The 144,179-nt window shown below is 42.3% G+C and overlaps 7 protein-coding genes across 11 annotated transcripts; 4 read left to right on the top strand and 3 right to left on the bottom strand.

Moving 5' to 3' along the window:
- Positions 1-25,273: 25,273 nt before the first annotated feature.
- LOC135504408 (peptidase inhibitor 16-like) lies at positions 25,274-36,161 on the bottom strand. Its single transcript, XM_064922990.1, has 5 exons — positions 35,733-36,161; positions 28,189-28,413; positions 27,157-27,266; positions 26,831-26,922; positions 25,274-26,565 (listed from the first exon to the last, which is right to left on the bottom strand). Exons 1-5 carry the CDS (start codon positions 35,898-35,900, stop codon positions 26,189-26,191), a joined length of 972 nt encoding a protein of 323 aa, XP_064779062.1. The 5' UTR covers positions 35,901-36,161; the 3' UTR covers positions 25,274-26,188.
- A 14,306-nt stretch (positions 36,162-50,467) lies between these two features.
- LOC135503673 (tyrosine-protein phosphatase non-receptor type 7-like) lies at positions 50,468-58,075 on the top strand. Of its 2 annotated transcripts, XM_064921821.1 has the most exons (11): positions 50,468-50,652; positions 50,784-50,844; positions 54,268-54,462; positions 54,560-54,749; positions 54,842-54,926; positions 55,020-55,105; positions 55,959-56,096; positions 56,212-56,322; positions 56,478-56,635; positions 57,060-57,173; positions 57,677-58,075. In XM_064921821.1, exons 3-11 carry the CDS (start codon positions 54,353-54,355, stop codon positions 57,843-57,845), a joined length of 1,161 nt encoding a protein of 386 aa, XP_064777893.1. In that variant the 5' UTR covers positions 50,468-50,652; positions 50,784-50,844; positions 54,268-54,352; the 3' UTR covers positions 57,846-58,075. The 2 variants fall into 2 exon arrangements, with proteins under 2 accessions (XP_064777893.1, XP_064777892.1); XM_064921820.1 differs by lacking the exon at positions 50,784-50,844 and having other exon boundaries at positions 50,469-50,652.
- A 242-nt stretch (positions 58,076-58,317) lies between these two features.
- Positions 58,318-62,027, top strand: LOC135504407 (ADP-ribosylation factor-like protein 8A). Its single transcript, XM_064922989.1, has 7 exons — positions 58,318-58,753; positions 59,323-59,403; positions 59,636-59,709; positions 59,833-59,926; positions 60,193-60,260; positions 60,423-60,493; positions 60,580-62,027. Exons 1-7 carry the CDS (start codon positions 58,631-58,633, stop codon positions 60,633-60,635), a joined length of 567 nt encoding a protein of 188 aa, XP_064779061.1. The 5' UTR covers positions 58,318-58,630; the 3' UTR covers positions 60,636-62,027.
- Positions 62,028-68,726: 6,699 nt separating this feature from the next.
- LOC135504405 (G-protein coupled receptor 37-like 1) lies at positions 68,727-72,166 on the bottom strand. Its single transcript, XM_064922987.1, has 2 exons — positions 71,246-72,166; positions 68,727-70,483 (listed from the first exon to the last, which is right to left on the bottom strand). The coding sequence occupies exons 1-2, from the start codon at positions 71,912-71,914 to the stop codon at positions 69,656-69,658; spliced, it is 1,497 nt and encodes a 498-aa protein (XP_064779059.1). The 5' UTR covers positions 71,915-72,166; the 3' UTR covers positions 68,727-69,655.
- Positions 72,167-77,270: 5,104 nt separating this feature from the next.
- On the top strand, positions 77,271-123,660 carry LOC135504404 (inositol 1,4,5-trisphosphate receptor type 3-like). The gene is made up of 58 exons (XM_064922985.1): positions 77,271-77,708; positions 89,410-89,480; positions 92,268-92,389; positions 92,485-92,571; positions 94,881-95,039; positions 96,166-96,264; positions 96,595-96,678; positions 96,830-96,976; positions 97,123-97,218; positions 97,335-97,394; positions 97,510-97,649; positions 97,805-97,904; positions 97,982-98,142; positions 98,344-98,485; positions 99,036-99,197; positions 99,331-99,503; positions 99,593-99,712; positions 99,795-99,983; positions 100,132-100,383; positions 100,491-100,635; positions 100,807-100,951; positions 101,110-101,306; positions 101,437-101,557; positions 101,665-101,719; positions 101,817-101,982; positions 102,156-102,326; positions 102,431-102,505; positions 103,819-103,938; positions 104,055-104,177; positions 104,266-104,466; positions 104,736-104,987; positions 105,195-105,320; positions 105,401-105,526; positions 105,698-105,818; positions 105,989-106,170; positions 106,369-106,517; positions 106,808-106,916; positions 108,271-108,361; positions 108,429-108,604; positions 108,705-108,867; positions 109,071-109,261; positions 109,447-109,647; positions 109,817-109,927; positions 110,059-110,154; positions 110,327-110,428; positions 110,575-110,658; positions 113,078-113,188; positions 113,507-113,699; positions 113,814-113,933; positions 114,065-114,237; positions 115,466-115,630; positions 120,562-120,751; positions 121,296-121,397; positions 121,597-121,715; positions 121,887-122,052; positions 122,130-122,290; positions 122,448-122,609; positions 122,821-123,660. Exons 1-58 carry the CDS (start codon positions 77,617-77,619, stop codon positions 122,944-122,946), a joined length of 8,043 nt encoding a protein of 2,680 aa, XP_064779057.1. The 5' UTR covers positions 77,271-77,616; the 3' UTR covers positions 122,947-123,660.
- LOC135504406 (sorting nexin-21-like) lies at positions 123,653-126,997 on the bottom strand. The gene is made up of 4 exons (XM_064922988.1): positions 126,889-126,997; positions 126,029-126,311; positions 125,567-125,721; positions 123,653-125,480 (listed from the first exon to the last, which is right to left on the bottom strand). The coding sequence occupies exons 2-4, from the start codon at positions 126,297-126,299 to the stop codon at positions 124,710-124,712; spliced, it is 1,197 nt and encodes a 398-aa protein (XP_064779060.1). The 5' UTR covers positions 126,300-126,311; positions 126,889-126,997; the 3' UTR covers positions 123,653-124,709.
- A 498-nt stretch (positions 126,998-127,495) lies between these two features.
- Positions 127,496-143,074, top strand: LOC135504402 (deoxyribonuclease gamma-like). 4 transcript variants are annotated; one of them, XM_064922981.1, is made up of 10 exons: positions 127,498-127,773; positions 128,915-128,941; positions 129,029-129,183; positions 140,374-140,474; positions 140,732-140,821; positions 141,143-141,255; positions 141,332-141,444; positions 141,597-141,754; positions 141,899-141,995; positions 142,175-143,074. In XM_064922981.1, the coding sequence occupies exons 2-10, from the start codon at positions 128,926-128,928 to the stop codon at positions 142,325-142,327; spliced, it is 996 nt and encodes a 331-aa protein (XP_064779053.1). In that variant the 5' UTR covers positions 127,498-127,773; positions 128,915-128,925; the 3' UTR covers positions 142,328-143,074. The 4 variants fall into 4 exon arrangements, with proteins under 4 accessions (XP_064779056.1, XP_064779053.1, XP_064779054.1 ...); XM_064922984.1 differs by lacking the exon at positions 142,175-143,074 and having other exon boundaries at positions 127,496-127,773; positions 141,889-141,978; XM_064922982.1 differs by lacking the exon at positions 128,915-128,941 and having other exon boundaries at positions 127,500-127,773.
- The last annotated feature ends 1,105 nt before the right edge of the window (positions 143,075-144,179 follow it).

Below are 144,179 nucleotides of genomic sequence, written 5' to 3'. Positions count from 1 at the left end.
ACCGATAACATCTGTTAAACACGTGTATGTGTCCGATAACATCTGCAAAACACGTGTATGTGACGGATAACATCTGATAAACACGTGTATGTGTTCCAATAACATCTGATAAACACGTGTATGTGTCCGATAACATCTGCTAAACACATGTATGTGTCCGATAACATCTGACAAACACGTGTATGTGTCCGATAACATCTGTTGAATACGTGTATGTGACGGATAACATCTGCTAAACAAATGTACCGATAACATCTGCTAAACACGTGTATGTGTCCGATAACATCTGATAAACACGTGTATGTGTCCGATAACATCTGATAAACACGTGTATGTGTCCGATATCTGCTAAACACGTGTATGTGTCCGATAACATCTGCTAAACAAATGTACCGATAACATCTGCTAAACATGTGTATGTGACCGATAACATCTGATAAACACGTGTGTGTGTCCGATAACATCTGCTTAGCACGTGCACCCATAACATCTGCTAAACACGTGTATGTGACGGATAACATCTGCTAAACAAATGTACCGATAACATCTGCTAAACATGTGTATGTGACCGATAACATCTGCTAAACACGTGTATGTGTCCGATAACATCTGCTTAGCACGTGCACCGATAACATCTGCTAAACATGTGTATGTGTCCGATAACATCTGCTAAACACGTGTACCGATAACATCTGCTAAACACGTGTATGTGACGGATAACATCTGCTAAACAAATGTACCGATAACATCTGCTAAACATGTGTATGTGACCGATAACATCTGCTAAACACGTGTATGTGTCCGATAACATCTGCTTAGCACGTGCACCGATAACATCTGCTAAACATGTGTATGTGTCCGATAACATCTGCTAAACACGTGTATGTGACGGATAACATCTGCCAAACAAATGTACCGATAACATCTGCTAAACATGTGTATGTGACCGATAACATCTGCTAAACACGTGTATGTGTCCGATAACATCTGCTTAGCACGTGCACCGATAACATCTGCTAAACATGTGTATGTGTCCGATAACATCTGCTTAGCACGTTTACCGATAACATCTGCTAAACACGTGTATGTGACGGATAACATCTGCTAAACAAATGTACCGATAACATCTGCTAAACATGTGTATGTGACCGATAACATCTGCTAAACACGTGTATGTGTCCGATAACATCTGCTTAGCACGTGCACCGATAACATCTGCTAAACATGTGTATGTGTCCGATAACATCTGCTAAACACGTGTACCGATAACATCTGCTAAACACGTGTATGTGACGGATAACATCTGCCAAACAAATGTACCGATAACATCTGCTAAACATGTGTATGTGACCGATAACATCTGCTAAACACGTGTATGTGTCCGATAACATCTGCTTAGCACGTGCACCGATAACATCTGCTAAATATGTGTATGTGTCCGATAACATCTGCTATACACGTGTATGTGACCGATAACATCTGCTATACACGTGTATGTGACCGATAACATCTGCTAAACATGTGTATGTGTCCGATAACATCTGCTATACACGTGTATGTGACCGATAACATCTGCTAAACACGTGTATGTGTCCGATAACATCTGCTTAGCATGTGCACCGATAACATCTGCTAAACATGTGTATGTGTCCGATAACATCTGCTAAACACATGATAACATATGCTAAACACGTGTATGTGACCGATAACATCTGAGAAACACGTGTATGTGACCGATAACATCTGATAAACACGTGTGTGTGTCCTATAACATCTGATAAACAAGTGTATGTGACCGATAACATCTGATAAACACGTGTATGTGTCCAATAACCTCTGATAAACACGTGTATGTGTCCAATAACATCTGATAAACACGTGTATGTGTCCGATAACATCTGATAAACACGTGTATGTTCGGATAACATCTGCTAAACAAGTGTATGTGTCCGATAACATCTGCTAAACACGTGTATGTGTCCGATAACATCTGATAAACACGTGTATGTGTCCGATGACATCTGATAAACACGTGTATGTGACCGATAACATCTGCTAAACACGTGTATGTGACCGATAACATCTGATAAACACGTGTATGTGTCCGATATCATCTGATAAACAAGTGTATGTGACCGATAACATCTGATAAACACGTGTATGTGTCCGATAACATCTGCTAAACACGTGTGTGACCGATAACATCTGATAAACACGTGTATGTGTCCGATAACATCTGATAAACACGTGTATGTGTCCGATAACATCTCATAAACAAGTGTATGTGACCGATAACATCTGATAAACACGTGTGTGTGTCCTATAACATCTGATAAACAAGTGTATGTGACCGATAACATCTGATAAACACGTGTATGTGTCCAATAACCTCTGATAAACCGATGTGTCCAATAACATATGATAAACACGTGTATGTGTCCGATAACATCTGATAAACACGTGTATGTGACCGATAACATCTGATAAACACGTGTGTGACCGATAACATCTGCTAAACACGTGTAAGTGTCCGATAACATCTGATAAACACGTGTATGTTACGGATAACATCTGCTAAGCACGTGTATGTGTCCGATAACATCTGCTAAACATGTGTATGTGTCCGATAACATCTGCTAAACAAGTGTATGTGACCGATAACATCTGATAAACACGTGTATGTGACCGATAACATCTGATAAACACGTGTATGTGACCGATAACATCTGCTAAACACGTGTAAGTGTCCGATAACATCTGATAAACACGTGTATGTGTCCGATAACATCTGCTAAGCACGTGTATGTGTCCGATAACATCTGCTAAACACGTGTATGTGACGGATAACATCTGCTAAACACGTGTATGTGTCCGATAACATCTGATAAACACGTGTATGTGTCCGATAACATCTGCTAAACACGTGTATGTTACGGATAAAATCTGCTAAACAATTGTATGTGTCCGATAACATCTGCTAAACAAGTGTTTGTGACCGATAACATCTGATAAACACGTGTATGTGTCCGATAACATCTGATAAACACGTGTATGTGTCCGATAACATCTCATAAACATATGTGACCGATAACATCTGATAAACACGTGTATGTGTCCGATAACATCTGCTAAACACGTGTATGTGTCCGATAACATCTGATAAACACGTGTATGTGTCCGATAACATCTGATAAACACGTGTATCTGATAACATCTGATAAACACGTGTATGTGACCGATAACATCTGATAAACAAGTGTATGTGTCCGATAACATCTGATAAACACGTGTATGTGACCGATAACATCTGATAAACACGTGTATGTGACAGATAACATCTGCTAAACACGTGTATGTGTCCAATAACATCTGCTTATCATGTGTACCGATAACATCTGCTAAGCACGTGTATGTGTCCGATACCATCTGCAAAACACGTGTACCGATAACATCTGATAAACACGTGTATGTGACCGATAACATCTGTTAAACACGTGTATGTGTCCGATAACATCTGCAAAACACGTGTATGTGACGGATAACATCTGATAAACACGTGTATGTGTTCCAATAACATCTGATAAACACGTGTATGTGTCCGATAACATCTGCTAAACACATGTATGTGTCCGATAACATCTGACAAACACGTGTATGTGTCCGATAACATCTGTTGAATACGTGTATGTGACGGATAACATCTGCTAAACAAATGTACCGATAACATCTGCTAAACACGTGTATGTGTCCTATAACATCTGATAAACACGTGTATGTGTCCGATAACATCTGATAAACACGTATGTGTCCGATATCTGCTAAACACGTGTATGTGTCCGATAACATCTGCTAAACAAATGTACCGATAACATCTGCTAAACATGTGTATGTGACCGATAACATCTGATAAACACGTGTGTGTGTCCGATAACATCTGCTTAGCACGTGCACCCATAACATCTGCTAAACACGTGTATGTGACGGATAACATCTGCTAAACAAATGTACCGATAACATCTGCTAAACATGTGTATGTGACCGATAACATCTGCTAAACACGTGTATGTGTCCGATAACATCTGCTTAGCACGTGCACCGATAACATCTGCTAAACATGTGTATGTGTCCGATAACATCTGCTAAACACGTGTACCGATAACATCTGCTAAACACGTGTATGTGACGGATAACATCTGCTAAACAAATGTACCGATAACATCTGCTAAACATGTGTATGTGACCGATAACATCTGCTAAACACGTGTATGTGTCCGATAACATCTGCTTAGCACGTGCACCGATAACATCTGCTAAACATGTGTATGTGTCCGATAACATCTGCTAAACACGTGTATGTGACGGATAACATCTGCCAAACAAATGTACCGATAACATCTGCTAAACATGTGTATGTGACCGATAACATCTGCTAAACACGTGTATGTGTCCGATAACATCTGCTTAGCACGTGCACCGATAACATCTGCTAAACATGTGTATGTGTCCGATAACATCTGCTTAGCACGTTTACCGATAACATCTGCTAAACACGTGTATGTGACGGATAACATCTGCTAAACAAATGTACCGATAACATCTGCTAAACATGTGTATGTGACCGATAACATCTGCTAAACACGTGTATGTGTCCGATAACATCTGCTTAGCACGTGCACCGATAACATCTGCTAAACATGTGTATGTGTCCGATAACATCTGCTAAACACGTGTACCGATAACATCTGCTAAACACGTGTATGTGACGGATAACATCTGCCAAACAAATGTACCGATAACATCTGCTAAACATGTGTATGTGACCGATAACATCTGCTAAACACGTGTATGTGTCCGATAACATCTGCTTAGCACGTGCACCGATAACATCTGCTAAATATGTGTATGTGTCCGATAACATCTGCTATACACGTGTATGTGACCGATAACATCTGCTATACTGTATGTGACCGATAACATCTGCTAAACATGTGTATGTGTCCGATAACATCTGCTATACACGTGTATGTGACCGATAACATCTGCTAAACACGTGTATGTGTCCGATAACATCTGCTTAGCATGTGCACCGATAACATCTGCTAAACATGTGTATGTGTCCGATAACATCTGCTAAACACATGTACCGATAACATATGCTAAACACGTGTATGTGACCGATAACATCTGAGAAACACGTGTATGTGACCGATAACATCTGATAAACACGTGTGTGTGTCCTATAACATCTGATAAACAAGTGTATGTGACCGATAACATCTGATAAACACGTGTATGTGTCCAATAACCTCTGATAAACACGTGTATGTGTCCAATAACATCTGATAAACACGTGTATGTGTCCGATAACATCTGATAAACACGTGTATGTTACGGATAACATCTGCTAAACAAGTGTATGTGTCCGATAACATCTGCTAAACACGTGTATGTGTCCGATAACATCTGATAAACACGTGTATGTGTCCGATGACATCTGATAAACACGTGTATGTGACCGATAACATCTGCTAAACACGTGTATGTGACCGAAACATCTGATAAACACGTGTATGTGTCCGATATCATCTGATAAACAAGTGTATGTGACCGATAACATCTGATAAACACGTGTATGTGTCCGATAACATCTGCTAAACACGTGTATGTGACCGATAACATCTGATAAACACGTGTATGTGTCCGATAACATCTGATAAACACGTGTATGTGTCCGATAACATCTCATAAACAAGTGTATGTGACCGATAACATCTGATAAACACGTGTGTGTGTCCTATAACATCTGATAAACAAGTGTATGTGACCGATAACATCTGATAAACACGTGTATGTGTCCAATAACCTCTGATAAACACGTGTATGTGTCCAATAACATCTGATAAACACGTGTATGTGTCCGATAACATCTGATAAACACGTGTATGTGACCGATAACATCTGATAAACACGTGTATGTGACCGATAACATCTGCTAAACACGTGTAAGTGTCCGATAACATCTGATAAACACGTGTATGTTACGGATAACATCTGCTAAACAAGTGTATGTGTCCGATAACATCTGCTAAACACGTGTATGTGTCCGATAACATCTGATAAACACGTATGTGTCCGATGACATCTGATAAACACGTGTATGTGTCCGATAACATCTGCTAAACACGTGTATGTGTCCGATAACATCTGATAAACACGTGTATGTGTCCGATAACATCTGATAAACACGTGTATGTGACCGATAACATCTGATAAACACGTGTATGTGACCGATAACATCTGATAAACACGTGTATGCTTCCGATAACAACTGATAAACAAGTGTATGTGTCCGATAACATCTGATAAACACGTGTATGTGTCTGATAACATCTGATAAACATTGTATGTGTCCGATAACATCTGCTAAACACGTGTATGTGTCCGATAACATCTGATAAACACGTGTATGTGTCCGATAACATCTGATGAACACGTGTATGTGACGGATAACATCTTCTAAACAAATGCACCGATAACATCTGCTAAACATGTGTATGTGTCCGATAACATCTGATAAACACGTGTATGTGTCCGATAACATCTGATAAACATCTATGTGTCCAATAACATCTGCTAAACACGTGTATGTGACGGATAACATCTGCTAAACATGTGTATGCGACCGATAACATCTGCTAAACACGTGTATGTGTCCGATAACATCTGCTTAGCACGTGCACCGATAACATCTGCTAAACATGTGTATGTGTCCGATAACATCTGCTTAGCACGTGCACCGATAACATCTGCTAAACATGTGTATGTGTCCGATAGCATCTGCTATACATGTGAATGTGACCAATAACATCTGCTAAACACGTGTATGTGTCCGATAACATCTGCTTAGCACGTGCACCGATAACATCTGCTAAACATGTGTATGTGTCCGATAACATCTGCTTAGCACGTACCGATAACATCTGCTAAACATGTGTATGTGTCCGATAACATCTGCTAAACCCGTTTACCGATAACATCTGCTAAACACGTGTATGTGACGGATAACATCTGCCAAACAAATGTACCGATAACATCTGCTAAACATGTGTATGTGACCGATAACATCTGCTAAACATGTGTATGTGTCCGATAACATCTGCTTAGCACATGCACCGATAACATCTGCTAAACATGTGTATGTGTCCGATAACATCTGCTATACATGTGTATGTGACCGATAACATCTGCTAAACACGTGTATGTGTCCGATAACATGTGCTAAACACATGTACCGATAACATCTGATAAACACGTGTATGTGTCCGATAACATCTGCTAAGTACGTGTATGTGTCCGATAACATCTGATAAACACGTGTATGTGACAGATGACATCTGCTTATCATGTGTACCGATAACATCTGATAAACATGTGTCCAATAACATCTGCTAAGCACGTGTATGTGTCCGATACCATCTGCAAAACACGTTTACCGATAACATCTGATAAACACGTGTATGTGACCGATAACATCTGTTAAACACGTGTATGTGACCGATAACATCTGATAAACACGTGTATGTGACGGATAACATCTGATAAACATGTGTATGTGTCCGATAACATCTGATAAACACGTGTATGTGTCCGATAACGTCTGCTAAACACGTGTATGTGTCCGATAACATCTGATAAACACGTGTATGTGTCCGATAACATCTGATGAACACGTGTATGTGACGGATAACATCTGCTAAACAAATGTACCGATAACATCTGCTAAACATGTGTATGTGTCCGATAACATCTGATAAACACGTGTATGTGTCCGATAACATCTGATAAACACGTGTATGTGTCCGATAACATCTCATAAACACGTGTATGTGACCGATAACATCTGCCAAACAAATGTACCGATAACATCTGCTAAACATGTGTATGTGACCGATAACATCTGCTAAACACGTGTATGTGACGGATAACATCTGCTAAACAAATGTACCGATAACATCTGCTAAACATGTGTATGTGACCGATAACATCTGCTAAACACGTGTACCGATAACATCTGCTAAACATGTGTATGTGACCGATAACATCTGATAAACACGTGTATGTGTCCGATAACATCTCATAAACAAGTGTATGTGACCGATAACATCTGATAAACACGTGTGTGACCGATAACATCTGATAAACACGTGTATGTGTCCGATAACATCTGCTAAACACGTGTATGTGTCCGATAACATCTGATAAACACGTGTATGTGTCAGATAACATCTGATAAACACGTGTATGTGACCGATAACATCTGATAAACACGTGTATGTGACCGATAACATCTGATAAACACGTGTATGCTTCCGATAACAACTGATAAACAAGTGTATGTGTCCGATAACATCTGATAAACACGTGTATGTGTCCGATAACATCTGATAAACACTTGTATGTGTCCGATAACATCTGCTAAACACGTGTATGTGTCCGATAACATCTGATAAACACGTGTCTGTGTCCGATAACATCTGATGAACACGTGTATGTGACGGATAACATCTTCTAAACAAATGCACCCGATAACATCTGCTAAACAAATGTACGATAACATCTGCTAAACATGTGTATGTGTCCGATAACATCTGATAAACACGTGTATGTGTCCAATAACATCTGCTAAACACGTGTATGTGTCCGATAACATCTGATAAACACGTGTATGTGTCCAATAACATCTGCTAAACACGTGTATGTGACGGATAACATCTGCTAAACATGTGTATGTACCGATAACATCTGCTAAACACGTGTATGTGTCCGATAACATCTGCTTAGCACGTGCACCGATAACATCTGCTAAACATGTGTATGTGTCCGATAACATCTGCTTAGCACGTGCACCGATAACATCTGCTAAACATGTGTATGTGTCCGATAGCATCTGCTATACACGTGAATGTGACCAATAACATCTGCTAAACACGTGTATGTGTCCGATAACATCTGTTAGCACGTGCACCGATAACATCTGCTAAACATGTGTATGTGTCCGATAACATCTGCTTAGCACGTGCACCGATAACATCTGCTAAACATGTGTATGTGTCCGATAACATCTGCTAAACCCGTTTACCGATAACATCTGCTAAACACGTGTATGTGACGGATAACATCTGCCAAACAAATGTACCGATAACATCTGCTAAACATGTGTATGTGACCGATAACATCTGCTAAACATGTGTATGTGTCCGATAACATCTGCTTAGCACATGCACCGATAACATCTGCTAAACATGTGTATGTGTCCAATAACATCTGCTATACACGTGTATGTGACCGATAACATCTGCTAAACATGTGTCCGATAACATGTGCTAAACACATGTACCGATAACATCTGATAAACACGTGTATGTGTCCGATAACATCTGCTAAACACGTGTATGTGTCCGATAACATCTGATAAACACGTGTATGTGACAGATGACATCTGCTTATCATGTGTACCGATAACATCTGATAAACATGTGTCCAATAACATCTGCTAAACACGTGTATGTGTCCGATACCATCTGCAAAACACGTAAACATCTGATAAACACGTGTATGTGACCGATAACATCTGTTAAACACGTGTATGTGACCGATAACATCTGATAAACACGTGTATGTGACGGATAACATCTGATAAACATGTGTATGTGTCCGATAACATCTGATAAACACGTGTATGTGTCCGATAACGTCTGCTAAACACGTGTATGTGTCCGATAACATCTGATAAACACGTGTATGTGTCCGATAACATCTGATGAACACGTGTATGTGACGGATAACATCTGCTAAACAAATGTACCGATAACATCTGCTAAACATGTGTATGTGTCCGATAACATCTGATAAACACGTGTATGTGTCCGATAACATCTGATAAACACGTGTATGTGTCCAATAACATCTGCTAAACACGTGTATGTGGATAACATCTGCTAAACAAATGTACCGATAACATCTGCTAAACATGTGTATGTGACCGATAACATCTGCTAAACACGTGTATGTGTCCGATAACATCTGCTAAGCACGTGCACCGATAACATCTGCTAAACATGTGTATGTGTCCGATAACATCTGCTAAACACGTGTACCGATAACATCTGCTAAACATGTGTATGTGACCGATAACATCTGATAAACAAGTGTATGTGACCGATAACATCTGATAAACACGTGTATGTGTCCGATAACATCTGCTAAACACGTGTATGTGACCGATAACATCTGATAAACACGTGTATGTGTCCGATAACATCTGATAAACACGTGTATGTGTCCGATAACATCTCATAAACAAGTGTATGTGACCGATAACATCTGATAAACACGTGTGTGTGACCGATAACATCTGATAAACACGTATGTGTCCGATAACATCTGCTAAACACGTGTATGTGTCCGATAACATCTGATAAACACGTGTATGTGTCCGATAACATCTGATAAACACGTGTATGTGACCGATAACATCTGATAAACACGTGTATGCTTCCGATAACAACTGATAAACAAGTGTATGTGTCCGATAACATCTGATAAACACGTGTATGTGTCCGATAACATCTGATAAACACTTGTATGTGTCCGATAACATCTGCTAAACACGTGTATGTGTCCGATAACATCTGATAAACACGTGTATGTGTCCGATAACATCTGATGAACACGTGTATGTGACGGATAACATCTTCTAAACAAATGCACCGATAACATCTGCTAAACATGTGTATGTGTCCGATAACATCTGATAAACACGTGTATGTGTCGGATAACATCTGATAAACATGTGTATGTGTCCAATAACATCTGCTAAACACGTGTATGTGACGGATAACATCTGCTAAACATGTGTATGCGACCGATAACATCTGCTAAACACGTGTATGTGTCCGATAACATCTGCTTAGCACGTGCACCGATAACATCTGCTAAACATGTGTATGTGTCCGATAACATCTGCTTAGCACGTGCACCGATAACATCTGCTAAACATGTGTATGTGTCCGATAGCATCTGCTATACACGTGAATGTGACCAATAACATCTGCTAAACACGTGTATGTGTCCGATAACATCTGCTTAGCACGTGCACCGATAACATCTGCTAAACATGTGTATGTGTCCGATAACATCTGCTTAGCACGTGCACCGATAACATCTGCTAAACATGTGTATGTGTCCGATAACATCTGCTAAACCCGTTTACCGATAACATCTGCTAAACACGTGTATGTGACGGATAACATCTGCCAAACAAATGTACCGATAACATCTGCTAAACATGTGTATGTGACCGATAACATCTGCTAAACATGTGTATGTGTCCGATAACATCTGCTTAGCACATGCACCGATAACATCTGCTAAACATGTGTATGTGTCCGATAACATCTGCTATACACGTGTATGTGACCGATAACATCTGCTAAACACGTGTATGTGTCCGATAACATGTGCTAAACACATGTACCGATAACATCTGATAAACACGTGTATGTGTCCGATAACATCTGATAAACACGTGTATGTGACCGATAACATCTGATAAACACGTGTATGTGACAGATGACATCTGCTTATCATGTGTACCGATAACATCTGATAAACATGTGTCCAATAACATCTGCTAAACACGTGTATGTGTCCGATACCATCTGCAAAACACGTTTACCGATAACATCTGATAAACACGTGTATGTGACCGATAACATCTGTTAAACACGTGTATGTGACCGATAACATCTGATAAACACGTGTATGTGACGGATAACATCTGATAAACACGTGTATGTGTCCGATAACATCTGATAAACACGTGTATGTGTCCGATAACATCTGCTAAACACGTGTATGTGTCCGATAACATCTGATAAACAGTGTCCGATAACATCTGATGAACACGTGTATGTGACGGATAACATCTGCTAAACAAATGTACCGATAACATCTGCTAAACATGTGTATGTGTCCGATAACATCTGATAAACACGTGTATGTGTCCGATAACATCTGATAAACACGTGTATGTGTCCAATAACATCTGCTAAACACGTGTATGTGACGGATAACATCTGATAAACACGTGTATGTGTCCAATAACATCTGCTAAACACGTGTATGGATAACATCTGCTAAGCCCGATAACATCTGCTAAACATGTGTATGTGTCCGATAACATCTGCTAAACAAGTGTATGTGACCGATAACATCTGATAAACATGTATGTGACCGATAACATCTGATAAACACGTGTATGTGAATAACATCTGCTAAACACGTGTAAGTGTCCGATAACATCTGATAAACAATGTGTATGTGTCCGATAACATCTGCTAAGCACGTGTATGTGTCCGATAACATCTGCTAAACACGTGTATGTGACGGATAACATCTGCTAAACAATGTGTCCGATAACATCTGATAAACATCGTGTATGTGTCCGATAACATCTGCTAAACGTGTATGTGTGGATAAAATCTGCTAAACAATTGTATGTGTCCGATAACATCTGCTAAACAAGTGTTTGTGACCGATAACATCTGTAAACACGTGTATGTGTCCGATAACATCTGATAAACACGTGTATGTGTCCGATAACATCTCATAAACACGTGTATGTGACCGATAACATCTGATAAACACGTGTATGTGTCCGATAACATCTGCTAAACACGTGTATGTGTCCGATAACACATCTGATAAACACGTGTATGTGTCCGATAACATCTGATAAACACGTGTATGCGACCGATAACATCTGATAAACAAATGTGACCGATAACATCTGATAAACACGTGTATCACAACTGATAAACAAGTGTATGTGTCCGATAACATCTGATAAACACGTGTATGTGACCGATAACATCTGCTAAACATGTATGTGTCCAATAACATCTGCTTATCATGTGTACCGTTAACATCTGCTAAAACATGTGTATGTGTCCAATAACATCTGCTAAACACGTGTATGTGTCCGATACCATCTGCAAAACACGTGTACCGATAACATCTGATAAACACGTGTATGTGACCGATAACATCTGTTAAACACGTGTATGTGTCCGATAACATCTGCAAAACACGTGTATGTGACGGATAACATCTGATAAACATGTGTATGTGTTCCAATAACATCTGATAAACACGTGTATGTGTCCGATAACATCTGCTAAACACATGTATGTGTCCGATAACATCTGACAAACACGTGTATGTGTCCGATAACATCTGTTGAATACGTGTATGTGACGGATAACATCTGCTAAACAAATGTACCGATAACATCTGCTAAACACGTGTATGTGTCCGATAACATCTGATAAACACGTGTATGTGTCCGATAACATCTGATAAACACGTGTATGTGTCCGATATCTGCTAAACACGTGTATGTGTCCGATAACATCTGCTAAACAAATGTACCGATAACATCTGCTAAACATGTGTATGTGACCGATAACATCTGATAAACACGTGTGTGTGTCCGATAACATCTGCTTAGCACGTGCACCCATAACATCTGCTAAACACGTGTATGTGACGGATAACATCTGCTAAACAAATGTACCGATAACATCTGCTAAACATGTGTATGTGACCGATAACATCTGCTAAACACGTGTATGTGTCCGATAACATCTGCTTAGCACGTGCACCGATAACATCTGCTAAACATGTGTATGTGTCCGATAACATCTGCTAAACACGTGTACCGATAACATCTGCTAAACACGTGTATGTGACGGATAACATCTGCTAAACAAATGTACCGATAACATCTGCTAAACATGTGTATGTGACCGATAACATCTGCTAAACACGTGTATGTGTCCGATAACATCTGCTTAGCACGTGCACCGATAACATCTGCTAAACATGTGTATGTGTCCGATAACATCTGCTAAACACGTGTATGTGACGGATAACATCTGCCAAACAAATGTACCGATAACATCTGCTAAACATGTGTATGTGACCGATAACATCTGCTAAACACGTGTATGTGTCCGATAACATCTGCTTAGCACGTGCACCGATAACATCTGCTAAACATGTGTATGTGTCCGATAACATCTGCTTAGCACGTTTACCGATAACATCTGCTAAACACGTGTATGTGACGGATAACATCTGCTAAACAAATGTACCGATAACATCTGCTAAACATGTGTATGTGACCGATAACATCTGCTAAACACGTGTATGTGTCCGATAACATCTGCTTAGCACGTGCACCGATAACATCTGCTAAACATGTGTATGTGTCCGATAACATCTGCTAAACACGTGTACCGATAACATCTGCTAAACACGTGTATGTGACGGATAACATCTGCCAAACAAATGTACCGATAACATCTGCTAAACATGTGTATGTGACCGATAACATCTGCTAAACACGTGTATGTGTCCGATAACATCTGCTTAGCACGTGCACCGATAACATCTGCTAAATATGTGTATGTGTCCGATAACATCTGCTATACACGTGTATGTGACCGATAACATCTGCTATACACGTGTATGTGACCGATAACATCTGCTAAACATGTGTATGTGTCCGATAACATCTGCTATACACGTGTATGTGACCGATAACATCTGCTAAACACGTGTATGTGTCCGATAACATCTGCTTAGCATGTGCACCGATAACATCTGCTAAACATGTGTATGTGTCCGATAACATCTGCTAAACACATGTACCGATAACATATGCTAAACACGTGTATGTGACCGATAACATCTGAGAAACACGTGTATGTGACCGATAACATCTGATAAACACGTGTGTGTGTCCTATAACATCTGATAAACAAGTGTATGTGACCGATAACATCTGATAAACACGTGTATGTGTCCAATAACCTCTGATAAACACGTGTATGTGTCCAATAACATCTGATAAACACGTGTATGTGTCCGATAACATCTGATAAACACGTGTATGTTACGGATAACATCTGCTAAACAAGTGTATGTGTCCGATAACATCTGCTAAACACGTGTATGTGTCCGATAACATCTGATAAACACGTGTATGTGTCCGATGACATCTGATAAACACGTGTATGTGACCGATAACATCTGCTAAACACGTGTATGTGACCGAGAACATCTGATAAACACGTGTATGTGTCCGATATCATCTGATAAACAAGTGTATGTGACCGATAACATCTGATAAACACGTGTATGTGTCCGATAACATCTGCTAAACACGTGTATGTGACCGATAACATCTGATAAACACGTGTATGTGTCCGATAACATCTGATAAACACGTGTATGTGTCCGATAACATCTCATAAACAAGTGTATGTGACCGATAACATCTGATAAACACGTGTGTGTGTCCTATAACATCTGATAAACAAGTGTATGTGACCGATAACATCTGATAAACACGTGTATGTGTCCAATAACCTCTGATAAACATGTGTATGTGTCCAATAACATCTGATAAACACGTGTATGTGTCCGATAACATCTGATAAACACGTGTATGTGACCGATAACATCTGATAAACACGTGTATGTGACCGATAACATCTGCTAAACACGTGTAAGTGTCCGATAACATCTGATAAACACGTGTATGTTACGGATAACATCTGCTAAACAAGTGTATGTGTCCGATAACATCTGCTAAACACGTGTATGTGTCCGATAACATCTGATAAACACGTGTATGTGTCCGATGACATCTGATAAACACGTGTATGTGTCCGATAACATCTGCTAAACACGTGTATGTGTCCGATAACATCTGATAAACACGTGTATGTGTCCGATAACATCTGATAAACACGTGTATGTGACCGATAACATCTGATAAACACGTGTATGTGACCGATAACATCTGATAAACACGTGTATGCTTCCGATAACAACTGATAAACAAGTGTATGTGTCCGATAACATCTGATAAACACGTGTATGTGTCTGATAACATCTGATAAACACTTGTATGTGTCCGATAACATCTGCTAAACACGTGTATGTGTCCGATAACATCTGATAAACACGTGTATGTGTCCGATAACATCTGATGAACACGTGTATGTGACGGATAACATCTTCTAAACAAATGCACGATAACATCTGCTAAACATGTGTATGTGTCCGATAACATCTGATAAACACGTGTATGTGTCCGATAACATCTGATAAACACGTGTATGTGTCCAATAACATCTGCTAAACACGTGTATGTGACGGATAACATCTGCTAAACATGTGTATGTGACCGATAACATCTGCTAAACACGTGTATGTGTCCGATAACATCTGCTTAGCACGTGCACCGATAACATCTGCTAAACATGTGTATGTGTCCGATAACATCTGCTATAACATCTGCTAAACATGTGTATGTGTCCGATAGCATCTGCTATACATGTGAATGTGACCAATAACATCTGCTAAACACGTGTATGTGTCCGATAACATCTGCTTAGCACGTGTGTTCGATAACATCTGCTAAACATGTGTATGTGTCCGATAACATCTGCTTAGCACGTGCACCGATAACATCTGCTAAACATGTGTATGTGTCCGATAACATCTGCTAAACCCGTTTACCGATAACATCTGCTAAACACGTGTATGTGACGGATAACATCTGCCAAACAAATGTACCGATAACATCTGCTAAACATGTGTATGTGACCGATAACATCTGCTAAACACGTGTATGTGTCCGATAACATGTGCTAAACACATGTACTAACATCTGATAAACACGTGTATGTGTCCGATAACATCTGCTAAACATGTGTATGTGTCCGATAACATCTGATAAACACGTGTATGTGACAGATGACATCTGCTTATCATGTGTACCGATAACATCTGATAAACATGTGTCCAATAACATCTGCTAAGCACGTGTATGTGTCCCATCTGCAAAACACGTTTACCGATAACATCTGATAAACACGTGTATGTGACCGATAACATCTGTTAAACCTCCGATAACATCTGATAAACACGTGTATGTGACGGATAACATCTGATAAACATGTGTATGTGTCCGATAACATCTGATAAACACGTGTATGTGTCCGATAACGTCTGCTAAACACGTGTATGTGTCCGATAACATCTGATAAACACGTGTATGTGTCCGATAACATCTGATGAACACGTGTATGTGACGGATAACATCTGCTAAACAAATGTACCGATAACATCTGCTAAACATGTGTATGTGTCCGATAACATCTGATAAACACGTGTATGTGTCCGATAACATCTGATAAACACGTGTATGTGTCCAATAACATCTGCTAAACACGTGTATGTGACGGATAACATCTGCTAAACAAATGTACCGATAACATCTGCTAAACATGTGTATGTGACCGATAACATCTGCTAAACACGTGTATGTGTCCGATAACATCTGCTAAGCACGTGCACCGATAACATCTGCTAAACATGTGTATGTGTCCGATAACATCTGCTAAACACGTGTACCGATAACATCTGCTAAACATGTGTATGTGACCGATAACATCTGATAAACACGTGTATGTGTCCGATAACATCTCATAAACAAGTGTATGTGACCGATAACATCTGATAAACACGTGTGTGTGACCGATAACATCTGATAAACACGTGTATGTGTCCGATAACATCTGCTAAACACGTGTATGTGTCCGATAACATCTGATAAACACGTGTATGTGTCAGATAACATCTGATAAACACGTGTATGTGACCGATAACATCTGATAAACACGTGTATGTGACCGATAACATCTGATAAACACGTGTATGCTTCCGATAACAACTGATAAACAAGTGTATGTGTCCGATAACATCTGATAAACACGTGTATGTGTCCGATAACATCTGATAAACACTTGTATGTGTCCGATAACATCTGCTAAACACGTGTATGTGTCCGATAACATCTGATAAACACGTGTCTGTGTCCGATAACATCTGATGAACACGTGTATGTGACGGATAACATCTTCTAAACAAATGCACCGATAACATCTGCTAAACAAATGTACCGATAACATCTGCTAAACATGTGTATGTGTCCGATAACATCTGATAAACACGTGTATGTGTCCAATAACATCTGCTAAACACGTGTATGTGTCCGATAACATCTGATAAACACGTGTATGTGTCCAATAACATCTGCTAAACACGTGTATGTGACGGATAACATCTGCTAAACATGTGTATGTGACCGATAACATCTGCTAAACACGTGTATGTGTCCGATAACATCTGCTTAACGTGCACCGATAACATCTGCTAAACATGTGTATGTGTCCGATAACATCTGCTTAGCACGTGCACCGATAACATCTGCTAAACATGTGTATGTGTCCGATAGCATCTGCTATACACGTGAATGTGACCAATAACATCTGCTAAACACGTGTATGTGTCCGATAACATCTGCTTAGCACGTGCACCGATAACATCTGCTAAACATGTGTATGTGTCCGATAACATCTGCTTAGCACGTGCACCGATAACATCTGCTAAACATGTGTATGTGTCCGATAACATCTGCTAAACCCGTTTACCGATAACATCTGCTAAACACGTGTATGTGACGGATAACATCTGCCAAACAAATGTACCGATAACATCTGCTAAACATGTGTATGTGACCGATAACATCTGCTAAACATGTGTATGTGTCCGATAACATCTGCTTAGCACATGCACCGATAACATCTGCTAAACATGTGTATGTGTCCAATAACATCTGCTATACACGTGTATGTGACCGATAACATCTGCTAAACACGTGTATGTGTCCGATAACATGTGCTAAACACATGTACCGATAACATCTGATAAACACGTGTATGTGTCCGATAACATCTGCTAAACACGTGTATGTGTCCGATAACATCTGATAAACACGTGTATGTGACAGATGACATCTGCTTATCATGTGTACCGATAACATCTGATAAACATGTGTCCAATAACATCTGCTAAACACGTGTATGTGTCCGATACCATCTGCAAAACACGTTTACTAACATCTGATAAACACGTGTATGTGACCGATAACATCTGTTAAACACGTGTATGTGACCGATAACATCTGATAAACACGTGTATGTGACGGATAACATCTGATAAACATGTGTATGTGTCCGATAACATCTGATAAACACGTGTATGTGTCCGATAACGTCTGCTAAACACGTGTATGTGTCCGATAACATCTGATAAACACGTGTATGTGTCCGATAACATCTGATGAACACGTGTATGTGATGATAACATCTGCTAAACAAATGTACCGATAACATCTGCTAAACATGTGTATGTGTCCGATAACATCTGATAAACACGTGTATGTGTCCGATAACATCTGATAAACACGTGTATGTGTCCAATAACATCTGCTAAACACGTGTATGTGACATAACATCTGCTAAACAAATGTACCGATAACATCTGCTAAACATGTGTATGTGACCGATAACATCTGCTAAACACGTGTATGTGTCCGATAACATCTGCTAAGCACGTGCACCGATAACATCTGCTAAACATGTGTATGTGTCCGATAACATCTGCTAAACACGTGTACCGATAACATCTGCTAAACATGTGTATGTGACCGATAACATCTGATAAACAAGTGTATGTGACCGATAACATCTGATAAACACGTGTATGTGTCCGATAACATCTGCTAAACACGTGTATGTGACCGATAACATCTGATAAACACGTGTATGTGTCCGATAACATCTGATAAACACGTGTATGTGTCCGATAACATCTCATAAACAAGTGTATGTGACCGATAACATCTGATAAACACGTGTGTGTGACCGATAACATCTGATAAACACGTGTATGTGTCCGATAACATCTGCTAAACACGTGTATGTGTCCGATAACATCTGATAAACACGTGTATGTGTCCGATAACATCTGATAAACACGTGTATGTGACCGATAACATCTGATAAACACGTGTATGCTTCCGATAACAACTGATAAACATGTATGTGTCCGATAACATCTGATAAACACGTGTATGTGTCCGATAACATCTGATAAACACTTGTATGTGTCCGATAACATCTGCTAAACACGTGTATGTGTCCGATAACATCTGATAAACACGTGTATGTGTCCGATAACATCTGATGAACACGTGTATGTGACGGATAACATCTTCTAAACAAATGCACCGATAACATCTGCTAAACATGTGTATGTGTCCGATAACATCTGATAAACACGTGTATGTGTCGGATAACATCTGATAAACATGTGTATGTGTCCAATAACATCTGCTAAACACGTGTATGTGACCATAACATCTGCTAAACATGTGTATCACCGATAACATCTGCTAAACACGTGTATGTGTCCGATAACATCTGCTTAGCACGTGCACATAACATCTGCTAAACATGTGTATGTGTCCGATAACATCTGCTTAGCCCGATAACATCTGCTAAACATGTGTATGTGTCCGATAGCATCTGCTATACACGTGAATGTGACCAATAACATCTGCTAAACACGTGTATGTGTCCGATAACATCTGCTTAGCACGTGCACCGATAACATCTGCTAAACATGTGTATGTGTCCGATAACATCTGCTTAGCACGTGCACCGATAACATCTGCTAAACATGTGTATGTGTCCGATAACATCTGCTAAACCCGTTTACCGATAACATCTGCTAAACACGTGTATGTGACGGATAACATCTGCCAAACAAATGTACCGATAACATCTGCTAAACATGTGTATGTGACCGATAACATCTGCTAAACATGTGTATGTGTCCGATAACATCTGCTTAGCACATGCACCGATAACATCTGCTAAACATGTGTATGTGTCCGATAACATCTGCTATACACGTGTATGTGACCGATAACATCTGCTAAACACGTGTATGTGTCCGATAACATGTGCTAAACACATGTACCGATAACATCTGATAAACACGTGTATGTGTCCGATAACATCTGCTAAACAACGTGTATGTGTCCGATAACATCTGATAAACACGTGTATGTGACAGATGACATCTGCTTATCATGTGTACCGATAACATCTGATAAACATGTGTCCAATAACATCTGCTAAGCACGTGTATGTCCGATACCATCTGCAAAACACGTTTACCGATAACATCTGATAAACACGTGTATGTGACCGATAACATCTGTTAAACACGTGTATGTGACCGATAACATCTGATAAACACGTGTATGTGACGGATAACATCTGATAAACACGTGTATGTGTCCGATAACATCTGATAAACACGTGTATGTGTCCGATAACATCTGCTAAACACGTGTATGTGTCCGATAACATCTGATAAACACGTGTATGTGTCCGATAACATCTGATGAACACGTGTATGTGACGGATAACATCTGCTAAACAAATGTACCGATAACATCTGCTAAACATGTGTATGTGTCCGATAACATCTGATAATCACGTGTATGTGTCCGATAACATCTGATAAACACGTGTATGTGTCCAATAACATCTGCTAAACACGTGTATGTGACGGATAACATCTGCTAAACAAATGTACCGATAACATCTGCTAAACATGTGTATGTGACCGATAACATCTGCTAAACACGTGTATGTGTCCGATAACATCTGCTATGAATAACATCTGCTAAACATGTGTATGTGTCCGATAACATCTGCTAAACAAATGTACCGATAACATCTGCTAAACATGTGTATGTGACCGATAACATATTCTAAACACCTGTATGTGTCCGATAACATCTGCTTATGTGTCCGATAACATCTGCTAAACATGTGTATGTGTCCGATAACATCTGCTATACACGTGTATGTGACCGATAACATCTGCTAAACACGTGTGTGTCCGATAACATCTGCTAAACACGTGTATGTGTCCGATAACAACATCTGCTAAACATGTGTATGTGTCCGATAACATCTGCTAAACGTGTATGTGACCGATAACATCTGATAAACACGTGTATGTGTCCGATAACATCTGATGAACACGTGTATGTGACGGATAACATCTGCTAAACAAATGTACCGATAACATCTGCTAAACATGTGTATGTGTCCGATAACATCTGATAAACACGTGTATGTGTCCGATAACATCTGATAAACACGTGTATGTGTCCAATAACATCTGCTAAACACGTGTATGTGACGGATAACATCTGCTAAACAAATGTACCGATAACATCTGCTAAACATGTGTATGTGACCGATAACATCTGCTAAGCACGTGTATGTGTCCGACATCTGCTATGCAACATCTGCTAAACATGTGTATGTGTCCGATAACATCTGCTAAACACGTGTACCGATAACATCTGCTAAACATGTGTATGTGACCGATAACATATTCTAAACACGTGTATGTGTCCGATAACATCTGCTTAGCACGTGCACCGATAACATCTGCTAAACATGTGTATGTGTCCGATAACATCTGCTATACACGTGTATGTGACCGATAACATCTGCTAAACACGTGTATGTGTCCGATAACATCTGCTAAACACGTGTATGTGTCCGATAACATCTGCTTAGCACGTGCACCGATAACATCTGCTAAACATGTGTATGTGTCCGATAACATCTGCTATACACGTGTATGTGACCGATAACATCTGCTAAACATGTGTATGTGTCCGATAACATCTGCTTAGCACGTTCACCGATAACATCTGCTAAACATGTGTATGTGTCCGATAGCATCTGCTATACACGTGAATGTGACCAATAACATCTGCTAAACACGTGTATGTGTCCGATAACATCTGCTTAGCACGTGCACCGATAACATCTGCTAAACATGTGTATGTGTCCGATAACATCTGCTAAACCCGTGTACCGATAACATCTGCTAAACACGTGTATGTGACGGATAACATCTGCCAAACAAATGTACCGATAACATCTGCTAAACATGTGTATGTGACCGATAACATCTGCTAAACACGTGTATGTGTCCGATAACATCTGCTTAGCACGTGCACCGATAACATCTGCTAAACATGTGTATGTGTCCGATAACATCTGCTATACACGTGTATGTGACCGATAACATCTGCTAAACATGTGTATGTGACCGATAACATCTGCTAAACATGTGTATGTGTCCGATAACATCTGCTAAACACATGTACCGATAACATCTGATAAACACGTGTATGTGTCCGATAACATCTGCTAAACATGTGTATGTGACAGATAACATCTGATAAACACGTGTATGTGACCGATAACTTCTGATAAACACATGTATGTGACCGATAACATCTGATAAACACATGTATGTGTCCGATAACATCTGATAAACACGTGTATGTGACCGATAACATCTGCTAAACATGTGTATGTGTCCGATAACATCTGATAAAGACGTGTATGTGTCCGATAACATCTGCTAAACACGTGTATGTGACCGATAACATCTGATAAACACTTGTATGTGACCGATGACATCTGATAAACACGTGTATGTGACCGATAACATCTGATAAACACGTGTATGTGACCGATAACATTTGATTTGATGAATTTGATTTGATCACCCATTTAAAGCACTAACACAGTCATACTCACAGAGGAGGAGTCAACCCCCAGCTGAGGCAAACAATCTCCATCTCTATCTGCAGGGCACAGTTACTGTCATGTCAGTCACTCTGTCAGCACACCAGACAATTTGGCACTCAAAAGCATGGATTTGCTTTTCACTTTGTGTGTGTGAGCTGTGTCTTTGGGATCAAGTCCAGGGTTCTGCTTTGCCTGCTTGCATTCTCACATGAATCCAGTGTCTCCAGGTTCTAAGAATATCCCCTTCGCCAATCATTTCCTCTTCTAGATTTTCAGTCCGTTATTATGAAGGATGACGAGAGTGGAATAGATCAGTTAGAGGTAGCCTTGAAATCCTGAGAACAGAGAGCGCTTCAGAGGAGAGACAATAAAAGGAAACATAAAACAGGAGAGAGAGAGAGAGAGAGAGAGAGAGAGAGAGAGAGAGAGAGAGAGAGAGAGAGAGAGAGGAGAGAGGGCACACTAGTTCATGTCATCTTCAATCACGTCCCCACGGAGTGCCAGCCTCCCAGCTTCTCCTCCCAGTCCCAGCTTGCCTGCAGGTGGTGTCCTGCTGTCCCCTCTCACCATGCCTGACTTTGCCTGTTGTTTTGGTCACTGGGCTCTCTGCATCCACTACTTGTGTCTGTTAGTAATGATGTGTCTAGCCATATTTCATTTGTAAATGTTGGCATTGTGTTGTGCAATGGTGCAGTCCGTGTTGTAGAATTAGCCACTGTAACCCACCGGGAGTCTCTCTGTCTGTCTTTGAATCTCATTCATTAAAGACTGTGTGCACACACCCATTAATACAGTACAGACATGCACTTTAACAGCTGACAGGGTTGGTTAACTGCTGACGTCAGCACTCGGAGAAACCAAAAAATGTCACATCGAATCATCTAAGGAGGACATGCATTTAACGAGCCTGTGATGTAACGTGACATTTCAATGGCTAGGAGAGTTTTCTTTTTAAATCAAGTCCCTGAAAAATGTATCTAAAATACCAAGCCAGGGAGCGAGAAAGTCCTTCAGTTCTGGGTACCTTATAAGTGGAGCCTGGGCCCCCCTCGATTAATTCTCATTTCTCTGTGAACGCTGTGGAGGCCTGAGTGTCTAAATGCACCTCCAGAAATAGCCTCACAGAGAAGTGGTAAATGAATATTTCAGTTGTGCTGCTGACTGTAAGCCAGGCCAGGCTGAGCCAGATGTGTTTGGATTTTTTAATATTTTTCTCCCCAGGTGTTAACCTGGGCTTTGTTAACAGGGCTTTGCACTTTCTCACCAAACACTTAATCCCTTCCTTTGCATAGGCCAACTCTGTTTTACTGCTGTTTGTTTTCTCCACTTCGTTATATATCTATTTGACATGCAACACACCTAACTGGGGAAAATGGTTAAAGGAGAGTGAGAATGATAAAACGTTACAGAAAGAAAGGACTATAAGAAGACACAAAGCATATTCTGATACAGAATAACCTTTGAACTCACATTTTTATGGCCCTAAAAGAGGTCATTTTGATGAGGAGCTCATCTGCTTATCAGGCTGCTGGTTTCTGTTCTTTGTGGTAGTGAGACACATGTATTCGCAGTATATGACACATGGACCCGGCAAGTAGAACAAACCATATTTATTACACGCTATATACAGACATTTACAGAAATATTCAATATTGACAATAGTTATGCTCCTTTAGGCTTAGGAATCACGTTCATGTTTATAGAGGATGTGCCTTGCTTTAAAAGATAGTTGCTTGTTAGATTGGACACAGGTCGTAACTGTTTTTATACAACTGTTATATTACATTGTTAACTACTGTATGTTCTATGCTTATTGCTAAGAAGGCATATGGCAAACTACCGACTGTAATTATTTGCCAGCAAATAATGGCTAAATAACCATCAAATTAGCTACTTTGGTTTATTTCATATAAATCCATGCTGTATACATAATTATAAACTGGGTGGTTCGAGCACTGAATGCTGATTGACTGACACCCGTGGTATATCAGAACGTATACCACAGGAATGACAAAACATGTATTTTTACTGCTCTAATTACGTTGGTAACCAGTTTATAATAGCAATAAGGCACCTCAGATGTTTGTGGTGTTTGGCCAATATACCACAGCTAAGGGCTGTATCCAGGCATTCCGCTTTGCGTCGTGCGTAAGAACAGCCCTTAGCCGTGGTATATTTTCTATATACCTCCTCGTGCCTTATTGCTTAACTATAAAATGGGTGGTTCGAGCCCTGAATGCTGATTGGCTGACAGCCGTGGTATATCAGACCAATGTATATGACCAATATATATATATATGACCAATATACCACAACTAAGGGCTGTATCCAGGCATTCTGCGATGCGTCGGGCATACGAACAGCCCTTAGCTGTGGTATATTGGTCATATACCACACCCCCTCAGCCCTTATTGCTTAATTATATCACAATGTAATTCAACTTCCAGCAATGTCCAGTTCAGCTCCAGATAATGTGTGTGTGTGTGATACCTTTTCCCTCATGCACTCCCTCACAATCCCAGTGACAGTAAAGGCATCAAGCTAGTAACCAGAAGTAGGGAAGTAGAAACACTTCCTGCGTTGGCCTGAGGTTGTTCCCTAGTACTGTCCTTCTCCCTCTCTGTAGCTCTTTCCTCCCCCTCCCACTTCTCCTCCTCCTTATCCCCAGGCTCTGTGCCAGTCTCCTCTCTGTCAGCCATAGTTGGCTCAGGGGCTGATGAGTAGTCTGGTTGTGTCTTCGGTGGTGATGGCGGTGTGTCCTCGGTGGCTGTGGTGGTGGCTGTGGCTGTGGCTGTGTGTGTGGAGGGCTCATCAGTGCCTGGGGGAGAGCTGTCCAGTGTCTCCTTCTCTACATCAGGCTCCTCTGTAAGCTCAGGGGCATCAGGCACTGTGGGAAACAATAATGAGAAATCTGTCTTCGAAACTGATTACAGGATCCCTAGCCCAAAGCAACAAATCAATCTTCACAAAGAGAGAATATCATGATCAACCACAATTGGCTCGACACTTAGGTCAGGTTGGAGAGGATGAGATGTGTTTTCCAAGACAATGGAGGTAGATAGTGAGGTAAAATACATTTGAGGGACAGGAGAGGGGGCAGGCAGGCGGAGTTGTGGGCAGTGTTGTGTGATTGACATGTGCTGAATTCCTACCACAGAGGTTCTGGTCACATCGCGGCAGGTTGTCTGGACACTTGGAGCACCATTCACCTTCCTCATATGGTTTCTCATCATTAAAGTTACCTCTGAAATGCAAACGGTAACACAGGTCAAGGGTCACTCTGTCAGGGCTGTTAGTCAGGAACCAACCCTAACCCTAACCCCAGAATGGTATTACAATGTCTCTACAGGTGTAACGCTAACCCTAACGCAATCAGTGAAATGCAATGGTAAAGATTCATTATGTTAACTGAACGTCTAAGTGTAGAAATAGGAGATGAATGTGTAATTTAGTCCATGTTCTCTGGTGACATACTTACGCTGGGTAATAATTGCAGACTAGGAAGGTGGCTTTCTCAAAGGACAGCCCCTCCATGGTGTCACAGCGATGAACAGCACAGCCCACTGAGTGAGAGTCCGCCCACACCATCTGAAACATCCCCAGCAGTCTTGTATTGATGTCTTCATCATCATCATCATCATCATCACCATCACCATCACCATGACCACCATGACCACCATCATCACCATCATCATCATCCATCATTACCATCATTACCATCACATCATGACCATCATCACCATCATCATCCCCACCATCATCATCATTACCATCACTAACATCATCATCATCATCATCACCATCATCATCACCACCATCATCACCATCCTCACCATCAACACCATCATCATCACCAACCTCATCACCACCATCATTACCGTCACCACCATCATCCACGCCATCATCATCATCATCATCCCCATCATCACCATCATCCCCATCATCATCCCCATCCTCACCATCATCATCGCCAACCGCATCACCATCATCATCACCACCATCATCACCATCATCACCATCATCATAATCATCATCATCATCATCATCATCATCACCATCATCAACACCACCATCATCACCATCATCATCATCATCATCACCATCATCACCATCATCACCACCATTATTGCCATCACCACCACCATCATCACCATCATCATCACCATCATCAGCATCATCACCACCATCATCCCCATCCTCACCATCATCATCACCAACCTTATCACCATCATCATCACCATCATCCCCATCCTCACCATCATCACCACCATCATCACCATCACCACCATCATCACCATCATCACCACCATTATCACCATCATCATCTCCATCATCACCATCACTATCCTCATCATCATCATCATCATCATCATCATCACCCACTATCACAGGGGTTATACACACAGGAGTAAAGACATAAAGGAATATTCAACCTGTCACAGTTGTAGTACTGTGTTATAAGAAGTCTATTCTACAAATACAGTAACCATTATTTCCCCGTGTCACTCACCTGAGTGTAGTGTCCACACATCTTGTTATCCTGGCAGCTGTTGTTGTTGTAGTGGTAGTCTAGGTGCTCCAGGAACCACTTCTCCATGGCAATGTTGGGGTCAAAGAGTCCGTTGGACACAAACAGGTTCTCTCCCATGTTCAGCTCCTCTAGATCCGGGTTGTGCTCCCATATACACTTCACAGCATAGCCCTCAGCTATGATCTTCAGCTTCTCATCCCATTTCTGAAGGGGAAAAAGAGACAAACTATCGTATTACTGTCGACTACCGATAATCTGCTTGACTGCTACCTGTCATCTGTACAGATGTAGTGCAGCAGACTGAACGACAGAGGGAGACATTAACCAACATTGAGGACCAAAACAGAACTCTTTGTACATAGCCTGCTATGCAACTCTATTATATCAGTGTTCCAATGGTGTACAACTTCTAACTACTTCAAATTAATCATTCTATTCGGCATATCCACCACATTGCAAGTAAGTTTCATCCTAAAATCACATCTGTTCTAATACTCTGATTCTAAAGAGGGAAAAATGAATTTTTGCAAATGGCATTCTAAACCAACAGCGATTATCCTCGCTCTACCCCTATCTAAACACCAAACGTTCAGGGTTGATATAGATAGCACAGCACTGGCAGATTGTAATACAAGAGGTATGCTTATAAAAACATTGGAGTTTGGAGATGACACTCTACTGCTAATGGTTTTTAATTTATCTATTTCTTTATTTGATGTATGTGCCAATTTATACTACCCTAATAATTGAACAATTCCTGACTCGGCCACCCGCCAGTCGACATTGGTATTTCCTTCTAATACTGTCTGTAGCAAGAGGAATTTCCTTCTAATACTGCCTGGAGCAAGAGGAATTTCCTTGTAATACTGCCTGGAGCAAGAGGAATTTCCTTATAATACTGCCTGTAGCAAGAGGAATTTCCTTGTAATACTGCCTGTAGCAAGAGGAATTTCCTTGTAATACTGCCTGTAGCAAGAGGAATTTCCTTGTAATACTGCCTGGAGCAAGAGGAATTTCCTTGTAATACTGCCTGGAGCAAGAGGAATTTCCTTGTAATACTGCCTGGAGCAAGAGGAATTTCCTTGTAATACTGCCTGTAGCAAGAGGAATTTCCTTGTAATACTGCCTGGAGCAAGAGGAATTTCCTTGTAATACTGCCTGTAGCAAGAGGAATTTCCTTGTAATACTGCCTGGAGCAAGAGGAATTTCCTTGTAATACTGTCTGTAGCAAGAGGAATTTCCTTGTAATACTGCCTGTAGCAAGAGGAATTTCCTTGTAATACTGCCTGTAGCAAGAGGAATTTCCTTGTAATACTGCCTGTAGCAAGAGGAATTTCCTTGTAATACTGCCTATAGCAAGAGGAATTTCCTTGTAATGCTGCCTGGAGCAAGAGGAATTTCCTTGTAATACTGCCTGTAGCAAGAGGAATTTCCTTGTAATGCTGCCTGGAGCAAGAGGAATTTCCTTGTAATACATTTACATTTAAGTCATTTAGCAGACGCTCTTATCCAGAGCGACTTACAAATAATACTGCCTATAGCAAGAGGAATTTCCTTCTAATACTGCCTGTAGCAAGAGGAATTTCCTTGTAATACTGCCTGGAGCAAGAGGAATTTCCTTGTAATACTGCCTATAGCAAGAGGAATTTCCTTGTAATACTGCCTGGAGCAAGAGGAATTTCCTTGTAATACTGCCTATAGCAAGAGGAATTTCCTTCTAATACTGCCTGTAGCAAGAGGAATTTCCTTGTAATACTGCCTGGAGCAAGAGGAATTTCCTTGTAATACTGCCTGTAGCAAGAGGAATTTCCTTGTAATACTGCCTGGAGCAAGAGGAATTTCCTTGTAATACTGCCTGGAGCAAGAGGAATTTCCTTCTAATACTGCCTGTAGCAAGAGGAATTTCCTTGTAATACTGCCTGGAGCAAGAGGAATTTCCTTGTAATACTGCCTATAGCAAGAGGAATTTCCTTGTAATACTGCCTGGAGCAAGAGGAATTTCCTTGTAATACTGCCTATAGCAAGAGGATAGCAAGAGGAATTTCCTTGTAATACTGCCTGTAGCAAGAGGAATTTCCTTGTAATACTGTCTGTAGCAAGAGGAATTTCCTTGTAATACTGCCTGGAGCAAGAGGAATTTCCTTCTCCGCTATTGAAATGTTAATACCTCAAACCGATAAGGGATGGTTTGTTATGTTAACAAAGGAGGAAGAGAATGACTATGTCTGTCTAAAAGGGTCCTCTTTAACTTTAGACATAAACCATACTGTACATTACATTAGTCACCCCTTTAACTAGACATAAACCTTTAACCATACTATACATTACATTAGTCACACCTTTAACTTTAGACATAAACCATACTGTACATTACATTAGTCACACCTTTAACTAGACATAAACCATACTGTACATTACATTAGTCACACCTTTAACGATACATAAACCATACTGTACATTAGTCACACCTTTAACTAGACATAAACCATACTGTACATTACATTAGTCACCCCTTTAACTAGACATAAACCATACTGTACATTACATTAGTCACACCTTTAACTTTAGACATAAACCATACTGTACATTACATTAGTCACCCCTTTAACTAGACATAAACCATACTGTACATTACATTAGTCACCCCTTTAACTAGACATAAACCATACTGTACATTACATTAGTCACACCTTTAACTATACATAAACCATACTGTACATTAGTCACACCTTTAACTAGACATAAACCATACTGTTCATTACATTAGTCACCCCTTTAACTTTAGACATAAACCATACTGTACATTACATTAGTCACCCCTTTAACTAGACATAAACCATACTGTACATTACATTAGTCACACCTTTAACTAGACATAAACCATACTGTACATTACATTAGTCACCCCTTTAACTAGACATAAACCATTAGTCACTGTACATTACATTAGTTAGTCACCCCTTTAACTAGACATAAACCATACTGTACATTACATTAGTCACCCCTTTAACTAGACATAAACCATACTGTACATTACATTAGTCACCCCTTTAACTTTAGACATAAACCATACTGTACATTACATTAGTCACACCTTTAACTAGACATAAACCATACTGTACATTACATTAGTCACCCCTTTAACTAGACATAAACCATACTGTACATTACATTAGTCACACCTTTAACTAGACATAAACCATACTGTACATTACATTAGTCACCCCTTTAACTAGACATAAACCATACTGTACATTACATTAGTCACCCCTTTAACTAGACATAAACCATACTGTACATTACATTAGTCACCCCTTTAACTAGACATAAACCATACTGTACATTACATTAGTCACCCTTTAACTTTAGACATAAACCATACTGTACATTACATTAGTCACACCTTTAACTAGACATAAACCATACTGTACATTACATTAGTCACCCCTTTAACTAGATATAAACCATACTGTACATTACATTAGTCACACCTTTAACTAGACATAAACCATACTGTACATTACATTAGTCACCCCTTTAACTAGACATAAACCATACTGTACATTACATTAGTCACCCCTTTAACTAGACATAAACCATACTGTACATTACATTAGTCACCCCTTTAACTAGACATAAACCATACTGTACATTACATTAGTCACCCCTTTAACTAGACATAAACCATACTGTACATTACATTAGTCACCCCTTTAACTAGACATAAACCATACTATACATTACATTAGTCACCCCTTTAACTAGACATAAACCATACTGTGCATTACATTAGTCACCCCTTTAACTATACATAAACCATACTGTACATTACATTAGTCACACCTTTAACTAGACATAAACCATACTGTACATTACATTAGTCACACCTTTAACTTTAGACATAAACCATACTGTGCATTACATTAGTCACCCCTTTAACTAGACATAAACCATACTGTACATTACATTAGTCACACCTTTAACTAGACATAAACCATACTATACATTACATTAGTCACCCCTTTAACTAGACATAAACCATACTGTGCATTACATTAGTCACCCCTTTAACTAGACATAAACCATACTGTACATTACATTAGTCACACCTTTAACTAGACATAAACCATACTGTACATTACATTAGTCACACCTTTAACTATACATAAACCATACTGTACATTACATTAGTCACACCTTTAACTTTAGACATAAACCATACTGTACATTACATTAGTCACACCTTTAACTTTAGACATAAACCATACTGTACATTACATTAGTCACCCCTTTAACTAGACATAAACCATACTGTACATTACATTAGTCACACCTTTAACGATACATAAACCATACTGTACATTAGTCACACCTTTAACTATACATAAACCATACTGTACATTACATTAGTCACACCTTTGACTTTAGACATAAACCATACTGTACATTACATTAGTCACACCGTTAACTTTAGACATAAACCATACTGTACATTACATTAGTCACACCTTTAACGATACATAAACCATACTGTACATTAGTCACACCTTTAACTATACATAAACCATACTGTACATTACATTAGTCACACCTTTAACTAGACATAAACCATACTGTACATTACATTAGTCACCCCTTTAATTAGACATAAACCATACTATACATTACATTAGTCACACCTTTAACTTTAGACATAAGCCATACTGTACATTACATTAGTTGCCCCTTTAACTAGACATAAACCATACTGTACATTACATTAGTCACCCCTTTAACTAGACATAAACCATACTGTACATTACATTAGTCACACATTTAACTTGACATAAACCATACTGTACATTACATTAGTCACACCTTTAACTAGACATAAACCATACTGTACATTACATTAGTCACCCCTTTAACTTTAGACATAAACCATACTGTACATTACATTAGTCACACCTTTAACTAGACATAAACCATACTGTACATTACATTAGTCACCCCTTTAACTTTAGACATAAACCATACTGTACATTACATTAGTCACACCTTTAACTAGACATAAACCATACTGTACATTACATTAGTCACACCTTTAACTTTAACTTTAGACATAAACCATACTGTACATTACATTAGTCACACCTTTAACTAGACATAAACCATACTGTACATTACATTAGTCACACCTTTAACTAGACATAAACCATACTGTACATTACATTAGTCACACCTTTAACTAGACATAAACCATACTGTACATTACATTAGTCACACCTTTAACTTTAGACATAAACCATACTGTACATTACATTAGTCACACCTTTAACTAGACATAAACCATACTGTACATTACATTAGTCACACCTTTAACTAGACATAAACCATACTGTACATTACATTAGTCACACCTTTAACTAGATATAAATCATACTCTACATTACATTAGTCACACCTTTAACTAGACATAAACCATACTGTACATTACATTAGTCACACCTTTAACTAGACATAAATCATACTCTACATTACATTAGTCACACCAACATTCCCATGTAAACCACATCCTCCTTTGTATGATCCTTCCTTATTAAATCAAACCTTTTACGAAGGAACTTATAAGGAACCTTTCAGTAATATGGGTAGTAGTGGTTGAGGAATGTGAATTTATCCCACATAGTTTCAGTGTCACGAATTCCGCTGAAGTTGGTCCCTCTCCTTGTTCGGTGGAATGTCCTTGATTTTCCATGTGCTGGACACAGCATCTAATGCTGACCAGATGGTCAGGGGGACGCCTTTGTTTTCTCTGGCTGAAGCATGACAAACATGTACAGCTCTGTTTGCCCAAGAACAGAGAGAAGAAGATCTGATGTCCTGAGGCTTGGATGCAAGATGTTGTGGAATTTCAACTAGTATCCCCGGCCTCCAACACAAGACCTCTGTTTGTTTAGAGTCATGGGGTGACTGGACAAATAAACTGAACTTCACATGACTCCACACTGGACGTCTCTGTCTGGACAGGTCATGATACAAAGACAATACGCGTTCGTACAATACTGCATCTCTTCGAACCAATTACCACCATAACATTTGGCGAGCTAAATCAAGATCAAGCCTTATCTGTGCCATCTTATCCTCTTGCTCATTACAATACTTGTATAGGAATTGAACTGAACGTAAGGAGTTCGTACTGGAAGCAGAGAAGTCAGACGCAGGAGAGCAAAAAACTGTGTTTCCAAACGGCGCAGTTTAATAACAACAACAAAAAACACTGGGAAATAGAACATTCAAATAATGGGCTCATAACCTGACGCACACCAGGACAGACGTGCACAAGCTCTTACAATAAACAATCACATGAGGAGGAACAGAGGGTTAAATACACATGTAATTAATGGGATTGGAACCAGGTGTGACGGAAGACAAGACAAAACCAAAGAAAAATGAAAAGAGGATCAGCGATGGCTAGATGGTCGGTGACAGATGAAATCTGTTTCAATCAATTGATCACCAAGTAGTGACGTAGAAAGCTGTGATATATGAGTCAATGACCTATGGCTATGTTTTGAAACACCCATTAAAATGTCATTGAATCTTCCATAAAAATACAAATAAAAAGTGACATTAATTTCTTGTTTCAAATAGGTATGTTCTGTTTATTCTTGTATAGTCCACATGATCTGTCTTTCTCCAAGTAATTTATTACTGTGATGTTTTGACGGACATTCCTGTCCCAGGACATATAATAAACTGTCATTCACAGAAGGTAAGGATGATGCAATGCTTCACACAGGAAGTTACTGTTTAACTGTTGGAATGTTGCGGTTTTGTTGGTCATGATGACTCATGATTCCACTCAACTGCAATTAATGCTTTAATGCTATGAATTAATGATATGAACCCATTCATGAAAATGGCCTCGGTGTTGCGTTCATCTGAACAGAGAGACAGGCAGAGACCTGTCCCTGAGACAGTCAGATATGTATTAGGTACGATCCATCTTCTGCGGCACTGTGGTAAATGTTCTGCACAACAAGCGACTTGTCATTTATGACATGCTGATGTCATGTCAAAGCCATGGCCATGACACTGTAGATGCAGGCAGAGTTCAGTTTTGATGCAAGACCGTTTTAAAGCTGAATACTTTTTAGATATTTTAAGGTACTGAAGCACCCATTTCATGTACAATACTGAACAACTGGCAGCATTGCACAAGCATAAATATCAATCAAAAATCCCCTCAACAGAAGAACCTATGTACCTACATCCACCTGAGATCAATTGTAATACATGTTAACCCCATGAGAACAACAAGTATAACTAACCACACCAGGTGACGGAAGTCAAAACAGGGGTAAACTCCATCAATCCCACCAGCCATACAGTAGTATCCCAATATCCAAGAAGCTCCTCACCACAAAGGTCTAAAACGTATTATTTCTACCTATTCTGATGCAGAGGTGCCCAGACTGAACCCATCCCACAGTGGACAGGTAGAGAACCTCCTATCCGCCCCCCAGTCATGCTGCCCTTACCACTTTATGCATGTAGGTGGAATTGGGCACCACCTGGCCACGGTAGCTGTTGTGCAGCTCCACGAGGGTCTCTGCGTCGTCCTCGCTCAGCTGGCAAGAGGCTGGACACAGGGTGATGATGACATAGAATCCCATCAGGCCAGCCCAGAGAAGTGTCCCCCTCAGCATGTCTAAGGCAGTAAAGTCCTCTCTTTCTCTCTCTCTCAAGGGTCACTTCAGATGTCTGACGGTATCAGAGGGTGTTGCTGTATGTGAATGTGTGTTTCCAGTGTGTAGATGTGTGTTCTGTGAGTATGTGTGTGTGTGAAAATCTTTCTTTTGGTCAATGTACTTGTATGTGTACTTATAGTGTATGTGTGTATAGTGTGTGTATAGTGTCTGCTTCAGCTGCTCTGTCTCTTCTCCTCTTGGATCTCAGGCTGGAGATATTAAGAGGGAGTGACTCCACCCCGCTCTCAACAGGAGAACACCCACACCACCCTCACCCTCACCAGGTCACATTACACGCTGCTCTGACTGGTACGCACCGACACCACTTGAAAACAATCGGCCTATTCTTACGAATCTGGTGTGATTTCAGGCTGGACACAGACACAGATCGAGATACGTTGAGATACAGATACTGTTCAAATCTCTGACTCACACGCAGTTGGCCTTCACTCTGTGCTCTCAACACGGAGTCAGGACACAGATTTCCCCATAGTGCACCTGACAGGAAAGATCTTAAATCCAAACATGGGAAGAGTGAGCAGCATCAGGCAGTTGACCTATGTTGTGTTGTATCTCACCCCAGTGTCATATTGACTTTCATTCTCCTTCCGTTACAGCTCTTCATAACAGAGGAATTTCCATAGCTGATAAAGAATGTAATGTGATCCTATGCGTTGGGTTGAGTGGGACGTGATTCACTTGGCACATGCACATCTCTGTACCATCAACATTTGGTAGCTACCAGACTCTTTTCAGCAATCCACCTCAAAGTGGTCATTCAGATTTCAATTTTAATTTCCATGAATGCATTCCTTATGACAATCAAATTAAAGAAATGCTTATTAATATTAGGGACACATTCCTAAGTCCTGAATTGCAACGGGATTTCATGATTTCAGTTATGACAAATGTAACAAACAAAGCAGTCTCCCCAGTCCATAATTCATAGAATCCTGCTGGAACCGGGGAATGTCCCATTGCTCACACCAGGGTGTTTTTACACGGGGTCTTTGTAAGGTTCAGGGCAGTACGTTCAGCACACTGAGACCCTTCCATACATTTTTCTCAATACTACTTCATGAAGACATACCCAGTATGAGTCTATGAGAGACAGGGGTTTTGCACAGCAGTAAAACAACAGATTTGAGCATGTGATGTTTGCTGTCATTCAGTCTAGTGGTTAACATTCCATTCATGAATTACATATGCGGTAGGTATCAGTCATATTGGAGTGTTCACAGGAAAGGTTTATTTCATTTTTTTTTTGCGTCACTAGAGCCATAGAGGGTGTGGACCTCTGAGCTCCTTAAAACTTCATTAGACCAGAGAAGTGGGGCCAAGTCCCTCACATACACATAGCAACCAAACACTCCAGCTGTCCATGGTCAGTAGCTCGGTATGCACAGGTTTAGCTGAATCAACTGAAAGCTGAGACCTGATAAGCTGATCCTGAACCCTCCCAAAAGCCCTTATCCAGAATGTGCTCCGTGACTGTAATGCCACAGGGAGCACAAGTATTAGAGCCGTTCTGAGAAACCTTGCCTGAGAGAAAAGCTTTCAAAACAACTACGACTTACTTACAGGAAATGTACAATATTACTACCAGCTGAGAAGAGGATTGCATCATTTCATGACGTCACGTCTCCACAGAAAGGATCTCTCCGCAATGTGCTGTATCTCAAATACACACCCTGGTATCCATCCCTCTCTACACAATGTGTTTGTGTGCTTTAGCAACTTAATGGACGTAGGGCTTGTTTTTCTCACACATTAAGTAGATTCATGCGCAGGCAGTAAGGGAGTAATTTATGAGGACTTGTCCATGGATCCGCCCAAGATGTCCTGCCATAGTGGAAGAGCCATTTCTCCCTGGCTAAATAAGAGCAGAAACCACAACTCGTTAATCCGAGCCACATCTGAATTAATCCAAATCAGATACATACATTTTTCAGTGATGGAACACAACAACAACATGTCACGAACTTGCACTTCGCTTGTTTTTCTCTGTCATAATCTTACCTGTTATCTTTCATGCAGGGCTAAATGGATGATTCGACTAGGCCTTTCTGAGTCCTGGTTGTTACTTATCAATTGTTGTTTTTCTAGGACACAGCTTTCATGGTTGCAAATGCAGTTTGATATCAAAAGTACATACCACTACAACACTTGCATGAGCACGAGCAGCCTCACTTTGTCTTTATTCAATAACACCACGTTCAGTGAGTTTATCTCAGCCTACTATCTCAGAGGTCTTAGCAAAGGGATGAATGGTTAAGACAACAACATAAAGGCATTAGGCCTTTATCCTGATCCCTCATCCTGTCCTGGGGTGTTTCAGATGTTCACCGTAGATGTATCCCTCGTCCTCCAGCATCATACCTGCCTTGGTCTTGACTGGATTCAGCAGGCCTATGACAGGCTTCAGATGGCCAGAGGAGAGCTCTGGAGATCCACACTTTTCAGGGATCTAGAGTCCAGTGCTGAAGTCATGGTCAGCTATGGTACAGGTTTACACACCCCAGGGCTGCCTGTGCCCCTTTGACCTGACCCAAGCCATGGTTGAGCAAAAAGATTAAGTCCAATCTCAGATTACTTTCCAAGAGCTTGTTGATATTGAACAAAGCTCAGTATGTTTGATTGTTCTCTCTCTCTCTCTCTCTCTTTCTTTCTCTCTCTCTCTTTCTCGGAGGACCTGAGCCCTAGGACCATGCCTCAGGACTACCTGGCCTGATGACTCCTTGCTGTCCCCAGTCCACCTGGCCGTGCTGCTGCTCCAGATTCAACTATTCTGCCTGCGGCTGTGGAACCCTGACCTGTTCACCGGACGTGCTAACTTGTCCCTGACCTGCTGTTTTCAACTCTCTAGAGACAGCAGTAGCTGTAGAGATACTATGAATGATCGGCTATGAAAAGCCAACTGACATGTACTCCTGAGGTGCTGACCTGTTGCACCCTCGACATCCACTGTGATTATTATTATTTGACCCTGCTGGTCATCTATGAACATTTTAACATCTTGGCCATGTTCTGTTATAATCTCCACCCGGCACAGACAGAAGAGGACTGGCCACTCCTCATAGCCTGTTTCCTCTCTAGGTTTCTTCCTAGGTTCTGGCCTTTCTAGGGAGTTTTTCCTAGCCACCGTGCTTCTATCTGCATTGCTTGCTGTTTGGGGTTTTAGGCCAGGTTTCTGTACAGCACTTTGAGATATCAGCTGATGTAAGAAGGGCTTTATAAATACATTTGATTTGATGGTTATGAATGGGGTGAAAATAACAATTCTTTCAAAGTGACACAGAGGCTAGTTTTACATGTCCAAGTGTGAGGAAACATTCTGAATGACAGTGATTACATGAGTGGAGATTATGATGATTTTATTGTCCATTACAAAAACTTAAAATCATACAACCATCAACTTCAGCATGGTAACCAATGTTTGATTGATTGATTTATTTCACCTTTATTTAACAAGGTAGGCCAGTTGAGAACAATTCTCATTTACAACTGTGACCTGGCCAAGATAAAGCAAAACAGTGCGACAAAAACAACACAGAGTTACACATAGGATAAACAATCATACAGTCAATAATGCAATAGAAAAATCTGTATACAGTGTGTGCAAAAGAAGTAAGGAGGTAAGGCAATAAATAGGCCAATAGTGGCAAAGTAATTACAATTTAGCAATTTACACTGGAGTGATATATGTGCAGATGAGGATGTGCCAGTAGAAATACTGGTGTGCAAAAGAGCAGAAAACAAAAACAAATATGAGTATGAGGTAGGTAGTTGGATGGGCTATTTACAGATGGGCTATGTACAGCTGCGGCGATCTGTAAGTTGCTCTGACAGCTGACGCTTAAAGTTAGTGAAGGGAATACAAGTCTCCAACTTCAGCGATTTTTGCAGTTCGTTCGAACTGGAAGGAAAGGCGGCCAAATGAGGTGTTGGCTTTGGGGATGACCAGTGAGATATACCTGCTGGAGCGCGTGCTACGTAGGTGGGTGTTGCTATGATGACCAGTGAGCTGAGATAAAGCGGAGATTAACCTAGCAAAGACTTATAGATGACCTGGAGCCAGTGGGTTTGGCGAAGAATATGTAGCGAGGACCAGCCAACGAGAGCATACAGGTCGCATTGGTGGGTAGTATATGGGGCTTTGGTGACAAAACGGATGGCACTGTGATAGACTACATCCAATTTGCAGAGTAGAGTGTTGGAGGCTATTTTGTAAATGACATCGCCGAAGTCAAGGATTGGTAGGATAGTCAGTTTTACGAGGGTATGTTTGGCAGCAATAGGAAGCCGATTCTAGATTTAACTTTGGATTGGAGATGCTTAATGTGAGTCTGGAAGGAGAGTTTACAGTCTAGCCAGACACCTAGGTATTTATTGTTGTCCACAAATTCTAAGTCAGAACCGTCCAGATTAGTGATGCTCATCGGGCGGGCAGGTGCGGGCAGCGATTGGTTGAAGAACATAAATCTCGTTTTACTAGCTATTAAGAGCAGTTGGAGGCCACGGAAGGAGTGTTGTATGGCGTTGAAGCTCATTTGGAGGTTTGTTAACACAGTGTCCAAAGAAGGGCCAGATGTATACAGAATGGTGTTGTCTGCGAAGAGGTGGATCAAAGAATCACCAGCAGCAAGAGCGACGTCATTGATATATACAGAGAAAAGAGTCTGCCCCATAATTGAACCCTGTGGCACCCCCATAGAGACTGCCATGAAGTGCAGAAACACTCTTTTTGGAAGTGTTCCATCCTGCTTATCATATTGTAGCGATCCTCGTCCTATGAGACACTTAACAATTCCCACCAAGTGAGTTATTGCTATTGGTGCGATGAATAGGGTGTTTGCCTTTCACCCCACCGACCTGGGTTCACTGCTGTGCGCTGCAATATTATCACCTCAGAGAGACATGAGATGCATTTTGCAATTAGACACTAAGAGGTTCAGTAAACCCTTCATACTGCATTATTTATTACAGTATGAATGAAAGTAAACGGCCATTCGAGTCTTACAGGTGTTAGCCCTGGAAACTATGGTGATGCCTGACTGCTTCAATTCCGTCTGTCTGTGTATGCAACATGAAGCTTCTGGATGTCTGGTCCTGGACTCTGCTGCTGTCCTCTCCATTCTCTGGCCTGGCTGTTGCCTTGGCGACCATGGTGCAGGAGTACAAGCAGATTTTGGGGTGGAGTGTCTACTTGCTACAGCTGAGTATGACTTCAGCTCTTGGTTCTAATTCCCTGTGTACAGCCCCTTAGGACTCCCCCCAAAACTCCCCTCCTCATGCATCTGGAACCTTTCACATAACAGGCCCTCAGTGCAGAGCAGCTGCCCGGCATCCTCTCTCTCTCTTTATCTACCAGGATGCGTGCTGTAGAGAAGCAGGGTTCTGGGAGGAGCCTTTTCTGTTCAATTTGATGAAAACTAAGTTCCCAAGGACAAGTTAAATGAACATCTTATGCCTTTGTCACGTTCTGACCTGAGTTTCTTTGTTTTGTCTTTGATTTAGTATGGTCAGGGCGTGAGTTGGGGTGGGCAGTCAATGTGCGTTTTCTATGATTTGGTATTTCTGTGTTTGGCCTGGTGTGGTTCTCAATCAGAGTCAGGTGTCATTAGTTGTCTCTGATTGAGAATCATACTTAGGTAGGCTTTTCCCACTTGTGTGGGGTGGGTGTTTATTTTCTGTTATGTGTATGTCACCTTTCAGAACTGTTTTGTTTCTCCTTTGTTATTTTGTTTAGTGTTCTCGGTTCAATAAATATATGATGAACTCTTACCACACTGCGCTTTGGTCCTCACCTCATTCCACCGACGAGCGTCACAGCCTTGTGGTCAGCAAAGACATAGAACTTGTGTTCCATAACCTATTTTGATTCTCAGAGATTGACTACAAAACAACTGCTACTCATCATCAAGTACATGCAAGTATGCATGTGTAACCCTAGAAAAAGTAGGATATTTCTTACATTAAAAATGTAACCAAATCCAATCAATGCACCAAACTTTTTCCAGGCCTGGAATTTAAGTATGACTCATTTTCTGGACCATCTCAGGCAGGGACTTGTATCCTTGGGGATATAACACTATTTGTTTTCTGATGGAAATTCTGCAACCACTGCATGGTGCTCAGAAATTCTGAACAGGAAATTACTTCTCAAAGAGACATTGGTTGCTTGTTTTTTCAATGATTATGTGGAGTGAAGAACACTTCAGAGCCCCTAGAAGTATCAGCACCCTTCTCTCAGATTGGAGACATGCACCGACTGTACTCTATGATGTGTACCTCAACTGAAAATCGAAATCAAGCATTGTCAAATCAAAAGCATTAGTCGTTTTCCAGGCAAGACAAATTCAACATAAAATGACTCAACTGACATCTGCTGGACGACTATCATTCAAACCAAACAAAACAAGCGCTCTCCGAAGAGCAACTGATGACATTCTATGGTCTGTTGGTTGCCAAATCAAATCTTTATTTGATTCATATTTACATAACCTCACTTTTTATTAGATTTGTCCTATTGACGGTAGTGTGGAACAGGCTATGTGTCATGTCTTGTTATGTCTGTTCCTGTCCTTTCTCTTCACTCTGTCTCTCTCTGCTGGTCTTTTTAGGTTACCTTCTCTGTCTCTCATTCTTCAGCTGTTCTACATCTGCCCTAACTAGCTCTTTCACTCTTCCCCACCTGTTCTCTCTTCCCCCTCTGATTAGGTCTCTATTTCTCTCTCTGTTCCTGCTACTTTCAGTGTCTGATTCTTGTTTGAGTTTTTTGATGCCAGAAGCAAGCTGTCGTCTCGTTTGCTTCCACCTTGTCCTGTCCTGTCGGAGTCTGCCTGGCAGGTGCATCCTGCACTATACTAACGTTCTTTTGTTCCGCTGACAACGTTGGAAGAGGATTTATGCCATTCCTGTTTTTTCATTAAAGAACTCTTTTCTGTTAAAACCGCTTTTGGGTCTTCACTCAAGTTCATAACAGAAGAATCAGACCAAGAATGGACCCAGCGGCTCCGGACCCTTTTCACTCCGCCGTCGAGATCCAGGGAGCGATGCTAGGCAGACACGAGGAGGAATTGTCTGCTGCTCGACATGCCGTTGAGACCCTGGCCGTCCAAGTCTCCGACCTCACAAGACAGGTTCACCAACTCCACCTCGATCCACCGCCCACTTCCAGGGTTTCCGAGTTTCCGGAGCCCAGGATCAACAACCCGCCGTGTTACTCTGGGGAGCCCACTGAGTGCCGCTCATTCCTCACTCAGTGTGATGTGGTGTTCTCTCTCCAGCCCAACACTTACTCCAGGAGCGCAGCCCGCATCGCCTACGTCATTTCTCTCCTTACCGGACGGGCGCGTGAGTGGGGCACGGCAGTCTGGGAGGCGAGGGCTGAGTGTATTAACCAGTATCAAGACTTTAAGGAGGAGATGATACGGGTTTTTGACCGTTCTGTTTTTGGCGAGGAGGCTTCCAGGGCCCTGTCTTCCCTATGTCAGGGGAATCGATCCATAACGGATTATTCTATTGAGTTTCGCACTCTCGCTGCCTCTAGTGACTGGAACGAGCCGGCTTTGCTCGCTCGTTTTCTGGAGGGTCTCCTCGTCGAGGTTAAGGATGAGATCCTCTCCCGGGAGGTTCCTTCCAGTCTGGACTCCTTAATAGCTCTCGCTATTCGCATAGAGCGACGGGTTTGATCTTCGTCGCCGAGCTCGTGGAAAGGAGCTCGCGTTCTCCGTTGCTCCCCTCTCCACATCACTGCCACCTGCCGCATCACTGCCACCCACCTCCGCCGGCTCGGATGCTGAGCCTATGCAGCTGGGGGTATCCGCATCTCGGCCAAGGAGAGGGAACGGAGAATCACCAATCGCCTCTGTCTCTACTGCGGCTCCGCTGGTCATTTTGTCACCTCATGTCCAGTAAAAGCCAGAGCTCATCAGTAAGAGGAGGGCTACTGGTGAGCGCAACTACTCAGGCCTCTCCTTCTGGATCACGCACTACCTTTCCGGTCCATCTCCGCTGGCCCGGTTCATCTGCTTCCTGCAGTGCCTTGATAGACTCTGGGGCGGAGGGCTGTTTTATGGACGAGACCTGGGCTCGGGAACATGACATTCCTCTCAGACAGTTAGGGAGCCCACGGCCTTGTTCGCTTTAGATGGTAGTTCTCTCCCCAAGATTCAGCGTGAGACGCTGCCTTTAACCCTCACTGTCTCTGGTAATCATAGCGAAACCATTTCTTTTTTAATTTTTCGTTCACCTTTTACACCTGTTGTTTTGGGTCATCCCTGGCTAGTGCGCCATAACCCTTCTATTAATTGGTCTAGTAATACTATCCTATCCTGGAATGTTTCTTGTCATGTAACCTGTTTAATGTCTGCTATCCCTCCTGTCTCCTCTGTCTCTTCTTCACAGGAGGAGCCTGGCGATTTGACAGGGGTGCCGGAGGAGTATCACGATCTGCGCACGGTGTTCAGTCGTTCCAAGGCCACTTCTCTCCCTCCACACCGGTCGTATGACTGTAGTATTGATCTCCTTCCGGGAACTACTCCCCCCGGGGTAGATTATACTCTCTGTCGGCTCCCGAACGTAAGGCTCTCGAGGATTATTTGTCGGTTTCGCTCGACGCCGGTACCATAGTCTCCTCCTCCTCTCCCCGCCGGAGCGGGGTTTTTTTTTGTTCAGAAGAAGGACGGGTCCCTGCGCCCATGCGTGGATTATCGAGGGCTGAATGACATAACAGTTAAGAATCGTTATCCGCTTCCTCTTATGTCTTCAGCCTTCGAGATCCTGCAGGGAGCCAGGTTTTTCACCAAATTGGACCTTCGTAACGCCTACCATCTCGTGCGCATCAGGGAGGGGGACGAGTGGAAGACGGCGTTTAACACTCCGTTAGGGCACTTTGAATACCGGGTTCTTCCTTTCGGCCTCGTTAACGCTCCAGCTGTCTTTCAGGCACTAGTTAACGACGTCCTGAGAGACATGCTGAACATTTTTGTTTTCGTTTACATGGACGATATCCTGATTTTTTTCTCCGTCTCTCTCGATTCATGTTCAGCACGTGCGACGCGTCCTCCAGCGCCTTTTGGAGAACTGTCTTTATGTGAAGGCTGAGAAGTGCATTTTTCATGCCGCCTCTGTCCCTTTTCTCGGTTCCGTTATTTCCGCTGAGGGCATTAAGATGGATCCCGCTAAGGTCCAGGCTGTCATTGATTGGCCCGTTCCTAAGTCACGCGTCGAGCTGCAGCGCTTTCTGGGCTTCGCTAATTTCTATCGTCGTTTCATCCGTAATTTCGGTCAGGTGGCAGCTCCCCTCACAGCCCTTACTTCTGTTAAGACGTGCTTTAAGTGGTCCGTTTCCGCCCAGGGAGCTTTTGATCTTCTTAAGAATCGTTTTACATCCGCTCCTATTCTTGTTACACCTGACATCTCTAGACAGTTTGTTGTTGAGGTTGACGCGTCAGAGGTGGGCGTGGGAGCCATTCTCTCTCAGCGCTCTCTCTCTGACGGCAAGGTCCATCCTTGCGCGTTTTCTCTCATCGCTTATCGCCGTCAGAACGTAACTATGATGTTGGTAATCGCGAACTGCTCGCCATCCGCTTAGCCCTAGGCGAATGGCGACAGTGGTTGGAGGGGGCGACCGTTCCTTTTGTCGTTTGGACTGACCATAGGAACCTTGAGTACATCCGTTCAGCCAAACGACTTAATGCGCGTCAGGCTCGTTGGGCTCTGTTTTTCGCTCGTTTCGAGTTTGTTATTTCTTATCGTCCGGGCTCAAAAACACCAAGCCTGATGCTTTATCTCGTCTCTTCAGTTCTTCTGAGGTCTCCACCGACCCCGAGGGGATTCTCCCTGACGGGCGTGTTGTCGGGTTGACTGTCTGGGGAATTGAGAGGCAGGTAAAGCAAGCACTCGCTCACACTCCGTCGCCGCGAGCTTGTCCTAGGAACCTTCTGTTCGTTCCCGTTCCTACTCGTCCGGCCGTTCTTCAGTGGGCCCACTCTGCCAAGTTAGCCGGCCACCCCGGCGTTCGGGGTACGCTCGCTTCCATTCGCCAGCGTTTCTGGTGGCCCACTCGGGAACGTGACGCGCGTCGATTTGTCGCCGCTTGTTCGGTATGCGCGCAGACTAAATCTGGGAACTCTCCTCCTGCAGGCCGTCTCAGACCGCTTCCCATTCCCTCTCGACCGTGGTCTCACATCGCTTTAGATTTTATCACCGGACTGCCTTCATCAGCGGGGAAGACAGTTATTCTTACGGTTGTCGATAGATTCTCTAAGGCGGCTCATTTCATTCCTCTCGCTAAGCTCCCTTCTGCTAAGGAGACGGCTCAGATCATTATCGAGAATGTTTTCCGAATTCATGGCCTTCCGTCTGACGTCGTTTCCGACAGAGGCCCGCAGTTCACGTCTCAATTTTGGAGGGAGTTTTGCCGTTTGATTGGGGCTTCCGTCAGTCTCTCGTCCGGCTTTCATCCCCAGTCTAACGGTCAAGCCGAACGGGCCAATCAGACTGTTGGTCGCATTTTACGCAGTCTTTCTTTTCGTAACCCTGCGTCTTGGTCAGAACAGCTCCCCTGGGCAGAGTACGCCCACAACTCGCTTCCCTCGTCTGCTACCGGTCTATCTCCTTTTCAGAGTAGCCTCGGGTACCAGCCTCCGCTGTTCTCAGCTCGCCGAGTCCAGCGTCCCCTCCGCTCAGGCTTTTGTCCAGCGTTGCGAGCGCACCTGGAAGGGGGTCAGGTCGGCACTTTGCCGTAATAGGGCGCAGACTGTGAGGGCCGCTAATAAGCGTAGGACCAAGAGTCCTAGATATTGTTGCGGTCAGAGAGTATGGCTCTCCACTCAGAACCTTCCCCTTAAGACAGCTTCTCGCAAGTTGGCCCCGCGGTTCATTGGTCCGTTACGTATTTCTCAGGTCATTAATCCTGTCGCAGTGCGACTTCTTCTCCCGCGCTATCTTCGTCGCGTTCACCCGGTCTTCCATGTCTCCTGTGTTAAGCCCGTTCTTTCGCGCCCCCGTCGTCCCTCCCCCCATCCTTGTCGAGGGCGCACCCATCTACAGGGTTCGTAAGATTTTGGACATGCGCCCTCGGGGCCGTGGTCATCAGTACCTAGTGGATTGGGAGGGGTACGGTCCTGAGGAGAGGAGTTGGGTTCCCTCTCGGGACGTGCTGGACCGTTCGCTGATCGATGATTTCCTCCGTTGCCGCCAGGTTTCCTCCTCGAGTGCGCCAGGAGGCGCTCGGTGAGTGGGGGGTACTGTCATGTCTTGTTATGTCTGTTCCTGTCCTTTCTCTTCACTCTGTCTCTCTCTGCTGGTCTTTTTAGGTTACCTTCTCTGACTCTCATTCTTCAGCTGTTCTACATCTGCCCTAACTAGCTCTTTCACTCTTCCCCACCTGTTCTCTCTTCCCCCTCTGATTAGGTCTCTATTTCTCTCTCTGTTCCTGCTACTTTCAGTGTCTGATTCTTGTTTGAGTTTTTTGATGCCAGAAGCAAGCTGTCGTCTCGTTTGCTTCCACCTTGTCCTGTCCTGTCGGAGTCTGCCTGGCAGGTGCATCCTGCACTATACTAACGTTATTTTGTTCCGCTGACAACGTTGGAAGAGGATTTATGCCATTCCTGTTTTTTCATTAAAGAACTCTTTTCTGTTAAAACCGCTTTTGGGTCTTCACTCAAGTTCATAACACTATGAATATAGTATTGTGAAAACCAAGCAGAAAACGATGAGAGACTCAGACATGCAGTGCCACCTGCTGTTGATTACATTTACATGGCATTTTAGTCAGATCCAGAGTGACTTACAGTTAGTGCATTCATCATGAAGTAACCACATATCACAGCCTCAATAAGTACATTTTTCTTCAATAAAGCAAAGTCTGTGTCAGTAAGAAGTAAAACAATTGAGAGTGTTAGTAAGAAAGGCAAGGGTGTTCTTCTTTTCTGGTAATAAATCCTTGTGGGCTACAATATTACTGTTATCCGACAAAGTACAGTACGTGGATCTAATTCAATCTTTTTCATTCTACAAAATATTCATGTTTCTAAGCCTAACACGTTGTAGCTGTACTATTTCAACTATTTGCAGAGTTGTGTGTAAGAATGTTTCAAAGGTTGGAACAGTGGGTGTGCTCTTAGCGTGTGACTTACTGTAGTCATCATTGGGAAATAAAAATACAAGCAAAACATCGGCATCACATTCCGAGTGTTGCTGCCTGGCCTGTGTGGGTGGAAGGTCCTGAGAGGACCCATATCCTCATCATGACTGAGAAATAATGCAATGGCCATGGACCTCCATTCAACTGTACAGAGCTAAATATTGAAGAGATAAACATGTACTTTTACACTATGGTGTTTATGTTAACGTTGATGGTATGGATGACTGATATTGTTGAGTCTGACTTAAACAGTCTGTTAAAAGCAGGAAGTGATGTATGGCCATGACAGGAAGTGGCTAGCTCAAACCCTCAGTACCAGATTCAGGCCTGTTGACCAGCCTCCCACCCACGTAGCAACCACCACAAGCCTTACACATCAGGGATCTCTGTACAGGTGATGCATAGATCTTATGTTATAATTAAGCATTATCACAGAGCTCATTCACCCTCACTAAGTTTCATGTCATTTACTGGGCACATATTTGGCTCAACTTGTACCTCCAATATGAATACCTCTAACGTGTTTCTATGACCTTTCTTAACTTTGGTTTTCTGTAAACTTACTGTTATACTCTCATTTTCCTTTGTCTTGGTATATATGACCAGCTTGTCGCTTGAAATGCCCGCAATCCACGGCGGTAAAACAACATCAACGTCACATAATAGGAAAGTACCAAACATTTCTGCAGTGAGATGGCTGAAGTTTGTGTTAAATCAACATTGTTGTTATAGATCAGATCGCTATTGTTAAAGATCATGTGTTCTCAATTACTTACCTGTTTAAATAAAGGCTAAATAAATAGTTAAAATAACACTGTTATTCAATTTGTCACCCAGCGGTTTCCATCACATCAATGCTCATTTCCACTACAGTTTCATAAACAACATCTGACAGTTCGCCCACAGTGACTGTTATTCACTTTTGCACTGTCAAGACACTGTGATGAAATTAGAAAATGCTTGCAATATGGCTCTCACATTTGACATATTATCCACTCAATGGTTGTATTGCTGTAACTGTGCATACTGGTCCATTGTTTGCATGTTGTAGCTCTAGAGAAAATAATATTCAACTTAAAATTCAGATTTGAGATTAGTGCGCTCTCTTTCCAGGTTACACAGAAGCCGGTGGCACTGAGTCTGCAGGGGTGATACAGCCTTGAATATCTGTGTGTGTGTGTGTGTGTGTGTGTGTGTGTGTGTGTGTGTGTGTGTGTGTGTGTGTGTGTGTGTGTGTGTGTGTGTGTGTGTGTGTGTGTGTGTGTGTGTGTGTGTGTGTGTGTGTGTGTGCGCGTGCGTGCGTGTGTGTGTGTCTGTGTGCATGTGCGCATGCGTGCGTGTGTGTGTGTGAGAGTGTGTGTGTGTGAGAGAGAGTGAGTGTGTCAGTGGTGTGCGTGTGCGCGTGCGCGTGCGTGTGGAACTGAGAGTATGGGAGAGTGAGTGAGTGGGTGAGTAGAGAGGAAGCGTGGAGAGGTAGAAGAAGTAAAAGAAAAAAACAGTGCTCTCATCAGCTTCCCTAAAGCCAAGGAGCCCAGTGTTAATCTGGACTGAGGCCCTGGTCATCATTCAGTGCGATAGCGACCATCACAAGCCAGAGTAAAGGCCTAAGTATACTGTACTGTATGGCTGCAGGTGCACTACAGATTGTTTTCCCCCATCATCATGTTAATGTCACCTGTTAGCCGAGAACATGGAGACTCTGGCCAGTCCGATGCTGTATATCAGCCCATACAGATGAACTGATGCATACTTTCAGCTCTTCCGTCATTGCAGTACGGTTCTGAGCTTCCTTACTGTATCATGTGTTGTGCTATAAGTAATAATCATATCACTGACCACATCACCTCCTCATCATTTAGTATTCCAATGGTCACTGAAGTGTTTAGTTCCTTAAAAATGCTTTTGAGTTCAAATCAAATACAATTTTAAAGCTATTTATGTATCTGAGAGTATTTCTCTGTCTATTGTTTTTTTAAAAAAACATAATTTACTTGTCTGATACAATGCAGCTTCAAGGACCTCATCAGCAAATCCAATACACTATGTGCACACATTTATGCAAAACAGAATGTTAGTATGATGAATAAATCATGGGCAGCTATTGACATGCACATTTGCGCCAGCCTTGAGCCTGGAGTCATTGAGGAATGACTACTGATTCACCTATTCCCAAAGCAGCTCAGCTTCACAATATTCTCTCTGCCTCTCTTTCCTCCAGGAACTTGTCAGTGATGTTTCAGCCACTCTATCGTTTAGACGTTCACCTGAAGCCAAAGAGGCTAGCCTACTAACATACCGAGGCACTGTGTCAAAAAGATTGCACGTCTGTTCTTGCTCACTCTCTATTTCTCACTGTCTCTATCTCTCTCTCCCCCTCTCTCTCTCTCTTTCTGTTTCTGACAGTCTCTATCGCTTTCTCCCCCTCTCTCTCTCTTTCTGTTTCTCTCTCTCACTTTCCAGTTATTACTTGTTTCTTCTTGCCCTGGTTGGTTCATGTCAACGGCAGATATTGAATTTGACTGGATTATTCTGACAAATCGACAGCCCAGGATTCAGGTATGGATAGATCCAGTTTTGCGACAGTTTGGCAACAAGAGATGGGAAAGAAATGATGATCTGAAACAGAAATGGTTAATCAATGGTGTTTTTTCTACTGAGTGTCATGTGTTGTGAATGTCATTTCTCAGTTTTAGGGGATGTGAGATATTTCATTAGCTGTTGTACTTTTGACAAGAAGAGCTGATAAGGGTAAATATTTCAAATTCCATCTGAATTGAATTGCTATTGTGGTGTGTTGGTATAATAAGGAATAATGTGATAAAGCAATAAACTTATGATACAGTTGTGATAAAAATAGAATTGTTAATTACAAGATCCATGGAGATTTTGGATGTTAAAATCGTGTGTGATTTATGCCAGTTTTGAGGTCTGGGTAGACTAGTTGAACAGAGAGAAGGAAAAAAACAATGGCTGAGTATGTTTGTCACAGAATTAGTGATGTGGGCAGTAAAGGTCAACAGGTCAATTCACTAACAGTCTTTAATACTCTCTCTCTCCCTATCCATCTCTAGTGTTGGGGAAGCTACTCTGAGAAGATAGTTTACCAAGTTACCAATTACTTCACACTGACAGAAGTTAAGCTACCCTAGAGCTACCCCTACGAAAAATATAGTTTACTATATTACTTTACTTAAGTTACTGTGAAAAAGCAGTTCACTACATCCAAACTACTTTGTGAAAATTATCATATGTAAATCTGAAATGTCATAGACCAGGGTTCCCCAACTGGCAGCCCGCAGGCAATTTTTTGGGCCCCCCCCAAGTAAAAAAAATAAAAAATAAATAAATAAATATAATATATATATATATATATATATATATATATATATATATATATATACAGTGCCTTGCGAAAGTATTCGGCCCCCTTGAACTTTGCGACCTTTTGCCACATTTCAGGTTTCAAACATAAAGATATAAAACTGTATTTTTTTGTGAAGAATCAACAACAAGTGGGACACAATCATGAAGTGGAACGACATTTATTGGATGTTTCTAACTTTTTTAACAAATCAAAAACTGAAAAATTGGGCGTGCAAAATTATTCAGCCCCCTTAAGTTAATACTTTGTAGCGCCACCTTTTGCTGCGATTACAGCTGTAAGTCGCTTGGGGTATGTCTCTATCAGTTTTGCACATTGAGAGACTGAATTTTTTTCCTATTCCTCCTTGCAAAACAGCTCGAGCTCAGTGAGGTTGGATGGAGAGCATTTGTGAACAGCAGTTTTCAGTTCTTTCCACAGATTCTCGATTGGATTCAGGTCTGGACTTTGACTTGGCCATTCTAACACCTGGATATGTTTATTTTTAAACCATTCCATTGTAGATTTTGCTTTATGTTTTGGATCATTGTCTTGTTGGAAGACAAATCTCCATCCCAGTCTCAGGTCTTTTGCAGACTCCATCAGGTTTTCTGCCAGAATGGTCCTGTATTTGGCTCCATCCATCTTCCCATCAATTTGAACCATCTTCCCTGTCCCTGCTGAAGAAAAGCAGGCCCAAACCATGATGCTGCCACCACCATGTTTGACAGTGGAGATGGTGTGTTCAGGGTGATGAGCTGTGTTGCTTTTACGCCGTTTTGCATTATTGCCAAAAAGTTCAATTTTGGTTTCATCTGACCAGAGCACATTCTTCCACATGTTTGGTGTGTCTCCCAGGTGGCTTGTGGCAAACTTTAAACGACACTTTTTATGGATATCTTTAAGAAATGGCTTTCTTCTTGCCACTCTTCCATAAAGGCCAGATTTGTGCAATATACGACTGATTGTTGTCCTATGGACATAGTCTCCCACCTCAGCTGTAGATCTCTGCAGTTCATCCAGAGTGATCATGGGCCTCTTGGCTGCATCTCTGATCAGTCTTCTCCTTGTATGAGCTGAAAGTTTAGAGGGACGGCCAGGTCTTGGTAGATTTGCAGTGGTCTGATACTCCTTCCATTTCAATATTATCGCTTGCACAGTGCTCCTTGGGATGTTTAAAGCTTGGGAAATCTTTTTGTATCCAAATCCGGCTTTAAACTTCTTCACAACAGTATCTCGGACCTGCCTGATGTGTTCCTTGTTCTTCATGATGCTCTCTGCGCTTTTAATGGACCTCTGAGACTATCACAGTGCAGGTGCATTTATACGGAGACATGATTACACACAGGTGGATTGTATTATCATCATTAGTCATTTAGGTCAACATTGGATCATTCAGAGATCCTCACTGAACTTCTGGAGAGAGTTTGCTGCACTGAAAGTAAAGGGGCTGAATAATTTTGCACGCCAAATTTTTGAGTTTTTGATTTGTTAAAAAAGGTTGAAATATCCAATAAATGTCGTTCCACTTCATGATTGTGTCCCACTTGTTGTTGATTCTTCACAAATATCTTTATGTTTGAAGCCTGAAATGTGGCAAAAGGTCGTAAAGTTCAAGGGGGCCGAATACTTTCGCAAGGCACTGTATGTGATTGTATACAAACGTAAGCAAGGTTTGAAATTTATTATGCGGAGTGGAAAAGGGGAACAAAAGAGCAGACTCAGAAGAGGAGACTGGGATAAAGTAACAAAGGTATTTATTAAAACACAAGGGGGAGATGGAGTGCAGGTCAGGGGAAGCTCGGGCGGGTTGCTGGAAACCAGGTACGGAGGCTGAGGCTGGAGCGAGAGGGGTTGGGACAGGGTAAGCAGGTCCAGAGGGGAATGTAAAGGAGTAATAAGAGTGGGGAATCCAGGAAAGAGTACCAGGATGAGGAGATGTGGGACTGGAGACAGGGACCAGAGTCAGAGTGAGCAGAACTGTAGCGGAGAGGAAAACAGGCACAACAGGATAACTGGATCTGAATAGTAACAAATGGCGAGCAACATAGACTGACTGAGCAGAGATTACGATCTGGCAGCGTGGAAGAGGCAGGGCTGAGTATTAGTAGAGGTCTTGATTATGGAACAGGTTGCAGCTGGTGGAGATCTGCTTTGACCCCAGCACACCTGTCTCCACCCACACACACACACACACACACACACACACACACACACACACACACACACACACACACACACACACACACACACACACACACACACATACACACACACACACACACACACACGAGGGAAAGAACACTGGGGGAGACAGCAGATCAAGGCGACACAGGATGAGCAGTAGAGGGCGTTGCAGGAGAAGATGTGACAAAATTATTATGTTTTAGTCAATTATATCGCTTTGGGATTCTTGCGGTCAATTTGCGGTCTACAAATTATTAGTAATTATGTTCCAGCCCACTCAGGCAAAAATCGGCCTGTGGCTGAATCTAGTTGATGATCCCTGTCATAGACTATAAATGGCAAGAACAGATCACTTTAGCCTATTAAACACAAAAACAATATTTCAAGTGACCATTAGGCAGGTCTGATGCTGGAAATGATTGGCTCCTTCAGCCAAAAAAAGTAGTGTGTACTTTCAGTAGTTACTGTAGCTACAACACTACATGGCAAAAAAAAAAGTTATACTGAAAAGACTACCTAGATTCGAATTTAGTTCCGCTACCACCAAGCTAATGCAAAATATAGTTAAATTACTAGTTGAACTAGATGTAGTTCCCTACTCTCTCTCTCTCTCTCTCTCTCAGGTCCATTTTCACTCTATGAGCAGATGTCAGTCGAGTATGGTTGTATGGTATCCTTCTAAACCTCCCAGTCGTTCCACACACCACCATGAATGAGTCAGTAGAATCCCCATCATCATCACAACCTGTGGACCAGGAACACTCATTCCCCTGCCCTGCTGCCACAGCTCCTCGCAAGCCATTCCAGCTCCAGGAGAGGTAGAGAGACATCCATGATAATAAACAGTACTGTCATTATATTTATTGAACAGAGTTCCTGACCTTTTGTCCTCACTGTGGTTCCATACATCCTCAGACGGGGCTCCAATGTGTCCCTGGTGCTGGACGTGAGCAGTCTCAGCCTGGGTGCGGTGGAGCCCTTGTGCTCCATCTCCACCCCCAGAGAGACCCTCCTCCACCTGCTGAGGACCTCAACACGCCCTCTGACCCCCTCTCAGCTCCAGGAGGCATCTGACGAGACCAGCAGGCTGAACTCAGAGTACCAGGTTAATGTCTACTGTAACTGTATGTGCAGAGATTGACTGCATGTAGGATCAGGTGGAATCTGTAGCCTTAGCCTGTCCATTCTTTCCAACAGAAGATTCCTCCAAACTTTGTCAACCCTGCAGAGCTGGACATTCCAGGACACGCCTTAAAAGACAGATACAAGACCATACTGCCAAGTGAGTGCCTAAGTCACATGTGAAGAAATAGTTGATAAATGCTGAAACACGTTGGTACCCAGGCAATGTAAACACTATCATCATGTTAACCAGATCCTGAGACCCGCGTGTGTCTGAGAAACCCTGCAGCGGAGGAAGCGGGTGATACTGAGAGATACATCAATGCAAACTACATAAAGGTTAGAATCATGCATTATTACAACCACGGTCTTTATTTATGCATTTTTGACACAACTGTATCAAGCGAACTTAAAGTAAGAGTAATACAAACGGTGAGGAGAAAGTCAAGAATACACACTGCACAGTGTATGTTAAAGCGGCAATCAGCAGTTGAAACTATAACAAAACGTACTCGCCACCACTATTTTGCAAAAAAGCTGTGGGATGGGGCTGGAGAAATGTAACCATTCTCAAATTCATAGACAGAGCTATAGATGCAAGTACTGACCATCCATGAGATAAAAAATTATAGTTTTAATCATGTTTTGAGTCTATACAGTGTATGTGTACATTTACTTTGTTTACAAACATGGGAGTAAAACAAGCTTATACTTTGGCTGCTTATCTAGAACTTAAAAGGGTTCTTCGGCTGTCCCGATAGGAGAACACTTTGAAGAACCATTTCTGGTGCCAGGTACTGTAGAACACTTTTGGTTCCAGGTAGAACCCTTTTGGGTTCCATGCATAACCTTTTCCTCTGCAGGTTCTACATGGAACCCAAAAGGGTTCTACCTAGAACCAAAAAGGGTTATCCTATGGGGACAGCGGAAGAACCCTTTTGGATCCCTTTTTCTAAGAGTGTACTACAGTTGGACTAAGCTCATGAGGCAGTTATATTCTTCAAAAATCAATCCTACATATCACTCATTTCTCAGTCCAAAAATGGATGCAGCAACTGTAGCTTGCCCCTTTAATGATGTAAAGAGTGATACGGTTGGTTTACGTGGGCGTATCATGTGAACCAAGGAAACCCACAGGAAGTCAAAGTGGAAACGAACGACACAGCCTCAACTCTTGCTATCTCCCACGCAGGGTTACAACGGTGCACCCAGTGCCTACATCGCCACCCAGGGCCCCATGCTCAACACTGTGCATGACTTCTGGGAGATGGTGTGGCAGGAGGGATCCACCACCATTGTCATGATCACCAAGCTAAAGGAGAAGAACGAGGTGACAGGGATGTGTCAATTTTATCCCACCTCCATAGCTTTCATCAATGTTTTCCGTTGACAGACATATTGATGTTTAAGTCTACAGTTTACAAAAAGTGTGTCCTGTTTTTCAGAAGTGCGAGCTTTACTGGCCAGAGAAGGACGGCAGCTATGGCAGATTTGAGGTCAGAGTGTCCATTGTGAAAGAATGTGATGGCTACACCATTCGAGATATGATTATACAGGTGAAATAGTAGGTTATTATCATCTGTAAAGTGTGAAGTAATGCCAGTCAAAGTGCTGGGTTACACCAGTTTTAAAAATTCCGAACTTCTGAATGAATGATTGAATGAATGAAAGAATGAACCAAATAATTCACTAACAACAAAGTGTCTGACAGGTGGGCTCAGAGCACAGGCAGGTAAGACACTACTGGTACTCCACATGGCCAGACCACCAGACCCCAGACTGCACTGGGCCCCTGCTCAGACTGGTGGTGGATGTGGATGAACACAGGCAGTCCATACCCAGCCCAGGACCCACCATCGTCCACTGCAGGTCCCACTAGCACACCCCTTAACACGGGTTCTCATTAGCTATCAATATAATAAATGTGAAGATCAAACAATGACGCATGATAGAATGTCCTTGAAAAGAAAATAGCCCTTGGCTGCTTGAACGGATCTCACTTCCAGAGGATTTATACGTTGCGACAGCTTAGGGAGGCTCCTTTCACATACCATGTCAGTCAGAATTAGGCTCCGAAATGATTCATGGTGAATGGCTTGAATTCACTTACTGACAGAAAAGGTGAATGCTATGGAGTTCCGTTTGTTTTGTGATATACAGTATAATGTACAAGTGGACTGTGTATTTCTGGTAGATACTGCATCAGAAAGACTAAAGTAATAAATACACTGTATGACAGACGTTTGAATGTTACAGCTCTATTTGACATGATCTCATGGGCTCTGTCTTGCAGTGCAGGGATTGGCAGAACAGGTTGTTTCATCGCCAGCAGCATTGGATGCCTGCAGCTGCAACACACGAGTAAGGCTGATGTGCTTCGGATCGTCTGTAAGCTACGCCTCGACAGGTACTAGCCACTACACACTTTGGCCATCCGCCCTGCTTCTGGTAGTAACCTGTTGCCTAGTCACCTTACCCCTATACATGCCTACCTCCACCACTCCACTATCCCTGCACATGTAAATATGCTATTGAAACTATTTTTTTAAATATTTCCTGTATATAGTATGCTTACTTACTTAACTGCGTATTTCATATTTATTATTCTTATTTCTCGTGTTTTTTCTTTATTTCTAGTAATACACTGTTGTTGACTATTGCATTGTTGGGCTTTGAGTTCGCAAGAAAGGCATTTCACTGTACTTGTGCATGTGTCATTCAAACTTGAAACTAAAGTGACAAGCAAATTTAAACCAAACTCTGTTACTTATCACATAAACTATCAAGTGAGCACTTTGGTTCAAACACAGCATTTGATATTTATCTTGAGTTATGAAAAAAATGGTGTAGTTTGGGGATGCTGCCCTAAACAATGCTGCTCCCTCACTCTCTCCGCCTCTGTGTTTTTAGGGGTGGTATGATCCAGACCAGTGAGCAGTACCAGTTCCTGTACCTCACCCTGGCTCAGTACAGTAGGCAGATGGGGAACACAGACAGTGGCTCAGAGAGCCCTGTCCCTATCCAGACCATTAAAACTACGGGGACATGCGGTGACAGAGAAACCCCAGCTAAAACTTGATATTTCCGCATGGGGGAATAAGCTCCTGGAAATCTGCTCACACACTGTGGCCATCTCATCCTCTTGACCGTGACAATGATTGTGGCATTTTGATGGGCATGTGATGTGGTATTCACCACACCATGCAGTTAGAATTTTATTCAACGTCATCAGTATTAATATTGTCCATATTTGCTACCATGATAATAAAAACAAGTATTATGCATAATGTCCTTGGCTCTAATTAGACCTAATTGCAGTTCACTAGACATGCTGAAGAATAAATACATATAGTAGATAAATACATGTATTATTATTTGATGCTTTTCCAGGTTCCAGGTTTATTTCATCATTGATCAATACATGGTGATATGTGGAACAGAAAATAAATACACAAGAGCTACGGTAATGTTCCTTCTCTCCAGCAGAGGGCAAGTCTCGGGAAAGCAGAGCCTCATTTGCGCTGAGTACCCTCTTTATCGAGCACTCCTCTCACTACGTGATTCTGAAACCCCACTCAATGAGGAAGAACAACCCTTATTGGAAAATACAGACAGGGAGGAAAGAGGCATAGTAAACAAGGCAGATAACTGAAAAACCCTCAAATAATATAGCCAACACGTGCGCGCAAAACAGATTATTTAGCGAGTATTCATTACAGGCACGCTATTCGTTCTGTATGTAACGTTACTGTGTTGCCACTGCACGCTAGATAGCGCTAGCTAGGGAACTTGTAACTCACGTTAGCTAGCTGGCGAGCAAGCTCCCTTTCCCAGTAGTAGCAGTGCCATCACAACGCTCCCAGAATGATCGCTTTGATCAACAAGCTCCTTGACTGGTTTAAAGCACTATTTTGGAAGGAGGAGATGGAGTTGACTTTGGTGGGACTACAGTATTCGGGAAAGACAACCTTCGTGAACGTGATTGCGGTACGGTCAATAATTTATTACTGTCCTCTGATCTGCGGATGTGTCCTTGTTGAACAGATCGAGATGTCTGCTCGTGTGCTCCACCAACGCAAGCGCGTGCTAGCTCAGCACTTAGACAGCGTTAGCTAGCTTCTGTTGTTATATCAATTTTGTATCATGTTAGCTAGCTACGTCTCGATGACATAATTTAAATATCGGCTTTAGCGAGGAAGCTAACGTGTGTCGTTGCTGACATGTACCGGCGCTGATGATGACCCTAGCTCTGTTCGCTTAACGACAGCATGCACATGAGGCATGCAGTAGTGTCACCACACCGTGACCCGTGGAAACGGACAATACTCGCCTATCATCATCCCCCCATCACACACGTGTATGTCCCGACAGTTCACTTGTGCACAGTGCATTCAATCGTATTTCTTAAGTCCCTTTCATGAAATTACTAGGGTCAGTTTTATGAGCGACAGGATCATATTTCACAATTTAAGTCCTAGCAATATTACAAACAGTATTTGCCAGGTGATTTAATTGAACTAAATCTGTAACCCACCTCTATTCTTAACCCCTTGCAGTCAGGCCAGTTCAGTGAAGACATGATTCCCACAGTGGGCTTCAACATGAGGAAAATCACCAAGGGAAACGTCACCATTAAGGTCAGTACACTGCCAGGTCAACGGACAGGGGTCAGGCCACTTAATGGTCATACTTGTTTCATCACTTGGTTACTCCAGCGAGAGGAGAGTTAAGTATTTAGGGGAATCTTGGATGGGCTCTCAGATTGACTGTGACTCACTAAAGCTATTTTATTCATTGTGAAAGGTGTAAAAACGTATTAGCTTCACAGTATCAAGGCTGTATTGATGTTTTGTTCCCTTGCTTTTCTAGCTGTGGGATATCGGTGGTCAGCCTCGATTCAGGAGTATGTGGGAGCGATACTGCCGAGGAGTCAGTGCCATCGTGTGAGTAACAGCATGGACTCAGTCATGCCTCCTACCCCTTGTGGTGGGGGTGGTCAATTATATTGGTTGCCCATTTCAAATAAGGATATTTATTCAGCCTTTTGAAACCATATCATTTTAAAGGTACATGGTTGATGCAGCTGACCCAGAGAAAATCGAGGCCTCTAAGAATGAACTACACAACTTGTTGGACAAGCCCCAGCTCCAGGGTATTCCTGTGAGTACCGCATACAGAACTGGCTGATCTAATAGCTACAGTAGTAGGCCTAATTGCTTCAATTTCCTTGTGTGGTCCTCGAGCTCTGTTGGTAGAGCATGGTCGCTTGCAATGCAGGATAGTGGGTTGGATTCCTGGGACCACCCATATGTAGTAACATGTATGCACTCATGACTAAGTAGCTTTGGATAAAAGCGTCTGCTCAATGGCCTATATTCATATTACTTTGACTTTGTCCAACTCTCCATATTGTTTCCCCCTCACAGGTTCTTGTCTTGGGGAACAAGAGAGATCTTCCTGGGTCGCTTGATGAGAAAGAGCTGATTGAGAGGATGTAAGCACCAGCTGTGTGTGTGTGTGTGTGTGTGTGTGTGTGTGTGTGTGTGTGTGTGTGTGTCTGTGTGTGTGTGTGTGTGTGTGTGTGTGTGTGTGTGTGTGTGTGTGTGTGTGTGAGAGAGAGAATGAGTGATACTCATGGCTGTTCTGTGATCCACAGGAACCTCTCAGCCATCCAGGACAGAGAGATCTGCTGTTACTCTATCTCTTGCAAGGAAAAGGACAACATTGGTCAGTATCTGACGACTTCATGACTTGTTATTTCCATTTTCTTATTTATTTCATTGCATTTTAAACTTCTGTTATTTTACCCCCAGATATAACACTACAGTGGCTGATCCAGCACTCCAGAACCAAGCGGAGCACTTCATGAGAACCACATCTCACGGTCACAGTCCTGAGACCACCCCACAGGCCTGCACAGGTCCCTTACACCCTGTCCTCTCTCCTCCCAAGCTTGTCCATTCTCCCCCTATTTTCTTTGGATGGCCCTCTCTTGCCAAGACTCCTTGCCTGATTCCACTCTCCTGAAGAGAGCCTGGAAACGTTTTACTTGCACTGTTCATTTTCTTTTTTGTAATATAATAATTATTGTAGTGACATATGACCTCTGATGGATAAAGTGGTACTTAGCTGCCCTGAAAAATGAAAAAAAAATATAATTGTGTTCATATTTCATACTTCACCATCTCTGTTGAGGTTCATATTCAACTGATCCGGAGACAGGGCGGAGTACTGTACGTAACCTCTGATCCCAATAGGTAGAAAAGACTATGGACTCTGAACACTGCATCAATTAACACCCCCTAAGTCAAGTTTAGAATGCTGATATCAAATCTCAAACAATATAAGACTCAGGCCATAGTCTTATCACTTCCCAATGTCGGTGCTCAACTGAAATGGTACTGTACATGTATGTACCTTTTTTGAAGGGGGAGCATTACACCATTTGATTTAAATACATGGAGTGTGTACAAGTATCTCCGTCTCATTTTTTTAAAGGCTAATGGTAGGTGTTGTTAAAGAGTACCTTTGACGTAATCTCTATTGTCAATATATATCTATATATACATTTGCGTGATATGTCGTCATCTCTGTCTGTCGCCCAGACACCCTTCTGTTACTTTAGAAACAGCAGACAGGGTTTCTTTAAACTAAGCAACCTGGCCTTTTTACATTTTCATAGGCCATGTCTATGGTCAAGCATTATCTGCAACACATGGTTTATAAACAAAATATATATTTATTTATTGATTTTTGCATATTCTTTCCCCTTTCTTACCATTAATTTATGTAATAGCTCAATTCCAACCAGTAATGTACAGATACTACTTGGCCAGTTTTTGTCTCATCATGAGTCATGAATAACCCAATTATAAAATGTCAAATCTGTTATTCGGTGACTGTTGATAAAGAAGTCCACTCGATAAATTGAGATTGTACAGGTGCCACTGACGGTGAAGGCTTCTTTCTAATTTTGTATAAACTAAACTTACATGTCTATGAATTATTCTGCTTCCTACATTGCCAAAATTACCTAAGTCATTTTTGATTATTGACAACCCGCAGCAAAATATCTTTACTTATTTGTTTGCATGCTTGGGCATAAGTATTTGTGGGACCTTTGAGAATGAACTAAAAATTGTTATTTTTTATGACAAATAATAGTAAATACTGTATCTGGTTTAACCTGTTTGTACATTGTTTCAATTAAATTGATGATTGTGTATAATACTAACTAAAAACAATGGTGAAAACAACTTCATACATGGTCTGCAGAATTCATATGGTTATTGTTGCCAAACAATATAGAATCTCACTGTAGCTTTGGGTTGTTGGGATGATGGTTGGTGCTTTCCATGTGATGTTGTCTGTCTGTTTCGTGTGTATGAAGGAGTCAATGTGGGAGAAAGTTAGTGTTTCTGTTGCTCTCAGTAAAGGTCCATGCCACGGCACTCGTCACAACCTGAGGGAAAGGTTGTGACGAGAAGTAATCACTTCAGTCAATGAGGAAAAATAGCAGTGACACCGCCAACTTTTACCTCTTGCCATATATAAACTCAGCAAAAAAAAGAAACGTCCCCTTTTCAGGACCCTGTCTTTCAAAGATAATTTGTAAAAATCCAAATAACTTCACAGATCTTCATTGTAAAGGGTTTAAACACCGTTTCCCATGCTTGTTCAATAAACCGTAAACAATTCATTAACATGCACCTGTGGATTGGTCGTTAAGACACTAACAGGCAATTTAGGTCCGTTATGAAAACTTAGGACACTAAAGAGGCCTTTCTACTGACTGAAAAACACCAAAAGAAAGATTCCCAGGGTCCCTGCTCATCTGCGTGAACATGCCTTAGGCATGCTGCAAGGAGGCATGAGGACTGCAGATGTGGCCAGGGCAATAAATTGCGATGTCCGTACTGTGAGATGCCTAAGACGGTGCTCTTCACTGACGAGTCGCGGCTTTGTCTCACCAGGGGTGATAGTCGGATTCGCGTTTATCGTCGAAGGAATGGGTGTTACACCGAGGCCTGTACTCTGGAACGGGATCGATTTGGAGGTGGAGGGTCCGTCATGATTTGGGGCTGTGTGTCACAGCATCATCGGACTGAGCTTGTTGTCATTGCAGGCAATCTCAATGCTGTGCGTTACAGGGAAGACATCCTCCCTCATGTGGTACCCTTCCTGCAGGTTCATCTTGACATGACCCTCCAGCATGATAATGCCACCAGCCATACTGCTCATTCTGTGTGTGATTTCCTGCAAGACAGGAATGTCAGTATTCTGCCATGGCCAGCGAAGAGCTCGGATCTCAATCCCATTGTGCACGTCTGGGACCTGTTGGATTGGAGGGTGAGGGCTAGGGCCCCCAGAATTGTCCGGGAACTTGCAAGTGCCTTGGTGGAAGAGTGGTGTAACATCTCACAGCAAGAGCTAGCAAATCTGGTGCAGTCCATGAGGAGGAGATGCACTGCAGTACTTAATGCAGCTGGTGGCCACACCAGATACCGATTGTTACTTTTGATTTTGACCCCTCCTTTGTTCAGGGACACATTTTTCCATTTCTGTTAGTCACATGTCTGGAACTTGTTCAGTTTGTCTCAGTTGTTGAATCTTGTCATGTTCATACAAATATTTACACATGTTAAGTTTGCTGAAAATAAACGCAGTTGACAGTGAGAGGACGTTTCTTTTTTTGCTGAGTTCATATGTATGTGTGTGTGTAAAGGATTTCCTCAAGGGAAGATCCAAGCCTACCTACATTAAGCAAGTATTGTGAACAGCAGGGGGCAGTAGCTTCCCAGTCACAGATCCTTTCTGGGTGATTGAGAATAGACGAAGGCAGTCAAACCCTCAACTATTCTGAACGCATACATGGTATACATTTGTATGTGTGTGGTTTAAACGACTTCAGATCTGGTTTCTATCGCATTATAATGAGCATTCTGAGGGACAGTTTCTAATGATAGAAGGTCGTGCATTAGATAGGACGTTTGGCAGGATTCATGGTTAATAACCTCAGGGCTGTCACTTTGAGATGATCCACTTCTGCATTATTTAGCCAAGCAGCATGGTGAGCAGGCTACTATGATGCATCATTATATTGTTCTGTCTGTTGAACACAATGCTGCCCTGTGGGGAAACTAATACCACTGACTGGCACTTTTACTTTAAAATAATTGATTTTAGAGATCTGTTGTTACTGTGTATTTTTTTCTCTGTATATTTAACTATGCAAAAATGGCCATTTTAGATTTAGTCTAATGCTCGTATGGAAGAGGGATTTGTAAACTAAGAACTCTACACCTAAAACAGCAGTTAGGCTCTAACATGCTTACACGAAACAATTCAGGGGATTTCTTTCTACCCCCACAACACAATCTTTCTCAGTCCCTTTCGCAGAACTGATTTTCAACAAGTGTGTGAAGCTTTTGTGTATGTCAAATCTCACCTCAATCCAAATAAGTTGGATTGAGGTGTTTTGGAGGGCTTCCCAATCACCCAGACCCCAAAGAGGGGAGGAATTGTGGGTACCAGAGAGGTGCTATGGAAGTGGTGATCTCAGAATGGCCAGACTAAAGCTGAAAATAAGTTACTTCCCTCTCTACTCTCCTCTGGGTTTAACCGCCATTGGCCATGAATACAAACGAGTTGTGACAAGTTCTGTTTTTGTCTCTCCTTGGCATCACAGCACAATATAATGAGGCTGACCAGGACTTCCTGTCCAGAGAGAACAAGGTGGTCCGGTGGCTATAGAAGCCTGGGGTCCAGAGCGGGCCGGTGTGTGTGTGTGTGTGGCCGTTCGTGCTCAGGATCTGCGCCAATCTCTCTGATTCAGATCAGTTTGTGTTTCTCGGAAGGGCCAAGGCCTCTGCCTTGTCAGGCCTCTGCCATGACAACAGGGGTGAATGGTTCTGAGAGCTCCCCCCCACCCTCGTCAGTATTCCCACAGAACAAAACAAACACTGTTCCCGCATCAGGGGGAGGTGAGGCAGCTCTGTGTTCATAAGTGGGGACATTCAGGGCATATTAGTCTGCGTTCACTGAGCCAACCCAAAGAGGACATGCAGCATGAGAGAGAGACACACTCTCTCTCCTCTCTCACTCAATGACATAGGCATCCATACAGAATTGCCTCTCACCATACAAAAAACATTGACATGCAGTCACACATTCACACGGAGAGTGTCTGAGACAGACATGAGAGCCATTCACAGTCTGAAAACAATCACGCATTCTCATACACACCTTTTAAACCAAGACGTTTTGTTACCAACTTTAGCATGCCGCCAACGTTTTTTAAATATCTGAACGGTATTGCCGGCAACAAAGCCTGTATGTTTATTTCTGCCATCTGAGCTAGTCATGATTGTGGTAATATGTTTAAAAGTCTTGCCAACTCAGTTTAAATGTCCCCTATCATCTTACCTACTTTGGCACATATTAAACCATGGTAATTTTATTGTTGCTCTCCGACATCAACTTGTCATTGTTATTATGAAAAAGCATAATCAAAGCATCAGTTTGCATGCAGCAGCCTGGTCAAAATAGCAACGTTACCTGTTCTATTTTTTGCAACGGTCGCAACAATAAGGTCAAAGTTGAATTTCGCTTTCTCAATTGCTATATTAGGGCTTGGTGACATGATCATTTTCTGATGGATGGGCTAGGTTCAATCAGAGATCACCGCCACAATGAAACTCAAGAAAACCTGATTGGAAAGCATGTCAAAGATCACCTGTAAGCCAATAGGGCCTACCAATAACCAATGGTGATTGACTTAGAAGTCAGTGGGAATCTACAGAGACAGTCTGGTTCCTTAAAATATGCACTGATTGACAGGGTTAGACAGAAGGAGGGTGTTTTGTCGGGGGGTTGACCTCTTTAGAGTTTCTCTCTCTGGGTCTTGGAGCCTGTTCAGAGGCTGTCAGGGCCTGGGCAGATGACTGTGTGTGTGTGTGTGTGTGTGTGTGTGTGTGTGTGTGTGTGTGTGTGTGTGTGTGTGTGTGTGTGTGTGTGTGTGTGTGTGTGTGTGTGTGTGTGTGTGTGTGTGTGTGTGTGTGTGTGTGTGTGTGTGTGTGTGTGTGTGTGTGTGTGTGAGAGAGAGAGAGAGAGAGAGAGAGAGAGAGAGAGAGAGAGAGGTGCTGGAGCCTCATTAGCAGTGAGCACAGAGCTCTTCAGCTCCCCTGGCCGCTAATGACTGCACAGTTAACAGTCCCCTCTCTGTTTCCTTAATGAAGCCACCAACACAAATCAACAGACAGCCCCTGCCACAACATCCAACGCCAGTCCACTAATATACAAGGACTGAGGCAGAGGGACGGTTTATGAAGCACTACAACAGGTGAAGAAACAGAATGAGTCATCCAGGATGAAAAGTTCAATGTACATGATGACATAGCGAGCTGGCATCAAAAGCAGAAATAGGATAGAAGGTATCAACATAGATCAGATCATATGCACTTGTACAAAGCAGAGATCATGGCTCATTTGATTGAAAGGAACATGACTGAATACTTTATGAAACTATTTCAGTTTTGCCCTGCATTGTCAGATTACTGAAAACATGTTAAGCAAGAAGTCATTGTGGAGAAATCATTGGTATTATATTTGTGAAACACCAAAGACAAGTGTGCAGAAATGTAAATGGACCTATTTTCTGGCACTGCCCGTGTGTGTTATTTGTGTGCAAGCTTGTAATACTGTAATACTGTAATACTTATTTCAAAGGATTTATGGTACAGTGCCTTGCGAAAGTATTCGGCCCCCTTGAACTTTGCGACCTTTTGCCACATTTCAGGCTTCAAACATAAAGATATAAAACTGTATTTTTTTGTGAAGAATCAACAACAAGTGGGACACAATCATGAAGTGGAACAACATTTATTGGATATTTCAAACTTTTTTAACAAATCAAAAACTCAAAAATTGGGCGTGCAAAATTATTCAGCCCCTTTACTTTCAGTGCAGCAAAACTCTCTCCAGAAGTTCAGTGAGGATCTCTGAATGATCCAATGTTGACCTAAATGACTAATGATGATAAATACAATCCACCCGTGTGTAATCATGTCTCTGTATAAATGCACCTGCACTGTGATAGTCTCAGAGGTCCGTTAAAAGCGCAGAGAGCATCATGAAGAACAAGGAACACACCAGGCAGGTCCAAGATACTGTTGTGAAGAAGTTTAAAGCTGGATTTGGATGCAAAAAGATTTCCCAAGCTTTAAACATCCCAAGGAGCACTGTGCAAGCGATAATATTGTAATGGAAGGAGTATCAGACCACTGCAAATCTACCAAGACCTGGCCGTCCCTCTAAACTTTCAGCTCATACAAGGAAAAGACTGATCAGAGATGCAGCCAAGAGGCCCATGATCACTCTGGATTAACTGCAGAGATCTACAGCTGAGGTGGGAGACTCTGTCCATAAGACAACAATCAGTCGTGTATTGCACAAATCTGGCCTTTATGGAAGAGTGGCAAGAAGAAAGCCATTTCTTAAAGATATCCATAAAAAGTGTCGTTTAAAGTTTGCCACAAGCCACCTGGGAGACACATCAAACATGTGTAAGAAGGTGCTCTGGTCAGATGAAACCAAAAATGAACTTTTTGGCAACAATGCAAAACGCTATGTTTGGCGTAAAAGCAACACAGCTCATCACCCTGAACACACCATACCCACTGTCAAACATGGTGGTGGCAGCATCATGGTTTGGGCCTGCTTTTCTTCAGCAGGGACAGGGAAGATGGTTAAAATTGATGGGAAGATGGATGGAGCCAAATACAGGACCATTCTGGAAGAAAACCTGATGGAGTCTGCAAAAGACCTGAGACTGGGACGGAGATTTGTCTTCCAACAAGACAATGATCCAAAACATAAAGCAAAATCTACAATGGAATGGTTCAAAAATAAACATATCCAGGTGTTAGAATGGCCAAGTCAAAGTCCAGACCTGAATCCAATTGAGAATCTGTGGAAAGAACTGAAAACTGCTTTTCACAAATGCTCTCCATCCAACCTCACTGAGCTCGAGCTGTTTTGCAAGGAGGAATGGGAAAACATTTCAGTCTCTCGATGTGCAAAACTGATAGAGACATACCCCAAGCGACTTACAGCTGTAATCGCATCAAAAGGTGACGCTACAAAGTCTTAACTTAAGGGGGCTGAATCATTTTTCACGCCCAATTTTTCAGTTTTTCATTGTTAAAAAAGTTTGAAATATCCAATAAATGTCGTTCCACTTCATGATTGTGTCCCACTTGTTGTTGATTCTTCACAAAAAAATACAGTTTTATATCTTTATGTTTGAAGCCTGAAATGTGGCAAAAGGTCGCAAAGTTCAAGGGGGCCGTGTAAAAACAATTGGGAAATGTTTATGATCCCCTTTCAAACAGCCCCATTTTACCTCTTTCTTGTCGGCATTCACCTTTTATAAAGCCGTTACTTCGGTGGCAATTGAGAAAGAGAAATTCAACTTTGACCTTAGCCCTTGTCCGTCTCCATAAAAAAGGTGAAATAAAACAAACTAGAAACATTTCTACATCATTTATTTTCCTTCTATCCTTCACCACAACATGAGAGAACATGCAGCAGCACCCCATGTTGATTTGGACAGTTAAAACCCCTTGTTTCCGGGGGAACCGGGCAGGGTGAGAAAATGGTGGAAAGCCTGCCCGGCTTTGGCCAGTCTGCAATACACGTGAATTTTGGGACGGTAACCTGGCAACTCAACTGTAGTAACACGGCATTGATATTCAGAATGTAGGGTTCCATCGGCCCCTGGAGAACAAGGATACCCTTATGAGAGCAGCTCTGCTGCTGTCCAAAGCCTGTATCAGTGAGAGGAAAAATATGCTCCAGCTCAGGGTGACAACCCCATTATTGAGTTTCAGATGGTCAATGGGATGCTCAGTCAAGCACTAATCACCCAACACCCCTCTAGGAGAAAAATGACAAGAGCTGATAAATTATAGACCTTTATTGGATAAATTAACAAGACTACAGCCGGATTTACATCTCAGAACCATTTTTTCTCTTATTCACAAATTGAGGTGACTTCTCTCTTGACCTTCTTATAACCGGTTGATAACCTTGACCTCTGTACAGTGACTTTTCATGATAATCTCCTCAAATATTTATTATTCACAGCACTTTGATGGAAATTACTACGTCTTAACCATCCCTCTTGATTATTAATAAAACTCAAAGTAATAATGTATACAGTGATACGGGATGGCTAAAGATGAATTAGCTCCATCTGGAGTTGGGGGGTGGGGGGGGGGGGGGGCATGAAGAAAATTCTATGGCACACTTGTCTGTGTTGGCTAGTGAGAGAACACACATTGTTTAACAGATATGTAAATAGGCTGTGACATCAAAAATAATTATCTCAGTGCCCCACACTCTGAGGCTCCAAGGGAATGTTAGTTAGTCAAACCTATCATAATAATCTAACATAATACTCAGTTTATCTTGATCTAATAATCCGTAGGATGAAAACATTGGGGTGACACTTCTACAAAGATATTAATTGGAGCTCTTCTCCTAATCTGCACTTAGTCAGTCTTAACTTCCTGTAAAATGAACCACCTTAAAACTGGATGGGGTGTGGTCTCTATTTGGAGAGAACATCAAAAGGAGAGACATTACAGACTTTAAAGGTACAGAGAAGGTGGCACTGACAATGGTCCCAGTCCTCTGACTAATAACACTGAAAAAAAAGGCGTGTCCATGGAGAGATTCAGCATCTGATCCCTGTGTGGTGGGACTGGGGAGGAAAGGGGCTGAGGTTGAGGTTGGAATGTCCACTGCTGAAAGGTGAGTTGTTTTGTTACCACATCTAATCAGGTTAGGTGATTGGATGGAAAGAAAAGGCAGGCAGGAGAAGCCAATTCAGCTGGACCCGCTGATTGACAGGATGGTGGAGCTGTCCTTGGCTTTGTCAAAGAAGATGGAGGATGTGCTCTTGAGTTTGGCCTCAGTGCCAGGGGAAGAGGAACTGCCGGGTTGGCACTCCTCACAGCAGCAGCAGCAGCAGTCCATGAAGGCCTGGCCCAGGGACTTACAGAGGCACAACAGCAGCACCGGCGTCACCGACGACTTGAAGAACAAGAAAAACTGGTTGATGAGGGCCAGTAGGGTGGCGGTGTCATCAGAGATGGGCATGGCGGTGTAGGCCAGAACGATGTTGCACACGTTCTCTGGCAGGGCGCAGATGCCGTAGACCACGGCCAGGGCCATCACGGTGCAGTTGAGCTGGCGCTCCACCTGTTGACTGTGTTGTATCTTCTGCTTCTTGGAGGGGGAGCGCTCCTCCAGACGCTCAGGGATACCGTCATTGGACACGTGGCAGGTGGCCAGCTGGCACAGTAGGGTGAAGACTACGGGCAGGCAGAAGTAGCAGCCAAAGTACCACCACATGCGGCACTCGTGGTAGTTGATGACCAGGGCGTAGATGGACTCGGGAAGGTTGGATGTGGGGTTCATGGTGCAGGAGTCCATCAAGGCCCCTGTGGCTGGAGACACGGCCTGGCTGAGCTGCCATAGGAGCAGCTCTGGGGCCGCCAGCACCATGGAACCAACCCAGATGACCAGCAGCTTGGCCAGGACGGACTGACAGCGCTCCACCCGACGGGTCTTGGGCTGGGAGCTAGTGGTAGCATTAAAGCGGTCGATACCCAAGGCACACAGGCTGAAGGAAGTCACCCCTAGGGAAGTCACCTAGAGGGATAAATGGAGTTAAACTTGTTAGCTATACTAGAATTTTCATGGTGTGCTGTTGCTTCTGCAAAATCCTTACCGCAGATGCTTCTTTTGTATGACAGTTATGATCTGTTGACCTACAAATGTGGGTGGAATGAGGGAAACATTTTCACAACTTGCACATACCATTTATTAACACAGCATTATTTTATAGCAGAATGTCACTGGAACTAGAAATATCCCATTAAGACTCTGAACCCATCACTCATAAATGACCCGTCTGAGAGAACAGATTAAAGGCAGGATCACTGGCCATTTCAATTAGACAACAGTTTCAACATGGAAGCAGTCTTTCCAACCTGTTACATGAGCTGTAGAGATTTCAAATGATTAGTTTAAATTGTAGTTTGACAAGATAAAATTGTACACAAAATGCATGGCTTACATACAACTATGTAATTCACCATAAAATTGTACTATAAATATTACATTGGTAAAAGTTTTAAACGTTTACAAAATTTTACATTTCAAAACACTATGTGGCCCATAAACATTATTCAACCCATTCGTTTATTTTACTGGCTGATTTGCAACAATGCAACAATAAATGGAGGGTTGTTTTAGGCAACAGCAGGTACTAAACCTGTCCTTGGGGATCATAGCCATGCTCATTAATAATTCTCATACAAGGCCACAGTGATTCCAACACGGCGGGAGGGGTGAGGGGAGGTGGGGTGTGATGATGGTGTGTGGGGGGGGGGCTAAGGGAATCAAACCCACCTCCATATATGGTACCACTCTGCATGAGATGTCCCCCAGCAGCCTCTTATTGGTGAGCTCATTGAAGACCACCACAGGTAAACAGAAGCAGAGCACCAGGAAATCCCAGAAAGCCAAGCTGGCCAGGATGTAGTTCCAGGCACTCCTCATGTAGTAGTTGTGCCAGACGATGCACATCACAGCCAGGTTCCCTATAATCCCTACAGCGAACACCACCAGGGACAGGAACATGACAGCGTAGGCAGTGTAGGAGCTGTCAGTCACTGGGTACAGAGGGTTGTGGATGTGGGTGATGCCCCGCTCTGTGGTGCTGGTATTGTCCTGGTCCCCATCTGTGTTGGCCCCAGTGGCTCCAGTGTCTAAGGTTGAGTTAGAGAACTGGGTGGCTCTGGGTGTGGTGAAGAATTCATTCTCATAAGACTGTGAGAAGGTAGACTGAGGTTCACCTGCGTCTGTGTCCATGGTCTCTGCGCCCCGCGGCGCTCTCTTGTGCTGCTTGTCAAATTGCAGTTGTTTTACATCCTCATCACCATAACCATGGCTTTGAATGACTTGAATGTCGAGATTTGACATATCCTTTTCAACAGATGCACTGTTTGTCTGTGGAACATTTTTTGCATCGGAAGCCCACACTGTCAATAGTATCACCAATGAAATAAAGGGAATCATCGTGAGATGAGTAGCCTGAAAAGTAGATTTTCTTTAAATTCCAAAACTTGCCAGCTTTGATCACTGCAGGAGACGTGGTAAAAATGAGGCCCCTCAGCAGAAGTTAATTTAGGAGAAGAGAAGAATGTGCCAATCCGTGGTGAGATGCCGAAGCTTGGGGAACTCTCTCTCTGCGTCCTGTGGCTGCAGTCCTATAGGAGCATCTGTGAGTCTGTTAACAAGTACACTGCCTGCCCAGACATGGGTAGCTGGTCCCTTTGGAAAGGGAAAGACAACAGTCGAACCCCATCTGTTTTTCTCTGTGGACCCCCAAAAGTGCCCTCTGCTGGTCAAAATACTTGGACATATCAGTTGCAGTTTCATGTTTTTCATGTAGGGGGCAGTATCTACACAAAAAGTACATCAATCCCTATCTATTCCCATTCATTTCAAAATCACTTTGTGGTGGAATCCCTCAGGAAATAAAATGGCATGCAAACAAAGACACTGGCACAACATCAATAAGGACAAATGCAGAAATCTTTGTTGGATGTGTAGTATCTATATAACCAGATCTGTTGTGTTATCCAAAGGTGCCCTATATTTTGGTATTAAAGGAAGTGTGTCCTGTTTCAGCTCCCCCTACTATACCTACAACAGTATCAACAGGAAATGCCCATAGGAAAGGTGGAGATGTTTGCTTAATCTTACAATCAATTGGAATGTGGGTTAGGGGTTAAGGTTAGGGTTAGAGGTTAATGTTATGGTTAGGGTCAGAGATACTGTATATAATCATGCGATGGTCTTGTGTCCGCCCTAACAATGTGGAGGCGTTGTCCAAATGGCGGAAAGACAGGCCACTTGCTTAATAACCAGACCAATATAAGCAGACCAGGTGGGGATTTTTTTATTTATTCTCATGTGGACAGATTTTGACGGGGGTAGACCCTCTAGCTTCACCTCTTCCTCTCTGTTAGGGGAAGGGTTAGCTAACATGCTAAGAAGTTGCAATGGAGCTAAAAAGTAGTAAGTAGTTGCACTGTTGCTAATTAGCTAAAATGCTAAAATTGTCCATGATGTGATTCAAACACGCAACCTTTGGGCTGCTAGACATTAAATGTTATATTCCCACCCAACCTTCCCGTAACCTTCTGTCTTATGTAACATGAGCAAAAGTAACACATCATACTAATTCGAGGGACATACATTTACTATGTTACATCTTTGAGGACAGGCTGCACATTCCCACTGCCCTCAATGCTTGAATTATTTTTTAAATACTTGAAGCAGGATGGTCATTCCCTGTTTGTAAAGAGGGAGGTGATGGGATGAGTCTTCATCTCTCTGTAAATAAATGGGTGAGCAGGTTCCACAGTAAAGGTGACTTCCTAAGACTCAGATACTGTATGTTTCTAGTGTCCTTTGAAGCGGAGAGCATATTTTACAGTCGACAAAGTACAAACGCCATTCATGAACCAGGGTATGGAACTCACTGTCAAAGCCAAAATGTTACCGAGTAGGCTTTAATTGTCTCTTCTGTTCCAAATTGACAAAAATATCTTGGTATTTTCACTCTTACACCTGTGTTGGCCGATATATTTTATAATGTAGTTTCTCTTGTACCTATATATGGTGGTCATTGGTTGCGGATGCAGGGGCAAGACTGAGGCTTTTTCATGGGTCATCTGTGGCAAGGACCCCAGAGAGGCTAAGTTTTGGTGTCAGACTGAAATGCGTACTGCTATGTCCTAATGAGGCAGTCGGCGTGTCTCCCCAGCAGGAGAGGCCTTTTATGGTTGCTGTGCCAATAGAGGATGAAGAACGTGGTCACTGCAGGGCAGACATATCTATGCACAAGAAACATCTTTAAAAAAAGAACTGTTCAGCTTTGGACATAAAGAGACGGCCTGGCTTAACTGTGCGATGTAAAACACACTTACCAAAATTCAAAGGATTTAAAACGTATTACATATCAAGATTCTGAATCTGTAGAGCACTGATGGTCAGGTCTCAAGTCAGTTACATACAAAAACACAGATCTAGTTTATTTTGTTTTGTTTCATAGTCAAAGCCCTCATATATCTATAGCTTTGAATACACTGCATCAAACCACAATAGTAAAAGTTAACTCCCAGGTGTAATAATAATGAGATTGTGTAGAAGACAATGGGTCTCACTTTTGAGTGACCCAAACATTCCCAAGTCGCTGACTTCAGGTGAACAATCAGCTAGTTCCTTCCTTCTTTAACATTGGTTGTTTTTACAGTCAACTGCCCCCCTGTAACCCCTCTCTCTCTCTCTCTCTCTCTCTCTCTGTGTCTCTCTCTCTCTTTCTCTCTCCCTGTCTCTCTCTCTCTCTCTGTCTCTCTCTCTGTCTCTCTTTCTCTCTCTCCCTCTCTCTCTCTCTAGCTGATGAAATAGATTACGGTCTCCTTGAGAGACACCAAATCTCAAAGTATCTAAAGACTATTTGATATGGCTGAAACTATTACGATAGCTTACTGTGCTGACTGAGTAAACATGAGCGAAGCCTAAAGCGAAGCCTAAATCAAATCTCTTTCGATCTCTCAACTGATCTCTCTTCTTGGAGCATTTCAAAACAGATTCAGATACGCTAGATATATACTGTATATACTGTACTCGATACCATCTACTGCATCTTGCCTATGCCGTTCTGTACCATCACTCATTCATATATCTTTATGTACATATTCTTTATCCCTTTACACTTGTGTGTATAAGGTAGTAGTTTTGGAATTGTTAGGTTAGATTACTTGTTGGTTATTACTGCATTGTCGGAACTAGAAGCACAAGCATTTCACTACATTCGCATTAACATCTGCTAACCATGTGTATGTGACAAATAAATTTGATTTGATTTAGAGCAATGAAGATAATAATCCTTGCAGCATGCTACTTAATTTTGGGGGGAACTAACAAAACTTTGTTGCACTTAGTTGGAATGGAGTGGATCGTAATGGTGCATTTGGTTACAAGAAAGTGGATGTTACATGCTTGACAAAGCTTAAAGTGTCTGTGTGTTACTTGTAAAGGAGAAGGTGGGGTCTCTCCAACCATCACTGGAGGTAGCCTACTAAAGGAGGTATTAATTAAAATGAGAGTGAGACAGAATGTTCCCCAGGTCCAGTGGACCTCTATGGGCCTCACACTCCTTCATTGGGCCTTTCTCTCCATCACTATGGAGACAAGACTGAGGAACCTTGAAATGCAAATGGTCACCATGGACACATTCACATGGGCCAAGGAATATAATCAAATTCGCTGCCTGGTGTACAGGTATGGCCCAGCCGGGGACATGAACGTTAAGGGAGTTAAAGGCAGTCAGTCAGTCAGTCAGTCAGTTACAATGGCCTTTCAATGGCAGCGCTAACCAGAGGAATCGTGGAGAAATAGAGGGTCTTCTGGCTGTCATTACAGTTTGGAAAATGTTCCTGGTGGAGGAAGCAAATCAAAAGGATCCCACATTTTTGTGACATGGCCTGACTGTGAAATCAATATTTCATTTATTTATTTTACTAGGCAAGTCAGTTAAGAACAAATTCTTATTTTCAATGACGGCCTAGGAACAGTGGGTTAACTGCCTGTTCAGGGGCAGAATGACAGATTTGTACCTTGTCAGCTCAGGGATTTGAACTTGCAACCTTTCAGTTACTAGTCCAACGTTCTAACCACTAGGCTACCCTGCCGCCCCAGGCCGAATTGAGAAGGAAAGAATTGCACGTTTATAGAGTTGTATTTTTGGGAATACTGCAAGAAAGTACTTTAGATAAGGTTGGAAAACTATTGCTATGATAAGTTAACTGGCACATTGTTAGAAATGTCATTTTCTCAAACACTGACCTTTTGAATGGCCAGATGAGATCTCAACCGATTAGAGCTTCCCTCTAGAAAACCATGAAAGAGGGGCTATATTTGGATTGAATAGGCCTACATATTGTGGTGTGTAAGGAAAGCAACAAGACGTCTCTTACAACAGCTTGGCTCAGCCTCAGACTGTATCACGCCTTGACTGCGACAGGAAGTCCAGGCCGAAGGCTGAGCATGATTTGCCAGTCACTACATGAGTTGTCAACAATCAACACAAGCCCAGGGGCTGTAACATGTTTGCTACATCAGCCTAAATGCTGTTCAATACTTTATCATGCTTTTACTAAAGCAAACCATGAAGATGTAGTAACCCGAGAACCCTAGACGGTAAAGTATGGTAAGAAAGTGACATCTGGAATAGTAAACATCCAGCAGAGTATGGCAATAGGTTGAGATTCAGATTCAAATACAGGATCCTTTTAAATAATTCCAGCTAAACAGGATTAGTCACCATAGGCTGTGTCAAAGAGAAAAGACAAGGGAAATGTCTGAATCTCACTCCATCACTCTCTCATAGACAGTAGCCTAGTACAGCAATGACCTTCTGATCTTAAAGGGATACTTCAGGATTTGAAGCCCTGCATATTTTTTCTCTGAGTCAGATGCTAAATAGCATTAGCGTTGTTGCTAAATAGTGTTAGCACAATGACTGGAAGTCTATGGTAACTGCTAGCATGCGTCCAGTCATGCACTAATGCTAGTTTTGTGCTGCTACCATGTTGTGCTGCTGCCATGTTGTGTTTCTATCATGTTGTTGTCTTGTTGCGTTGCTACCATGTGGTGTTGTCATGTTTTGCGGTATTGCTATGTTGGTGTCTTAGGTCTCTTTTTATGTAGTGTTGTGTTGTCTCTCTTGTCTTGATGTGTGTTTTGTCCTATATTGTTATTAAATGTTTTTATTTTAAATCACAGCTCCCATACTCCCAGGGGGCCTTTTGCCTTTTGGTAGGCTGTCATTGTAAATACAAATTTGTTCTTAACTGACTTGCCAAGTTAAATAAAGGTTCAATAAAATAAAAAATAAAAAGTTAGTGGTGGCTTGCAAAACTACCTCTTAACATTCCTTCATACTGGATGCAGTGACATACAAATTGTGTCCACGAGTTCATCTGAGTCTGGGGAAGAAGATAAAGGGCTTTACTTCATTGCCATTGCTGTTCATAGGAAACTCAATCAACTAAATGTAAAATATATCTCATAATTATGGTTGATTCGCTTATATGGTTTAAATTATGGTTTATTGACAGTATTTACATAATTTGACTGATTATGGCTCTATATGAGCACATAGGCCTAATCATGTTCACTGAATAAAAACGTGAATGTTTACCTGACACCCTTGCACCCTACATAATTGTACCAATTCTCAGTGAATTAGTGTATGTAGGAAAGAGAGGGTATGAAAGGGTGTGTGGATGTTTCTAACTTACATTGTCAGAACAGGCTACTGCTGCTCACTCGAGGATTTATCATCATCACACACTTCCTGGTTCTAATGCTTTCTGTCTTCAGGTGCAGTGACAACATGAGGACTTCGCTGACACATTTGGACTTTCTCAGTTTTCATTTATATTGGGCTATCATTGCTCTTTTTCGGGTTTAAACTTTATTTCATAGAACATAGAAAACTATTATTTGAATGAACTACATTGTCCTCATCGATGCAGTACAACAAAGTCTAAAGTCGTTCGAATGTGGGTTCTTAGCCCTCGGGGGGAAGAGCGACATTAGATAACGCGAAGCACTCCAAGAAGTTGTTGCAGTCAAGTAGAGAAGACAGAAGGGGACAAAGTTTGTATTTCAGTTGATCATTTTCAAGGAGAAAGACACCGAAGATGTCGGATTCAATGTCCAGCTTTTTGCACATTGGGGACATCGTTTCCCTTTACGCAGAGGGCTCTGTCAATGGTTTTATAAGTACACTTGGGTAAGTATTTGCATGTCCCTACAAATACTACCTATTTTGACAGATGATAATATACATGTACCTTCATGTCAACATACCGGTAGCTACTCCATCCGTTGTCCTTACTCTGACTTCGAGACTCATATCCCCTTCATACACAGAGCAAAATCTACTAATTTGCCTGCTTTTTTTATACCAGCATTGTCGTATATCTGAAAAGGGCAGGGGGCAAATAATATGTAAATGAAAAGTCAACTATAGAGCTAGTACCTAAAATACAGCTGTCGGGTCTATGTGAATGGTTCTCAGCTTTTTTTGCAGGTAAATTCATTAACACGTCCAAAGTTTAACACATCCCTAATTATTTGAAATGCAAACAGCCCCCATGGTTCAACAACACCCCAGCCGCTCCCAGTTGGCAGTTACACACTGATATTTGTAAATGGGTATACCTTCAAGAAAGTGTTAAATACGGGACTGTTTGACACAGAGGCTACAATCTCGCTGAGAGAGATTTGATTTAGGCTTCGCTCATATTTACTCAGTCAGAACAGTAAGCTATTGTAACATTTGCAGCCATATCAAATAGTCATTAGATACTTCTGAGATGTAGTGTCTCAAGGAGACCCTCATTTATTTAATCAGCTAATGACAAAATAACTTATACCCAGTCTCAATATGGCAAGAGTGGGCCGTGGAGTCTCAGTTCCACAGTATTAATAGTGGATGACCGTGATCTCTAGATAGTCATGCATACCCGTATGCAAACATCTGTTCTCTAGTAAAATTGTGTTCAGGGAGCTCATTGTTGAGCTGTATTTCACAATGCAATACACTAGAGTATCTCAATTATGAGCACAGTTGCACTATATTGTTGTTGAATACAGTTGTTTGCACCTGCTTTTGTGTGTGCCTAAAATAGTGCTGTATTTCCTCAATAGTAAAGGTTGAAAAAATGTCTTCGCCCCTATTGGTTAACACTGATCTTTCTCTGTCAGTGAAAGGTGTGAAAACACAGGTGCTCTATTAACAACGTTGTCCCAAGACAGCTAAATACACTGAGTGTACAACACGTTAGGAACACGTTCCTGATATTGAGTTGCACCCCATTTTGCCCTCGAAACAGCTCCAATTCATCAGGGCATGGACTCCACAGGGTGCCAAGCATTCCACAGGGATGCTGGCCCATGTTGGCTGGATGTTATTTGGGTGGTGGACCAGTCTTGATACACATGGGAAACTGTTGAGTGTGAAAAACCCAATAGCGTTGCAGTTCCTCACGTTTCGTACGCTCAGTGTATTTTTCCCTGACAGTGGTATATGTTGTTGTTTATGTTTACGTAAAGGCTACGCTGCAGCCCACCTCTCCCCGTCCCACCCTTACTTGATCGTTTGCCTAAATGAAAATACTGCAGTAGGGATTATGTCAGGAAAAGGAAATGATGCCAGTGTGTCCTTTGTAGATTTCCAACGGGGTGGTGCTCATGTCACATGGGACTTAATAGCTCTCTATTCATAGTGCTTCCTGTGGTTTCCCCAGTTGCTGCTGGAGCAGGGGCAGCTTTGTATGTGGTCTGGTGCCCTCTGTGCACCAGCCTGGCTGTGACCGCCGCACCCAACCCTGTCCAGTCAGGCTCAGCAACTAATACAGTCCTAGGTCTTGGCCTTTGATGCCTGTTCAAACAGCTTCTTGAGGAGTCACCTCTTAGCCACACTTAGTTCATTCACTTCATACTGTTCAAAGGAGGCTACAAGTGTCTGGCTGAGTCATATTTGTAACAATATGTAGTCAATGTTTAACTTCAATTTATCATCTGTGGGGACAATAGATTCCTTCCGATGGAATGATGGTGAAATGGTGCAGCTCAATAAAATGTAAAAAAAATAAATAAATCAGACCCTAGCCCTGGTTTGCATGAATTTAAATACTGGGAGTTACTGCTCTCACTTGTCTTTCGAGGACACACATTTGAATGTCTAACAACATAGGGCTACTTATTAGATATCTGTAGCTCGGCTAAAGCTGCTTTATGTGTGGTTTACTGCATAACACATTATGCCTGTTAGGACAGGGAAATCAAGAGCTTGGGACTATAAGGGGGTAGGAGTAGTGGTGGCAGCTATTCAGCATGATAAATGTCTGTTGGGGTGGGGCATAGCTGACTAGTGGTGGCTATTCAGCAGCCTGATGGTCTGAGGGGTAGAAGCTATTGGCCAGTCTGTTAGTTTTAGCCATGATGCTCCTGTACTGAGTGATAGAAGCGGGGAGAACCGGCCGTGGCTCAGGAGGCTGAGGTCCTTGATGATCTTCTTGTCCTTCTTGCAACACCTGGTGTTGTAGGTGTCCTGAAGGGCAGGCATTGTGCACCCAATGGTGCATTCGCCTGAGCATGCCACCCTCTCTAGTGCCTTGCGGTCAGCAGTGGTGGAGTTGCCATACCAGGCTGTGATGCAGCCCGACAATATGCTCCTGAGGTTGAAGAGTTGCGAACTTGATGATTGAGTTTGGACTGTGTGAGGCCACTCAGTTGTGAGTATACAAGGCGTACAGGAGGGGACTGAGGACGCACCCTTGTGGGGCCCCTTAGTTGAGAATTAGTAAGGCAACATTACCTCCTCCAATCTTCACCACCTGTGGGTGGCCTGTTAGGAAGCCCAGGTCCCAGTTGCATAGGGAGGAGTTCAGTCCCAGGGCTATGAGCTTTGTGGTGAACAACATCCTCACACATTCCTTTTGTCCAGGTGGGTGAGGGCAGTGTGCAGTGCATTGGCGACTGCGTCGTTCGTGGACCTGTCGGGGCAGTAGGCGAATTAGAAAGGGTCACGTGTGTCGAGGAGGGAGGAGGTGATGTAGTCTTTGACTAGCCTCTCGAAGCACTTCAAATTGACAGAAGTGAGTGCTACGGGTTGGTAGTCGTTCAGTTATTTTCTCTTTCTTGGGCCCGGGGATGATACTGGACATCTTGAAGCAGGTGGGGATAACAGCCTGAGCTAAAGAGAGAACATTTCAGAAAACACAACAGCTAGCTGGTCTGCACATGCTCTGAGGGCACGGCTGGAGATGCTGTCTGGTCCAGCAGCCTTGCCAGGGTTAACACGTTTGAATGACTTGCATATGTCCTCCATGTAGACCGCAAGCACTTAGCCCTCATTGTCCTCAGGGGCTCTCCTCGGGCAGCTCAGAGTCATTTTGCTCGAAGCATGAGAATAAGGTGTCCGTGATGTGACTGGCTTTCTTTTTGTAAGTCATGATCGTTGAAGCTTAATTTCTTCTCCACAATTGCTTCTCCACTTGTCTTGCCATCTTGATCAATCTGCGTAGGTCATATTTGTACTGTTTAGTGATACAATTGCCTCGGGTCACCTTGACTTGTTTATAAGTAGCATCTCTCGACTTCAATCCATGGTTTTTGATTGGGGAAAAGCTTTGAAAGACACCATCGGTATCACCTCAGCCATGCATTTCTTTATGAGTATGGTGACTGAGTAGGCGTGTTCACTGATGTTATCCTCAGAGGCAACCCGAAACACAGTTTTGATCACGTGGACAAGAATATCTTGGAGCATGGATTCTGATTGGTCAGACCATTGTTGTACAGACCTGACCACCGGAACTTTCCTCTTAAGTCTTTGTTTGTAGGCGGGGAGGAGGAAAATGGAGTCATAGTCAGATTTGCCAAAAGGAGGACGGTAGATGGCCTTATACCCTTTTTAGTCAAATCCAATCAAATCAAATTGTATTTGTCACAAACAGGTGTAGACCTTACAGTGAAATGCTTAATTACAAGCCCTTAACCAACAATGCAGTTTTAAGAAAAGTAAGTGTTATGTAAAAATAGATAAGTAAAAAATAAAATTATATAATAATACTATAATAATAATTAAAGAGCAGCAGTAAAATAACAGTTGTGAGGCTACATACAGGCAGTAGCGGTACAGAGTCTATGTGCGGGGGCACAGGTTAGTCGAGGTAATTGAGGTAATATGTATATGTAGGTAGAGTTAAAGGCACCTTCTGTAGTGCCTAGCAGTCGGAGGCCGAGCAGTTGCCATACCAGGCAGTGATGCAACCAGTCATGATGCTCTCGATGGTGCAGCTGTAGAACTTTTTGAGGATCTGAGGACACATGCCAAATCTTTTCAGTCTCCTGAGGGGGAATAGGTTTTGTCATGCCCTCTTCACGACTGTCTTGATGTGTTTGGACCTTGATAGTTTGTTGGTGATGTGGACACCCAAGGAACTTGAAGCTCTCAACCTGCTCCACTACAGCCCCGTTGATAAGAAACGGGGGTATGCTTGGTCCTCCTTTCCTGCAGTGCACAATCATCTCCTTTGTCTTGATCACATTGAGGGAGAGGTTATTATCCTGGCACCACACGGCCAGGTCTCTGACCTCCTCCATATAGGCTGTCTCATCATTGTCGGTGATCAGGCCTACCACTGTTGTGTTGTCGGCAAACTTAATGATGGTGTTGGAGTCGTGCCTGGCCATGCAGTCATGGGTGAACAGGGAGTACAGGAAGGGACTGAGCAGGCACCCATGAGGGGCCTCTGTGTCGAGGATCAGCGTGGCAGATGTGTTGTTACCTACCCTCACCACCTGGGGGCGGCCCGTCAGGCAGACAAGGATCCAGTTGCAGAGGGAGGTGTTTAGTCCCAGGGTCCTTAGCTTAGTGATGAGCTTTGAGGGCACTATGGTGTTGAATGCTGAGCTGTAGTCAATGAACAGCATTCTCACATAGTTGTTCCTTTTGTCCAGGGGGGAAAGGACAGCTTGGAGTGCAATAGAGATTGCATCATCTGTGGTTCTGTTGGGGCGGTATGCAAATTGGAGTGGGTGTAGGGTTTCTGGGATAATGGTGTTGATGTGAGCCATGACCAGCCTTTCTTAAGGACTTCATGGCTTCAGTTATGATTTATTGTTTTATCCTCTTATGTTTGTTGTGTAGTAAATATTTACATTTTTATTTATTGTTTTTCATAGTTTTTTCCTGTGAAGAACATCGCTTTGTATTCCATGTCTGAAATGTGCTGTATAACTAAAGCTTGATTAGACATGTAGCAGTGGTCCAGCGTAGAATCTCTGCGGGTTAGACAGTCAATGTGTTAATAGATATTTGGGAGCGCTGTTCTCAAATTACTTTTGTTAAAGTCCCCCGAGACAATGAACCATGTACCAATAAAGATCTCTGAGAGCATTTTTGGTATCGCTTGGGGCGGGATGTAAACAGCCGTGGCGATAATCCCTGAGAATGTATAAAGAGCGACATTTGATGACCAAGTATTCCAAGCAGAAGCTCGTAACTTGCTGTGCATTTCCCCCGTCGCAACACTTATTATTGGTCATAAAACAGAGCCCTCCGCCTTTTCTCTTGCAAGAAAGAGCCCTCTTCTTATTCGCTCAATGAACTGTAAAACCCACTGGTTGTACATAATCCCTTTTGATATCGGTGGAAAGCCAGGGTTCAGAAAAACAGAATATGTTGAAGAATCTGATGTCCCTTTGGAAGGAGATCCTCACTCTGAGTTTGTCAAGTTTATTCACTAATGATTGAACATTGGCGAACAGTATGCTCGGTAATGGAAGATTGGTCACACAGCGTCTCAATCTCACTAAGCCCCCCCACCCCCACCCCCCACCCCCCACAGCTGCCTCTCCGGTTGCATCTTTGTTTACTACTCTCCGGTAGGACTCTCAAGCAACCCGGCGCCTCACTGAAGAAGCTAGACCATTGTTCCGCCGTCTCCGGGAATTGGGGAAATTCGGGTGGACGGTGAGTGGTGATTCATATTCCAATAGTTCTACCCGGGTGTTTGAAGTAAAGCACGAAACAAACTGGGTAAGAAAATTTGAGAAACACAGTAGAAAAAAAACAGTTGAAAAAGTAGAAACCTGCAATGTTTTGTAGGAGCTCAAGGTGAGGCGCCATACGTCGGCGCCATCTATGCGCCACCACGATACTTAAGTACTGATACGACACGTATTGTGATTAGATATTGTGATTTGATGTTTCAAATATATTGCTATGTCTGCTGCAGAGGGACAAAAGAGAGCCATGAGAAAACGAGTTTTGATCAGTCATGCAAATAAAAGTTCTGAAAACAATTTGGCTCACTTTTTAAAAAGAAGATGGAGAACTAGATATGATGGAAAAATACTGGAGTTTTGGTGCAGGTAAAGCCAACTAGTGCAAAAATAATATTGCTATACTGTCAAAAATAATATTACGTTATATCGTTCAAAATAATATCCCTATGCAACTATATTGACCCCCCCCCTTCCCATCACTAATGTCTGTAGTAACTAAAGAAGGATAAATGAGTTATTTTGATACCATTTGTGTCTATGCTTCTTGAGTAAAATACACACGTGAGAACAGTGCAGATCTCTGTGTTATGAATGAGATAATCAGGGAGCTGACACACGTTTCAAAGGTGTCATCGACCTGAAAACCACTTCAGCCTGCTCTCTTCCTGTGACGTCTGACAGCTGTGCTGCATTCAATCACACATAAGAGATGCTTTGCATTCTCAGTCGCAGGTAAAGCGCTGCCACCCATTATTGATGGTAACCTAGTCAAACAGCACACCACTGGTGGTATTCACACCACAATTTAAATATATAAAAATATCTTGCAAACATGTTTTTTTTTTCTATGTTGAGTCTCATGTTTAATTGCAATTCAGTCTTTGTTGAGGCCTAATAGATTGAACCAGCTGTTGTACATATATCGTGTGTTTTTTTGTTTGTTGATGTGGTCATATAAGCACTCTTGGGTTTCCAACCTCACCTGCACATTTTTTTTTACCTTGTTTTTATCTGCACTGTTTTGTCTTTCACTTGTCTTCTTTTGTGTGAATTAATTAAATTACCCTAAAGTGTCTCTTTAAAATAAATAAATCTGTTGTTAAAAAAAAAACTAAATTCCTGAGGCTGAGTGATTTCATGTACAATGCAAATGACCAGGGGAATAAAAAACAATTCATTGCCAGGTGGATCACTTCAGACTCCAGCCAAAGTAATGAGCCCATAATAGGTAGACAACACCCCTGCCTGGCTGCTAGGTAACTCTCATTGAATATGTGGAGGGGATAAAGGGACATGAACTGGAGACAATCCTCTGCACGCTGACATGATTATACAGACACATGGTAAAGATGTAGGATTAGTTTGGCCTTTCAGACAGGCTCTTTTAAAAGCATCAACCCATTTTTGCATATTTTCACAGCATTGTATGAACCTGTCCTGCCTTCTGTGTGTCATCTACAGTAATGGAACTACCACTTATAATAGGCTATACCGTAGATGACCAGAAATCGGTCGATTCCACGTCAACAGGAGCAGGAATATTTTTGGCATCTCAGATTGTACTGGCAATTTTCAAATAAAAACTTAATTGCGAGGAAAGATGTTTGAAATGCTTTTTACATTTTTGCAAACCATTTTTGAGAAAATCATGATGAAAGTGACCAGTTTAGGCCCATTTTAGACCGTGTACAGAACAATAGGAACACCGTCCTACTATTGAGTTGCACCCCCTTTTGCCTTCAGAACAGCCTCAATTTGTCAGAATGGGCTCGACATAGTGCCGAAAGCGTTCCACAGGGATGCTGGCCCATGTTGACTCCAATGCTTCCCACAGTTGTCAAGTTGTCTGGATGTCCTTTGGGTGGTGGACCATTCTTGATACACACGGGAAACTATTGAGTGTGAAAAACCCAGCATTGTTGCAGTTGTTGACGCACTCAAACCTGTGCGCCTGGCACCTACTACCGTACCCCGTTAAAGGCACTTAAATCTTTTATCTTGCCCATTCACCCTCTGAATGGCACACATACATAATCCATGTCTCAAGTACAATCGGCATGGCCAACTAATTAGGGCCGATTTCAAGTTTTCATAACAATGCCGATTATGGCCAATTACATTGCACTCCACGAGGAAACTGCGTGGCAGGTTTATCTAGCTTGTCCTGCATTGCATATAATCGATGCAGTGCCTGTTTAATTTATCATCGAATCACAGCCTACTTCGCCAAATGGGTGATGATTTAACAAGCGCATTCGTAAAAAAAGCACTGTCGTTGCACCAATGTGTACCTTACTTTAAACATCAATGCCTTTCTTAAAATCGGTGCACAAGTGTATTTTTTTTAAACCTGCATATTTAGTTAATATTGCCTGCTAACATGAATTTCTTTTAACTAGGGAAATTGTGTCACTTCTCTTGCATTCTGTGCAAGCAGAGTTAAGGTATATGCAGCAGTTTGGGCTGTCTGACTCGTTGCGAACTGTGTAAAGACCATTTCTTTCTAACAAAGACCGTAATTAAATTGCCAGAATTATACATAATTATGACATAACATTGAAGGTTGGGCAATGCAACAGTAATATTTAGACTTAGGGTTGCCACCCGTTCGATAAAATACAGAACGGTTCCTTATTTCATTGAAAGAATAAATGTTTTGTTTTCAAAATGATAGTTTCCGGATTTGACAATATTAATGACCTAAGGCTCGTATTTCTGTGTGTTTATTATAATTAAGTCTATGATTTGACATTTGATAGAGCAGTCTGACTGAGCAGTGGTAGGCAGCAGTAGGCTCGTAAGCATTCATTCAAACAACACTTTCCTGCCTTTGCCAGCAGTTCTTCGCTGTGCTTCAAGCTTTGCGCTGTTTATGACTTCAGGCCTATCAACTCCCGAGATTAGGCTGGCAATACTGTAGTGCCTTTAAGAACATCCAATAGTCAAAGGTCTATGAAATACAAATGGTATAAATAAAAATAGTCCTATAGTTGCTATAATAACTACAACCTAAAACGTATGTTTATGTTAAAAGGAACCACCAGCTTTCATATGTTCTCTTGTTCTGAGCAAGGAACTTAAACATTAGCTTTCTTTACATGGCACATATTGCACTTTTACTTTCTTCTCCAACACTTTTTGTTTTTGCATTATTTAAACCAAATTGAACATGTTTCTTTATTTATTTATGTATTATGTTAAAATAAAAGTGTTCATTCAGTATTGTTGTAATTGTCATTATTACATACAGTGGGGCAAAAAAGTATTTAGTCAGCCACCAATTGTGCAAGTTCTCCCACTTAAAAAGACGAGAGGCCTGTAATCTTCATAGGTACACTTCAACTATGACAGACAAAATGAGAGAAAAAATTACAGAAAATCACATTTTAGGATTTTTTTATAAATTTATTTGCAAAATCTGAGATAACAAAAATATTTTCAGCTAGCGGGAAATCGAGTAGTGTTCATGCCCCTTGACTTTTTCCACGTTTTTGTTCTTATAGCCTGAATTCAAAATTAGATTTTTTTAAAAATATGATCACCCATCTACACACAATACCCCATAATGACAAAGTGAAAACATGTTTTTTAAATGTTAGCAAATGTATTGATGATAAAATACAGAAATATCTCTTTTACATAAGTATTCACACCCTTGAGTCGATACATGTTAGAATCGCCTTTGGCAACTGTGAGATTTCCTAGGTAAGTCTCTAAGAGCTTTGCACACCTGGATTGTACAATAATTGCACATTCTTCAGCTCTGCCAAATTTAAAAATTCTTCAGCTCTGCAATGTTGGTTGTTGATCATTGCTAGACAACCATTTTCAAGTCTTGCCATAGTCAACTTTAACTAGGCAATTCAGGAACATTCAATGTCATCTTGGTAAGAAACTCCAGTTAATATTTGGCATTGTGTTTTAGGTTATTGCCCTGCTAAAAGGTGAATTTGTCTCCCAGTGTCTGGTGGAAAGCAGACTGAGTCAGGTTTTCCTCTAGGATTTTGCCTGTGCTTAGCTCTATTCCATTTATTTTTATCCTAAAAATAAAACTCCCTAGTTCTTGCCGATGACAAGCATACCCATAACATGATGCAGCCACCACCATGTTTGAAAATGTGGGTAGTGGTACTCGCTGATGTGTTGTTGGATTTGTTTGTCATTGCCAATGACAAGCATAGCCATAACATGATGCAGCCACGACTATGCTTGAAAATATGAAGAGTGGTACTCGGTGATGTGATGTATTGCATTGGATTTTCCCCAAACATAATGCTTTGTATTCAGAACATAAAGTTGATTTCTAAGACAACTTTTTTGCAGTTTTCTTTACTGCCTTATTGCAAACATGTTTTGGAATATTTTTATTCAAAGAAAGGCTTCCTTCCACTCTGTCATTAAGGTTAGTATTGTGAAGTAACTACAATGTTGTTGATCCACCCTCAGTTTTTTCCTATCACAGCCATTAAACTCTAACTGTTTTAAAGTCACCATTGGCCTCATGGTGAAATCCCTGAGCGGCTTCCTTTCTCTCCGGCAACCGAGTTAGGAAGGACGCCTGTATCTTTGTGGTGACTGGGTGTGTTGATATACCATCCAAAGTGTAATTAATCAACTTTGCCATGCTTAAAGGAATTGTGATTTTAAAAAATGTATCAACCAATAGGGTCACCTCTTTGCAAGGCATTGTAAAACCTCAACCTCCTTGTGGTTGAATCTCTGTTTGAAATTCACTGCTCAGCTGAGGGAACTTAAATATAATTGTAAATGTGGGCACAGATGAGGTAGTCATAAAAAAATTATGTTCAACACCATTATTGCACGGAGAGTGAGTCCATGCAACTTATGTCACATTTTTACTCCTGTACTTGTTTAGCCTTGACATAACAAAGGGATTCAATACTTATTGACTCAAGACATTTCAGATTTTCATTTTTTTTATTAATGTGTAAGTATTTCAAAAACATAATTCCACTTTTACATTATGTGGTATTGTGTGTGAGCCAGTGACACACAACCTACATTTAATAAATGTTTTATTTGGGCTGTAACACAACAAAATGTGGAAAGAATTCAGGGGTCTGGACACTTTCTGACGGCACTGTTTGTTCCATAGATAAAAATAATTACAACAACACCATTTGAAACCAATAGATATATTTTTCTCTGTGTATATTAAATCAACGTGTTTATGCTATTCACTCTGCACTCTGTTCATGTAGAGTTTAAGGATCTGATGATCTTTATTACAATGCAATCCTATGACACTGACACTCAGTGGCTCATAATAAATAGCTGCTTAAGTCAGACCTTAATGAGACATGGAGCAAATCCAAGTGGAAATAAATGTAGATGGTTTCTGCATGAGGGAATTAGTGTCATGGTATTTGTTATGCCATATCAGTGTTTCTCCCTTTATTCATTTAGCAGTGGTGGGCCGCCGCTGCTAAATTGTTGCCACCGCTGCAAAAAGTGTGATGTAATGTTTTTCATATGTATAGATTCCTGCTGAGGTGTGCTTTAAAAAAGGAAAGTCATTGGCTCAATTGCTAGAAGTCTATAGGAACAGCTAGCATGTCATTGTGCTAACGGTAGTAGCAATGTCCCACCCTTGCCACCACTGCTGAAAACAAATCCTAGGGGAAACACTACATATGTTGCCATATGTATACCAGGAGTATTCAAATCTTATCCTGCGAGGTCCGGTTTCTGTTCTACCTGCTATTTCATTGCACCCACCTGGTGTCCTTGGTCTAATTCAGTCCTTGATTAGAGGGGTAGTATGAAACAAAGCAATGGAATTGGCTTCAAGGTCCATATTTGAATTTGAGGGCTGTATACAAACACTGCAGTGCAATTATTTGACTGTAAATGTTGATATATGATCTGCTTTGTGTTGTTTTTCTCCCTAGGTTGGTGGATGACCGATGTGTGGTAGAACCAGCTGCAGGGGACCTGGACTATCCCCCCAAGAAGTTCAGAGGTTAGATGAGTATTAAATTATTTATTTTAGGCCTACAACATAAAGTGTGTGCGGTTGCTTGTGTGTGTGTGTTTTTGTCAGAGTGGCATGTATGTGTGTGCGTACATGTATATTTCACTGTGTGTTTGTGAGTGATTGCCCATGCTATGCATGTTAAAGTGTGTCTGTTGTGCCTCTGTCTGTCAATGACTGTGACATATGGAGAATGCACTGTTCTGTGCCCACTCTGCCTGATATTGGCACCAGAGAGAACAGACTCCAAGTCAGAGAGCAGCCAAACACCCAGAACATTTTCCACTGGCTGGCCTCTGAAGGGGGCTGAAACCCGCACTTTCCTCTCATCCATCCCTCGAGTAACACGCATTCAGTGCATTTCTGATCAAAGGTTAATTTGATGTCCTACTCTTGGATCTTAGTTTAAACAGAAATGTTGACGATGTACGTACAGTCTATTGAAAAAGTAAGTACACCCCCTAGAAAGTTGTATTTTTTGGTAAATATTTGGACAGATGGATATGTAATCTTCGCTTCAACACTATTGACAGATAAAGGTAATCTACTTTAACAAATGAAACTGAAAAATCATACTTTGCAATTGTTTATTCATCAAAATCAACAGAATTGCAATTCTATAGTGCGGGAGAAAATAAGTACACCCCTAGCTTCAATAGCTGGTGTTGCCCCCTTTAGCTTAATGTAGCTGTTTCTTGTAACTGTCTATCAGGCTCTTATATCGACTGGGATAGTTTGTTCCCCCACTCTTCTTCACAGTACGTCCTCAACTGTGTCATGTTGGGGGGATTTATTGTATGCACTGCCCGCTTCAAGTCCCCCCACAGCATTTTGACACGATTGAGATCTTGGCTTTGACTCGGCCATTCCATAATCCTCCATTTCTTCTTTTTGAGACATTCTGTTGTAGCTTTGCTTGTGTGTTTTGGATCATTGTCCTGTTGCAAGATCCATGTTCGGTTCAGCTTTTTGACCGATTTTTATTTTTTATTATTATTTTTGTATTATTTATTTTATTTATTTTTTTTCCTCACATTCTCCTCAAGAATTCTCTTGTACAATATGGAATTCATGGTTGACTAAATGATGGCAAGTTGGCCAGGCCCTCAGGCAGCAAAGCAGCCCCAAACCATAATGCCACCGCCTCCATGCTTTACGGTTGGTATGAGGTTCATTTGTTCAAAGGCAGTGTTTTGTTTTCGCCAAAGATGGCGTCTGGCCAAACAACTCCACGTTTGACTCATCTGTCCAGAGCACATTGTTCCAGTAGTTTTGGTCTTTACCCAGGTGTTGTCTGGGAAACATCGGTCTTGTCTTGATATTGTTTTTTGAGAGCATAGGCTTCTTCCTGAGCTCCCATGTAGGCCAACTTTGTGCAGTCTCTTTCCGACAGTTGATTCATGTACTTTGACATTGATTATGGCAGGAGAGGACTGTAGATCCCTTGATGTTACCCTGGGGTTCTTAGAGACTTCCGTGATCATCTTTCGGTCAGCTCTTGGGCTGAATTTGGCGGCACGGCCTGTCCTAGGTAGATTGCCAGTGGTCTACAAATGGAGAAAATTCCAGATGATCCGTCAGACAGTGGAACGATGTACATCAAATTGCTTGGAAATGGATTTGTAACCCCTCCCAGACTCACAGGCATCAATCATTTTTCTTCTTAGGGCCTTGGATAGGTATTTTGATCTTTGCATGATGTGTTTCCATACACCCATATGGTTAATAACAAACCAGACCAAGTGTCTAATCTTTATGGAAGGCTAGACCCTCTCAAGGTACTCTCTAATGATTTCCTATTGATTTGCACCTGTTTTGGTGCACCTGATCTGAATTTTAGCCATTTTAGGTGATGGTAAAGGTAGGGGTGTACATTTATTTTTTCCTGCATAAGGAAATAGCATTTATTTTTAATTTATTTGAACATTTCAAAGTATTATTTTTTTGTGTGATTTGTTAAATTGGTTTACCTTTATCAATGAATGTGGTTGGAATTCAGCTCAAATATCCATGTGTCCAAATATGTAAAACAAAATACCACTTTCCAAAGGGTGTACTTCCTTTTTCACGTGACTGTAAATGTATGTTGACCCATAAGTCTCAACAACTGTGTTATAGTCTAATTACACTCTTAATTGTTTCCCATGTAATGGTTTTATATGAATAGTATTCTGTCAGCTGTTTGCATGATTTCCCTATGTAAAGATTTATCCCACCACACATTGACTGTATCAAAGAAGCAATTTCAATATTTGCAGAGGGATGAGTGACAGACATTTTTAAAGATGTTTGCCGTTTTGGTGGCTCTAGAAGCTTCCTGTCAGGCCTGTGTGGCAGATAACAACTACTGTACTGTACTCACAAGGCACACAGACAGCCAGCTGATAAAGCCCTTAACCTCCGGTATTAGGCTCTTTTAAAAACAGGATATCCCTCTGAGGATAGGAAGTATAATATTGACCAGACACCCAGATCCACTCTCCCCTATGGTGGGTGTGGAGCAAATTACTAACCACTTTTTAACAAGGACATGATGCTTTTTATGTGGAAGCGATATATATACTTGCTCAGACAGTGACCCAGCACATCTTTACTATTAAAAAAAGTAGATGTTTGGGATAATGGCAGCCATCTTGGATTAGTAATCAATCTGTGATAAGTTCACCACTAGCTCTCCTTCCCATAGTACAGGTATTTAAGTTTGATACCAAAACAGCTATTACATTCAGTCCCTGAATAGCAGTCTTGACCCTTGAACCCACTCTCTTGTCTCAGACTGCCTCTTCAAAGTGTGTCCCATGAACCGTTACTCTGCACAGAAACAGTTCTGGAAAGCCAAGCAGGCCAAGCACGAGAAGGACAAGATCGCTGATGTTGTGCTACTTCAGAAACTACAGGTAAAATATACTACCAAGGATCATACCACTAGGTTAGATGCAGTACACTGGACTAACACTGAAACGGATGCAACCTTGTCCTTATTACTCCACAGCATGCCTCTAACCTGGAGCAGAAACAGAATGAGACTGAAAACAAGAAAGTCCACGGAGATGTAGTAAAATATGGCACTGTCATTCAGGTAAGGTCGGAGTTCCAGGCAGCACTGTTTAGGTAAGCAGACCCTCAGGTGTTCAACAGCTTATGCTTCTCCCTACTCTGGTGAATGGAATTACTGTAACTCTGTTGTGATGTCATGGGATTAGGCCACTATCAATGAATGGCTGGTCTTGTACCGGTGAAGCTTGAGCACACGGCACATTCTGAGTGTGAAGGGTCTGTAGAGCACAAAACAGAATGGGTCTGGCAAAGTATTGAGGTTTGAGCACATCTGCACAGTATCGATCAGGGATGGTTCTCAGAACACCTGTGTTTTAATACATTAAGGATGCAGCATCACTCACTAAGGGGAGTTATTGGCCCCGAGTTACAGGGATTGGTGTGATAGTCAGTCGGGTGATTCACAATCAACTCTTCCTCATCGTGACTCTTAATAGCTGGTCCATAACGGCATGTTTCTGCATGTCACTCCTGTGTGTCAGGTTGTCATTACCATAGCCAGGTGAAGTCAGATTTTCCTCTCGGTGTGTTCATATTCTAAAGAGATTCTAAGTGTTGAGAGAGAAGACTGCACAGGTTTTCCAGTAATACCTGCCGCTGGGCATTTCACATGAAATGTCTATGTAGCATAGCCTAGATTACTGCATATATAGCACTAGTCTGTGTTAAACCAAGAACAAGAATATTTGTCTGAACTTGAATGATGACATATTTGAGAGTTTTGTTAATTTCATAGAAAGGCTACAGTTGATAGTCATCATCAGACCTCTAACCCCGGTTTTCATCACCGAATGCGCAATGAAGAAAAGAGGTTTAATGATTCACAGGAAAATGCACAGAACCGTGTTCAATATCGCATGAGAAATGGATGTATTGACTGAGGTCTAGGGGCTAGGATTCCCACTCACTGAACCTGTACCTGGTCAATATTGACTCTGAAGCCTTATCTTCACACAAACATGAAGGGCTGTGCACTTACAGAAACATGGGACATAAAGTTAAGGGTTAATGTTAAGAGCCCTCTCTTATCTGGACAGACATTATAGGTGTGGTTCCTTTGTGACTGTGTAGCGTGGCGTTCCTCTTGATTCGGACAGGCTGAGGTGGGAGACGGCGGGGAGGGTTTGTAGACAAAGTGGGTGTTGCTCTCTCTCAGGAGATCAATAGCTGTTATCTGTTAATGGCTGTGCAAGTGCACACATCACACCAATGACAAGCATACAATACAGTACAACTCATCTAGTCACGTCACTTTATCTACAGGAAGTAAGTCCTACTGCATAGCTTCCTCAGGTCTCCCTCACTCCTTTATTCTCCTTAATATCCTCTTAGCACATCTTTCTTTCACTAAAGCTTATGCTATTTGCCATTCATTATCTCCCATTGAAACGAGAGAAATGCACTTTCTGTAGAACATAATCATCTCTGAATGACAACAGCAGGGTGATCCTGTCTGTAGAACATAATAATCTCTGAATGACAACAGCAGGGTGATCCTGTCTGTAGAACATAATCATCTCTGAATGACAACAGCAGGGTGATCCTGTCTGTAGAACATAATCATCTCTGAATGACAACAGCAGGGTGATCCTGTCTGTAGAACATAATAATCTCTGAATGACAACAGCAGGGGGATCCTGTCTGTAGAACATAATCATCTCTGAATGACAACAGCAGGGTGATCCTGTCTGTAGAACATAATCATCTCTGAATGACAACAGCAGGGGGATCCTGTCTGTAGAACATAATCATCTCTGAATGACAACAGCAGGGGGATCCTGTCTGTAGAACATAATAATCTCTGAATGACAACAGCAGGGTGATCCTGTCTGTAGAACATAATCATCTCTGAATGACAACAGCAGGGGGATCCTGTCTGTAGAACATAATAATCTCTGAATGACAACAGCAGGGTGATCCTGTCTGTAGAACATAATCATCTCTGAATGACAACAGCAGGGTGATCCTGTCTGTAGAACATAATCATCTCTGAATGACAACAGCAGGGTGATCCTGTCTGTAGAACATAATCATCTCTGAATGACAACAGCAGGGGATCCTGTCTGTAGAACATAATCATCTCTGAATGACAACAGCAGGGTGATCCTGTCTGTTGATACATGGTTTTTAGTACTTTTCATCTTGGTCTTTCAGCCATTCTTTCTTAAGTGGTTTCCCTTTCTGGCTGGCTGGTTCCCATTCCTGAATGGGATAGTGAGCTATTCTCGCTTCCATCATAACAGCACAGTATCCCAGACACAATATGAAAGTTTTTGTGAGGTTTTAACAGTGGCCTGTTATTCTGTGTGTGTGATTTGCCCTGGCTGACAGCTGCTGCATATGAAGAGTAATAAATATCTGACAGTGAATAAGCGTCTGCCTGCCCTGCTGGAGAAGAATGCCATGCGGGTCACCCTGGACGGGACGGGGAATGAGGGCTCCTGGATGTTCATCCAACCCTTCTGGAAGCTAAGGGCCAACGGAGACAATGTAACTCACCTAACTCGTATTACTGCACAGACTCAACTGACATGCGCAGTTGCGTTCAATCACATACACACAGGGTTGGAAAAAGTACTCAATTATCATACTTGAATAAAAGTAAAGTTACCTTAATAGAAAATGACTCAAGTAAAAGTGAAAGTCACCCAGTAAAATACTATTTGAGTAAAGGTCTGAAATTATTTTGTTTTAAATATACTTAAGTATAACATGTAAATGGAATTGCTCAAATGTACTTAAGTATCAGAAGTAAAAATATAAATCATTTCATATTCCTTATATTAAGCAAACCAGACGGCACAATGTTTTTGTTTATTTTATTGATGGATAGCCAGGGGCTCACTCCACCACTCAGACATCATTTACTAACGAAACATGTGTATTTAGTGAGTCCGCCAGATCAGAGGCAGCAGGGATGACCAGGGATGTTCTCTTGATAAGATAATTTTCCTGTCCTGATAAGCATTCAAAATGTAGAATACTTTTGGGTGTCTGGGAAAATGTGTGGAGTAAAAAGTATATTATTTTCTTTAGGAATGTAGAGAAGTAAAAGATGGCGGCAAAATCTAAATAGTAAAATAAAGTACAGATACCCCAAACAACAACTTAAGTAAAAATACTTTAAAGTACTACTACTTAAGTACTTAACACCACTGCATACACACATTCACCAATACATGCAAACTCACAAATCTCAGACAATCTATAGGGGCAATCTGCAGTTGCTATATCCATTATTTTTTAAACTTATAAATGAATGATATTTACCCATTTGATTATTGAAGAACATAACTTATTAAATCCCTCATGAGCTTTTACTTCAACTGTCGTATCCTATCAGTACCCAAAATATAAGCTTAAATCAACTCCAATGTTTGTTTATATTTACATTGTTTACAAACACTATATATATATTTAAACTATACAGTTGTATATCATGGATGCTCTATCCTTGCATCCATAGCTCTGTCTATGATTCGGAGAGGGATTACATTTCTCCAACCCCATCCCTCAGCTGGGGAGAAGGCATTATTGTTTCAACTGCTTATTGCAACTTGAGTTCTTGTGCTTGTTGTGGAATTGTTGTTGTGCTTATTTCTGTGTTCCTCTGCAGGTAGTTGTAGGAGATAAGGTGATCCTGAACCCAGTGAATGCAGGCCAGCCCCTACATGCCAGTAACTATGAGCTCTCTGACCACGCTGGATGCAAAGAGGTAAGAGTCCAGTCATAACCACACTGTCTGATGAATCCATGACTGAATCTGTCTGGAAGAGTGAGGCTTCTGACTGTGTCACTTCCCAATTGCAAAGAACCAACGGTTGTTGCTGCCAGCAATGATGATAAGCCCCACCCATTTCTACAATTTGTCTTCTTAAAATCTGATTTGAACCCTAACCTTAACCACACTGCTAATCTTATGGCTAACCCTAGCCTTAAATTAAGACCAAAAAGCTTCATTTTTGTTTTCGTACATTTTGACTTACCCATCCAGCGGGAACAGGTATGCATGCTGAAGCTGATGTATAGGTGTGTCCCCCTGCAGGTTAACTCTGTGAACTGCAATACTAGCTGGAAAATCAACCTGTTCATGATGTTCAGTGACCACAAGGATGAAGTCTTGAAAGGAGTAAGTCTCCCTTAACATTCATGTGTATATTACTGTCACTATTCGTATCATTGTAATGGATTCTTCTTCACTTTCCAACCCTAACACAATAATAGCATTCTAACCTGAAGCGTTTAGATGATTTGCTGTCTCTGCTGCTGTGTCCGGTCAGGGGGATGTGGTGCGGTTGTTCCATGCGGAGCAGGAGAAGTTCCTGACCTGTGACGAGTACAAGGTCAAGCTGCATGTGTTCCTCCGTACCACCCTGCGCCAGTCTGCTACCTCTGCCACCAGCTCCAATGCCCTGTGGGAAGTGGAGGTTGGTACACGCACGGCACCCAAACCCGCGCACGTACTTGCCATTTTTGAATCCTAGTCCAGTTTGGATATGCTCTGTCGTACAGCAGCTAAATGCCTAAGGTATGACGATTGAGGTTTGTTTTGATGGTGTGATTGTGTTCCAAGGTGGTGCACCATGACCCATGTCGAGGAGGGGCCGGACACTGGAACAGTCTGTACCGCTTTAAACACCTTGCCACAGGGAACTATCTTGCAGCTGAGGTAACATGATCAAGTATTGGACCATGGATATTGGTCACCACAGTGCTCTGGTTATCACACGGGCTGTATTGATGCAGAGTCATTTTAGAGCGCATGTGTTGTTGTGGTTGCTTTAGGAAAATCCGGGTTATAAAGGTGACAGCGTTGAAATCCAGACTTCGGCGAATGAAAATACGGTATGCATCCTTTTTGTTTGTTTTTTATTTGGACCTCACAGTACTTATGTCTAGTTAATTTAACACGTGACAGTCAATGTGCTAAACTCTAACCCTTGACCCCTGCCCTCTGTAGCTGGACAGTAGAGGAAAACTAAAGATGTTGGGTGAGAGGATAAAGTACAAGCTGGTGGCTGTGCCTCATGGGAATGACATTGCTTCCTTGTTTGAGCTCGACCCCACCACTCTGCAGAAAACAGACTCCTTTGTGCCAAGGTACTATACTGTACCACTTCAACTCACTATCGGCCTCAACCCATCTGCACAGTCTGTACAATACAGTATATACAACTGTATATATCTATTTATAAAGAAGCAAAGACTTGACCTGCAGTATGTTTCACTGGCTTTCTATTGTAAACTTTCTTCAGGAATTCATATGTGCGTCTCAGACACCTATGCACCAACACATGGATCCAGAGTACCAACGTGCCCATAGATATCGACGAGGAGAGACCCATCCGGCTCATGGTAAGAACCATGTCACTTGATTTACTGTGACACTGAGTTCATTTGGACTCAGTATTTCTGTTATGTCCTTGTTTCAGCTGGGCACCTGCCCTACCAAGGAGGATAAGGAGGCATTTGCCATAGTGTCAGTGCCAGTGATGGAGATCCGGGATCTGGACTTTGCCAATGATGCCAGTTTCATGTTGAGCACCATAGTGGACAGGTTCAATGAGGGCTTTATCAGTCCCAATGACAGAAGGTTAAGTATCTGCAGAAAAGGCCCCAAATGAATCTGAAGTCAAACTTCTTCTAATAAACCTAACTTTTCCCCTGTGAGCTCTGTTATACTTGATTAAAGCCAGCTGTTTTACAGCTTATACTGTAATCCAGTCAATGGCATAGTTCCCTGGCCAGACCAGTAATGTCTGTGTCCGACCGTGTCCTGTGTTTGACCCTGCAGATTTGCCATTAAGCTGCTGGAGGATCTGGTGTTCTTTGTGGTGGACACGCCCAACAGCGGCCAGGTCGTCCTGGATGTGGCGATGACCAAGGCCAACCGCGAGAGACAGAAACTCATGAGGGAACAAAACATCCTCAAACAGGTTAGAAGGCCCACTTTAAACATCTGGGTTGCGTTAGACCAGGGATGGGCAACTTTGAAAACCGGAAATCATCATGCGGCGTAGAGAAAATGTTGCCGTTTTATAAAAAATGTCATGCAATTGTACTCATTTTGACAGGGGGCGGAGAGAAAATGTGCAGTTTTACAGCTAATTTCCTGCAATTCTACACATTTTGCCATAGGGTGAAGGCAAACCGTTTTTATATGATAACTGATGATCAATGGGCCCCAACCCGGTCGGTAATTCAACCTTGCTGACTACAAGTTTAGATAGCTGGCCCAAGACTAACTTAGTAATAAATAAATAAATTGCTGGCATGGGCTATTGAGTGACTGCTGATGCACAGGCAAATTTCGAAATTGTGCTTTTGTATTTTATTATTCCGACTGAGTTCCTCCCCGAAAAAAAAGAATAGCCAGCGGGCTTGCATTAGACTGATGATGACATATAAGGTAATCATTTCTTGTCATTATATCCATATTGTCACATGTTCTCTTGAATAGTTCTCTATTCTTTTGTCCCTTCAAAGATCTTTGGGATCTTGAAGGCCCCTTTCAAAGATAAGGGGACAGAGGGCCCGTTGCTGCGATTGGAGGAGCTTTCAGACCAGAAGAATTCCCCCTACCAGTACATGTTCCGTCTCTGTTACCGGGTACTGCGACACTCACAGGAAGACTACCGCAAGAACCAGGTACACCACATTGTCTCGCATACTTTTTTCCTTCCATATTCCTGTCCCTCGGTCGTTTATCCAAACTGAATTATTGGTCCCTGGGCCTTCTTAACTGCCAAGACACATTAGTCTCACTCTTTTGCCCCATCAGGAGCACATAGCCAAGCAGTTTGGGGTGATGCAGTCTCAGATTGGCTATGACATCCTGGCTGAAGACACCATCACTGCTCTGCTGCACAACAACCGCAAGCTGCTGGAGAAACACATCACCAAGACGGAGGTGGAGACCTTTGTTAGCCTGGTCCGCAAGAACAGGGAACCCAGGTGAGGAGAGTGACGCCCTGACTAAATAACACCCATGTACATTCAAAACTGTTGTGGTGAATCTCAAACACCGGCCTGTTTCCTTTCAGGTTTCTGGACTACCTGTCAGATCTGTGTGTGTCCAACAACGTGGCCATTCCTGTCACTCAGGAGCTGATCTGTAAGTGTGTGCTGGATCCCAAGAACCAAGACATCCTCATAAAGACTGAGTGAGTGGTACTTCTCTTTTACTAAACTGCATACATGCACACACTTACCTAAACATGCGATGGCCTATGCTTGTCCATGCAGACGGCGTGTGCCTAAAGAGATTCCCAATGCCACTGAATACATGGGCATGGAGGAGTATGCTGACGATGATGAGGTGTGGCTGGTCTGGACTGACAAGACCAATGAGAAGCAAGAGAAGGGCATCAGACAACTAGCCCAGGAGGCCAGACAGGGGAACGCTCATGACGAGAACGTGCTCACGTACTACAGGTGTCTACTCCTCACTGATGTCACATTTCCTAGACAAGGGAATGTCGTGCACAAGTCATCGTTTAAAAAGGAAATTGTACTGATCTGAAATATTCCAACCACAGTGTCTGTTTCATTTGTCAAACCTTTCTCTTTTTTTTAATGGTAGGTACCAGCTGAAGCTGTATGCACGAATGTGTCTGGACCGCCAGTACCTGGCCATAGATGAGATCTCCAAGCAGCTGGATGTGGAGCTCATCTTCCTGTGCATGATGGATGAGACACTGCCCTTTGACCTGCGCGCCTCTTTCTGCAGACTGATGCTGCATGCGCACGTCGACCGAGACCCCCAGGAGCTGGTCACGCCCGTCAAGTTCGCCCGTCTCTGGACAGAGATCCCCACCTCCATCACAATTAAAGAGTATGACTTCAAACAGTTTCCCCAGATTTGGTTTTGCGCATAATGTCACTGCAATCTAACTGATTGTTGTTGTGTTCCTATACTTCGATATGTCTTCCCTTTCTCAGTTATGACTCCAACATGGATGACTCGCGAGACAATAAGAAGAACAAGTTTGCCAACACCATGGTGTTCATGGAAGAGTACCTCAACAACGTCCTCAATGATGACTTGCCTTTCGCTGACGAGGAAAAGAACAAACTGACCTATGAGGTATCAATTCTCTCTTTTCTCATTCCTAATTCTACTTACAATACTGTGAATACCTCCAGAACACTGCTGCCCCTATATTTGGTATTGAGACGAGAACTCTCTGGCTCTCTACCACTTGGCCTGGAAAAGCCCCGATAGCATGATAACTGCTAGAATGTTTTGTCCCCTCAGGTGGTGAGCCTGGCCAGACACCTCATCTACTTTGGCTTCTACAGTTTCTTTGAGCTGCTGAGGTTGACACGGACCCTTCTGGGAATCATCGACTGCATCCCCAACCCTTCCCTCATCAACCCCATGTTCCAGGACGATGGCAGTGGTAAGAGAATGAGAAACACCATAATAACACATTATTATGCGAGAACTACCACACAGCACCATTTTATAAAACAAATCAGCACAACAGACGTTCAGATTTGGGTTCCCTCATGGTTTTCACCATTGTAGTAAGGATGCCACTCCCACTCTGTCTGTTAGGGAAGAACATGAAGCGTTCCATCCATGGTGTTGGCCAGATGATGTCCACCATGGTACTGAGCAGGAAACAGTCCATTTTTGGAGGTCCAGGCCGGAGTGCTTCCAACATAGAGGGCCAGAACCGCAGTAAGGACAGCATCGACAAACAGGACATCACTGTCATGGACACCAAGCTGAAAATACTAGAAATCCTGCAGGTTAGAGCTCACTAGAACCCAGCACGTCTCATGAAATGGTACTGTTGAGTTTTACGCTTGTGAAAAATTAGACCCATTCAAGTATCCCTTTTATGCTAAGTGCTGTTCTTTATCTCTTGTTGATGTGCAGTTTATCCTGAATGTCCGCCTGGACTATCGGCTCTCCTTCCTGCTTTCTGTCTTCAAGAAAGAGTTTGTTGATGTTTATCCCATGGCAGATGCCGATGCTACAACATCAATGGAGCAAGCAGGTAGTGCAGTGCCCATTTGAGAGACCCATTGCTCTCCACTAGCCATACCTTATACAGTATTCATCTCTCTGTCGAAATACACAACATTCCTAACTCTCTTTCAACAGCCACCATCAACCTGCAGCACATAGGAGAGCAGGCAGAGGCCATGTTTGGTGTGGGGTAGGTTCAGTACAGCACTGTAGACCCTCACCAGCATATGTTATGATTTTGCCCCAGTGTGTTGTTATGATAACCTCTGACTGTGTCCTCCTGTCAGGAAGGGGAACAGTATTCTGGAGGTGGATGATGAGGGAGGTCGTATGTTCCTGAGGGTGCTGATCCATCTCACCATGCATGACTACCCTCCTCTGGTCTCTGGGGCTCTACAGCTGCTTTTCAAACACTTCAGCCAGAGACAGGAGGTGCTGCACACATTCAAACAGGTAAGGAGACACAACAAAGGTGCGGCCAATAATGACCTGCACTCCAACTTGGTACCGTATCTGCTATTCCCTTTCTTATACAGTATCTATATATATTATTTATATCTGTGTTATTTTCTGCTCTCTCAGTCACCGTCTCTCTGACACTCTCTCTGTCTCCATGTTGTCCTCAGGTCCAGTTGCTGATCTCGGGCCAGGATGTTGATAACTACAAGCTGATAAAGAGCGACCTTGACCGTCTCCGCACAATGGTGGAGAAGTCTGAGCTCTGGGTGGACAAGAAGAGCAGCTCTGGAGGAGGGGAGGGGAAGAAAGACAAGAAGGACAAAAAAGAGAATGTAGAGGTGAGGGCGAGATGCGTCTTCTCCATCTATGATAAGAAAGTGTGTAATAACATGTAGTAGCTACAAATTACTTCTCACTAACTGTACTTCTGATTTCCTTTTAGATGGCCTCAGAGGTTGCGACCCCCAAAAAAGAGAAGTCGGATAAGAGCAATGAGAACTACCAGAAAGTTAAAGATGTGTGTTTTGGTGTCCATTGACATGTCACTTTTTCCTTTATCCTGCTAGCATGTCCCATTGTCACTGTATATATATATATATATAAATATAACAGTGACTATTAGTTAAAGTCGGAAGTTTACATACACTTAGGTTGGAGTCATTTAAACTCGTTTTTCAACCACTCCACACATTTCTTGTTAACAAACTATAGTTTTGGCAAGTCGGTTAGGACATCTACTTTGTGCATGACACAATACATTTATCCAACAATTGTTTACAGACAGACAATTCCAGTGGGTCAGACGTTTACATGCACTAAGTTGACTGTGCCATTAAACAGCTTGGAAAATTCCAGAAAATGATGTCATGGCTTTAGAAGCTTCTGATAGGAAAATTGACATCATTTGAGCCAATTGGAGGTGTACCTGTGGATGTATTTCAAGGCCTACATTCAAACTCAGTGCCTCTTTGCTTGACATCATGGGAAAATCAAAAGAAATCAGCCAGACCTCAGAATTATTTTTTTAGATGCTTTGCTGCAGGAGGGACTGGTGCACTTCACAAAATAGAAGGCATCTTGAGGAAGGAAATTTATGTGGATATATTGACATCAGTCAGGAAGTTAAAGCTTGGTCGCAAATGGGTCTTCCAAATGGACAATGACCCCAAGCATACTTCCAAGTTGTGGCAAAATGGCTTAAGGACAACACAGTCAAGGTATTGGAGTGGCCATCACAAAGCCCTGACCTCAATCCCATAGACAATTTGTGGGCAGAACTGAAAAAGCATGCACAAGCAAGGAGGCCTACAAACCTGACTCAGTTACACCAGCTCTGTCAGGAGGAATGGGCCAAAACAACTTATTGTGGGAAGCTTGTGATTGGCTATCCAAAATGTTTGACACAAATTAAACAATTTAAAGACCATGCTGCCAAATACTAATTGAGTATATGTAAACTTCTGACCCACTGAGAATGTGATGAAAGAAATGAAAGCTGAAATAAATTATTCTCTCTACTATCATTCTGACATTTCACATTCTTAAAATAAAGTGGTGATCATAACTGACCTAAAACAGGGAATTTTTGCTAGGATTAAATGTCAGGAATTGTGAAAAACTGAGTTTAAATGTATTTGGTTAACTTCTGTCTTCAACTATATATGTATATATATATGTGTGTGTGTGTGTTATTCCAGATCCCCTCTACTCTTCCTAGGGTCCAATTATTAGACACTACTCTACCATAACATATGTACAACACAAAATCAACAATACTGCACTGTTGAGTAGTGTTTGGCCGTATTTCTGAAGACATTCTCTTTACCGCAGATCTTGGAGCGTCTGAATAAGATGTGTAGCTCGGGTGTGTGGAAGAAACAGCAGAGACTTCTGAAGAACATGGGAGCCCACAAAGTTATGCTGGACCTGCTGCAAGTGTCATACGATCAGGTGAGGGATGTACGTGAGCTGTGCCTTACCCCCACTCTGACAACCAAACATAGTATTAGACTAACGTTACCTCGCTGTCTCGCTCTCCCTCTCTCACGCACTTTCCTGGTTCTCAGCATGACACCAAGATGCAGGGGATCATCAAGTGCACTCACCTGTTCCTGCAGAAGTTCTGCATGGGGAACCTGGAGAACCAGATGCTCCTCCATAAGAACCTCAGTCTCTTTCTCAACCCAGGAGTGAGTGAAGTCACACACAGCTTTTATTGCCTTTTCTACTTCCATCCGTCCTGTTTTCATCAGACATAATGTCCTTTCTCCCCCCCAGCTCATGGAGGCAGAGACGGTGCAGCACATCTTCAGCAATAACTACCAGCTGTGTACAGAGATCAGTGAGAACGTGCTGCAGCACTTCATCCACTGCCTGGCCACTCACGGACGCCACGTCCAGTACCTCAACTTCCTGCACACTATCATCAAGGCCGAGGGCAAGTACGTGAAGAAGTGCCAGGACATGATCATGACTGAGGTAAGACAACCTCCCACGCAACTTGCTTTGAACTCTCATTCATTGGTATGGAATCCTCGAAAAGATGTAAATAAGATTGCAGTTTTTAAATGTTTATAAAATCTTAGCGAAACATCTAGTCTGTCTTACAATCAAATATTTGTGCGAAACCCGGATGAGTAATTGAAAAATAACAGATGAACCACCTCCAAGCACTCACAAGCCACATTAATCATATCAGCAATGATGTAATTGTTTATCCCACACGGTGTGCTTGCTTTCCCCTCTAGTTAACCAACGCTGGTGAGGATGTAGTGGTGTTTTATAATGACAAGGCATCATTTGCCACCATGCTGGAGCTGATGGCAGAGTCCAGGGAGGGGGTTCAGGAGCACAGCCCCCTGCGCTACCACATCTCTCTGGTAGAACTGCTATCTGCCTGCGCTGAGGGAAAGAACGTTTACACAGAGATCAAATGTACCTCACTGCTGCCCCTAGAGGACGTGGTGAGAGTGGTCACACACGAGGACTGCATCACAGAGGTATGTCCGAAATGGAGCAAGTATACAATTAGTTAGTAGCCTACGTCGTCCTCAGTTCGAAAACCCACAGAAGCATGCAATGATATGCAGACATATAACTGCAAAGGTAATGGGAAACCATTATCATTACAAAATGTACAGAGGCCTGAGCCAGGTGTGTGTGTGTGTGTGTGTGTGTGTGTTCATGTTTACCCTTGTGGTCCCCAGGTGAAGGTTGCCTACGTGAACTTTGTGAACCACTGCTACGTAGATACCGAGGTAGAGATGAAGGAGATTTACACCAGCAACCACATCTGGAAACTGTTTGAGGACTTCACTGTGGACATGGCCAGGGTAAGTCTCATTCCCCAGTCAGTGGGACCACTCTCACCCACAAGTTTCATCATCCCCTAACAGCTCTCTTTTCCCTCTAGGTGTGTAACAAGAGAGAGAAGCGTCTGACTGACCCCATCCTGGAGAAGTACATCATCAACGTGGTGTTTGATACCATCAATGCCTTCTTCAGCTCCCCCTTCTCTGAAAACAGCACCTCTCTACAGGTCAGTCAGCTCTGATGCTCCTGCCTACTCCGAGGCTTTGATATAAAGTTTACTGTAATGCACTGTTTAGTAGAGTGTGTTTTTGTTTGTATTGTGACCGTATTTGTGTAGTCATTTAACATGTCATGAATTCTCGTCGTGTGATTCTCCTTCCTCTGTGCCTGAAACCAGACCCACCACACCATAGTAACACAGCTGCTCCAGTCTAGCATGCGTCTGCTGGAATGTCCCTGGCTGCAGCAGCAACACAGAGGCCTGGTGGAGACCTGCATCCGCACCCTGGCTATGACAGGTAAAACAGGCCTGCTGCAGGGCCCAGAGGTGGGCTCCATTTAGAGCCACACAGGGTCAAACTAGGGTTGCATTGCTTTGTGAATATGACTTTAGATTTTTCGACATGGTTTGAGTGGGAGTACCTTTTGAACTTAATGATGACTTTTCCCCAATCCTGTGTGTGTGCAGCGAAGAACCGCTCCATTTCCCTGCCTCTGGACCTGGAGTCTCAGATCACCACCATGCTGAGCAGCAGTGCTCCCAACTCTCTGTCCCGCTCCAACCCCAACTACAAGAGCTCCACCCGCTCCAGCCGCCCCTCCGCCCCCAACAACCCCTGGGACTACAAGAACATCATCGAGAAGCTGCAGGTTCGACCCATGAATTACCCTGCTGCCTTCTCCCCCTCCTCTATTCCCATCACTTTATTCAGCCATACATAGCCACAACCGATTTACACATCATTCCTTGGCCTCTATCTCTTTCTGGTTTGTTCCCTGTTCTTGAGGGTTTGGTGTTTGACACGGTGGGTATATTCCCTGTCCCTCTATCTATGCTGTGATGTTCAGGACATCATCAACACCCTGGAGGAGCGTCTGAAGCCGCTGGTGAACGCAGAGCTGTCTGTTCTGGTGGACGTCCTGCATCAGCCTGAACTCCTCTTCCTGGAGGGGACGGACGCACGGCAACGCTGCGAATCAGGAGGCTTCATCTCCAAGTAAGGGTCTGCATCTGAAATTGCACCCTGTTCTCTACGTAGTGCACTACTTTGAACCAAAGCCCTAAGGGAAGCCCTGGTCAAAAGTATTGCACTATATAGGGAATAGGGTGCCATTTTGAACTCAATGATATGTCACTATGGTGTGGGGATGATGGTGTTTATTTACCAACACAGTCACTGGGATTTACACATACAAATATTTACTCATGCAAACTCACTGCAAAGTGCAATAAAGAGCATTTTTGGCATGGTATGGATGAGGTCTAACGCTCTCTTTATGAACCCAGACTGATTCAGCACACTAAAGCCCTGATGAGCTCAGAGGAGAAGCTCTGTATCAAGGTTCTGAGGACCCTGCAGGAGATGCTTATACGCACACTGGACTTTGACGAGAAGGTAAAGACTTATGACCAGTCAGTGAAGGTCTTGGAGATCAACCAATAGAATATCTGAGTGTATTTAAAGGCCCAGTGCCATCAAAAACTTAAATTTCCTTTTTAATATACTGAACAAAATTATGAGTGCAACATGCAACAATTTCAATGATTTTACTGAGTTACAGTTCATATAAGGAAATCAGTCAATTTAAATAAATGAATTAGGCCCTAATCTATGGATTTCACATGACTGGGCTGGGGTGCTCCCATGGGTGGGCCTGGGAGGGCATAGGCCCTCCCACTTGGGAGCCATGCCCAGCCAATTACAACATAGTGGCTTTATTACAGACAGAAATAGTCATCAGTTTCATCAGCTGTCCTTGTGGCTGGTCTCAGACGATCCCACAGGTAAAGAAGCCGGATGTGGAGGTCCTGGGCTGGCTTGGTTGGTTACACGTGGTCTGCGGTTGTGAAGCCGGATGGATGTACTGCCAAATTCCTTAAAACAACGTTGGAGGCGTATGGTAGAGAAATGAACAATAATTCTCTGGCAAAAGTTCTGGTGGACATTTCTGCAGTGAGCATGCCAGTTGCACACTCCCTCAAAACTTGAGACATTTGTGGCATTGTGTTGTGTGACAAACTGCACATTATAGAGTGGCCTTTTGTCCCCAGTACAAGGTTCACCTATGTAATGATCACTGTCTCATCAGCCTCTTGATATGGATTATCTTGGCAAAGGAGAACAGGAACGAAAAGAAACGTAAACAATTTTGTGCACAAAATTTGAGAGAAATACCATTTTTGTGTGAATAGAAAAATTCTGGGATCTTTTATTTCAGCTCATGAAACATCGGACCAACACTACATGCTGCCTTTATATTTGTGTTCAGTGTATATATTTCCACACCTGGTTGGAATAATACTGTGATATTATGATGATGCTCTTTTAGTATAAGAGCTTTTTGAAAAGACATGCCTGAAATGTCTGCCTGTTTTGGTGAGATGGAGTTTTGGCCTGCCTGGTGACATCAATAGACCAATAAGAAAGAGTTCCAAACATCCCTGCCAACAGCTAGGTTTCAGTTTTCCCCTCCCCACTCAGACTGCTCCCAGACAATCCTATGAAAATGATTGCTTGAAAAATTGCTCTTTGCTAAGAAGCTATTTGTTTTCAATTGAAATTTTAAAAATGGAACAATCACTGTAAGGCACTTAATTGTTACCCAGAAATGATTTGATATTGAGATCAAAAGGCTGCATTGGAACTTTATTAGAGGTTTTATGAAGGTGCTTATTGAGGTACTATTTGGGTAAGAAACTATTCAGTGAGCGTATGCTAACCATGTCTCTGTGTGACTGACTCCAATCAGGGCATTGCACTGAGGAAGGTGCTGCTACAGAACTACCTCTTCACCAACAAGAAGAACAGCAAGGGAGATCTGGTTGACCTTGGAGCAACAGGTTTGTTCATATTAGGCTTATAACATGATCGTTACGGATTGTGTATTTACCGTGTGTTAATGTGTAGGTGCTGAGCAGGAGAGAGACTGGACGGCTGTAGCTGCAGTCCAGTGTCGCCTGGACAGGGAGGGTGGCACAAAGCTCTTTACTGACCTCGTCATGAGCACCAAGAACGACAAGATCTTCCAGGAGAGCATCCAGCTGGCCATATGTCTGCTGGAGGGGGGCAACACTGAGATCCAGGTTAGATGTAACACATAGCCTACTGTACGGAGCAGGTGCATGGTGATTCCTTCCTTATAATAATGTACTGATCCTCTTCCTTTCTGTGAATGTCGTTCAGAACTCCTTCTACAAGCTGATGATGGGGGACAACAAGTCTGAGAAGTTCTTCAAGGTCCTCCACGACCGGATGAAAAACGCCCAGATGGATATCAAGGCCAACGTATCAGTCAGCGTGGGGGAGATGAGTAACAAAGCCAATGACAACAAAGACCTGGAGACCAGTGAGCGGGACACTACTCTGATCTTAGATAGTCAAATGCAGGTTTAGATTATAGTGATTATAAAAAATAGTGATGGTCATTTTATGAAAAACAATGATTCTGTGTCAATGGCTACATAAGCATATGGTAAGGATATTGTTGGTGTGTTTGAACTGTCACTTCACTCTATTCATGGTGCCCTCCCTGGTATTTGTTCCTGACAGGCTCTGGTGGGTTGGTTCTACCTGTGACTACTCTGCCTCTCTTGGCCCCCTCCATCGCCCAGGTCACTGCCCTGGCTTCGGAGTCTGAGCAGAAGGAAGTGGAGACCGAGATGGGCCCTGCAATCATCATTATGAAACCCATCCTGCGCTTCCTCCAGCTGCTCTGTGAGAACCACAACCAGGACCTGCAGGTGAGAGGAAGAACAAGCACCACTTATACAGCTGATACTGCTAATACTGCCCTCTGCTGAGGTCTAAACAGACTGATGTCATTATACAGAAACTCCCCTGAGAGGTAGATAGGGGTGATAAAACTGTTATGGTCTGTTTGACCTTTTGACCCTACAATACTGTTGTCCGACCATCCTTCTCCCAGAACTTCCTTCGCTGCCAGAACAACAAGACCAACTACAACCTGGTATGTGAGACATTGCAGTTCCTGGACATCATGTGTGGCAGCACCACAGGAGGCCTGGGTCTGCTGGGCCTCTACATCAATGAGAGCAACGTGGGCCTCATCACTCAGACCCTGGAGACGCTCACAGAGTACTGCCAGGGCCCCTGCCAGGAGAACCAGGTCAGATAGCCACACACAGAGTGCTACGGAAATTGTTACTTTAAACAGAAACTTTGATAATGCCGCCAGGAATGAGGTTTATTCAAAGTTCCGTTAGGTTTCAGACAAATAACACAGGGTTGTTTTGACAAAATGATAATAACTTTCTAGGTGTGCTTTGTTTTTGTAGACTTGTATAGTGACCCATGAGTCGAATGGCATCGACATCATCACAGCCCTCATACTGAATGACATCAGTCCTCTGTGTCGTTACCGCATGGAGATGGTTCTGCAGCTCAAGGTTCATTTCACCTACTGTTCTCTTTTACAGATTTTTGTGTCCTCACTCACTCGTCTGTGTCCCCACTCACTCGTCTGTGTCCCCACTCTGAAATGACATGGTCGGTGACAGTGTTGTGTCTCTGTTTCCAGGACAACGCCTCCAAGCTGCTACTGGCTCTGATGGAAAGTCGCCATGACAACGAGAATGCAGAGAGGATACTGTTCAACCTCCGACCTCGGGAACTGGTCAGAGCAAATACCCATTTCTATTTCTTCTTCGCTCTCTTTTTTTCTCCTCATTCTCCTCCTCACTTTTTTTTTATACTAACTAGCCTCTAAAACGGCAATTGTATACACATAACAAGGTGCAGCACACTACAGAATACACCAGTCAACATTAGTGTCACACTGTCCCCAGGTGAAGGTGATAAAGAAAGCCTACCAGCAGGAGAGTGAATGTGAAGGTGGAGAGGTGTCACCTCAAGAGGTCGGCCACAACATCTACATCCTGGCACTCCAGGTAACTCTCCCATTCAGAATAATGGAATATATATATATATATATATATATATATATATATATACTCCTATTATAACGTAATAAGGTCATGTTAGAGAATATGCTTTCACATGTTATGCTTATGATTGTGGGCCATGTTTTGGTCAGCTGGCGAGGCACAATAAGATCCTGCTCAATCTGCTGAAACCTGCAAAGAGGACCAAGGAGGGAGAGGAGGGCATATCCTCTATGGTGAGTGTCTTTCTATCTCAATTCAATTTCAATTTAAAGGGATTTATTGGCATGGGAAACATGTTTACATTGCCAAAGCAAGTGAAATAGATAATAAACAAAAGTGAAATAAACAATTTAAAAAATGAACAGTAACTCTCTGATTCAGAGGGGTTGGGTTGAATGTCCCTTTCTCTCTTTCAGCTGTTGCGTTCATTTGATCACTTTTGTATTTTCATTCCCTTCTGGGCAGAATTCTTTGCAGACATTCTAATATGTGTTTATTTGAAGTCAGGGTATTTGTTCAAGGCAAGCTTCAGCATATCTGGTCTTCTCATTAGAAGAGGAAGTTGCCTCACTCTGCACTTCTGTACTGCAGCTGCTCGCATTCATGGCAGCAGTGACTCATTGCAAACTTAGTTTAACAACGGATTTTAGCGTTACATGGGGATATTTTCATATCTGTGCTTTGTTTGCAAGCCTGAAAATGGTTCAGCATAAAGCGAGACTAAAAAGTATTATGAAACTGGTTGTTTGGATCCTGGATGCTGATTGGTTGATATGCGGGTGTTGTGGTATAACCCCGTAAAATACCATGATGTGCTAATGTTGTAAATCCACTGTCCTGCAGCCCAAGCAGGAAATTCATAAACTTCATCTCCCTCTGGGAAATGCCAGAAATGTCTGGCTCTATGACCTGTGCAACAATGTATTATTTTACAAATGCAATATCTCCGTTATCCCAAGAATGATAGTGAAAAGAATAATTCACAATGGAATCCGTGAACACTCAGCATTCCATTAATTCATTAACCAGCCTATGTAGGCCTATTGGATATGTATTAACCTGCAAAAGTCTAAGCCTTGGGGTGGGGGTTCTACTAAGCTAACTTGTGGAATTGTTTTAAGATGGTCATACCATGGATCATTTAGTGTTTGATTTAGCATTTTAGGACCCCTGTAGGTTTAAAAAAAATATATTTGTTTCATTTTTTGGAGATAAAATATTGCATTTGGGCTTTAGTACTATAAAACACATTGAATAACACATTCATAAATGGAAAAACAGACGGTCAATAATATCATAAGGAATAAGGTTTTGAAGTGTCTGTCCTGTATCTAGGAGATGTAAGAAAGCTCAGGAAATATGTGTTTTTTGGACACACAAACGCCTCCATACTTCAGTTCATTTTTAAAACTGGAAGCTGGTTACCTTCACAGGAGTCCCTTCACAATTGTGGGGGTCATAGAGCAAAACGGAGAACACCATCGCGTTTGTCATAATGTGGTCATATTAGTAGGCCAAACCGTTCGGATACTACAGATGTTTTGGGGATGTCTCCTGGTCTGACAAACAGAGCTGTAGCGGATGGCTGAAATAGGCTGATGAGGATTGAGATGCAGTTTAAATTGACAGATTTCTGTTCCTGAGATTGACGCACAGCTGTGTCAATAGACTCTTAAGGATTTCTTAAATAATCATTTATTGATGTATTTGTCTCGTCATCATTGAATCTCTGATAGCTAGCTACGTGCCAATGATTTGTTTAGCATAGTAATGTCAAATGAATAGAATGATTAGAATTAACGACTGGTTAAAATATGAGAAAATAACTAAGGACTAGTCCTCTTGGGTAGTAATTTCAGAATGCAAAAGTCATCCAATGCGGGCATGGAGGCAAGGGAAATAATGGCTGTGAGAGCTCGCTCAATAGTTATTGGCAGCCCCTAACATGGAGAACAGAAAGTGCTGGAGTGACATTTTAACCGGAAACGCTGTGAGTGGGACGTCCCATTCTCTGCCAAAGAAGAGGCAAAGAACACTGGCTGTCACCAACCAGCGCCATGACCATGGACAGTTCTTCCACTCGTGTGCCATCAACAGAAACGACACTATTAACATCACCAACTAACTTTGGACTCGCCAACCATAATAGTTGTTGCCTATGTTGGACAGTTAATAAATCATTATCATTGAATATCTGCTAGCTAGCAACATTCCAATGATATGTTTAGCATAGCAACGTCGAATGAATAGAATTAATCATTTTAACTACTGGGTCAAAACATGACAATAACTAACCAACCCACTTGGGTAGCAATTTTAGAATGCAAAAACAAATTTACTCATTAAAATAGTTTTTCATAAAAAAATGTCTTCATATTTTTAAATCTTTTGGTTACCATTTTATAAAAGCAATAAGGCCCTAGAAACCAGGGATTATCGTGTAATCACTCCCTCCTAAAAGCTGTTCCTGGCCTGAAGCGAACAGTTATCACATGATAATCCCCGGGTTCTCATGTTTTACTGCTTTAAGTATATCATATGGAGGTAGAATTTAAACCAGCTGAATGGGGAAAGCTAGGTTGCTCAGATCCACTGATAGTGTTCTTTAGTATTATTGTTGTTGTTAATGTTTGTCCTGTTGACCTCCTGCAGTTGAACCTGAACAATCGGCCGCTCTCTCAAATGTTGAAATCTACCGTGCCGGTAGAGAGCGAGGAGCAGGACCCACTGGAGTTCTATGAGCAGCACACTTCACAGATAGAGGTGTCTACCTTTCTTCCTCAACTCACCCCTACTACAGTAGTCAATCTTTCAAATTGTAAATAGTTCAGTTCAACTGAAGTGCCCACTGCATAATGTATTGAATGATAATAATATAACAACAATCAAAATAATGACTGTCATTTAGCAGATGCTTTTATCCAAAGCGACTCAGTCATGCATGCATAACTTTTATGTACAGCTGGTCATGGGAAATACAACTCACTATCCTGGCATTGCAAGCACCATGCTCTACTAACTGAGCTACAGAGGACCAAAAGACCCCTGTCCTAACTTGTCTGTCCCTTCTCGTCCGGTCAGATTGTGCGTGAGGACCGCAGCATGGAGCAGATCGTGTTTCCCATTCATCCCATCTGTGAGTTCCTGACGGAGGAGTCCAAGTTCCGTGTGTTCAACACCACCGAGCAGGACGAGCAGGGCAGCAAGGTCACACACTTCTTCCAGCAGGCCTCCTTCCTCCACAACGAGATGGAGTGGCAGAAGAAGCTGCGCAGTAAGCCAGGCTCAGCTGATCCAGTAGATATTTTCCACTGGCCTCAACGTTTCCTCTCTATCCCATGCTGTTTGATGATAGAAGAAGACTGGAGAGTGTTGTTTTGTGTTTCAGGTATGCCGGTGCTGTTTTGGTTCTCTCGCAGGATGAGCACCTGGGGCAGCATCTCCTTTAACCTGGCCGTCTTCATCAACCTCATCATCGCATTCTTCTACCCCTACGACTCAGGCCAAGGTGTGTGTGTGTGTGTGTGTGTGCGCCCGTAGTCATTATCCTCTGTACTTATTGAAGACAATAATTATGAGAAACTGAGACATGTAAATGTTTTATATATTGATGATTCCAATGTGATTGCTGTCCTTCAGGTGCAATAGATGACTCGATGCTGTCCATGTTGTTCTGGGGTTTCCTGGGTCTGTCTGTCATGGGCATGTTTTCCAAACGCTACGGCCTCAGGCCCTTCACTGTGGCCCTCATACTGCGCTCCATATACTGCTTCGGCATCGGCCCCACTCTCATCCTACTGGGCACCCTCAATGTAAGCTTCACTTATGAGTGAATTCTAACTTTCACTTGTGTCATGCATCACAACCCTATACCACACCTTGATTAATATCATCAGGGTTGGGGAGTAACGGAATAAGGGATTACAAAAAACCGGTAACTGTATTCCGTTACCAGCAAAAATATTGTAATCAGATTACAGATAATTACTTTGAGGATTACTTTTAAATTCAGAAAGGATGTTTGCGGAAAACAATATTTGACCCTTCTCTGTTTTCTGAATGACATTCAAATCAACATTGAAAGAATTGAAAGAAGGTGCAAGTTTAAGTTTGTTCCACCTGAGCAAGTCCGACCACAAGTCAGAGACCACTATGATGACACACCAAATGTGTTTGATGGATCGCAGGAATAGTATTTTGTAGGCTACAGTCCAAGCTATGTCTTCCAATGGTGCAACTGCTGTCAGCATCTAAAGACTATCCAACTTGAATAAATGTTGAATAAACGTATTATTGATATCTACATAGCCCATTGATGTGAATCACACTGCTGCTCTCTCATTGAGCTATTTGTGCCTTACGGATTCTGGTTGTTGTGGATGGCTGTTCTGAAATCTAAATGTGTATTTGAACCCAATAATGGTTGATTTGAAGAAGTTTAAGCTGCCTATCAATCATTGTTTTTGAAACCAGTGAAAAATGTGCTCTTGTAACAGCTGTATAGTGAGGATCCCAACCTATGGAATAAAAGTGGGGCTTTTATTGCTCAATCTAAATCATCCTGGGAAAAAAATCATTCCATAGACCTAATGGACACATGTTCAAACTCGCACAATTTTGATAGACTTATAGGGGTTATCTGTAGTTGCTACATCAATTTTTAGACTTATAAATTATATAGTGAATTTAATCGTATTATTATGTAGTAGTAGAAAGCGATGGGTTAGAAGAAGCCTACATAACCAAGCCAACGTAACACATATGGCCAGCTAACATTGATTTATCCTGCAATAGATGTTGTTTAATTGGTAACATACATTTGTCTTTTTCTTATGCATCTTAAGGGGAAAGCAATCTAAAAGTAACGGAATGTAATCAGATTACGTTACTGATTTTGGGTAATCCAAATGTTACGTTACTGATTACCATATTGGACAGGTAAATGTAACGGATTACATTTAGAAAGTAACATACCCAACCCTGAATATCATCTTTGAAAGCATGGTGATCCCATGACTGTTCATCTGTTCTACTCCACAGCTGATAAATAAGATAGTGTTTGTGGTGAGCTTTGTGGGCAACAACGGGACATTTATCATGGGCTACCGTGCGATGGTGATGGACGTGGAGTTCCTTTACCACCTGGCCTATGTTCTGACCAGCACCCTGGGGCTCTGTGTCCACGAGCTCTTCTACAGCTTCCTGGTGAGTAACACTCATGACTCACAAATACACTGCTCAAAAAAAAAAGGGAACACTTAAACAACACAATGTAACTCCAAGTCAATCACACTTCTGTGAAATCAAACTGTCCACTTAGGAAGCAACACTGATTGACAATAAATTTCAAATGCTGTTGTGCAAATGGAATAGACAACAGGTGGAAATTATAGGCAGTTAGCAAGACACCCCCAATAAAGGAGTGGTTCTACTGGTGGTGATCACAGACCACTTGTCAGTTCCTATGCTTCCTGGCTGATGTTTTGGTCACTTTTGAATGCTGGCGGTGCTTTCACTCTAGTGGTAGCATGAGACGGAGTCTACGACCCTCAGTCGGTGGCTCAGTCAACATGGCCACACAAGTGGCTCAGCTGGGACCACCCATATGTAAAAAAAAAGTTGTGGCCCCAGCCGAGCTTTGGACAAAAGCGTCCAAATGGATGTGGCACAGCTCATCCAGGATGGCACATCAGCTGTGGCAAGAAGGTTTGCTGTGTCTGTCAGCGTAGTGTCCAGAGCATGGAGGCGCTACCAGGAGACAGGCCAGTACATCAGGAGACGTGGAGGAGGCCGTAGGAGGGCAACAACCCAGCAGCAGGACCGCTACCTCCGCCTTTGTGCAAGGAGGAGCAGGAGGAGCACTGCCAGAGCCCTGCCAGAGCCCTGCAAAATGACCTCCAGCAGGCCACAAATGTGCATGTGTCTGCTCAAACGGTCAGAAACAGACTCCATGAGGGTGGTATGAGGGTCTGACGTCCACAGGTGAGGGTTGTGCTTACAGCCCAACACCGTGCAGGACGTTTGGCATTTGCCAGAGAACACCAAGATTGGCAAATTCGCCACTGGAGCCCTGTGCTCTTCACAGATGAAAGCAGGTTCACCCGCCTCACCAATTTATATTTATAAAAAGTATTATTTACCTCAAATCTGTAATCCTCCAAGAAGCTAGCCAGAAACTCCAAGAAGCTAGCCAGAAACTAGCCAGGAGCTAGCCAGAAGCTAATCCAGAAGCTAGGTCAGAAGCGAGCCAGAAACTAGCCAGGAGCTAATCCAGAAGCTAATCAGAAGCTAGTTAAATCTTTCGTCGATTCAGGAGCAAACATCAGTTGTTCCGGAGCTAGCCAGCTGAGGAGTTCCATCAATCACTCCTGGGCTGCGGTCACCTTCCGGACCCGTTTTGCTGCCTACGCGGAGCCCCACCGGCCTTCACGGCTGGACTGCCGACGTTATCTACCCGAAGGAGTTATCTGGCTGGCTACTCCGTCGCGATGTTGGCTGGGCGCCCATCTGCAGCCTGCTAGCCATTAGCTGTCTTATCGGGTGCTATCTGAATAGACAATCAGACAATTTATTTATTTATTGTTATTGTTATTTTTTTTCTTCTTGGGCCTCTAGCTATATCTATTGTTTTTATTTTTGTTGTTGTTGTGTGATTTGGATTAATCCCCTCTACCACACGGAACCCCACTAATCTACTGACGGAACGCAAGAGGTGGCTAATAACAGACGTCCATCCTATGCTAGCTTGCTACTGATGGCCTGGCTAGCTGTCTAAATCGCCGTGACCCCCAACCAACCTCTCCACTCTCCGGACCCTTTTGATCATTCGACTAAGCATGCCTCTCCTTAATGTCAATATGCCTTGTCCATTGCTGTTCTGATTACTGTTTATTGGCTTATTTCACTGTAGAGCCTCTAGTCCTGCTCACCATACCTATTAGTTCCACCACCCACACATGCAATGACATCTCCTGGTTTCAATTATGTTTCTAGAGACAATATCTCTCTCTTCATCACTCAATACCTAGGTTTCCCTCCACTGTATTCACATCCTACCATACCTTTGTCTGTACATTATACCTTGATGCTATTTTATCGCCCCCAGAAACCTCCTTTTCCTCTCTGTTCCAGACGTTCTAGACAACCAATTTTTATTGCTTTTAGCCGCACCCTTATTCTACTCCTCCTCTGTTCCTCTGGCGATGTAGAGGTGAATCCAGGCCCTGCAGTGCCAAGCTCCACTCCTATTCCCCAGGCGCTCTCTTTTGACGACTTCTGTAACCGTAATAGCCTTGGTTTCATGCATGTTAACATTAGAAGCCTCCTCCCTAAGTTTGTTCTATTCACTGCTTTAGCACACTCTGCCAACCTGGATGTTCTAGCTGTGTCTGAATCCTGGCTTAGGAAGACTACCAAAAGTTCTAAAATTTTAATTCCAAACTACAACTTTTTCAGACAAGATAGAACTGCCATAGGGGGCGGTGTTGCAATCTACTGCAAAGATAGCCTGCAGAGTTCTGTCCTACTATCCAGATCTGTACCCAAACAATTTGAACTTTTACTTTTAAAAATCCACCTCTCTAAAAACAAGTCTCTCACCGTTGCAGTCTGCTATACCACCCTCTGCCCCCAGCTGTGCTCTGGACACCATATGTGAACTGATTGCCCCCCATCTATCTTCAAAGCTCGTGCTGCTAGGTGACCTAAACTGGAACATGCTTAACACCCCAGCCATCCTACAATCTAAACTTGATGCCCTCAATCTCACACAAATTATCAATGAACCTACCAGGTACCTCCCCAAAGCCTTAAAAACGGGCACCCTCATAGATATCATCCTAACCAACTTGTCCTCTAAATACACCTCTGCTGTCTTCAACCAAGATCTCAGCGATCACTGCCTCATTGCCTGCATCCGTAATGGGTCAGCGGTCAAACGACCTCCACTCATCACTGTAAAACGCTCCCTGAAACACTTCAGCGAGCAGGCCTTTCTAATCGACCTGGCCGGGGTATCCTGGAAGGATATTGATCTCATCCCGTCAGTAGAGGATGCCTGGATATTTTTTTTAAATGCCTTCCTAACCATCTTAAATAAACATGCCCCATTCAAGAAATGTAGAACCAGGAACAGATATAGCCCTTGGTTCTCCCCAGACCTGACTGCCCTTAACCAACACAAAAACATCCTATGGCGTTCTGCATTAGCATCGAACAGCCCCCGTGATATGCAGCTGTTCAGGGAAGCTAGAAACCATTATACACAGGCAGTTAGAAAAGCCAAGGCTAGCTTTTTCAAGCAGAAATTTGCTTCCTGCAACACTAACTCAAAAAAGTTCTGGGACACTGTAAAGTCCATGGAGAATAAGGACACCTCCTCCCAGCTGCCCACTGCACTGAAGATAGGAAACACTGTCACCACTGATAAATCCACCATAATTGAGAATTTCAATAAGCATTTTTCTACGGCTGGCCATGCTTTCCACCTGGCTATTCCTACCCCGGTCAACAGCACTGCACCCCCCACAGCAACTCGCCCAAGCCTTCCCCATTTCTCCTTCTCCCAAATCCGTTCAGCTGATGTTCTGAAAGAGCTGCAAAATCTGGACCCCTACAAATCAGCCGGGCTAGACAATCTGGACCCTTTCTTTAAAATTATCTGCCGAAATTGTTGCCACCCCTATTACTAGCCTGTTCAACCTCTCTTTCGTGTCGTCTGAGATTCCCAAAGATTGGAAAGCAGCTGCGGGGGGACACTCTTGACCCAAACTGCTACAGACCTATATCTATCCTACCATGCCTTTCTAAGGTCTTCGAAAGCCAAGTCAACAAACAGATTACCGACCATTTCGAATCTCACCATACCTTCTCTGCTATGCAATCTGGTTTCAGAGCTGGTCATGGGTGCACCTCAGCCACGCTCAAGGTCCTAAACGATATCTTAACCGCCATTGATAAGAAACATTACTGTGCAGCCGTGTTCATTGATCTGGCCAAGGCTTTCGACTCTGTCAATCACCACATCCTCATCGGCAGACTCGACAGCCTTGGTTTCTCAAATGATTGTCTATCACAGTGCAATCAGTTTTGTCACCAAAGCCCCATATACTACCCACCATTGCGACCTGTACGCTCTCGTTGGCTGGCCCTCGCTTCATACTCGTCGCCAAACCCACTGGCTCCATGTCATCTACAAGACCCTGCTTGGTAAAGTCCCCCCTTATCTCAGCTCGCTGGTCACCATAGCATCTCCCACCTGTAGCACACGCTCCAGCAGGTATATCTCTCTAGTCACCCCCAAAACCAATTCTTTCTTTGGCCGCCTCTCCTTCCAGTTCTCTGCTGCCAATGACTGGAACGAACTACAAAAAGCACTGAAACTGGAAACACTTATCTCCCTCACTAGCTTTAAGCACCAACTGTCAGAGCAGCTCACAGATTACTGCACCTGTACATAGCCCACCTATATTTTAGCCCAAACAACTACCTCTTTCCCTACTGTATTTAATTTATTTATTTTGCTCCTTTGCACCCCATTATTTTTATTTCTACTTTGCACATTCTTCCATTGCAAAAGTACCATTCCAGTATTTTACTTGCCTTTACCTCCCTTATCTCACCTCATTTGCTCACATTGTATATAGACTTGTTTATACTGTATTATTGACTGTATGTTTGTTTTGCTCCATGTGTAACTCTGTGTCGTATGTGTCGAACTGCTTTGCTTTATCTTGGCCAGGTCGCAATTGTAAATGAGAACTTGTTCTCAACTTGCCTACCTGGTTAAATAAAGGTGAAATAAAAAATAAATAAAAAAATCCACCTCCATGGGTTGATAAATTTGATTTCCATTGAAAATTTTTGTGATTTTGTTGTCAGCATATTCAACTATGTAAAGAAAAAAATATTTAATAAGAATATTTCATTCATTCAGATCTCGGATGTGTTATTTTAGTGTTCCCTTTATTTTTTGAGCTGTGTATATATGTTGTTAATAATATTACTGGCAATAAATTCCTTGGCATGCACACACATCTAAATACACGTACAGACCCTTACATACAGTAGATAACCCTGGCAGGATTTCCCTACTGTATGTCTACTCTAAAATCATGGTACCTTTGTTCTGTTTGCAGCTGTTTGATCTGATCTACCGAGAGGAGACCCTGTTCAACGTGATAAAGAGTGTGACCCGGAATGGGCGCTCCATCCTGCTCACTGCCCTGCTAGCCCTTATCCTGGTCTACCTGTTCTCCATTGTGGGCTTCCTCTGCCTCAAGAATGACTTCATCATGGAGGTGGACCCTCTGCCTCAGATCGACTCAGGTACTGGACCATCAGAGACTCAAATAACCTCTACTAGTAGTCAGCGTATGGAAGGTCCTGGAGAGATACCCTCCTGAAGGTTTTCACCCCAACCCTAGGTGTAACTAATCTGATTCAGTTTATCAACCAGCTAATTATTAGAATCAGGTGTGCTAGATTAGGGTTGGAGCTAAAACCTACAGGACATTAGCTCTCCAGGAACCTGGTGTATGGTATAGGGTTGCGCTGTATGGTATAGGGTTGCGCTGTATGGTATAGGGTTGCGCTGTATGGTATAGGGTTGCGCTGTATGGTATAGGGTTGCGCTGTATGGTATAGGGTTGCGCTGTATGGTATAGGGTTGCGCTGTATGGTATAGGGTTGCGCTGTATGGTATAGGGTTGCGCTGTATGGTATAGGGTTGCGCTGTATGGTATAGGGTTGCGCTGTATGGTATAGAGTTGCGCTGTATGGTATAGGGTTGCGCTGTATGGTATAGGGTTGCGCTGTATGGTATAGGGTTGTGCTGTATGGTATAGGGTTGTGATTGGGTTCTCTTCTACAGGAGGACATGGCAATGAGGAGGCATCACAGGACTTCCTGAACTCCTGCAGTGGAGATGGAGTCAGCTGCACTGCCGAGGCAGGACTCCCTACTGAACCTGATGGTTAATCTCCATTATTAAATAATCTATTGCTGCTTTTGATTCTTAAGTCACCCTCATCATGTGACAGGTTTGGACAGGAAATAAAGGTTAAAGAAGAAAAATGTTTAGTTTGGATGGGTGTCAGATGAGGAATTGTCAAATATCATGTACTTGGAGTCTGGCGTGAGGGGTACGTAGATAAATAATTACGTTTTTGCAGAGGAGAACAATTCGGAGCGGGCCTGTGACACTCTGCTCATGTGCATTGTCACTGTGCTGAACCACGGGCTGAGGAACGGTGGAGGGGTGGGAGACGTGCTACGCAAGCCCTCCAAAAACGTAACAACGAAGATGCAACACACACTCTTGCTATACTTACTATCCATCTCATACACAATCAGTCATGTCAAAGAGCACAAATGTTCCACAAACCAACATATTTACTGTACATTGTATTATGACCTAACATTTGAAAACGTGTCATTAATGACGTCATTGCATACCCTGCAGGAGCCACTGTTCCCAGCCCGTGTCATCTACGATCTCCTCTTCTACTTCATTGTCATCATCATCGTACTCAACTTGATCTTTGGTGTCATCATCGACACCTTTGCTGACTTGCGTAGTGAGAAACAGAAGAAAGAGGAGGTCCTCAAGACCACCTGCTTCATCTGTGGTAAGAAATTGAGATTTGACTTATATTGGCTCATTTTCTGTATTCTGGACATTCAACCTGAAGCTCTCTCCCTGCAGGTCTGGAGAGGGACAAGTTTGACAATAAAACGGTGTCTTTTGAGGAACACATAAAGTTGGAGCACAACATCTGGAACTACCTGTATTTCATCGTGCTTGTTCGCGAGAAGAACAAGACTGACTACACAGGTCCAGAGAGTTATGTGGCCCTCATGATAAAGGTAAAGTAACCTGCTTTGATTCTAGTTTCATTGGGGGGGACCCACCTCTATGCTATTTTACAACGTCTCGTTGTTGCAAGTAGCATTAGATACCTTTGTCTCTGGGGTCATCTAATGCTAGGTGAAGCACTGCCACTGACTCTACATGTCTCCTCAGAGTAAGAACCTGGACTGGTTCCCCCGCATGCAGGCCATGTCCCTGGTGGTGACAGATGGAGATGGTGAGCAGAACGAGATGAGGAACCTGCAGGACAGACTGACGTCCACTATGAACGTGGTCAGCCAACTCACAGGACAGCTAACAGAGCTCAAAGAACAGGTGAAGGCGAAACGGAGCTTGCCAGTGCATACACAATATTTGTTTCTGGTTGCCCAGATAACACAGCACACTATCTTATCCAGGGCAAGTCACATGACGATCTATTTGGGAGAAATTAGGTGAACTGATGTCCTCATGATATAGGCTAGTGTTTCGAGCAGGATGACCCTGGCCTGGCTGACAGTGTGTTGTTGCACTGTTTTCTGTGTAGATGACTGAGCAGAGGAAGAGGAGGCAGAGGATGGGCTTCGTGGATGTTCAGTCAGGAGGAGCTGGTGCAGCTAGTGTAACCCCCAGTGCTGCTGGAGGAAACCACCAGATGTTCAACAAACCCTGATGTCCCGTCTTACCGCTATAGACTGGAAGAGTCCGCCGGGCCTATACATCCATCCAACACTTTCAGTGATGGAATCATCAATCATGTGTTAAACATAGTGGCAATGTTCTTAGTTGTGACTGAGTTACTGCTGTTGGGTTCTTTGTAAATCAATGTTTTTCTTCAAGGGCCCCTTTAGTACTTACAGTAGTCTGAAGCAATAGAGGAATATCTCAATTGCATACCTCACGTCATCTCCTTCTCAAAACCCTTTGGATGAGAAAGCCAGAGGTCCCTCCCCTCTGACAATGGGTTTTGAGGAGACGATGTATGGAATTGAGATCCTCCACATGTTTTTGGTCGTTTGTCCTCACAGCTATCTATTAATGGCATTTGCACTGTTGCTGTGACAGACGTACCTCAGATGAGGAAATTATGGGAAATTGATTCCTGCAAAGCAGGAAGCAACATGTCCATCCTTTATATGAATGTATTTATATACACTGATTAATACAGTAGGCACATGAGTACCACAATGTTTGAGTGTCTGAAGTATGCATGTGATGTGATGTGATTGGAACACTTGTCACAGGGCCATTGGACTGGTTAGAGAAGTGTCTCCATTGCACTGAGAAATAGTTCTCGGACAGGCCTCAGTAAAAATATTTGATTTTAACTGTGTTTTAACTTCTTTATAACATGCCAGATCTTCCAAATAAAAAATTAATAACTTTGGGGGATAGATTTATTAAACAAAATACATATTCTAATCATTTTAGTATACAAATAAACAGTGAAATGTTAAGGCTAGAGTTCAAAGGTGCAAGGCAGGCACTTTCAGAGATGTAACATTGCATCTAGGCTATTGAGAAAATAATTCTTAGGTTAGTTTGAAATAGTCACTCAAGCAGGTAGACTAGCCTATTTCAGAGTGCAACAAAAGGTTTACCTCCCTGCTCCCACAGGATTGTAGGTCTGCTTTGAAATAACGTCATTAGTGATACAGGACCTGCCTGCAGTATGGCAAAAATACATAGTTAAGTCATACCTCTTGTCTAAAACACACTTCCAGTGGTGCATTCAGATTCTTATTAGGCTCCTCCCTAAGGCATATGAAAGGAAACCAACCTGAATTTCCCCTTATGTAAGTCTAGTGACTCAAATCCAAATCTGGTACAGAGGCTGCATAATACTATAGCAATATAAACAAATCTGGGTTATTGAGAATGATTACAATTCCTTGCTGAAAAGTCTTGATTTAACAAGTAGAAGTGTTGTCAATAGCAGTCAGACAGGTTTTCCCTTCATTCTTGTGTAAACAAGAAAATGACTAACTTGAGCAAAGTTTGTCCTTAAATTCATGTTCTATCCTTTTGTCATCCTAAAGTTATTAATCCACTTACATCTCAATAAGAATGTGAATGGCATAATTGAAAAGTTTTAAAAAGCAGGAGTATTTTTGAAATAGTGGCCTATTTGCTGTTAACTTCTAGAAAAATACAAAGTTATTTCCAAGCAGCTGTATCATAAAATGTGATTAAAAATGACTTGTCTACAATTTACAAGGTAAAACAATCAAGCAAATAATTTGAACTTTATAGACAATTATAACATGCCATTGTTTTCTGCTATTTGTGCATGACTTGGTAGGTAGAGTGTATTCATTAGAATGTCTTAAGAGTTTAGACTGAGTGCTGTCGGAAATACATGTCAAGAGACTAGAGACCAAATCCTTCATTACATGAAATGCTTTCCTCATAACTATGAGCACCATTATCTTTGGGTTAAGTGGCCTTTTCCCGTTTGAGCTTGGCCTTAGTGTCTCCCTCGCTCTCCACCAGGGCCTCCTTTATCAGGTACTCCTTCAGGCTGGGTTGGTTCCTTGTATCAGCCCCAGAGTCCTGGATTTCCTGAAGCAGCACTTCCCACTGCCGCTTATCCTTAGAGATCTTCCATGACAGTCTGACGTTGGTCTGGAGAAGAGGAATGAGCAGTGGGTGAAAGTGGTGCTGCTGCAGGGCCTCCGGTGAGGGGGCCAGGTCCCTCAGGGCTCGGTCACAGTGCTCCTGGGCCTCCCCCAGCTGCTCCAGCTCCTGGAAGCAGGTCACCAGGGCCAACAGGGTGAAGAGCCAGTGGGTGCCCTGCTGGTGATGGGGCTGCTGCTTTCCCTGCTCCTCACAGCCTAGCTTCTCCTGGAGCCTCAGGCCATTGAGCAGAGGGCCCAAGGCTTCCTGGTAACGGCCCACACGCATCAGCATCTGGCCAGCCTGCAGGTCACCCAGGTAGAAGAACTCCAGGAAGGTGGGCGAGCGCCGCAGCTCAGCCAGCGAGTGCATGTGGGTCAGGTACTGCTCAAACGCCCGGCTCCGCTTGGCGATGGTCTCAGCCACAAAGTTTTTACGCAGCTTCTTGCGGGGGAAACCAACGCGCTCCATGTTGTCCCTGTGACGGCGGCGAAGGCAGCTGTGCAGGCGCTTAAAGTCTGTGTATCGCCGGGTGATGGCGGCGGGGGTTTCGTCAAACATCCCAGACTGGATCAAATGGATGGTGTAGAGCTGAGGAGGAGGTGGTACACTGTCAACAAGATGACACACAGGCTAAGCCAGGCAATAGACATTCATCTCTGCTGTTTCACACATACCACATACTTGGAGGAGCTCTCTTGCACCACACTAGCATCAGTCACTTCAAACACCAGCTTCTGAGGAACACTACGGAACCTTAAGCTCCAGCTATCCTGCAGCTGACGTGTGAGCAGGGATGAGCCTCCAGGAGACGGGCCCACTGGGCTGGTGTCTGAGGAACAAAGGCAGATACACGTCAGCTCAGCTAAGACGGCCCTCAGCCCACTCATCTAAAACTGAGAAAGCTCACGTTTGCACAGACTGAAAAACCTGAAGTGAAACTTGCGGTTTCAAATAAGCAGAATACAGTGGAATGAATGCTATTCTTATTCTGGTCAGATAGTTTCAGTTGACTAATAGTATAGTACATTAATGTTTATGCAAAGACATACAGCTCATATTGCTGGATAAGTGTATCCCACCAGCTATCTGCCTGCTATATGGGAGATCATTGTTGTGGATTATAATGTCTACAATACCTGTGCTGCTGAATCCATCCTCTATGGACTCTCCAAGGTAGTCTGAGTCACTGTCTGGTCCTGAGGCCTCACCTGGGTCTTCGGATTCCAGGGCGCTCTCCCCATCGAAGCAGAGTGTTCCCCCAAGCCGCTCTGAGAGACACTCTGTATCATCCTCTAACTCAGAACTCTCCGGGAAACTTTCCTCTGTTACATCAATTGGCTCTTTAGAGACTACTTCTCCTTCTTTGAACAGTGTCCGTCGCAGTCTGTCCATGAGCTTAGAAGCCATCCCAGCAGACCACTAGGAAATAATTTCAGTAAGTTCATTTGATGTCAGATAGTGTACAACCTACAATAACTATGTAGGTGTACATCAACTCAGCTTATAGTCACAATCATTATTTCGTATGGCAATGTGTAAAATCGGTCAACTCTGACAAGCTAACGTTACTACTGTTACACCAACTAAAATGTTTGGATGGAAACATTGCAGCGCATCAATAATGCAAATGTTCTAGCAAGACAACTGGGTAGGGGGCGGGGTCTAGATAAAGAAAATAGCAAACGTTATAGTTAGTAAACGTTAGCTCTTCTTTGAATATTGTCTTTGCCTTTTAACAGACATGCATGCAGTATGGAGAAACAAGCGTTCCAGCTTGTAAAAGCATTCGGCGACTTGAACTAGATACAAAACAAGAAAACTAACTAGGATCAGCAGAAAAGCTAGTTACGAATACACAATAGGGTAACTTAACGCGCTAGCTAGTCAAATTAGCTTGATCAGCTAGCCATCTACGGATAACAACGTACTTTAATTTATTTGGCGAAACCTCGCAGGCAAGCTTCAATTTATAGCTAAAGTCGCAAATCTCACTCACTGTTATAATGGATCCGTAAAGCTCCCTTAGTTATTTCATCAGCAGTATGCCCCTTCTGAGTCTGCCCCAAATTTATTTAGGACAGTCTGTCCAAATAGTGTGTGATTGCGTCCCGGGATTCGGGGCGTTCCTGCATGTGGGCATTCCTGCATCAGGAACGCCCCCGTAATTATGACTGGGGTGCGTTCGTAAATTCACTTTGGTGTTTTCCCATATGTCTGGACGTAGCCAGCAAGCTTGCCAACTTTAGCCAGTGAGTTTGGGTGCTTTACTGCCGTTGTGAGGTCAGAGCGATTGGATGAACCCTGCTCCTTTATTTAAATAAACCAGAACTGTGACCATGATTAAACATATTTGAAAAGTGGTCATGACTGATTCAGACCTGTGTAGTTTGTTAACTCTCACATCTCTGTTGCCCCTGAGAGACCTTTAAAAAATACAATTTACTCCTACAAGTAGATTCCAGCTTTATGCAAACAAAAAGAGGTGGGACATATCTGACAGGAAGATGTGTTGAAGGTGTGGTGAAACCCATAGAGAGTGATAGAGGCCTCTGGTGGCCAAAAGGGTAAAAACATGGGCAGTGCCATTGAGGGCTTCCACCCTTTCCAACTTCATTTACTGATCCCTCCTGGTGACCCTGATGGAGTCATGTTTTTAAGAAGAAAATTGACTACTTCAAAATGGAGATTGCTTCAATGGCGCTGTCCATGTTGTCACAGACTCTACAATGGCACAGATACAAAGATGAGTCCTCTATCTATCTCTGTGGGTGAAAATTTTCACCTAGTGACAGCCATTGGGGAGTTTGGGTAAGGTGTGTAAAGATTAGCCTAATATAACACCTTGGTGTGCCTGGAATTGATCAAATTCTCATCAAAGAAGGTAGGCTAATGATTCTCTCTGTTTCTGTTAAAATATTTAATCTTCACCTTTCTCACCAGAAGCTTCTAAATGTATGTTTGATTTCATGCCTTTGTGTATTGTACAAACACTATCATGGAGACGATTGCTCTTTTTGAGTCTGCGTTTGGCACTGTAGGTTTTTGAGTCTCAGCTGTATGCTGTGGTTAGTCAATTTTCCTCTGGTGGGATTGTTTAAAGAAACAATCGAAATTGAATCAGGGCCATGTTGGGTGTGTTTGATTTGGTAAACACTTCCGTCTGGAATGTTTTTAATTTCTAGATGTTTCCCCTAACCTTGGAACACAAAGATCATAGTGGGACTCTAGTTAGTTGAATCCAAGCTTCTGTTTTAAACTTTAACAATGACTTCCCAAATGCAGAAACAGCCTGGAGTGGAATTCTACCACCAGTATACTGCGTCAGGGCTGGGCTAGGGCTTACTAAGGAAGCAGGACAGCTGGTTGGATTGGTGTGCTCCCTCTCTATTGTTCAACAGCACTGTCAAATGTGACTGAACACGCAAGGACACAGTTTCTCTATCCAACAGGTCAAATTCAAACTGATTGTATCACTATTATGCAATCACCGTCAATGGTGGAGCACAGCAATGAACTGTTTGCTTCTCTAACAAAGACTAGTTAATACAATGCTGGAGGCGTCACTACAGACCCTGGTTCGATTCCAGGCTGTATCACAACCGGCCGTGATTGAGAGTCCCAAGCGGTGGCACACAATTGGCCCAGCGTTGTTAGGGTTTGTCCGGGGTAGGCCGTCATTGTAAATAAGAATTTGTTCTTAACTGACTTGCCTATTTAAAATAATACATTGCTTGAGTGAAGCTTAATGTGAGGATTGTGAAAGATTTACCTTTTGAACAACTCTTTCAGATTGACATTCACTCACTGCCCTGGAGTTGACAAACACACTGATAATGCAGGACACAGCTCCAAATGACTAACCCGACATTCAGGAAAAACTAGTTTAGGGTTTATATTGCAGAGCTGTTTACACACAACTGTGTTGCTTTGCTGAATGACATCCTGGACTCATTCATCTCTTCACATGGTGCCACAACTGTTACTTAGCAGGTATTACATTAGGAATCTGTTTTTTTAAACAGAAAGGTTGGTGATGAACCGTGATCTGAGTGATTACCATTTTAATGACTCACAATGTATAGTAAAAAAAATGAATATGTCGATGCCCAGTAATTTCACGTCTTTTCTATTAACAGCAAGCAGCTCAGTCATGAGTTGCCCCACTCCTCTCCTCCTCCTTCTCATTGGTATTTATGGACCATGTTCAGGCTTCAAGATATGTGCCTTCAACATCCAGAACTTCGATGTCATCAAATCAGCCAACTACAGAGTGATGCACACTCTGACCAAGGTGACTCTTGTCTTTTCAGAATAATACAGGCTTACAAGAAGAAAACTTTTGCTTTTAGTGAAGAGTGGCTCAAAAGAGAAACTAAGATTTTGTATAATTTCAGCCAGTAGCTTTGAAAACTAGTGCTCACACGCCAAAACGGGTCCCCCGAAAATGTTGCACAATTTAGTATGAGATGTTATGGACTGCAATTTTTTTTTATTTGCAATTTGTATACGTTACGAATTCCAATTCATACAATATGTTACGAATTTCTAGCTTAGTGCTTAAGATCCTGGACAGCATCTTTAACTATAGTGTCATACTGTTGTGTAAATCAGTCTCAAATTCATCTTAATAACCACTTAAATGTAGGGTGTCCTAAATAGGGGACCTTCGTATTCAATGTCGTCTAAAATGAGAACAGTAGCCCCTATCCGTGAATACAGGGTGTCTCCTGAAAGCTGGTGATCTTGGCTTTCCATACGTACCATACAATCTTTGGTCCGGCTAGTACCATATATGGGCGTAGAGCCATAAGGTGTCAGGTCACACCCTATATACACTTGAACAACGTTGATATGTGGTGAAAGCGAAGATTCCAAAGATGATACGGATGTTATTTTTCGGCCTGTGACCTACCATTATCGAGTCACATCCCAGAGATCCAAGAAGTTCATTTTATACTTTGTTTTCACTAAACAACAAACATCTTACAACATACGCTTCGATTTGGCCTGTGTTTGAGCAAGGTTCTTACGAACAAAAGTAGCCCATTAAGTTACCAATGTTCTCCGGTAACGTATGGATGAAGTAGAACACCAATGTCCACCCAGTGACCACATCTTAGTGAACAAAAGAAGTGGTTAGACTGGGGAGGGGATAAAGTCAAATATGGACAGTCGTGTAGCCAATAAGGTAAGCTTCATAGCTATTTTGAGTAATGCGGCCCATTACTACCGGCATTTTGAAAGGATGCACTCCAGAGCGCATCATAATATTTTGAACGGATTCTTTCATCGCTTTGGCATAAAAATGGCTTATCAGGAATGTAAAAAGCAAGCAAACTACCCAATAGGGGAGTAAAACATTTACAAAAGCCAGGTATAGGGACTTTGGAGGAAATTCTTAGTGAGTCAAACAGAGAGGCTGGGAGCGACCTTGACGACTCTGGCAAATAAATATTTACTGTAAGGATTGGATTCAGTTTTAGTTCTGTATGTAAATTATTTTGCATAGCGTTCTATATATAGTATGTATTTCAGTGGAGGCTGCAGAGGGGACAATGGCTCATAATAATGTCTGGAATGGCATCAAACACCTGGAAACCATGTGTTTGATGTATTTGATACCATTCCACTGTCTGCTCCAGTCATTACCTGTTTTCCCCAATTAAGGTGCCACCAACCTCCTGTGATGCATTTAGTACTTTTTATATAGTTGTGGTCTGCTTCTTTTTGTTTTGTATTTACAGTATAGTGGTGTCCTGTGTATCATTCCAAAGTAGTTACATGTTGTATTTGTTTCACACTTGTTTACTGGTATATATTGGATATATTCTGTGTAACTTTGGAGAGGCCACCAAATTCTTACGGCCATTGTTTAAAACAAAACCTTTATTGAATATTAAAACATACAATGTACTTGCAGTGAAGCTGCTCAACATTTACATTACCTTTAGTCATTTAACAGACTCCCATCCAGAGCAACCCACAGAAGCAACCAGGGTTAAAGCCCTGCTCAAGGGCACGTCGACAGATATCCTACAGGGTCAATTGGCAGCTTCATTAAATAGTACCCGCAAAACACCAGTCTCAATGTCAAAAGTGAAGAGGCAACTCCGGGATGCTGGCCTTCTCGGCAGAGTTGCAAAGAAAAAGCCATATCTCAGACTGGCCAATAAAAAGAAAAGTTTAAGATGGGAAGTACAGGAGGAAGTACAGTTCCCGCTCAGCCCAGTCAAAACTGTTCGCTGCTCTGGCCCCCCAATGGTGGAACAAACTCCCTCACGACGCCAGGACAGCGGAGTCAATCACCACCTTCCGGAGACACCTGAAACCCCACCTCTTCAAGGAATACCTAGGATAGGATAAAGTAATCCTTCTCACCCCCCCCTTAAATGATTTAGATGCACTATTGTAAAGTGGCTGTTCCACTGGATGTCAGAAGGTGAATTCACCAATTTGTAAGTCGCTCTGGATAAGAGCGTCTGCTAAATGACTTAAATGTAAATGTAATGAAAAAGAACACAGACACTGGACAGAGGAACTCTGCTTAGAAGGCCAGCATCCATGTTTTTGCGGGTACTATATAATGAAGCTGCCAGTTGAGGACTTGTGAGGTGTCTGTTTCTCAAACTAGACACTAATTTAAACTTGCTCAGTTGTGCACCGGGGCCTCCCACTCCCACGCCTCCCACACGGTTAGAGACTGTTTGCTCTGTTCTGTGAAGGGAGTAGTACACAGCGTTGTATGAGATCTTCAGTTTCTTGGCAATTTCTCGCATGGAATAGCCTTCATTTCTCTTTGTTTCTGGCCATTTTGAGCCTGTAATCAAACCCACAAATGCTGATGCTCCATATACTCAACTCGTCTAAAGAAGGCCAGTTTTATTGCTTATTTAATCAGAACAACAGTTTTCTGCTGTGCTAACATAATTGCAAAGGGTTTTCTAATGATCAATTAGCCTTTTAAAATGATCAACTAGGATTAGCTGTTTCCAGCTACAGCAGTAATTTATGACAATAACAAAGTCTACACTGAATTTCGGATCAATTTGATGTTATTTTAATGGACAATCTTTTTTCTTTTCTTTAAAAAACAAGGACATTTCTAAGTGACCCCAAACTTTTAAACAGTAGTGAATATCTTTCAACTATGCTGTGATGTTTAACCTACAATTGGAATTTCTTGAACAGAATCCACAGATTGTGAGTTGAAGATAAATACTTTTACTCAAAGTATAGTAATTGGCTGACCAGGTCTCTCCAGATCTCCCAGCAATGCTATTTCAATTTTAGATTAATGTTATGCTTTTTCAGCCATTCCTGAACCTGAGACCAGAAAGGGGCTACCTGAGGGCAATATCAAAACAAATAGTCTATTGATTCTGTATCCTCACAACAAAATCTGCAAGGCTGCAGTGATTGTATATGCCAAATATTCAACATTTTGTTGGCGGCAAGTATTCTGTGCAATCATTTTAGCTGAAAGGCATGACGTCTTGAATCTTGCATTGTTTTATATATCAACTCATACACCATGGACCATGGAATCGGTACATCAACTATTTTGCAATCTGTATGACACAGCTGTCAACTTCCTGGTCCTCAAATGAAATTGGCATACTTTCCTATTTATGCTATTTTTATTCCTCTGTCAGTTTTGATCCTTTATATTGGGCACACACCAGTTCCCTACCTCCTCCCACTGCCACCTGTCTCCTCCATTTCTGGGGTAATTCTGTAATTAATTGGTTGTAATCTTGGATTGAGCATACCTTCCCATACAATTCTGATAACGCCATGAAATATGACTCTACAATTCCAATTTCATTTTAAAACGATACCCTTTTCAAACATTCAGCCATAATATTTATATTTTCAGTGGGATTAAATTGTAACCAGCTCTGTAATGCTTGTTTGAAAAAATAAATGATATGAAAAAGGTCTCATTTTCAATTAATCGAAAATGAGACATGGAAATCTGAACAGGGAAAAAAGGAAGTTTTTAAACAATGGATGAGCTTTTCATAGTAATCTACATGAGAACCATTTAGGGTTCAAGTCAAACCTTTGTATAAGTGAAGCGTTTAAAGGTTTTATAATTAATTATCTCAACCCACCCAGTTCATATTCAATATAGATAAGATAAAGTGTGCCTGTCTGGTTGAGCATCCTAGATAAAGCTAAATATGTTTTGCTCATATGATTTGAGAAATGAATCATCAGGAGTAAGTATTGCCATAAGTCAGTAAACTGAGATATGACTAAGGATTTTACCACTCTATGGTTGCAGGATCGTGTCTATTTTTACTAGTTTTCTATTGAAATTCATTGTGGAGAGGTCATTTATATCTTTTGTGATATTAATACCAAGTATGTCTACTTCACCGTCAGCCCATTTTATAGGTAATCTGAAGGGTAATGTGCTAGTTATATTTTTAAAGATCCAATACGTAATATTGTACATTTTATCATAATTAGGTTTTAGTCCAGAAAAGTTATCTAGATCTTCAATGAGACATTGCAGGGACTAGTTTTTGGACTCAATATAAAACTTGAGTCATCGGCATACATGGACACCCTTGTTTTTAATATTTGCATTTTTTAATACTCTGTTATTTGAACTGATTTTAATTGCTAGCATTTCGATGGCCATAACAAATATATATGGTGACAGTGGACACCCTTGTTTGACTTCTTTCGATGATTCAAAACTCTCTGTGAAGTAGCCGCTATTTACCATTTTACACCTCTGGTTGCTATACATTACTTTTACCCATTTTATAAGAGGCTCCACACATTTATAAATAAAATCCAGTCTTTATCAAAGGCCTTTTCAATATCCGCTATAAATACCAGGCCTGGCTTCTTAGATGTTTCATGTTCTATTATTTCTAGTAGTCGCATATTATCTCCAATGTATTGTCTATGTAAAAAACGTGTCTGATCAGGATGAACAATACCTGGTAAAACCTTTTTAATTCTGAGTGCTATGCATTTCGCTAGTATACTCAGCAAAAAGGTTAGCCTACGTTAGCTCAACCGTCTCGCTGATGGGACATCGATCCCATAGAGGTTAAGGCTATAAAACTGTTAAATAGCCATCATTAGCCAGTACCCAGCCCTGAACTTAGTCACTGTCACTAGCCGGTTACTCAACCCTGCACCTTAGATGCTGCTGCCCTAAGTACATAGACATGGGATCACTTTAATAATATTTCCATACTGTTTATTAATTCTGTGTGTGAGAGAGCTTACGATTACTGAGTTACAGTTCATATAAGGAAATCAGTCATTTGAAACAAATTCATTAGGTCCTTATCTATGGATTTCACTTGACTGGGCAGTGGCGCAGCCAGGGGTGGGCCTGGGAGGGCATTGTCCCACCCAGTTGGGAGTCAGACCTGCCAATCAGAAGTAGTTTTTCCCCACAAAAGGGCGTTATTACAGACACAAATACTCCTCAGTTTCATCAGCTGTCCAGGTGGCTGGTCTCAGACGATCCCGCAGGTGAAGAAGCCGGATGTGGAGGTCCTGGGCTGGTGTGATTACACGTGATCTGGGGTTGTGAAGTTGGCTGGATGTACTGCCAAATTCTCTAAAATGACATTGGAAGCAGCTAATGGTAGAGAAATGAACATTCAATTCTCTGGGAACAGAGACATCTGTGGCATTGTGTTGTAACAAAACTGTACATTATAGAGTGGCCTTTTATTGTCCCCAGCACAGTGCACCTGTGTAATGATTATACTATTCGGACACTTTGGAGAGGTTAAAAGATTGTCCCCTGACACCTCCACACTGAGAGAGGTTGTTATTGTGGAAATTGTGTTTTTATAGTGACCAATAACATTCAGGCTTATTCAATGTGTAATAGCAGTGGAATTACCTTATTTACATACTTTGGAGAGGTTGAGGTAACACTTGGCGATGTCCCTTGACCACACCTGACACCCCTTACTAAAACGTCTGAAGTTCTAGCTGTTGTCTATTAATCCCGGGTTTTTTCCCGATGTTTTTTTAAAGTTGTTGTGGAAGGCATCTGTTTCCATGACTATTCATCAATAATTGACTTAGCTTGTCCATGTAAAGATGACAAAAAAAAAATAACATGGTTGGTTTGTGTGCCTGATTCCATCTATGGTCTTACCATTTCCTTATCTCTCAGGTGTTTTCTTTCCAATGATGCCAAGTTGATGCATGTTCTTATAATTAAAAGCAGTTACTTTTGGTTATTTCTATATAGGAGGAAATGTACATTTTTGCCATTACATTGTTTTACTTAAGGCAAGCTCTTTGCAGACTCAAGATTTGGCGTGTTGCAATGTCGTTTTTCGTTACAAAAGGAAGTGCTCCTTGGAATACACTTAGACATACTGTTTTACTACCCGAAAATGACGACATGTTGCATAATTTCTTCTGCGGGTTCCTTGATCTGATCTAAAGGCTATTCATCAAATTAGCCTATTTTGCCTTGATAACCAAATATAATTTCAGCAACTGTTCAAACCGTAAACCAAACCACAAGAATCCACGCCAAAAGGTGTTTTGTTTCGGAGTACTAACTAGTGATTTACAGACAATTGTGAAATGGTATAATTAAGTTATAATGCCCTCAAAGCCGGTGTTTGGAGGATATATTGGCATGGTTCGTCTTGAAGCACTGGCTTCGAGGACTTTATCACTTTTCTACAACGGGTTACCAACATAATCAAATAATGATGTACATATTTTCATGAATTTAAGTATGAATAAATTCATCAAAATATTTCATGCTTCCACAAGATAGTCCTGACACATCTAGGGTTGCTACCCAAGCCAACTGGTCGTTTGTTCTATCGGTTCTGTTGCCAGAGAAGTGACAGTTATTCAGTGTTTTTGTTCTGTATCTATGGACATGACCCAGTCATTCGTTCTAAATGTTCTATTGCCATACAGGCTGGTACTGTTCTTATCCCTGAGTCACGTCAAACAGTGAAGCCAGAATAACAACAAAGTGTTTGCATTTGTTTAAGCTGTTTTCTAGTGACATTTATTTGGATACATCTATAACAATGAGCTATTGAGATGCGATTTCACCTGGCATAGAACATGTGCTCTGTCTGAAGGAAACTGTTGTTCAGGTGCTAGCCAACAACACAGCTAACACAGAAGCTGGAAAGACTGCAAATTAGCTGCAATTCGTTTCGTTTTACTTGTTTTCTATTGATATTTTTTTGTATATATTTGCAAATGTATTACTTTTTTAAAAACTATCACATTTACATAAGTATTCAGACCCATTACTCACTACTTTGAAGCACATTTGGCAGCGATTACAGCCTCGAGTCGAATTGGGTAGGACCCTACAAGCTTGGCACACCTGTATTTGGGGAGTTTCTCCCATTCTTCTCTGCAGATCCTCTCAAGCTCTGTCAGGTTGAATGGGGAGCATCGCTGCGCAGCTATTTTCAGGTCTCCAAAGGTGTTCAAGTCCGGGCTCTGGCTGGGCCACTCAAGGACATTCAGACTTGTCCCGAAGCCACTCCTGCATTGTCTTGGCAGTGTGCTTAGGGTCCTTGTCCTGTTGGAAGGTGAACCTTCACCCCAGTCTGAGATCTTGAGCTCTCTGAAGCAGGTTTTCATCAAGGATCTCTCTGTACTTTGCTCCGTTCATCTTTGCCTCAATCCTGACTTGTTTCTCAGTCCCTGTCACTGAAAAACATCCCCACAGCATGATGATGCCACCACCATGCGTCACAGGATGGTGCCAGGGCCCTCATTTATCAATGTTACGTAGAAAAGCTTCTAAATGAACTCGTAAGAAGATTTAAAATGATTGCAAGTACAATAAAGAGCGTCTGCTAAATGACTTAAATGTAAATGTAAATATTTATCAATTGCTCGTACGCTTGATTTACACACATCTGTAAGTATTTTGCCTTGATGAATCCGACACATTCTAAAACACTGTGCTAGTGCACTTGAAGTCTCATTTACATAACTAACTGCCCTAAATGACCATTTATGGTCACAAACCTTCCCTTTTAAAGCTGCAAGAAATGTCACTGATTTCTGTCCGCCAATATGGAGAAAACATAATCAGACGCAGAAATAGGACTTTTGATCACTGAAGTGGAAGTCAAACAAGCCATACTTTTGGAGCCCTCAGCAATGGCTTGTCAAATAAGATTTTATTTTTTTAAATATTGCTTGGGAGCAGGTTAGAGCTGTGGTAACTTCTGCTTCATCTGAGTGCAGAAACAGTTAATGAAATTAAAAAGAAATGGTTTGATTTGAAAACATGCAGCAGCAGCAACAACAACAAAAAGAATGATCCACAAAAGGGATAAGTGCAACAGGAGGAGGGCAGAGTGACTCTTCACTGTCTGCTATGGACCAGTGCATTTGGAGCATAATTGGAGAGACCTCAGTGTCTGGCATCATTTGTGATGGTGATACTGAGGACCCTCTCCTAGACCCTAAAGGAATACCAGACAAACCAACTGATGGTAAGTCAAGATTTATTTTCGCAACCATATTCAGACATGGACCACATCTAAATATTTTTTTCTTGACAATAAATATAACAAAACATGAAATCTTCACAGAAGGGTGTCCTCTTTGGCGACCGCTTCAGCTTTTCCTCTTGACGCAGTCCTGAAACAACGAGGAGATCAACACATCAATTATTGGACTCAAACAGCAGCTGGAGGATGTATGCAATGGCCTGAGAGAGAAATCAATAATTGAAAGAACTTGTTGATTGTGTCAAAAGTGAGACAAATTCTGGTGAAATGTAAATGCGTTTTCCTTGTCAATTTGATTGTTTTCCTTGTCAATGTAATTTCAGAGGCAAACCTTGCTAGGCTGGTATTGCAGTGTGCCTCCTGTCCCAGATAAGCACAGCCAGTGCCCTTTCAGCAGGCCTATGGTGTGCTCCACTGTTCTTGTGCATGCATGGGCTTGGTTGTACCTTGCCTCTTGTTGGTTTGTGAGGGGAGTCATAAGCCATGGTTTTTAATGGGTAGCCCCAGTCTCCTGCAGATATGAACACAACATGCAGATATTGTTTCCCAGTAGAGGTCTAACATGACAAATAAAACATAAGCCATCCATCCTCAACAGCTCCTTCCTGGAGGTTAAGGCTGACTGAACTGAGTCATGTGTCCCATCCGGCCATTTGGCCACTACATTCAACAAAGCCAAATGTGAATCACCGATGACCTGCACATTGACAGAATGGAAACCTTTTCTGTTGAATTTGTTCAATGATGGTGCTTTTATTGCGATGTGGGTGCAGTCAATTACTCCAAAACGCATTGAGAAATCTAGCTATGGTATGGAAATCCCTTTTCACTCTGGCCTGTTGCACAGCAGTGTATGGAAACTGTATGTATTGTGGGGTCAATGAAATAATGCCATGAAGGACTGCAGGCAATATTCATCTCATTGTTAGTTGTGTAATGCCAGACCGATCCTCAATCTCCCGCTGGAATGTTCCTGTGGCCAAAAATCCCAGGGTGGAGAGGACTTGGGTATGCACTAGGATGCAATTGGTGCATTTCGTCTCCCTTTCTAATACTGGAGAGAGTTGTTTGCAGAGATACAATAAAATATGCCTTGGAAAACAAAATCTACTAATAAGCCAATAAGTCACTCTCAGGGGAAAAAAATCCACATGCTCATTGAAAACACGCTCCCCGCATAATGCAGCTTGTGCCAGGTCCTCCAGAAATGCAAGATTTGCCATTTTGGACAAGTCACCGTGCCTCAGTAAGAAAATGTGGAAAAGGTCAAGGGGTCTGAATACTTTCCGAATACACTGTATATCCATAAAAATTATGCTGATTCGTGATTTCGACTGGCTGAGAAAAGCTGCCTGTCGGTCTTCCCGTCTTCTGACACGTTCATCACTACGCAACAGCTAGATCGAATTTGAATATTGAAACAATGTTGTTGTTTTTTTTTTTAAATTTTATAATGTCTAAATGCTTTTTATAGTGGAGATCGAGTTCATAAATTGCCTGGCTAGGCTGATGAGACCGTGGATTGCGCAGTCCGGTGGAACAGAATAAGCAAGCATTTTAAAGACATGGTTTAAGTGGGCGATCATTTTGTGAAATAGAGACTGGTTGGAATTCGGTTTTAACCAATCAGCATTCAGGATTTGATCCACGGGTTGTATTAGGTGCTGAAGACCACTCGCTAGCCATGTGCTTTTTTTTCTCATGACCAAAACATGCCATTTTATTTTTATCTGAAATGGGAATGAATATACCAGCAGTAGGTCACTCCTATAGTGTTTTAGGTTACACTGGCAATTATACAAATATTTGCAAGGGCATATTTTTTTCTTTATAAACATGATTATTTCACATGTTAATGTGAGAAGCTAAAAAGGCTACTGTAGCTAGCTTGCTATGTTTTTAGCCAGGCTAAAGCTAGCTGCTACTACTACCAAGGGAAGGCGATTCTTCCTTGCTTTCACAAAATGAGAAGACAAAAATAACAACTTTGCTATCGCCCCCTTGTGAATGGGACCGACGAGGATATCATGTTACCAAAAAGGTGTCCGCTGCTCCAAAAATCCCATTTCACCTGCACGCATTTTTTTATTTCACCTTTATTTAACCAGGTAGGCTAGTTGAGAACAAGTTCTCATTTGCAACTGCGACCTGGCCAAGATAAAGCTTAGCAGTGTGAGCAGACAACACAGAGTGACACATGGAGTAAACAATTAACAAGTCAATAACACAGTACAAAAAAGGGGAGTCTATATACATTGTGTGCAAAAGGCATGAGGAGGTAGGCGAATAATTACAATTTTGCAGATTAGCACTGGAGTGATAAATGATCAGATGGTCATGTACAGGTAGAGATACTGTTGTGCAAAAGAGCAGAAAAGTAAATAAATAAAAACAGTGTGGGGATGAGGTAGGTGAAAATGGGTGGGCTATTTACCGATAGACTATGTACAGCTGCAGCGATCGGTTAGATGCTCAGATAGCACATGTTTGAAGTTGGTGAGGGAGATAAAAGTCTCCAACTTCAGGGATTTTTGCAATTCGTTCCAGTCACAGGCAGCAGAGTACTGGAACAAAAGGCGGCCAAATGAGGTGTTGGCTTTAGGGATGATCAGTGAGATACACCTGCTGGAGCACGTGCTACGGATGGGTGTTGCCATCGTGACCAGTGAACTGAGATAAGGCGGAGCTTTACCTAGCATGGACTTGTAGATGACCTGGAGCCAGTGGGTCTGGCGACGAATATGTAGCGAGGGCCAGCCGACTAGAGCATACAAGTCGCAGTGGTGGGTGGTATAAGGTGCTTTAGTGACAAAACGGATGGCACTGTGATAAACTGCATCCAGTTTGCTGAGTAGAGTGCATGTAGATCAACAGAGTGAAGCGTATAGTAACCTTTTAGGCCACAGCTGTATAATCTAGTTATTTTTCAGTGATTGTTAGACATTCATGTTCTGACCTTGTTGGTTGATTGTCCACAGGTTGTGTCTCGCTGTGACATCTGTCTCCTTCAGGAGGTAAAAGACCTACAGGGCAAAGCCACCAAAGCTCTGTTGGGGAGACTCAACAGATACAGTACTAGGTACAGTAGAATCTATATACTGTAACAGGTATCTAATAATACTCTACCAGATGCAACGTTCAATCATTCACGCTAAATTGTTTTGTTTGTTTGATTCCTCTTTGATTGTTTTTGCTCCCTGTAAAGTGTATTGAGGCCTTTGTTAAATGCACTTGAAATACATCGATTTGAGTTATAAAGAAATTCTTTATTTATGCTAGACATTTTTTTCCACTTCATTTATCGACTCAGACCCATTTTTGTTCATTTTGTCTTAGATATGATGACCAATATCACTATAAGTATGTTGCCAGTGGAGGTCTGGGGCGGACACCTGAAGACCAGGAGCAATATGTCTATCTGTACCGGTAAGAGACACCATTTTACATTATATATTTGAATCCTGAGCTGACTAGGTGAAAGATCTGTCGATGGGCCCTTGAGCAAGGGACATATCCAGATCGACTTACAGGAGCAATTAGTGTTGTCTGCTAAATGACTCAAATCTGTGTATATTTCAGAGCTCTTACATCACATTCATTTACAAATGCTATTCTCATGACGTAAACTTGCAATCATTTAAAACCTCCTAAATATGCTGCCTCCCCTGTCCTACTCTTTAATTATCTGTCACCCTGCTTAACTTTAAGCCCAAGTGAATTATGCTATAACTAAATGCCTCTCCACAGGAATGAGACTGTAGAGTTGACAGATAGGTACCAGTACGCTGACAAAAAGGAAGGGGGTGTGGATGCTTTCTCCAGAGACCCCTTTGTTGTTAGATTCCAAGCCAAGGAAACAGGTTGGTTATTTTAAGTTCATGAGAATTGAAATTCAATCTGTGCTGTTTTGATAACTAATGATCTTCCTCTGAACAGTGATAGGAGACTTTGCTCTGATCCCACTGCACACTACGGCCTCTGACGCAATCAAGGAGATTGACAAGCTTTATGATGTCTTTGAGGAAATAAAAAGGAAGTGGAATACTGAGGTGAGACATGACAAGACTGGGAGAACAATTTCAACTAACTGTTTGTGTTTTTGTTTGGCTATAGTAAGATGAATTCAATTACTGTTTTATCTGTCATGCTATATTATCCACATATCTAACCTACACCAATGTAATGCCACTGTGTCCTATAGAAAGTGATGTTCCTTGGAGCCTTCAATGCTGGTTGTGGGCACATGACAAGGCAGGACAAGGCAAACATCAGACTGTTCTCAAACCCTGGATTCTTCTGGTTGATCGGGGACAAGGTGGACACCACTGTTGGAGACCTCACCAGCTGTGCCTATGACAGGTGGGTGGAAATTAGAAAATGAGCTGCACTTAAATTATACATTCTTTGAATTAGGGATTATTTTGATTATAGACAATCTGCATTGATGGATACAATAACATATTACTATTCAGCTCTATTGACTTGACACTTAGTTTTTCTTAGGATTGTGGTACACGGACAGCCCTTCTTAAAGGCCATCAAACCTTATTCAGCTCGGGTCTTCAACATCGCCAAGGAGTATAAACTCTCAAAGGAAATGGTAATGCTCTTTTCAAACAATATTTTATCATGTGTTTTAGCATTTCAAACCCTTTTCCATCTTGAAAAGCCCCCAGGAAAAGCGGCACCATGCCAGGAATGCCAAAGTTGTATTTTTTAATGTATTTTTCTTCTGTCATAGATATCATGACACAGAATAAACTCAGTTCGTCATTTCAGGTTCTGGAAGTGAGTGACCACTTCCCTGTGGAAGTGGAGCTGAAGACTAAATCGTCGGGGCAGCTTCAAGCTCAGGTTCAGCCTCTCCTCTTAATCGCGGTCTCTGTCATAACCTACGTCCTGCACATCTTACCTTCGACCAGTGTGCTGTGAGGAGGACTGAGGGCCTTCTCGAAGTATGAACCATAGCAATATAACTAATTCTATGGTATTTACATCTAAAACTTCCACGAGCAGCTTGTCCTCTCATGCAGGGGTTCACAAACCTCTCTTCGGGGACACCTAGACACTTCAGAATTTTGTTGTAGCCCTGAACTAGCTAACCTGATTAATCTAATCAAGGTCTTGATGATTAGTTGACAAGTTTAATCAGGTGTGCTAGCTCTGGAATAGATCTAATATAGGGAACTGCTGGGGGTCCCCGAGAAGAGGTTTGAAAACCACTGCTCTAATGCACAGTGATGATTACATCTTTGGCTGGTCCCCTTGAGGTTGCATGAAGATTTAAGACATTAAGAGGCAGCAACATTATCACTACATGAGTTAGTTGATGGCAAAATGTCCCTCATCTCCTTTTTCCCAACATATCTATGAATTTGCTCTGGTGATGGGTTACTGATCCCCAGTTGCGCTGACATCCTGTTTCAAGTATTTGACTCACATCTTGAATGGAAGGCTACAGCTTCCTGAAGCCCCCACTTCTGTCAATAATCTTTGCTTTTAATAACAGATAAATAAATATTATACTTTGTAAATGCATAGTTGTAAATATTTCAGGTTACATTTTATAGGTTAAGACATTCTATAATAATGTGGTTTCAACATTGTCACTAAATGTGTTTAAAATGTTCCATGCCTGTACTGTACATATTATTTGAATAAAACATGTATTGAAAACTATGTAGACTATAATTTACCTAGCTAGGACACTTTTCAAAATGGGATTAGGATGCCTCTGAATTGATTTCTATCAATGAAATAACAAAATGTATCAGCAAGTTAAAGAGATCTCCAGAGAATGATGGCCTTATTATACATATTTTCAGGAGGATATTGTTGAATTTCTATTTAATGTCTTTAAGGAAGCAATTGATTTAGGGGTCCTGCCTGTTTCTATGACACAAGGCCTCATTTCTGTAATCCCCACACTAAACAAGGATCCTATGTTAAAAATTGGAGACAAATCACATGAATGAACAATGATGGAAAACTACTTGCATCCATCTTTGCAGAAAGACTTGTAGGTCTTGACCAAATCATTGCTGATACCCAGTCTGTTTATGTACTCTTGTATATTTCTGTTTTTGTACTTTTTTAAATTGTGCATAAATATAAATATATATATACAGTTGAAGTCGGAAGTTCACACTTACGCTTGGCCAAATACATTTAAACACAGTTTTTCACAATTCCTGACTTAATCCTAGTAAGAATCTCCTGTCTTAGGTCAGTTAGGATCATCCCTTTATTGCAAGAACGGAAATGTCAGAATAATAGAGCATGATTTCTTTCAGCTTCTATTTCTTTCATCACATTCCCAGTGGGTCAGAAGTTTACAAACTCAATTAGTATTTGGTAGCGTTTCCTTTAAATTGTTTAGCTTGGGTCAAACGTGTCGGGTTGCCTTCCACAAGCTTCCCACAATAAGTTGGGTGAATTTTGGCCCATTCCTCCTGACAGAGCTGGTATAACTGAATCAGGTTTGTAGGCCTTCTTGCTCACACATGCATTTTCAGTTCTGCCCACAATTTTCTATAGGATTGAGGTCAGGGCCTTGTGATGGCCACTCCAATACCTTGACTTTGTTGTCCTTAAGCCATTTTGCCACAACTTTGGAAGTATGCTTGGGGTCATTGTCCATTTGGAAGACCCATTTGCAACCAAGCTTTAACTTCCCGACTGATGTCTTGAGATGTTGTTTCAATATATCCACATCATTTTCCTCCCTCATGATGCCATCTATTTTGTGAAGTGCACCAGTCCCACCTGTAGCAAAGCACCCCCA

This window comes from Oncorhynchus masou, chromosome 18, assembly GCF_036934945.1.
Source record: "Oncorhynchus masou masou isolate Uvic2021 chromosome 18, UVic_Omas_1.1, whole genome shotgun sequence".
Lineage (NCBI taxonomy): Eukaryota > Metazoa > Chordata > Actinopteri > Salmoniformes > Salmonidae > Oncorhynchus > Oncorhynchus masou.
This window is presented reverse-complemented; position numbering and strand designations above follow the sequence as displayed.

What these genes read in the sequence shown, in the direction of transcription:
- LOC135504402 (XM_064922981.1), top strand. An exon ending in CTCAACAGATACAGTACTAG is followed by an intron (nt 140,475 to 140,731) that starts GTACAGTAGAAT and finishes ATTTTGTCTTAG; the next exon opens with ATATGATGACCAATATCACT. An exon ending in ACCAGCTGTGCCTATGACAG is followed by an intron (nt 141,755 to 141,898) that starts GTGGGTGGAAAT and finishes AGTTTTTCTTAG; the next exon opens with GATTGTGGTACACGGACAGC.
- LOC135504405 (XM_064922987.1), bottom strand. Translation starts at nt 71,914, where the DNA reads ATGATTCCCTTTATTTCATTGGTGATACTATTGACAGTGTGGGCTTCC. An exon ending in GAGTGGTACCATATATGGAG is followed by an intron (nt 70,484 to 71,245) that starts GTGGGTTTGATT and finishes TTATCCCTCTAG; the next exon opens with GTGACTTCCCTAGGGGTGAC.
- LOC135504408 (XM_064922990.1), bottom strand. Translation starts at nt 35,900, where the DNA reads ATGCTGAGGGGGACACTTCTCTGGGCTGGCCTGATGGGATTCTATGTC. An exon ending in CCACCTACATGCATAAAGTG is followed by an intron (nt 28,414 to 35,732) that starts GTAAGGGCAGCA and finishes TTTCCCCTTCAG; the next exon opens with AAATGGGATGAGAAGCTGAA. An exon ending in ATGTGACCAGAACCTCTGTG is followed by an intron (nt 26,566 to 26,830) that starts GTAGGAATTCAG and finishes TGTTTCCCACAG; the next exon opens with TGCCTGATGCCCCTGAGCTT.
- LOC135503673 (XM_064921821.1), top strand. Translation starts at nt 54,353, where the DNA reads ATGAATGAGTCAGTAGAATCCCCATCATCATCACAACCTGTGGACCAG. An exon ending in TCAATGCAAACTACATAAAG is followed by an intron (nt 55,106 to 55,958) that starts GTTAGAATCATG and finishes TCTCCCACGCAG; the next exon opens with GGTTACAACGGTGCACCCAG. An exon ending in TGTAAGCTACGCCTCGACAG is followed by an intron (nt 57,174 to 57,676) that starts GTACTAGCCACT and finishes CTGTGTTTTTAG; the next exon opens with GGGTGGTATGATCCAGACCA.
- LOC135504406 (XM_064922988.1), bottom strand. Translation starts at nt 126,299, where the DNA reads ATGGCTTCTAAGCTCATGGACAGACTGCGACGGACACTGTTCAAAGAA. An exon ending in GGATGGATTCAGCAGCACAG is followed by an intron (nt 125,722 to 126,028) that starts GTATTGTAGACA and finishes TTTGTTCCTCAG; the next exon opens with ACACCAGCCCAGTGGGCCCG. An exon ending in AGAGCTCCTCCAAGTATGTG is followed by an intron (nt 125,481 to 125,566) that starts GTATGTGTGAAA and finishes CCTCCTCCTCAG; the next exon opens with CTCTACACCATCCATTTGAT.
- LOC135504407 (XM_064922989.1), top strand. Translation starts at nt 58,631, where the DNA reads ATGATCGCTTTGATCAACAAGCTCCTTGACTGGTTTAAAGCACTATTT. An exon ending in CGAGGAGTCAGTGCCATCGT is followed by an intron (nt 59,710 to 59,832) that starts GTGAGTAACAGC and finishes ATCATTTTAAAG; the next exon opens with GTACATGGTTGATGCAGCTG. An exon ending in AAAGAGCTGATTGAGAGGAT is followed by an intron (nt 60,261 to 60,422) that starts GTAAGCACCAGC and finishes TGTGATCCACAG; the next exon opens with GAACCTCTCAGCCATCCAGG.
- LOC135504404 (XM_064922985.1), top strand. Translation starts at nt 77,617, where the DNA reads ATGTCGGATTCAATGTCCAGCTTTTTGCACATTGGGGACATCGTTTCC. An exon ending in GACATCCTCATAAAGACTGA is followed by an intron (nt 99,713 to 99,794) that starts GTGAGTGGTACT and finishes TTGTCCATGCAG; the next exon opens with ACGGCGTGTGCCTAAAGAGA. An exon ending in AAATACTAGAAATCCTGCAG is followed by an intron (nt 101,307 to 101,436) that starts GTTAGAGCTCAC and finishes GTTGATGTGCAG; the next exon opens with TTTATCCTGAATGTCCGCCT.